The following is a 144179-nucleotide window of genomic DNA, read 5'->3' on the forward strand; positions in this document are numbered from 1 at the left end:
GACCAGCGGTTATCAAAGATCTCCTTCATTGTTTTAATAGTAGACATTGTGCCACAAAAATGTCATGTCTGCAGCCACAAATCACGTGCCGAGATTACTAATTCCAGCTATTAATCATGTCATTCGCTTCACTTGCTTCTCTACACAATTTGCAAATCACTTCTTACATTTATGTATAAATATATACAGTTTATAGATTATTCTCGAGCTGGGATGGTGGTTTTTCAGTTTCTCCTGTTGTTGTTTTGTGCTGTTGGTCGAGGAACATTAGCAGAGAAAAAACACACGGCTGACGTCACGTCTCCCAATGTAGCACATGCTTATTGTATCATGAACACCAGCAGAGCACACACAGAGCCGAATATAGATATATACAGGAATGTTAACTGCTATCGTACAGAGTGGATTCTCTAGGTAAGAAGTCACGACATATGAGGGGAACACGCCGACAACACAAGAGCACCGAAGGCATAAATGTCATGGAAATCTCCTGCCACAAAGGCACTGGCACATCGTTCTGTTTTAAGGGTCGTTGGAGCGTTTCCTGTGTGGAGTTGGAGCAGGAAGCCGCTCAGGACTGCATCATGACTGCTCACATGCAGCTGAGGGAGCATGTGATCTGCTCTGAACATGCATGATGCTGGATTAAGCATGTGCTTCATTTGAAGTGCTTACCGATTATTTTTAAAGGAGATTCGGGGCCAAAAAAAGTCATGCTGTTTTATCCACAGCTAGATAAAGACAACTGCGTGTTTACATTTTGTTATTTTTGTTGTTGTTTTTTTAAGAAAAGTGACTCATTGAACAAAGGGCAAACAAAACAAAACAAAAATAAGAAGAAAAGCTGTTTACATGTGTTGTCTCTCATTGGTTATTAACTTCACACACTGTTAAAAATTGTATACATGTTGCTGTTGTTGTTTCCAGTATGAGTGTGTTTTGGTAAAGTAAGAAAAAGAAAAAAAAAAGCGCCCAGTGTGTTCTGTGGGGATGTATGGGCTTACCGTCCTATTGCTGACTTTGAAAGGTTGGGGGGTGGGGGGGTGGGGGGGTCTGGTGTTGTAGCTGCACACACACTTACAAACCGGTCCACTCAGAGTCCTCCTCCTGTCTTTCTTTCCCTCCCTCTCTCTCTCTGGTTCTCTTTCCCTGTGGAGCATGGTAACGTTGAGACTGGTCGTGGGCTCGGGGTGGAGTCAGGTCGTGGCTGGTCTCGGGGTCTCAGCAGCAGCCTCCGGACGAGGTGTTGACTGGCTTGCTCTGGATCTTGACGTTGGACTTCTCCGAGGAGCCAGCCGTGGCCCCGGGGCCCATCCTCTTCTTGATCTCGGCCGCCATTGTCATGAAGGCTTGCTCCACATTGGTGGCGCTCTTGGCGCTTGTCTCCAGGAAGGGGATTCCCAAGTTGTCGGCAAACTCCTGATGAACAAAAAGGGAGCAAACAGAGGATTTAAATACATTGAATAACATGACAAAAATTGAATCTGCCGAGGAAGACTGTGTGAAGAGATTTAAGGTGATAGTTCAGGAATTTGGATATTAAGTTATAGAGGTGTGAATCAGCGAATCATCCCCACGATACGATTTTATCCTGATACTTGAGTCACGATACAATATTATTTTAAGCATTTTGCAATATGGTGAGTATTGCGATACAATACATTGGGATTTAACTGTTTAACTGCATTTTGTGTCCACAAACTTAAATTCAATCAAGAATTGTTTTGTCAAATAAGAGAAAATTCTCAGTCTATTCATCTCGCTTCAGTCTTTTTATTTCTCCACAATGAGAGTCAAACCCACAGACTGACCAACGAAGTATTCAGTCAAACTAAACTGATATCAAACATGTATGGACGACAACAACTGCAGCATTTTATCAAACTTTCAAAAACAACAAGCTTTGTTGCTCTCAATGTTTCTGAATTTAACAGAAAAAAAGCCAAGCTTTGCAGCATTATTTCTACAACTTCCAGACACGATATCCTGACACACACGGTGTCTATAGATCCCTTAGGATATTCATAAAAACAGCGAAAAAAACTGCAGGCCGTCAGAACACTAAATATCGATACTTGGCGACCATGAATCGATATCAAATTGCAACACAAAATATTGCGATACTATGCTGCATTGATTTTTTTCTCCACCTCTATTAAGTTATATGAAATACTTAGCCAGTAGTGTGGATGCAAAGCTAGTTATAGGTGTAATATAACTACATCCTGTCATTGAATTTACTGGTTTGTTCAAGAAACAAAATAGTGCCAAGTGAAGTTGCTTTCTTCATTGTTTTGTGGTGGAATGGTTGACTTTTGTGGAGTAAAAACTTGTAGTTTCTTGACCCTGCAAGTTTTTCTACGATCAGAACCGGCCACAAGTCTGACCCTAACAGTAAGCTGATAGCTTTGCATCCATAACTACTGGCAAGTATTTCATTCATACATACACACGTTTTGAACCTCTCTGTTGTCTGTTAATTCCTGATAAACGCTCACTGGATATTTTCTCTTTTCAGACCGTTCTCTGTAAACCCTAGAGACGCTGTCAGATGTGAAATACTCAGACCAACAACCATTTTCAGAGTCACAGTCCTGATGCTGACTGTGAGCTTCAGCAGCTCGTCTTCACTGTGTCTTCATGCCTCTACTCAGTGAGTTGCTGCCATGTGACTAGCTCATTAGATATTCGTATTAAAGAGCAGTTGAACAGTTGTACCAAATAAAGTGGCTGGTGAGTCTATGTTTATCTTGGCTAAAGCTTCAGAGAGAGAGAGCACACCTCATCAACAGAGATCCTCCTCTACTACAGAAACTTGTTTTTCTTGATCATTCCTTATAAGAATGACTCACATTTTTATGAATGAAGGGAAACAAAAGGAAGTGATGAGTCATTAGGAACCAGTTTTGATGATCGAAATCAATAAAAAAAATTGAAATGATACTTAGCCCAATTGTAGCCAACTGAAGAAAATCTTTGTTAACTGAAATTATTTTGACTATTCAGTTTCTGGCTGCTGATCTACACATATTTTTTTTAAAAAGGACAATATAACCAAATGACTAAAAACGCACTTTTCTCCCTTGCATCAAGTGGTATCTAATCATGCCGATTTGGTCTAAAATTCCAATTGCAACTTAACAAATTAAAATGAGGATGAATTGAATCTTATTTTAGGTAATACTATTCCACAAATTATCCTCCACATAACAGACTGTCACCAGTTTTCACAGGGACTATTTCTTTGGTAGGAAGTAGATCTAATGAAAATCTGTGGATCAACAAAAACAAACGTATTAATGCAAAGAGATGTTTTTTAGCTCCACAAAGAGAATCCAGCTGAACTTTAAGCACCACTAGAGGTAAAAGAGAAAATTCTGGCATTTGTGTGACAGACTCGTACTGGTCCTTAAGCCGTTTCTGTCAGTCCTTCATCCTGAACAGGAGCTGGATATTCTGTATCATTATGGCATTAAGACCAGCAACTGAGAGTTAGTTCACATCAACAACCGCAGCTGTCAGCACTACTTAGTTTCTGGTGTGTATATGTAAATATTTTGTCATTTACTGGAAATACCAATTAACTGGAGTTGATCTGGACTCACTGGGATCAAATCACATGAACATAAAACCTTCAGCAGTGTGTTTCCTGCCGTCAGCTTCCCTCTAAAGTTCTGCGTTCAAACTCCATGAGGCAAGTTTGTGTTTGATGATGAAGTAAAACCAGAGATAAGGTCAAATATATTAGTATAGTATAGTATAGTATAAACCTATAGAACTAGATGTTCTCCTCATTTTATCTCTTAGACGTTAGATTTGGAACCAACATTTAAAACTCTTCACGGGGCATGATTGTGTTTAAAAAGTTTTAAGAGCATTTTAAATATGATTTTGTGGGGTATTTGGGCTCAAAATGTTGATCCGGTTAGTCAAAGTGAAAAAAGATGAGGCTGTGCTGAAGAAAACGATACCAACGTGGCATGGTAAACATGTTATAAATTTATATACAGGCAGAAAGAGAAGGAGTAAAAAAACTAAAGACTAGACTAAATAGACCAAAGTCTAACTGGTCCAGTAGGTCGTTTTGAGGTACAAACTTTACAGAATGTTGTGTCCTAAATAACCTCAGCGGGTGTGGACCCAAATTACTTTGCAACCAACTGAGTGAGCCTCAACAAGCCACTACCTGTATACTTATAAATATATAACACAAACAGGACTCTGATTAAATAATGTCTGGCAGTCAACTTTTTAACAGTCCTCCACAGTTCACCCAGCTGTCTGACCGTCACAGGTCTGATATCTCACAACAAAAAGACAGCTCATCAGATTTTCAAGGCTACCACAGTGAGAAAAACAGTCTGCTGCTCAGTCAGCTAATGCTCCCTTCACTAGATATCTAGACCAACTTCCAGACACAAAAGTGAGAAAGTGTTCAGCTTACCTTAGCCGTGGTGTAGTCCACCACCTTCTTCGTTGTGAGGTCACACTTGTTGCCTACTAGCAGCTTGTTGACGTTCTCGCTGGCGTAGCGGTCGATCTCCTGTAGCCACTGTTTGACGTTATTGAAGGACTCCTAAGCACAAAGACACACACACACACACACACACACACACACACACACACACACACACACGTCAGACTATCTGCTGGAGAAAATGCTGACAGGGCAGCAGTGATGCATCTTTTTCCTGAGCGATTTTCAGACTTCAGAACAGGAAACGAAGGCTTGAAACACATGACACTTTGAAAACTACTCAGCTGTCATGTCCAATATGGATGATTTTTAATATAAAAAACACACATTAACTCCCTGAATTCATTCCCCGATGTTAAAATCAATTAATTAAATTAAAATACTCTAATGCAAATTCTAGAAAGTTTTATCGAATTTTGGTGTTTCCATCAATCTTTTCTCATGTGAATCTTCACCATGCACAGAGATTGTTGATGTAAACACGACTGTGCTGATGCTTGAATTTCCCTCTGGATAAATAAAGTATCTGTCTGTCTGTCTATCTATCTATCTAGCTATCCATCTATCGAAAACTGCATAGGAGACATTAAACAGTTCTCCCAACTTCTAGACATGATTGAGCTGTTTCCATAGAGGTGTGGGACTTCTATATTTCATATATTGTAGTAAACAATGAGGACACAGTGTCCTTCTAAATTACAGTTAAAAGGTGTAACAGATTGCTACTTTTACTCAAGTTAAATATTTGTTGTGGGTGAAGTATTCATAAATTTGACTCATAACATAAATAATATAAAATTGGCTGGGCACAGCCGTGTCTTCTATGTTTCATATATTGCAGTAAACAATGAGGACACAGTGAGTAAAATGTTAAAAGAGCAACAACAAAAAAACACCTTGAAACTGCTTTGGCTTCAGAGAATTGAGAATTTATGAAATGGGACAGAACCCAACATTAGAACAAACAGAGGAGAAGCACTGACCTGATCCGTCACATCGTAAACTACTATAATTCCGTGAGCTCCTCTGTAGTAACTGGACGTGATGGTGCGGAACCGTTCCTGACCGGCCGTGTCCCACTGAGGAAGCAGAGCAGAGCTCGTCAGTACAAACTCACACAAACTTTATCACTTTTTATCTATTTACAGCCTCATTAAACGGCGTTCTGCTCACAATCTGAAGCTTTATGGTCTTTCCGTCCAGCTCGATGGTCCTGATCTTGAAGTCCACACCGATGGTACTAATGTAGCTCTCTGTGTACGTGTCATCCTAGGATAACACACACACACACACACACACACACACACAGACACAGACACAGACACAGACACACACACACACACACACACACACACACACACACACACACACACACACACACACACACACACACACACACACACACAGGTGGGTCTGGCTGGTAGATATGATACCTGCAGGGTTATCAACTGTCACAGAGCTGACAGACAGAAAACAGAATGTGACGTAACAGACACTTACTGCAAACCGGAGGAGGAGACAAGACTTTCCGACACCAGAATCACCGATCAGGAGCAGTTTGAATAAATAGTCACTGTGAGGATAGAGGAGGGAGAAAATTAACAATTAATATTAATATTAGTTTGTTAGACTTGTAATAACAAGTGCTTCATAATTAAATTATGTTGCTATTGACGGTTTTGTAATCCTGTTTCCTCTGAATAAACTTTGTCTTATTTAAATATTAGATCTTAGATCAGCTGTCACTTTGTACAGTAGTTAATTATTGCATTGATGGTTTTATTAAATGTAAAAGAAAAATATTTATGAAGAAATTGTGCTAGTACTCAGCAATGAATCTCCTAGTTAACAGAATTATGGCTGCAATTTAAAAAATTGATTATCAATGAATGTCAGTTAAAAAACAAAGTATATAATACCTTCAGGATCAATAAACTCATTAAAACTAAATTGTCAAAGAAATCAATAATACACTTGTTAGTTAGTTTTAAACCCGTTACCAACATCTGAAGGATTGAACATCATGTGACAAGCTGAACATTGGAGTAATGTTTAAATATTAAGGCGATTAAACAACATTAATCATTAAGGTTATTTATAAAGACAAAAATGTTCAGGTGACATGTAAGAATCTGACCAACTGTGTCCTTGTTCTGATTCATTTACTCCAATAAAACTATTTACTTTAGTCTTTGTTGTTATTTGACAACCACTAATAAATAAAACAAATAATGTATAGTGATAATTTATACATTATTGTGATTATGTTCTTTTATTATAGGTCAAATAGTAATATGTGAATCTGAAATGGAGCCTTCTGCTGAATTAATGCTTTTACTTTCACTTATGTACACTTTGAAACTGATACTTTCAATTTAAAAATGTTATATTTGAATGTACTTTATTATTTCTTGCTAAATATTTAATCTGCTTGTTTTCAGTCTTAAATTTTAATATCTGAATTTAATTTTATATATGTCTCTTTCTCATGCTTTTAATGTTTTGTGTAAAGCACTTGGAATTGCCCTGTTGTTGAAAGGTGCTATACAAATAAACTTGCCTTGCCTACTTTTGTATTTTATACTTGAGAAAGATTTTGAATGCAGGGCCAGTAAAAATCTGTAACAGATTGCTACTTTTACTCAATTTAAATATTCGTTGTGAGTGAAGTATTCATAAATTTGACTCATAATATAAATAATATAAAATTGGTTGGGTGCAGCCGTGTAGTGAAGTAACAAACATGAAACATTACAGTGATATTAAGGCCTTAGAGTGTTGTTACAATGTAGTCAGTAAAAGATCTGTATTCTTCTTCCACCAGTAATCCATTACTCCAAACAATCAACATATTGACTCATAATATTAATGTGTTGGGTGTAGCTGTGAAGTGAAGCAATATTCTTAACTTCACATCAACTGCAGAATACAAAAGGATTCAAATAAGCACCACCTTTAATAATCCTTTGGATTCCGGTTACGAAAGTGCATATTGAGTACTTTAACTTTGGGTGAGTAAAAGATCTGAATACTTCTTCCACCAGTGATCCATTATTTTAAACATTCCCAACATGAATATGAGTATTTTTTTCAAGCAAATACTTGTGTACTTTTACTTGAGTAGGATTTTGAATCCAGGACTTTTACAGAAGTAACAGAGTGTTGTTAAAAAAAATAAAAAAAGATCTGAATACTTCTTCCACCAGTAATCTATTACTTTAGACAATCAACATATTGACTCATAATATAAATATGTGTTGGGTGCAGCTGTGTAGTGAAGTAATATTTTTTAACTTCACATCAACGGCAGAATTAAAAAATGATTCAAATTAGCTCCACCTTTAATAATCCTTAATAAGGCCTTAACAATCATAATTCAGGACATGAAACTGCATATTGAGCACTTTAACTTTGAGTACTGTAATTATATTTTAAAGCAAATACCTAATACTTTTACTTAAGTAAGGCACGATTTTGAATCCAGGAATTTTACTAAAGCTTTTACTGAGTGTTGTTACAATGTTGTAAGTAAGATCTGAATCCCTCTTCAACCAGTAATCTATTACTCCAAACAGCTGCACCCAAGCGCTGGGTGCAGCTGTTTAATAAAATAACATTAACTTCACATACAATTAGTTTCAACTTTAATAATCCTTAAAATCATAATTCAGTCTAAAAAAATATTGAGTACTTTAACTTTGAGTACTTAAATTATATTTAAAGCAAAATACTTTTCCTTGAGTAGGGCACACTTTTGAATCTCAGATTACTGTTACAATGTAGTAAGTAAAAAGTAAAATATAAATCCGAGTACATTTTGAAGCAGATTCTTGTGTACTTTTACTTGAGTAGGATTTTGAATCCGGGACTTTAACTGAAGTAACAGTGTTGTTACGATGTAGTATTGACACTTTTACTAAGTAACATATCTAAATAAGTCATCGAGCAGTAATTAATTACTCCAAACAATATAATATAATATAATATATATGAGATAACTAGGCGTTGGGTGCAGCCCTGTGGTGAAGTAACACAGTCGTTACCTAACTAACTCCACATCATCAGGAGGTAAATGTAGTAACTTCCTGTTGGCGGTGGACAGATTCCTCTGAAATGACTGATAAACCTTCATCTGATCGGTTCAGATGTTTACATGAGCTCCTTGTTTACTGACAGGACTGTGAGCTACCAACCTGTCAGTATGTGTCTTTAACTATCTCAATAACAAAATCCCGGTAGAGCTACGTAGCTAATCAGTTAGCCTGCTAGCCGCTAATGCTACTTCAATTTAAGTTACCGCAACAGAGCTAACGGTCATTGTCGACGGACGGCGCATAATTAGTCGGTATAATCGGCGTTATTTTGACCAGAAAATGTCTACAGAGGTGAGTTTGGTGATAAACATCGACGCTGTCATTTGATAGTGCGTACACCCAGCCGCAGCTCGCTAGCTTAGCACCGAAGACAAAGCAGCTGACGTTTATCTGGTACGTTAGCTTAGCTCCCTGGCTAGGCTAAAGTTAGCTTAGCTCCCCGGCTAGGCTGACAGCTCATCGGACCTGTCACAACCGACGGTAAAAATCACACTTACTATTCAGGATTCATCGTCGTCTACAGGTGACAAACTGTCGTTACTGTGAATGTGGTTGGATATGGTCGCAGATGAACCTTAAAGCCGGCAGCGGAGTGGAGAAAAGACACCGTTTCTTTTTTTTCTTTTTCTTTTTTGTCAAGAACTGGCTAAACTGGTTGTCGCAGCCAGAACAGCATAATCGAATCAAATATGGCTGTCAGCAATACCTACCCGGAAATACCACAGGCTATGAATCATGGGTAGTGTAGTCATTTGGCAATGGGCGCTGACCTATGGCGCTGACACAGCAGACAGGCGGAGGAAGAAGAAGGCTACATAGATCTTTTACACGATTGTATTAATTGCTCTTAGTCAAAACATTTATTTTATGTTGTTTGAGATGAATTAATTAATTGATTGAATTACTATACTATATTATATATACTATATAATATATATATATTATATAGTAATAGTATATATACTATATATACTATTACTATAAATACACATTAATACTACAAAATACTACATTATGACGGTTTTTATATCCCAAGTTTTCTGAAATGTATATTTAAATATGCAAATGAGAAACAAAATTATTAAACAGGAATTGGAAAAAATGGTTAACATTCACATCTAATTAAAAAAATAATACACAAATGGTTAAATATTATCCATGTTTTATGAATAAAATATAAAATCCCAAGATTGTATAAACATTTAAATGAGGCTATGAAACCCTATTAAATTCAAATTTACTTTGATTATTACTATTTTGCATTTTTTAAATCATTTATCTTTCTGAGTTTCAATGCTGAATTATTTTTGTATTAATTGCTCATAGTCAACACATTTATTTTATGTTGTTTGAGATTAAGTAATAAATTGACCATTTTTTTTAGAATTTTATTTGGAAAAATGTGTTTATAAAACTATCTAATTAAAAAAATATATATTACAGGCTGGTTATTGTGATAAGAGGAGGAAGAAGAAGGCTTCATAGATCTTTTATACAATTTTACTAATTGCTCATAGTTTACACATTTATTTTATCTTGTTTGAGATTAATTAATTAATTTTTTTTTCTTTTTTTGTAAAATTATATTCAATTAGGGTTTAAATTTCTAAAAGAGTTCTAAAATAATAATAACAATTATAATAATAATAATAATAATAATAATAATAACTACAAAATTTCCTCTGGGGAAATTTTGAAAGGGCCACCGGGGCTACTGCCGGTGTGTGTACACTATGATGAGATTCTTCAGAGATTTCAAACTATGCCTTTTAACCTCAAAATGTGTGTGTGTGTGTGTGTGTGTGTGAGAGAGAAACATGTATGTGGCGGAGTGTGCGCGCATACGCGCGCATTTGTGTGTGTGTGTGTAGTGAAAATCGCATAAAGTTACCTGTGTGTGTGTGTGTGTGTGTAGCGAAAATCGCATAAAGTTACCTGTGTGTGTAATTAAAATCACAAAGTTACCTGTGTGTGCGTGTGTGCGTGTTTGAAGCAGGTGTATGCATGTGTGAGGAGTGTGCGCACTTACGCGCATGTGTGTGTGTGTGTGTGTGTATCTGTAACTGTAATCACATCAAAGATCAAAGGCAATCAGATCAAAGCAATCAACAGAATTACCTGATACCACCTGTTAAAGTTCCGAAGGAGTGACAGCAGCCAGAGGTGGACTGGAATTTCTGGCCTCGAACAGAAAGCATTTTTGGCAAAACCATAATACCTATCATTGATTCGACTTCACTTTGAGCGTCCTGAGTTCTTCCTGAACGTCTACATATGTTTTTTTTTTCAGAAAAATGAAAAAATAGCTTTGTTGGAGCGATCTAAAAAAACTGTTCCATATCCCTTTTTCAAGTATCTCCCTGCGTTTTTAATATGGGACCCAATGAGGCTGTTGGTGGTTTTGGTGGCGCATCTTTGCATCGTACGCCCAAACTATAACTCTGACAGCTTTACCAGAGGATTGTGAGTGAGAAGACAAATTTTCCTACATTTCTATGTATAAATTATTTCTGTAGAGTGGAATTTGCGGCCTGGAGTGCAGTTTTCAAATTTATTTTTTGACAGTTTTACCTCTCCCTCTACACTCTGAGCGATGACATCACACACTCTGACACGAACATTCCGTGCAATACACACCCATTATAATCTCAGAATTTCTCCAAACATGATCATGGTCATTGAACAGGGATTGATAAAAAACTATATGACCTATCGAAACGTGGATTAATACACCGATACACAAGACTTGTGTCTACTGTTTAAAGTTTAAATGGAGTCTCTAGGTGAAATTATGCCGGAGAAGTAGACATTTAAAAATCTCCAATGATTGTTCTTTTTCGCTCATTTTTTGTCGGCCGTCCCATTCATTTCAATGCAAAATTTTGAGCAGTTTTTCACGACTTACGTCGCGAAAAATTCGTATTCCGTAGAGAAAAGTAATAGCACACCGATCCCGATCAACTAGTCATCGACTAGTAGCGGGACGAAATTGCGTCCACAAGAGGAATAAGAAGAAATCCACAGTATAACAGTAGTGCTCGGTGCGATTGCCCCGAGGCCCTAACTAGAAAATTTCCTCTGGGGAAATTCTGAAAGGGCCATGGGTGCTACTGCCCATGCGTTTGCACTATGATGAGATTTCAAACAATTAATACTAGTAATGTTATGATACTATATACATATATACAAGGAGCACACCTACAACAAGCATTCCTTTTCAAGTATTTATTTATACAGCAACCTATGCCCTTTCAACCTCCAAATGTGTGTGTGTGTGTGTGTGAAGCATGTGTATCTGGAGGAGTGTGCATGCGTGCGTGCGTGTATCTGTAACTGTAATCACATAAAGTGACCTGTGTGTGTGTGTATCTGTAACTGCAATCACATAAAGTGACCTGTGTGTGTGTGCGTGCGTGTATCTATAACTGTTATCACATAAAGTGACCTGTGTGTGTGTGCGTGCGTGTATCTGTAATCACATAAAGTGACCTGTGTGTGTGTGTGTGTGTGTGTGTGTGTGTGTGTGTGTGTGCGTGTATTTGTAACTGTAATCACATAAAGTGACCTGTGTGTGCGTGCATGTATCTGTAACTGTAATCTCATAAAGTGACCTGTGTGTGTGTGTGTGCGTGCGTGTATCTGTAGCTGCCCTGTCAGCATTTTCTCCAGCAGATAGTCTGACGTGTGTGTGTGTGTGTGTGTGTGCGTGTGCGTGTGTGAGAAACGTGTATCTGGAGGAGTGTGCGCAATTATACATGTACAATTATACATGTGTGTGTGTGTAATTAAAATCACTAAAATCAAGTTACCTGTGTGTGTGTGTGTGTGTGTGTGTGTGTGTGTGAGAAGCATGTGTATCTGGAGGAGTGTGGGCGCTTACACACGCATGTGTGTGTGTATCTGTAACTGTTATCACATAAATTTACCTGTGTGTGTGTGTGTGTGTGTGTGTGTGTATGTGTGTGTGTCTATCTGTCTGTCTGTCTGTCTGTCTGTATTTGTGTGTGTCTGGTTCTCTCTTTCTGTGAGAGATGGATGAAAGGATGAAAGGCTTCGGGGTCGACCAATCAGAGCAGAGCAATCAATGGAAATCAACAGCTGTGGAATCTTCCACCACAGTGACAGCAGCCAGAGGTGGACAGACTGGAATTTCTGGCCTCTAACAGAAAGCATTTCTGGCAAAACCATAATACCTATCATTGATCCGACTTCACTTTGAGCGTCCTGAGTTCTTCCTGAACATATGTTTTTTGTGAAGAAAAATTAAGAAATAGCTTTTTAAGAGCGATCTGAAAAACTGTTGAATATGCTTTTTTTTTACAGAAATCTTCCTGCGTTTTTAATATAGGAGTCAATGGGGCTGTTGGTGCGTGTTGGTGGCGCATCTGTTTGCCCTACGCCCAAGACTTGTATCTACTGTTTTAAGTTTAAATGGAGTCTCTAGGTGAAATTATGCCGGAGAAGTAGACATTTAAAAATCTCCAATGATTGTTCTTTTTCGCTCATTTTTTGTCGGCCGTCCCATTCATTTCAATGCAAAATTTTGAGCAGTTTTTCACGACTTACGTCGCGAAAAATTCGTATTCCGTAGAGAAAAGTAATAGCACACCGATCCCGATCAACTAGTCATCGACTAGTAGCGGGACGAAATTGCGTCCACAAGAGGAATAAGAAGAAATCCACAGTATAACAGTAGTGCTCGGTGCGATTGCCCCGAGGCCCTAACTAGAAAATTTCCTCTGGGGAAATTCTGAAAGGGCCATGGGTGCTACTGCCCATGCGTTTACACTATGATGAGATTTCAAACAATTAATACTAGTAATGTTATGATACTATATACATATATACAAGGAGCACACCTACAACAAGCATTCCTTTTCAAGTATTTATTTATACAGCAACCTATGCCCTTTCAACCTCCAAATGTGTGTGTGTGTGTGTGTGAAGCATGTGTATCTGGAGGAGTGTGCATGCGTGCGTGCGTGTATCTGTAACTGTAATCACATAAAGTGACCTGTGTGTGTGTGTATCTGTAACTGCAATCACATAAAGTGACCTGTGTGTGTGTGCGTGCGTGTATCTATAACTGTTATCACATAAAGTGACCTGTGTGTGTGTGCGTGCGTGTATCTGTAATCACATAAAGTGACCTGTGTGTGTGTGTGTGTGTGTGTGTGTGTGTGCGTGTATTTGTAACTGTAATCACATAAAGTGACCTGTGTGTGCGTGCGTGTATCTGTAACTGTAATCTCATAAAGTGACCTGTGTGTGTGTGTGTGTGTGCGTGCGTGTATCTGTAGCTGCCCTGTCAGCATTTTCTCCAGCAGATAGTCTGACGTGTGTGTGTGTGTGTGTGCGTGTGCGTGTGTGCGTGTGTGAGAAACGTGTGTCTGGAGGAGTGTGCGCAATTATACATGTACAATTATACATGTGTGTGTGTGTAACTAAAATCACTAAAATCAAGTTACCTGTGTGTGTGTGTGTGTGTGAGAAGCATGTGTATCTGGAGGAGTGTGGGCACTTACACACGCATGTGTGTGTGTATCTGTAACTGTTATCACATAAATTTACCTGTGTGTGTGTGTGTGTATGTGTGTGTGTCTATCTGTCTGTCTGTCTGTCTGTCTGTAGTTCAGTCTGGTTCTCTCTTTCTGTGAGAGATGGATGAAAGGATGAAAGGCTTCGGGGTCGACCAATCAGAGCAGAGCAATCAATGGAAATCAACAGCTGTGGAATCTTCCACCACAGTGACAGCAGCCAGAGGTGGACAGACTGGAATTTCTGGCCTCTAACAGAAAGCATTTTTGGCAAAACCATAATACCTATCATTGATCCGACTTCACTTTGAGCGTCCTGAGTTCTTCCTGAACATATGTTTTTTGTGAAGAAAAATTAAGAAATAGCTTTTTAAGAGCGATCTGAAAAACTGTTGAATATGCTTTTTTTTTACAGAAATCTTCCTGCGTTTTTAATATAGGAGTCAATGGGGCTGTTGGTGCGTGTTGGTGGCGCATCTGTTTGCCCTACGCCCAAGACTTGTGTCTACTGTTTTAAGTTTAAATGGAGTCTCTAAGTGAAATCATGCCGGAGAAGCAGACGTTTGAAAATCTCCATTGCGCAGTTTTTCGCTACTTACATCGTTAAAAATTCATATTCCGTAGAGAAAAGTAATAGCACACCGATCCCGATCAAACCGCATGCTTTGATCTATAATTTGTATCATGAGTAGCGGGACGAAATTGTGTTCGGAAGAGGAAGAAGAAAAAATCCACAGTATAACAATACCACTGGTCCCTACAGCTATTGCATTGCTGCAGGGACCAGTGCTGGGTGAGATTGCCCCGTGGCCCTAATAATAATGAATATAAAAATAATACATTTTGCCATTGACTAATTCTACTTCATTCTGTCTTTAAATGTGAAATTAGTAAAAAAATTCAAATGTATCTATTTTTACATTACAAGTTTTCTGAACTGTATGTTTAAATATGCAAATAAGATACATTATTAAACAGGAATTTGAAAAATGGTTCAAAATTCATATTTAATTTTTTTGGGTGAAGGGAATTATCTTCTCACTTAATCAGCAAACACTGTCAACAACTGTAAATAATGAAATATTATCCATGTTTTATGAATAAAATACTCAATCCACAGATTGGAAATAAATGAATATATGACATTTTTAAAACCTCTTAAATGCAAATTTACTTCGTAGTATATTTTATTTTGACTAATTTACATTTATTTAAATAATTTATCTTGCTGAGTTTTAATGCTGAATTATTTTTTTATTGATTGCTCGAACTCAACACATTTATTTTGTTGTTTGACATTTTTTTTTAGAACTTTATTTGGAAAAATTTGTATTCAAATTGTTTTATAAAACAACAAAAATAATTATAAAAATAATACATTTCCCGTTGACTAATTCTACTTAATTCTCTTTAAATAGGAAATTAGTAAATAATTCCAATGCATTATTTTTACAATAATTTAAATGCATATTTATTTAATAGATTTTTTACTTGACAATTTAATTTAATTTAAATTCCACGTGTGACACGAGTTCAGGGTGAAAACTTTGTGCAGAAGAAACAGAAACAAGCATGTATACTGTGCTCTATAAATTATTTTTAACCCTTGTGCACTTCTGTAAAAAATAAATATATATCGGGGCGTCCTGGTGGCTCACACTGGTAGAGCACGTACCATTAAGGCTGAGTCCTTGCTGCGGCAGACCCGGGTTCGTACCTGGCCTGAGGTCCCTTTGCCGTATGTCCTCCCCTCTGTCTCCCCCTTTACATCTGTCACTTTCAATAAAGCATGGAAAATGGCAAAAAATAAATAAATGTGTAAATGTAAAAATAATTGTTTAAATACATAAATTAATGAAAACGTAGAAATAAAGGAATACAGTAATAGCAAAAATAATGTATTACATGTAATAAATTGGCATGCATCTTTTTCAAATTTTATATTTTTACATGTAATACATTTTGCCATTTCTGTATCTATTTATTTCAAAGAAACCATTCACTAATTCTACTTTATTCTGTCTTTAAATGTAAAATTCAATTTTTTTTATAATAATTGCAACATAATCTAAATGCACATTTTTATTTGACAGTTACTTTTATAATTTAGTTTGCTGTTTTTATTGCATGATTAAAATTATTTTAATTTCTAAAGAGTGTATTCCATGTGTGACAGGGTGAAAACTTTGTGCAGAAGAAACAGAAACAAGCAGAGAAGATAACTATTTTAATTTCTTGTGTACACTAAAAGTAAAATTTACACACTTATAGTCTCAAAAGAACCTGGGCATGCACGATAACCTTTTGACAGGCTCTTCAAGTGATTCAGTTTTTTTCCATAGGAATTTTCCCGTACATTTTACAGTCCATAGTTTAACTGTACACAGTCTAAAGCCACAGTGAACTATGATTACATCCATTTCATCTTTACAATGTGCAAAATCCTCCTGGGAGACGGGGCTGACAGTAGTATGAGCAAAAAGAACAAAACATGAGCGAATAAGAGCCGCAACAACAAAAAGCACTTCATATTAGGAACAGTGTACATAAACCCGACACATGAAGCACGAATTGGTCCCTTAATTCCCTTCTGATGTGAGTCGACCTTCACTGCCGAGAAACGTTTGAGTTTCAGTGGTTTTAACCAAAAAAATGAACAAAAAAAAGTCCCATTTTCACCCCGCAAAAACAACAACAATGAACAGTGAGAGCGACACGAACACCAGCCACTGCCGCTGGAATAAACATGGAATAAAAATAAAAACAACAAAGAAAACTGAGCCTACGGAAGCTCTGAGAGGCAGAGATCATTAGATAATTTCCTCTCTGTGTTTACAACATAACAGGTGATAAAAATGTTTTACTAAGATATTATCTGGTGAAATCATGTGAGTAGAATTTTAAAAAAAAGTGTTAAACAGGTGGGGGGAAAAAGTTTGTACTGTTTTTAATGTGTTTGTTGTTGTAATACTCTTTTTGGCCACAAAGGGGCTGAAATGCAGCACTCCTGTGTTTTTAATAGGACTTAATGTTTTATTCCAGGTGTTTTAATTTCAATCTAAACATAAGGAGTGTTCTCAAGTTATGGAAAATTAAAGTGCGTCTTTCTTGTGGCTAGAAATGTATTTTTATCAGCTAACGTAACATCAAACAGGTAACAATAACTGCAGAGCAGCGCTGATATATATTAAAATATTAACATTTGGAGACGTGCAGTAATGTTACATAACGTGCCAACACACTGAGTTTAGAGTAAATGCAGAAATTGAAACCTACCTGGAATAAAACAAACAATATTCAGGTTGTTTTTTACGATTAGGATTATAAAATCTACTAATCAATCCAAACTAAAAGCAGATTTTCTTCTGCTGCTTGTCGCCCAATTTATCGTTGTTAGTTTTATTTAATATCTTTGTTCTTTTAGTTCTAAATTTGAAAGTTTAACCAAAATTGAATCAACCAAACTCAGATTCCATTCAATTATTTAAAAAAATGGCTCCAGACAGTTTGATGAAGATTGATGAGAAAAGTGTCTAACTACCAAATTATACGGTAATTATGTGGAGGCTTGTAGCGTCACTGTGGCTGCAGCTTTTTACTGAACAGGTTATGTAAAATAAATGTGCTCCTTTATTTTGGCTAGAAATTTATTTTTAATTGGCAAATGTAACGTCACATAGATTACGATGAAAAATGTTTTTTTCTGACTTAGAGGACATTTTCTCACTCGTCTCTCAGGAGCTTCCGTAGAAAATGCATCGACAGATTGACAAGCATTTCTTCATGGAAGTTTCCAAAACGAACAAATAAAATAAAAACAGTCCTGGAGACTGTGGATGGATGCAGCCACAGCAAGGGAAGTAATAGACATAAGTTATGCTAAAAAAAGCTGAATTAAATTACAAAAAGATGGAAGAGAACACAAGAGAGAATGCAAGAGAGAACGCAAGAGAGAACGCAAGAGCGCGAGAGAAAGAGGACAAGAGAGGGAGCCCGAGAGAGACACAGCGAGAGCAAGAGCGAGAGAGTGAGAGAGAGCGAGAGGACAGTGCGGGTTAAAGAAAGCTTAAAATATAAACTTAGTGCAGGTAAAAAACTTAAAGACGACGAGGGTACGTAACATTCAGCTGGATTTTGCAGGCAGTGTGGTTTCAAGTCGATAAATATATATATATATTTATATATATATTTAGATTTTATATATGTATATAAATGTATTAATTTAAACTTACACGTATTCCACTTCAGTTTGATTCAGCCAGTGTTTCCTTCACAGACAGACACGAACACACTCCCACCACAGAGAAATCATCCAGAATAAAAAACAAAAAGGAAAATAAACATTTAATCCCTGATTATATACACGATGATGATTCTTCTAGATATGAACAGCACACACTTCTACACCTTCCTCTATAAATTATCAAGTCTATAAATTAATGAATTAATTAATAATATCCTATTCTGTTAAATGTGCAGGTCGTCGGCCTCTCCTATTTCCTGTGGTCGTAAATGCTTCACTTTATTTCTTTAAAAAGTTGAAAAGCGCAAATAAAAAAAAAATTAAAAAAAAAAAAAGTATGAAAGAGGGAAAGCTGAGCCGCAGCGAGAACAAAAAGAAGACGTTAAAAATGAGCCGAGTCAGTGGGCGGGGCCAGTGGGATGATGTCAGGGCAATGGGCGGGGCTTCAGTCCGACGTGGCCTGGCAGCCGAGTGGCGTCAGCGTGGCGGGAAACATCAGCACTTTGGCCTGCATGAAGGAGAGGTCGGGCAGGCCCGAGATCACTTTGGCCGCCTCGTCGCTCAGATTCTCCTCTTTCCTCGGCTTCCTGTCAGAGGAAAATTCAAGCACTTTAAGCACTTTTCAAGCACTTTCAAGGCACCTAAACCTCAAACTTGCAAACTAGCAGCTGTTTATATTGACTTTAATAACATATTTTTACCATAGTCATTTAATGCATGCCAATTTTCAGAGTTCAGTTAACATCTCTAATCACTTTTCTTTTCAAATGTGAATAAATAAATCATCAAAAATAAACAGATCATGAGGGCAGCAGAGAATGTGAAATTTTTATATTTACGTTTTATTATTTTTATCATTTTTATCTGTTTATTTATTGTATCATTTTAATGAATTTATTAAATTTAATCTGTTGCTGCATCTGCTGTTTCCTACGATGGCATATTAGGGCCAAGTATGAAAAAAATAGTTTTTTCTTGTAGATTTGCAACTTTATATCATAAATCTGCAACTTTTTTCTCCTAGTTTTGCCACTTTTAATCTCATCAATCTGCCACTTTTTTCTTGAAATATTACCCACCTCCCCCCGGTCTGTGTTATTGTTTTCATACTTGGCCCCAATACACCGCCATAGTTTCCTAACTGTAAATTTATGAGATTTAACAGAGTTTCTTTTTATTTCTTATGAATTAATTATGAAGTCATTCATTGTTCGGTCTGTGGGGGTGAAGCACTTTGTGTTACATTTTGTTTGTATGAAAAGTCTGACGGATGGATGTGTGATGTATGTTTGTCAGAAAAATTAACCAAAAAGAAGCTTAGAATTGTGATATTTCTTCAAAATGACTGTATTCTACATCTCAAAAACAAACTATTTGCACTAGGACAGATCATGGAAGAAACATCAGATTATAAAACATGCTGTTGGTATGAGCTCTGACCTGGTGGAGGTGCTGGTCTTCTCCATGGTGGACATCAGGCGGGCGAAGGCATCTGCCACCCGGCTGCCGGAGCTGCCGGGGTCCATCTTGGCGGTCGTCAGCTCGTACAGCTCCGGGTCGACTCCTGAAAACAAAAAGAGACAAAAGGAAAAAAAGTCACAGAGGGAGAAACAGCTCAGACCTTCAAAGCTCTGATGCCGTTTTAAGGTTGTTGTTGTTGTTGTTGTTGTTGTTTTTTATGCACAAAAGAAAGCTGCATTTGATTCATCCTGAATTTTTTTGGTAAGAATTAAAAATTAATTTATCCGCCAAAAATATTACACTGATGATATTACAGAGCATCACATTCTGCAGCAGAGTGCAATTTGTATTTTCATCTGATGTCAACCCTCCAGGGGGTAAATTATAAAAGTTGCTCTCAGTCGGCAGAATAACAGCAGAGAGAAGAAGAAAAGTAACGTTTTCAGTGTTTCTGTAAAACTTTTACACAAAACGTTTTTGACATTTAATATCCTCGTCTGTCTGTAGGTGCTGTTGGTAAATGGGCTGGCTGCATTCTTGTTTTCAAAATCGGAAATTTCAAAATTCAAACTTAATGTCAAACTTTGGATCTGATCTGAACCTGATATTTAGAAAGTTTTATCCCAAAGACTGAGCGAGAGGCAGAAAAGGGGGGGGAGGGAGGAGGAGGAAGAGGAGGAGGCGGAGAGCAGCTGCTGACCTGGGATGGAGGGTGAGCTGGTGGAGCCTGAATCCTCCACAGGACCAAAGAAATCCAGGTTTAACAGAGACGAGCCTCCGCTCGCTGCAGAGCCGGGCGGCCGAGGTTAACAGACACAGAGAGAGAGAGAGAGAGAGAGAGAGAGAGAGAGAGAGAGAGAGAGAGAGAGAGAGAGGAGAAAGAGAGAGGAAAGAGAGAGAGAGAGCAAAAGACAGAGCGAGAGAGCGAGAACAGATAGAGAGAGCGCGAGAGAGACAGCGAGAGGGAGGGAGACAGAGAGAGAGAGAGAAAGAGAGAGGTGGGAGAGGAAAGAGACAGAGCGAGGAGAGGAGAGAGAAAGATAGCGAGAGAGAGAGAAGAGCAAGAGAGACAGAGCGAGAGAGGACAGAGAGCAAGAGAGCGAGAGAACAAGAGAGAGAGCAAGAGGAAAGAGAGACAGAGTGAGAGAGAGAGAAAGAGAGCGAGAGAGAGAGAGAGAAAGATAGCGAGAGAGAGAGAGAGAGAGAAAGAGAGCGCGAGAGAGAGAGAGAAAGAGAGCGAGAGAGCGAGAGAGAGAGAGAGAGACAGAGAGAGAGGAAACCAGAAACATGCAGCGTGTCAGTGATCAGAGAATCAGCTAAATGTTAGACACAAGTCTTCATGCAGAGCAGACATGTTTTTATTCTGAGGTTTAAAGGAAAAATCCACGTCACCTTACCCACTGACCCAGGCAGAGACCCAGTGTAATATCTAGTTTAGATTATTAAAAATAATTTTTGACCCTCTGTGGGCTCGGACGGAGCTGCGGTGTTGATTGTGGACTTTTCCTTTAATGAAAAAAGTTTTCTACAAAACTGTTAATAATCCGACATTTGCATGCTGAGAGGACGTGAAAATACCAGCAGCCACATGACAGGCTGCACGCTCTGTTCTGATTGGCTGTGAGCCGGTGGGCGTGGCTGCAGTTATTTAGACTGAAACATCTACAGGCTGTCAGGAAACTCTACAAGAGGCAGAAACATGAGAGGGGAACAAGAGCAGAGCGAGCAGGAGAGTTCAGAGCAGCGAGGGGGGCGGGGCCACCTACCGTCCAGAGGGTTGGTAAGGCCACTGCTGCTCCAGTCGAACTGGACGGGTGGGAGCGCCTCCTGCTGGAGGAGCCAGGATGTCAGTTTATACACACACATACTCACATATATATTCCTCTGATGAACTGACTCACTACAGCACTAAATGTGGATTAATCAGCCGCTGAAAATAGTCCCCAATAGATGCACTAATTCCTCCGGTTTGTTTTGTTTAATAACAATATTATTGTCATTTTCAGACTATTGTAAGCCACTCATATAATGAACTAGAATATGAAATAAATAATATTATAATATCTTAAATATATAAAATAACAAAATAAAACCGTGCAACCAAAACTACTAACAAAACACACACTTAAATAAATATATTAATAACAAGTTGCCACTTTTATTTGTGTTGCCACTACAAACAGAAATTACATCAAAATGTGTTGGGGTTTTTTTTTAGTACTTAAGTTCTGTAAATGTTTAGATGGTGTAAAAAAATGTTTAGATGGTGTAAAAAAAATGAATTGCTGAATAGATGCTGTGAAAAATTTTTAGGTTGTTAAAATGTTTATATGCTGTAAAAAAATGTTTAAATGCTGTAAAAAAATAGTTGCTGTAATAAAATGTAGATGCTGTAAAAAACGTTTAGATGCTGTAAAAACATGTTGGTTTGGGTCTCTTCATGAGCCACAGGAGCCTCATTATTTAAACTGTAATTAATTAGCTGATCAGCCTGTTGAATATTCGTCGTCAGGTGTCAGCAGATATATAATAACAGCTGTGTGTGTGTGTGTGTGTGTGTGTGTGTGTGTGTGTGTGTGTGTGTGTGTTTGTGTGTGTGGACAGACCTGGACTGTGTCTGCGGGACAGGAGCTGCTCTCTGGAGCCGCTGGAGGCGCCTGGGCTATCGAAGCGATCATCTCTGCTGCAGAGACGGGCTTCACAGGCTCTTTGGTTGGTTCCAGCATCCCCTGCAGACAGGGACAGACAGGGACAGAGACAGACAGAAGGACATTTGCACAGGTATCAGTGGAAAGGTCACAGGGCTTTCAGTCTTGGGAAGAGCAGAAACAGAATAATGTAAACGCCATGGTTGTTGCTGAGTCGGGACAAAATCTCCTTTCAGTGACTTCATGAGCATTTTAACTCTCTGAACACTAAATTATCATTAAATTACACCATTTATCTTAACCAGAACGTTTAAAAACACAAATTATCATCGGGATTTTTACATTTCTGACAGTTATTACACTAATCATGTGTGACAAATTCCAAATATGAACTTAAATAGTCATATTTCATTTAAAAAAACACTTTATTCTACTGTGTTTAATTTTTTAAAAATTGCCCAAAATAAGCGCATTTAGAATGACCAGATCCTGTTAAAAACATTAAATTCTGCTCCTCAGAGACACTGTGAAGACATGATTGATTCTGCTGAGACCAACAGTCACGTGACAAATATTCACTGAAAATCTGTTTACACAGAGCAGAGAGGAGAGGACAGGAGAGGCTGTTTACACAGAGCAGAGAGGAGAGGACAGGAGAGGCTGTTTACACAGAGCAGAGAGGAGAGGACAGGAGAGGCTGTTTACACAGAGCAGAGAGGAGAGGACAGGAGAGGAGAGGCATTTTTCTCCCAATATAGTTATTTAGTTCTATTTTTGAATCAATTTGCAGGAGAGGTAGAAACCCACTAAGGGCTTATCTAAAAACATCACATAAAAAAAATATACATACACCTGCTTATAAATGCAAATAAATAAATTAATAAATGAAAGAAAAATCTAATCAAACACTTGAGGGCTCTTGGAAAAACTTATGTAGAGTTATTTTTTTCTTGTTTTTTAAATATTGTAAAATAAAGTATCAAAGAAAATACAAAATCTACACAAAATTTATAAATAAAAATGTATTCAATTAAAAAGAAAATATCAAATCAAAAACTTGTGGTCACTTGAAAAAAATGTTTTATCCATAGATTCTGTTTTTTCTCAGTTCAAGTAAATTCAATTATCAATAAAATTTTACTTTTTTTGTTTCTCTCTACTTTATATATTTATATATACCCTCTACTCTAAAAAAATTCTTTAAAAGGAAACTTTCACAAAAACAGTGTGATTTCTGTGGAGGTGAAGCAGATGAGCAACTCACCAGGCCGGCGGCGTACATGGGCACGATGACCGGCTGCTTCTTCTGTCCTGTGAACAGCTGCACACATGAAAGCAGGTTAGAAAAAACTCACAATCCTGCCATAAAGTTCACGTTGAGAGGAGAAGTTCTGCTACTCTCGAGCTCATGTGGGAGGAGAAGGAGCTCGGTGCCAGCAGGGGTCACAGACAACTTGAAGCTTCATTAAATCACCTCTAAAAATACACTTCCTAAATCAGAAGGTTATCTGCACATTTTAACTTCAAAAAAGGTCGTAATAAAACCTCTTTAATACAAATCACTTATGAGTGCACGCTGCAGAGATTTTACTATAAATTTGAATCAGAGAACCATCAAGGGACTTACAATGTTGCGGGTGTCGATGCCGAGGCAGCAGAGGAGCGCTTTGTTGCAGTAGGAGCCTCCCCATTGGTATCTGAGGCCGAACGACTCGTGGATGTCCTGAAGCTGCGTCCACACGCCGCCACACACAGAACTGATGGACGCAGCACAGGCAAGACAAGATATGTTTTAATGGAGACATTCAAACAGCAAAGCTTCTCTTCCCTGCACATAATTTACAATATAAAGCTCAATATGGAACCTTTTCATACCAAACATTTAGAGAAAAAGTAGAGTAAAACTGATCACATTAACAGTGTCTCAGTTCCAGTTAGTGTCCGTGCAGCTGTTTCTGCTCTGTACCACGACATGGAATGGAGTCACCCTTAATGTAATTAAATTAACCCGAGCTTTTCCCACAATAAATCAAAAGATGTCTGGCAACCATCGAGCAGGAGTGTACAAGAAGTCAGAAGACATGGAGGAATTTAAATCAATCCAACACTGCAGAAAGCTTTGTTCTGTTACTCATGAAGCCAATAAATCTCAGTGAGATTAAACAGGGAACAGCAGATTAATATGCAGCTGTTAAAATTAATCCATTAATGAATAAATGAAAAGGAATTTAACTGAAATCTTAAAATGACAGTCATTTTAACTTTTTTTTTTGCAGTTTTTAAGGCCGACTCCAGCCGTGTTCTCTTACAGGTTTTTTTTTTAGCAGTGATGAGGTTACCACAGGAGGCTCAATAACACAAACAAACTAAACGAGGTGGCATTAACGTTAGATGTTAGACTCATGTGTTCTGTGAGGTAAAATTGCTGATTTTGTCAATCAAGTCTGGTGGATGTGTTTCAGTTCGCACCATAAAATGCTCTCTAACAGCAGTAAGAAAAATAAATCTTTATATAGCACACACTTAAACTAATAATCTTTTTCTTTTTTGGGTGTTTTCGTTGGCTTAAATGTGTTCTGCTGCGACCACGTCTACACCAGGTCACCAGACTCTTTTGACAAAAACAGTCATTTTCCCTCACAGAACACAGGAGTTGTTGATTTCAGTCTCTGATCTGAACTAATCAACATCAGGACACTGTGAGAGATATAAAATCCTCAGTAAAAATAACGTCTCTGGCCTATCTAAAAGATGCTCATCACTTGTTGCTCTGTGAGACTTCCTGTCACAGTTCTTCACTTCTAAACTCGCGGCCCTCTGAGGAGGCTCACACCCACCTGTTGCATGGCAACCTCGTCTCCTCATCCTGGACTCCTGGATGTGGTTTTTCCCCTGGAGGTCCCAACAGGATCCTCAGGGACGCCACCTCTTCCTCCACGGAGAGCGATGCGGTCTGAGGGAAGCTGCCCTGAAACAGCTTCTCGAGCCGGCTCGACAGCGACGCCTGCTGAGAGAACAGCAGCTGATTAAACACATCAGAGCTGCTCTCACTGACAGTTCATGTGGACGGATGAAGTCACATCTTTTGTCCAAAACCTTAAAAACAACATCTGACTACCTGATTAAAGTCTACTAGGTGAAGTTCAGACAATAAACTGTGTGTTTGCAATAAAAATAGATGTGTGGATACTTTAACTTGTGCTCATTTATTTCATTTCTTTTTTTAAATCTAGTATGTAGTAAGAGTCAGATTCATTGTCTGGTATCTAATCATGTTTCACTGGCATGGACATGGACGACTAAGGCCTGTTAACATGACAACGCTCTTGGGTGAAAACGACAAAATATTTTATCAGATGTGCCTTTTGTTTAGACGGCTCTCGTCACGTCTACGTAACATCCATGTGCAGTCCAGGCAAACAACAACAAACATGTCGGACTGTTTCCATCAGTCAGACAGTCAAGTTGCCCTGCAGCTCTGAGAACCATCAGGAGTCATTTCAGCAGTTCAGCTAAATTATCACATATAACAGAACAGAACAGAAAAGGAGACTGTAGGCTATTTTGCGCTACTAGGAAGAGAAGTAGGAGAGAAGAGAAGTGTTTTGATGCTGAGCTCTTGCTGGTGTTGTGTGTCAGTGCTTCAGTACCACCTAGCCACCTGGCTGCATACGACATTGAATTTCACAGACTTTTGCGTCTTCTGTCCAGGTCGTCTCCATCTAAACAGGGTCTAAATGTTTGGTATTGTGACATCACTATTGTGATGCTGAGGGGCTGTTTAGCGCTCTTGAAATGAACTTTGCTCCTCTAAAACATGGAGCTCTGCGCTCTCAGTTTGGTTCACTGCAGGTGAGAACGCAGTCCGAACCATAGGAAGGAAGCCAAGCAGAACACAGAAATGTGAGAGTCAACAGCAGCACGGTAGACTCACACATCACAGAACACTCTGTCCCTCACAGAGTCTGTCCAACAGACGGAAGACATTTGTTTACAGTGCTTGGTGCGCTTGATAAAAGCACATAGTGGAAGCAAACCAGACACGTGAAAAACCACAGAGTCCACCACACTGCAGAGGTGGAAGAGTTACTGGGATTGTTTTGGGAAAAGTGAGTACGGAGAGAAAAGGAATTCTGGTGCACTATTCTCTCCAAGACAGAGAGAAAATGTCCTTCACCTCGCACTCACAGCCATAGCAGGCCAGACACTTTCACGCTTCTGACCCAGTTGTCTGCTGGCTGTCACTGGTTATATTGGCCCATCGCCAGCACTGCTCCATGAGACAGGCGGTCCGAGCTGCACCGACACAGCCGGGACAGAATCCTGCTGTTAACGACCTGAGCAGGGGTCCTCCTGATAGCAGAGCCTGCAGGAGATTCTCTCTGAATAAACATAAACACAGCTTTCATCTGCACCTACACACGCTTACACACACACCTACACCTGCTCTGATCCCTTCAGGACGCTCGCCACCCGCTTATTTGTTTTCCCTGCTGGCAGAGTTGATGGTGTGTCCCAGAGGGCCGAGCTCTCTCATTAGCGGGTGGGTTAATGTTTAATACACAGTGAGGCTGGCGGTCAGGGCTGTGACTCAGCTGAATGTCAACACGAGAGTTAAATGTGATCTTTTTCGAAATCAGCTTCCTCTTTTGGTTTGTTGATGTAATTTAACCGTCAGTGATCCTTTATGGAAGAGAGTCTCATTTTATCAAAGAAGAAAAGACATACTTCCACTGAAAACTTCCCTGAGCATCAAGTTTTGAACACATTAAACACAATTTATGTCACCTCCATTATGTTTGGGTGGCTGTTACTGATACAAATTAATATATTAATATTAAAACTATAGATACCTCTGTGGGTAACCCTTGGTTTTGCTATTAATTAATTCCAAATTTCATAATGTAGTTCATCCATGGATGAGTAACAGTTCTTACCGACTGTCTGTCTGTCCTGCTGGTTTCCTCGCTGACTGCAGGTTCACTTTCATGCCACTCCTCCACTTCCTCCACCTGCAGCTTCTCCTCATGCTCCTCCTCCTCCTCCTCCTCTCTGCTCTCTGCAGGAGCAGCGACGCTCTGCTCGGTGCTAAACGCCGCCCAGGACTCCCCCTCGTCCTCCTCCACCTGCTGCTGCTGCTGCTCCGGCTCCCCGAAGGCGCTCCAGCCTGCGTCTGCCTCGCTGTCTGCGCCTTCAGCCGCCGAGCTGAAGTTCCCAAAGCTGTCGCTGACGGGGAAGTCCGCAAATTTTCCTCCATCCTCTCCCTCATTCACACTCGTGTGAAATTTGGGGGAGTTGAAGTCGCCAAAGTCGTCGTCTTCCTTGGCGTCCGGTGCGGGGGCAGGACTGTCTGACCCGCTCTGCTCCGGCTGGACGTCCAGCTGGTCGAAGTCAGCAAAGCCCTGACCACCGAACGAGCCGGCGTCTCCAAAGTCCCCAAAGTCCTCATCCTCGTCGTCCTCTGCCAGCTGGCTGTGGTCGGCGGGCGTGGCGGGCTCACCTTGGAGGGGTGGGGAGGGGACGGAGCCCGTGGTGCTCATGTCGCCAAACTCCTCCAGAGCATCTGTGGACAGCGGCCGGCCCAGAGACGTCTCAGTCTCCGTTTCTGTCTCCGTCTCGTTACCGGAGCCCTTCCCGTCCGACTGTCCTGCCTCAGCTGCGTCGGGTGAAAGGTCGTTTTCACTGCAGCCCGCGGCGTCTTTGGAATCGTCCCTGTGGGCTACGTCCACCCCGTTCAGAGAGCAGGGTCTGTTAGTGCAAACGGCCTCTGAGTCTAAGTGCTCTTGTGCAAAGGCTACGTCCCTTTGTCCAGAGTCAGCGTCCGCCTGAGAGCCCCGGTCCGTGTTGCACGAGCCGTCCGGGGCCTCAGCAGGGACAGATATGGAATCAGAGCCGGGTCCAGTTCTGTTTGTATCCCTGACATTGTCCTCTGAAGTTGTTCCCTGCTCTAGATTACAGTGCTCGTCGTGGCAGGCGGCCCCTGCCGGCCAGCTGCCCCCTGCGGGATTGTCCAAGTCCTCGTTTGCCGTCTGGCTGAGGTGTCCTTCAGCATTGGAAAAAGCTGCAAAGTCTGCAAAATCGTCCTCAGGGCTGCCGGCGGGGACGCTGCCTGTGTCCTCGGTGGACGTTCCTTTTATGTGAGAGTGGACAGAATTCTGTGAGGAAGGGCTTCCCTGAACGTCGAAGGTGGCGAACCCGTTCGTTAGCACCTCTGTGCCTCCACCATTACAGTCTGCGGGCTCGCTGCCAGCCGGGTCGCTCTCGGAGATATCCAGAGCGCCGGAGAGGACCTTTTTCATCTCAGTTCTTTCTGAGGGACTGCTGCCCAGGTGGCTCGCTGGCAGGACACCGTTTGCCTTGGACAGGTCGTTGTTGGGGGCGTGGGTGCCGTTAGAGGAGCTGTGGTTGAAGCCCATCACCCCTCTGCTGTTGAGCAGCTCCGGCGGGGAGGTGGCGTTCAGAGCTTGCGTCTGGTTGAAAGTGGTGGGGGTGTCGAACTCTGAGAAGCTGATGCTGTTGGGGACGGCAGAGAAGGTGCCGAAGTCTCCAAACTCGTTGTCCTCTTCCTCCGCTCCGTCCTCCATCGGGGGCGGAGACGAGGAGTACATGCGGATCACCTCAGGCTCCATGATTCTCTGGCGGTCAACGAATCCTCCTGGCTACACCTGAGAGAGCGAGAAGAGACGTCATCAGAGACAAATAATCTGTCACAGCAGGGATATTCATAAAAACATGTGTTTTAAGGTCCATTCTGACTTCATATAAACACGAGTAATGACGAGGAGCAGCTGTCTGTGGTGCTGCAGGCTCGATTAGCTCGATGTGTGGTTTGAGCCGGGGCACAAATTGAATTACTGAACCACTAAAAGAGGACAGATTGGCGTCAAATTGACAGTAATAAAGTGGTAATGAGAAACAAGTGCTGAGACATTAACAAACATGAGAACACAAACTGTGACCAGCCTGCAGCTTCTCACCCAACAAGTTCTACTTTTAAATTCCTGAGATGTTGACGTATTATAAAATCTCACTCCGTTTTACATTTATTTACACTCTCTGCTAACTCTTACTTAATCTCACTTTCCTGTCTGCCAAAAACGTCTCATCCAAACCTGAAACAAGATGTTATCATCACCTCCTCGTACCAAACTTTTTCCTTCTGTGAAATTCCTGGATGAACTCCAACAGTCTGATCTGTGTGTGTGTTTTCAGTCAGTCCATCGTTTTAGAATCAGAACAGTGTGCATTACATTAGAATCACTAAGACAATTCATTGTCTTCATCCTAAATACATTTTTTAAAGACAAAATCTCAAGGACTTTTTGAACTACAACAACTACAATACTATCGTCCACTGCAGGATTTTTATCTGCAGGAAGTTTTTGTTTTACCAGTAAGATAAACGGGTCCTTGAGGATTAGAGATATGTCATTTCAAAAAACATGGTAACTTTAGTTAGTTTAGTTACATTAAAATTCATTTTATGTCTCTATTATTTGTTAAACATTTCTCCACAAGAACTCTGAGATTAAAAATAGAGATAGAATTCTGAATAGATTTTCCAGATAGTTTAATTAGGTTTGTTAACTTTAACAGCAGTTGTTCCTGGAAGAACTTGTTTTAAATAAATATTTGACCATCATTTATTACTGAAATGAGAGTTGCTCAGCACTTTGACTTCTAACTGGAAGAAGCTGCGTTCTCAGCCTCCAGCGGAGCAGTGGGCGGGGTCTGTGTGTGTTTGCTTTGTTGGCCTTATCTCCCTGAATACCTGCGAGCAGGTACGTTTACACCCAGGGACAAAACACACGCAGGTCCAGAAAGACGAGTTCATGACGGAGGAACGCTCAGAGAAGAGAAACAGAAATGTTTTTTCCTTTTTCTATTTTGTTTCCAAGGAAAACAAACTGTGTTCTGTGCCTCTAAACATTAAAACGTTTAATTAGTCTGTGTGCTGAACTCACTAACCCCCAGAGTCTGAATAACACTCAATTAAAGTTAATTTATATATATATATATATATATATATATATATATATATATATATATATATATATATATATATATATATATATTCTTCTAACTGTGTTATTCTGCAAAAGACACATTTGAGTTGTTCCCAATTCGAGCCATGATTGTGCTGAGTCCATAGAGCTGCAGGACTTATAGATTTCAATATCTTGCAGTCCAACACAAGAACACAGAGAGGAGAAGGTAAAAAAAATCCCTTAAACGGCTTGTTGTGGTTCAGAGGGTTAAGTGTGTTTTGATGGTCATACTGTTGGACTTTTACTTCTATTGGAGTATTTCTACAGTTTGCTGTCACCACTTTTACTTCAGTAAAACACCTGAATTATTCTGTTTACTGACAGCAGCTGTCTCGGTCCAGAGCTTCAACATAAAGTTAATTAATTAGAAAAAAACAATATGTCATCTATTAAGACGAGCTTTCCACTTCATGATAAGCTCAGCTTCTCACCACAGCTGTTTATTTCTCAGTCTATACACTGACAAACCAGCCGGTTCAGGCTGTTTTTCGACTTAGCCAAGTTTGACAGATTCTCCTCACTTGTCTGACGTTTAAGTGAAGCTAGGAGGCTAACGAAGCTATCTAGCTTAGCAGGCTAACAGGCTGGCTAGTGCTATCGTTAGCTGAGCCTGACAGCCGAGAGGAGTTATGTAGATCTAAAAACGATTAAGCAGGGATTAATGTGACATGAAGCTAACAGCTAGCTTTAACTAGAAGCCGTCTAATTAAACTACAAGGCCGAGACACTTGGCTGAGGTGGGGTGTAACGGCAGCTAACTTAGCTTAGCTCGGGTAGCCTGTGTGGAAAAGCTAAAATGATCAGCGATGTTAACGTCTGATTAGTTTGTCGACACTTTACAGAGTTTATATCGCTAAACACGGCCATTTAATGTATATAAAAACTAACAAATCAGCATCATCACACTACAAGTGAGAGAGAAGTCCATTACCTCAGCTAACTGCGCAGCTAGCTAACACCAACGACAACAACAAGCATCTTCCCTGCTAGCTTTAGCTTCAGCCGAGTCTCATCATCCGGCTCCAGGTGCCGACAGAAACAGGTGAGCTCACCGTGAGACGTCTTCCGCTGATGTCCATGACTCAGGTGAAGGCGCTGCCTTCCACAGGGCGTCAGGTCGGGGCAGCTGGGGAGAGCAGGACGGCTCAAACTGAAGGTTGAGTCAGCCGGCTGCTGCCTCAAGATCACCCAGCATGCACCGCTCCGGCAGCTCCGCTCTCCGCTGGTTTTCCAAACTTTCCGTTTAACAGGTAACACAGGTAACTACGGTAACGGAGTACTTTAACTCAGGTAACTACGGTAACGGAGTACATTAACTCAGGGAAATACTGTAACGGAGTACTTTAACTTTATGTAACTACTGTAACGAAGTACTTTGACTAAAGGTAACTACAGTAACGGAGTGCTTTAACTCAGGTAACTACGGTAACGGAGTACTTTAACTCAGGGAAATATGGTAACAGAGTACTTTAACTCTGGTAACTACGGTAACGGAATACTTTAACTCAGGGAAATACGGTAACGGAGTGCTTTAACTCAGGTAACTACGGTAACGGAGTACATATACACCGGTAACTACTGAAACGGAGTACTTTAGCTTCAGGTAACTACTGTAACGAAGTACTTTGACTAAAGGTAACTACCGCAACGGAGTACTTTAACTCAGGTAACTACGGTAACAGAGTACTTTAACTCAGGGAAATACGGTAACGGAGTGCTTTAACTCAGGTAACTACGGTAACAGAGTACATTAAAACGGGTAACTACTGTAACAGAGTACTTTAACTTCAGGTAACTACGGTAACAAAGTACTTTGACTTAAGGTAACTACGGTAACAGAGTACTTTAATTCAGGTAACTACGGTAACGGAGTACTTTAACTCAGGGAAATACAGTAACAGAGTGTTTTAACTCAGGTAACTACGGTAACGGAGTACATTTACACCGGTAACTACTGTAACGGAGTACTTTAACTTCAGGTAACTACTGTAACAAAGTACTTTGACTAAAGGTAACTACCGCAACGGAGTACTTTAACTCAGGTAACTACCGCAACGGATAACTTTAACTCAGGTAACTACGGTAACGGAGTACTTTAACTTTATGTAACTACTGTAACGAAGTACTTTGACTAAAGGTAACTACAGTAACGGAGTGCTTTAACTCAGGTAACTACGGTAACGGAGTACTTTAACTCAGGGAAATATGGTAACAGAGTACTTTAACTCTGGTAACTACGGCAACGGAATATTTTAACTCAGGGAAATACGGTAACGGAGTGCTTTAACTCAGGTAACTACGGTAACGGAGTACATATACACCGGTAACTACTGTAACGGAGTACTTTAGCTTCAGGTAACTACTGTAACGAAGTACTTTGACTAAAGGTAACTACCGCAACGGAGTACTTTAACTCAGGTAACTACGGTAACAGAGTACTTTAACTCAGGGAAATACGGTAACGGAGTGCTTTAACTCAGGTAACTACGGTAACAGAGTACATTAAAACGGGTAACTACTGTAACAGAGTACTTTAACTTCAGGTAACTACGGTAACAAAGTACTTTGACTTAAGGTAACTATGGTAACAGAGTACTTTAATTAAGGTAACTACGGTAACGGAGTACTTTAACTCAGGGAAATACAGTAACAGAGTGCTTTAACTCAGGTAACTACGGTAACGGAGTACATTTACACCGGTAACTACTGTAACAGAGTACTTTAACTTCAGGTAACTACTGTAACAAAGTACTTTGACTAAAGGTAACTACCGCAACGGAGTACTTTAACTCAGGTAACTACCGCAACGGATAACTTTAACTCAGGTAACTACGGTAATGGAGTACTTTAACTCAGGGAAATACGGTAACGGAGTGCTTTAACTCAGGTAACTACGGTAACAGAGTACATTAACACGGGTAACTACTGTAACAGAGTACTTTAACTTCAGGTAACTACGGTAACAAAGTACTTTGACTTAAGGTAACTACGGTAACAGAGTACTTTAATTCAGGTAACTACGGTAACGGAGTACTTTAACTCAGGGAAATACAGTAACAGAGTGCTTTAACTCAGGTAACTACGGTAACGGAGTACATTTACACCGGTAACTACTGTAACGGAGTACTTTAACTTCAGGTAACTACTGTAACAAAGTACTTTGACTAAAGGTAACTACCGCAACGGAGTACTTTAACTCAGGTAACTACCGCAACGGATAACTTTAACTCAGGTAACTACGGTAACGGAGTACTTTAACTTTATGTAACTACTGTAACGAAGTACTTTGACTAAAGGTAACTACAGTAACGGAGTGCTTTAACTCAGGTAACTACGGTAACGGAGTACTTTAACTCAGGGAAATATGGTAACAGAGTACTTTAACTCTGGTAACTACGGCAACGGAATACTTTAACTCAGGGAAATACGGTAACGGAGTGCTTTAACACAGGTAACTACGGTAACGGAGTACATATACACCGGTAACTACTGTAAGGGAGTACTTTAGCTTCAGGTAACTACTGTAACGAAGTACTTTGACTAAAGGTAACTACGGCAACGGAGTACTTTAACTCAGGTAACTACGGTAACAGAGTACTTTAACTCAGGGAAATACGGTAACGGAGTGCTTTAACTCAGGTAACTACGGTAACAGAGTACATTAACACGGGTAACTACTGTAACAGAGTACTTTAACTTCAGGTAACTACGGTAACAAAGTACTTTGACTTAAGGTAACTACGGTAACAGAGTACTTTAATTCAGGTAACTACGGTAACGGAGTACTTTAACTCAGGGAAATACAGTAACAGAGTGCTTTAACTCAGGTAACTACGGTAACGGAGTACATTTACACCGGTAACTACTGTAACAGAGTACTTTAACTTCAGGTAACTACTGTAACAAAGTACTTTGACTAAAGGTAACTACCGCAACGGAGTACTTTAACTCAGGTAACTACCGCAACGGATAACTTTAACTCAGGTAACTACGGTAATGGAGTACTTTAACTCAGGGAAATACGGTAACGGAGTGCTTTAACTCAGGTAACTACGGTAACAGAGTACATTAACACAGGTAACTACTGTAACAGAGTACTTTAACTTCAGGTAACTACTGTAACAGAGTACATTAACTTCAGGTTACTACTGTAACGGAGTTCTTTAACTTCAGGTAACTACTGTAACGGAATACATTAACTTCAGGTACTGAACTCATTTCATGTGCTTTTAGTTAACTTGAGTATTTACATTTTCTGCTACTTTACTCAAGTACAAATTCAAGGTGCTTTACTTTTATACTTGAACTCCACCACATCTCAGAGGTCAATATTAACTTTTTACTTTAACTTGTTACTATTAACTATTAACTTGTTTTTCTCAACATGTGTTGATGCTAAATAGCAAAACTAAAGTATATAAGTAACTGCAAAGTTGACAAAAATAGACAAAAAAATGTAATATCTGACAAAATATCAGTAAAATAGTTATGGTCTTTATTGTCTGTATATAAAGATAGAGTCATAATTTGCAATATATAAGTATGAAGTGTTACTTCATGTGTTGAAAAAAATTGTCACACTTAGACCCCCCAAAAAACAACAAACAATATCTGACAAAATATCAGTAAAATAGTTTTGATATGTATAGATAGTTTATTGTCTGCATATATAATAATAATAATAATAATAATAATAATAATACATTTTAAAAAATGGAAAATAATTAGTAAAATATCCATATATTTTGAAAAAATCTTAGTTACAGATTCCAAAAGAGGTTGAGACATTCAAAATTCAGATTGTTTATTGCTAAATTTTTTTAAAAGTCTACACTAAATATATTATCTTTGAATATTTTTAATTGCATGTACATAACAAAAGATTAGCAAACTATTGCACTCTGTGTTGTTTTATTCATATTTTAGACAACGTACCTAGATGTGGTCTCACATTTTATAGATTTAGCAATGATAATAATTAGTACAGTACATTATATTGAATATAATTATTAAAACTAATTGTTGATTGCGGCTATACACATTAGACCACACTATTCTACTCTATTTTACTATAATTCTTTGAGAAATATTAATATGAAAACATTTACTGACTCAGAGAAAATGCAGTCATTAATCACTTTATTTCAAAAACTATACAAAAAAATCCAAACATATTCTGTCAGTTTTCACTGGATGGTAAAGACACAGAGACACACACTGAATATAAAAAGTGAGTTCAAACATAATGATTTATTTCTCAGACAGATACTCATGCATATCATATTAATTCTAAACGGCAGCAGGACGTCACACTGTGTGGTTTGAGGTAGTCGTCACCTTCAGATCACAGCGTACTCATCTCCAAACTTTCTCCACCAATCATAATAAAATGTGATTAAAAAAAACAACAAAATTTAAAAACAATCCCACCACAGCCTCTGTTGCCTTCAGTAAATCCCAAGACACATTTTTTTCATGTTTACAGTCGGAGAAGCTGAACATCTGGAACATCTGTAGGCAATAAAATCTATTTAAAACGAGTTAATGGCAGCAAGAGAAACCAACAACAACAAAACAATGTTTCAACGTCGTCACAGAGGACACAGTTTCCACTTCCCTCATCATGAAACACACACTGAGACTCTTTTCTCTCCGTTTTAACATCTGGTCCAGTCAGCAGTTTGACAGTTTCCCTGTCTTCAGGCCAGTTTGGTTATTGTGAGGCTTCCTTTGATCCACAGCGTGTCGATGTCGCTGAGTGACGTCAGTCTGTGGTGGAAGTCAAACAGCTTCTGTCCGTCCACAAACACACGGAATCGACCGTGTTCACAGTGAATCTCAGCCTGGGACCAGAGACGACAAATAACTGGTCAGTTTCATTTTAAACGTTTTAAAGTGAAAAGACTGACAGAAGAGAGTCCAAAAAATGTTTTTTTTTCTCTCAAAATAATCTGTAATTTAAAAAATATTTTATTGATTTTTTGAGGGACATTTTACAAATCTGTATTTGGATGTTTAATAAGATTATATTATTATTATTATTATTATTATTGTTGTTGTTATTATTATTAATAATAATAATAATAATATGTATTAAAGGTGCTATGCAAATAAAACATATTATTATTATTATTATTATCAATAATAATAATAATAACAATAATGCATTTATCTGTATAGCACCATTCTTACAAATAATGCAGCTCAATGTGCTTTACAATAAAAACAATTAAATGCACGGGGGGAAAAAACAAGACATGATAAGAATAATAATTCGAGAAAAATAATTTTAAAATAATTTTAAAAAACAACAACATATACATATATATATATATATATGAAAAAAGAAAGCTTACTTTAAACCTTCTGAATTGATGCTAGAGATATTACAATGTGTACTTTTATGAGTCACCCTGAATTTATGGTGTCAGTATAATCTGAAAAATATAATCCCAACCAGAAAAATTCATATGAACAACTGGGAAAGTAAAGAAAAACATTTGGGGGCAACATTAATTTATTCACATATTGCTTATACATTTTTTGCTCACATTTAATTTACTATAATATGGTTTTAGACCTTAACCGCCAATTGATGTCCATGTAGAGTGACCCAGATTAATTATTAATTAATTAAAAATTGTTTATCATCATTAACCCTGATAACATAACTAAAGAAATATTAAGGTGGTTAAAGTGAATTAAATGTGTTGTTTAAACACTTTCTTTGTAGCGTGCATGTTGTTTCCACATCAGCAAATTTTAGGATGGGGTTGTGATGGATTGTGTTCAGCTGTACGTCACTTTTGTTTTGTTGTTTTTTTAAAATAAATTGTATAATATAGGCTGACAGCTGCCATGTCTCACACTGAGAGATTGCAGGTACCTTGAACGGCTGGCCTTTGATGAAGGGGAAGAAAGGCACGGCTCTGTCCGCGTCCCCCCAGGATCCGGACTCACAGGCTCTGCGCAGGACTTGTTGGTCCTTGAACCGAACACAGAGCTCCAGAGCCACATCAGGCGGAGGCTCCCGGGACGTTCCACGACCACGCGTCAGCGCGATGTAAAACCTGACAGAGAGACAAACAGCAGGATGGGAGTTTGTCTGTGTCACCTGGTAACTGAGGCTCTGTCATGCGGGGTGCCTCAGGGCTCTGTCCTGGGTCCTACATTATTTGCTTCCTTTAGGTCATTTTAGGAAATTTAAATAATGACTGGCTTCTCAGAAGATTGATGGGTTCTTTTGGGATGGTCTACAGAGATGAGATGAGATAATGATATCTTCAGAAAGTTTAAATGTCTAATTCAAGGACCAAAGTGTGGATTTTAGCCTAAAGGTGGTACTAGATGAAGAAGTCATTATGGTTCATGGTTCCTCTGGGGACCATTAATACTGAAGGGAGGATTATTAAAAGAAAGAGGAAGTAACATTAATGTTCTGTTTACCTGTCAGGACGGGGGTCCACCACACCGACCACGACGACCTTTTTTCCTGGCCGCATCCCGCCTGAGATGTGACCTCTGAAAGGAACCGCCTGCACACACACACATTCATGTAAATGAGATTAAATATTCTGGATTTTATTTGATTTTTTTAAATGATATAAATACTAAAAAAATAAAAAATAAATACTCTGGATCTAATTAGAGTATAAAAGACAACAATGCTTCTGTGTTAAGTATATTTATTTTATGAATTAATATTTATTTATTTTCTATTACGTTTGGGGTTTGTTTGTTTTTACAAAAAAAATCTTAAATATTTAAATAATTAAAAATAATTTTATTTTATTGATTGACTGATTTTCTTTTTTAAACTAGTAAATAATTTGAATAACATTTTTTTTGTAATTATTTGGTGTATAAAAGTCAATTTTTTATTTTTTTAACATAAATAAATAAATATTAATAAAAAAATATTCTGGATTAAAATAAAATGTAAAAGAAAGAACAATTATTTACTTTTTAGAAGTTTTATATATATTTTATAAGTTCATTAATTAAAAAATTCCAAAATAAAATAAATAAATAAATAAATAAAATAAATCACTTTAATGACAATGCTTGATCTGAATGGAGTATAAAAGACAATAATGCTTCAAATTAAAACGTGTGACATTTGATTTAATAAATGTAATGAAAATCGAAAATTATTAACTATCTACAATAAAATTAATACATTGAAATTAAAAAATATACTGTAAACATCTTGAAGATAGATTATATATATATTTTTTATTATTATTTTGTTTTATTTATTTATGCCATAAATTCATGAAAATAAAGCAGTAATTTTGATAAAAGCAGTTACCAGATGTGTGTCAGTTTCTCTCTCAGGAGGACGAACATCAGTCGCACTTCTCTGAGGAACACACCACTTCTGAAAAGAGAAAGACTTTTAGATTACAACTTTTGTCCCATCAACAATGTGCAGCAGGACTTAAAGTGAGTCAACAATAATACTAAAATACATAATAAAATGATTTAATGATAGTTTGTGTTATTATGTGATTAGTAATATAAATATATTAATGTGAATCCTGGAGATTAAACTGGAGTTTTCTTTGCTTTCTCTATTTTATTCTCTGACTGTAATCTTAATTGACTTAATGAAGTCAAAGACGTTCACAGCGTGACGTCACACGTGATCAGCACGTGCTGTGTCACGTCTGAATAGAACCGGAAGTTTTAAAGAGTTCAGGTTTTAACCTTCAAAATAAAGGCAGTTGTCGAAGAAGAAAGAGCCTCACTGTGACAAAAAATTAACCACAGATCATAATAATAAAATACCCGAAGTGTTGAAAAACTGATACCTTAATACAAAAACTAAAAAGTTATTTTTCAGGAGAATTAATTTAATTTTCGATCCTGTAAAAATAAAATAAAATACAAACAGAGAATCAAAAAAACAACTGAAACCCACTTTAAAATGGATAACGTAATATAAAACTGAAAAGTATTTTTTAATGACAATTTTGTTAAATTTTTCTACCCTGTAAAATGTCCTGCTATTATCCTGTGCAATTATACTTTGTCCATCAATAATAAGAGTAATAATAACAATAATACATTTAATAATAAAAAAAGAATACATTTGTAAGGCTCTTTACATTTTAAACAAAGTCTCAAAGTGCTACAGTGTAACATAAAAACAACCACAACAATGAACACATGATGAATAAACAAGGATGGCAGCGAATGAAAACTCTGTTAAAAAGGTTTTAAGAAACCTGATCTGTAGTAAGATATTAAATAAATGAAGTGCAGTAAAATTATTATTTAAGTCTGATATAGTGGAGTAGAAAAATAGAGAGGCAAAGAAGAAGAACAATTATTTTCCTAAAGTATGTAAACACTAAGTTCAGTACTTCATTCAGAAGGTTTCTCTGTTGGCTGTGTGATGAAAAAAATCAAGTAAACAAACACCTACAACAACATATATGCGTTGTCATAATGTTTATTTGAGTTTTGGATAATACACTAAAGGTCATACAGGTGTTAGGAGAGCCGCCCTTTAAGGCTTAGAGTTATAGTTATTTCCCAGGTTGTGAAATATTACAAATAGTGGGTAAATGACATTTCCTTCATTAAAGGATTCTGAGACTCTTACAGAATATTAACTCAAATCTCTACGATGCATCTCAGATTTTGTGTAACTTAATAAACTTCATATCTAACATTATTTATTTTCTTTGCATGACTTGTCTTTCTCTCTATCCTCTTTGTCTTAAACACTGAACAGCTCTTTAAAACAGATATAATTTACATATTTTTATTGTAGATTTTTGTACATAATTTATATCCTTTTTGTATTCTTTTATGATTTGATTTATTTTAATTTCTTTATAGTGCACATTCCATTCTTTGTGTTTCTGCTTTTTTTCATTCAAAAACAGAGATAATTGATTTATTTTTTTATTGTAAATTTGTATTTTTGTCATTTTATTTCTTTTATTTGTATTATTTATTATTAATTGCACACCCCATTCTCGCCATAAACTATAAAAAAATTCTTGATCATTAAAAAAAAAATGCTGCCACTTGATAATAGAGCTTTTATTTTGACAAATCTGACAGGAAGTTGCCTTGTTTTGACTCCGGGCAGCTTGACAGCAGCAGGTTCTTTAAAAACTGACAGAACTAGTTTTCATTCACAGGAGAAGTTTGACTAAAACTCACTGAAGTGAATCTGACGAATCAGTTAGAGTGGTGAGGTTCCTTTCATATAATGTGTCACCTGCTTCCTGTTCCTCAGGTGTGTGTGTGTGTGTGTGTGTGTGTGTGTGTGTGTTTAACTCACCTTCCTGCCCTGCGTCGTCCCTCTGTGTGTTTCAGCCATGTTGACCTGCAGGAAACAAACAACAAGAGAGAAACTGAGAGAGCTGCAGGTCCAGTTGGTCCGCCTCCGACTTCTCTTGACGACTGACGCTGACGTAGAAGGTTCAACCTGCCTCATTACACACACACACACACACACACACACACACACACTGCTCTGGTAATCAGCTGCCCTGCATGCCTTCCTCTCTCAGGTCAATAACAAGAGAGCTTATTGTGTCGCTGTAGCTGCAGGCCAAACCCCAAATATTAAATCCTCTGCAGGTTTTTTTTCTCCCAGAGCTGCAAAACACCTTTTATTTATTCCTAAAAAAACTGCAAGTTTCTCAGACTTATTGTTTATTATGACTGGGGGAAAATGTGACTATTGTTTGAGTAAAAGATAACAAAGAGTCCATATATTTACCTGTAGGTCAGAGTTCACTCAGCTGGTTGCTCTGCTGGTTAAACTAAAAACAGCACTAACGCCACGCCATGAAAATAAAAGTCCTGCATTCAAAACCTCACTGAAGGAAAAGTCTGTGTGTTGCAGTAAAATGTTTTCCTCTTCTGTCTGATGCTGTTTGATTAATTTTCCTGCTGCATTGATGTGTTTGTTGTTTGTTTTTACAGAAGAGGATGAGGGCCACACATGAAAAACATATTTGAGTTCTGAGAATAATCTCAGAATTCTGACTTTAGACTCAGAATTCTGAGATTATTCTCAGAAATAATATAAAGAAACTAGAAAATTTCCTCTGGGGAAATTCTGAAAGGGCCACATGGGCTTCTGCTGGTGTGTTTACACTATGATGAGATTCTTCAGAGATTTCAAACAATTAATACTAGTAATGTTATGATACTATATTATATACAAGGAGCACACCTACAACAAGCATTCCTTTTCAAGTATTTATTTATACAGCAACCTATGCCCTTTCAACCTCAAAATGTATGAGTGTGCGTGCTTACGCGCAAATGTGTGTGTGCATGCGTGCGTGTATCTGTAACTGTAATCACATAAAGTGACCTGTGTGTGTGTTTGTGTGCGTGCGTGTATCTGTAACTGTAACATCTGTAACTCGAACAGAAATAATTTTTGGCAAAACCATAATACCTATCATTGATCCGACTTCACTTGAGCGTCCTGTGTTCTTCCTGAACAGCTACTTATGTTTTTTGTGAAGAAAAATTACGAAATAGCTTTGTGAGGGTGATCTGAAAAACTGTTAAATATGCTTTTCTACAGAAATCTTCCTGCGTTTTTAATATGGGAGTCAATTGGGCTGTTGGTGCGTGTTGGTGGCGCATCCGCGCGTCCTACGCCCAAACTATAACTCTGACAGCTTTACCAGAGGATTGAGATTGAGAAGACAAATTTTCCTACGTTTCTATGTATAAATTATTTCTGTAGAGTGGAATTTACGGCCTGGAGCACAGTTTTCAAATTTATTTTTTGACAATTTTTTCTCTCCCTCTACTGAGTGATTATTTTACACACTCTGACAGGAACATTCCATGCAATACACACCCATTATAACCTCAGAATTACTCCAAAAATGATCATGGTCATTGAACAGGGATTGATAAAAAACTTTATGACCTATCGAAACGTGGATTAATACACCAATACACAAGACTTGTGTTTACTGTTTAAAGTTCAAATGGAGTCTCTAGGTGAAATTATGCCGGAGAAGTAGACATTTGAAAATCTCCAATTCTCCAATCCCAACTCGAAGAGTTGCAGGACAAAATAGTAGCGGGGCGAAATTGTGTCCGGAAGAGGAAGAAAAAAACCCCCACAGTATAACAAAAGTGCTTGTGCGATTGCCCCGTGGCCCTATGACAAACTCATGAATTCTCAGTTTAAACTCAAAATTCTGACTTGAAATTCATAATTCTGAGTGTAAAGTCAGAATTTCTGAGTTTAATATTTTTTTCATGTGTGGCCCTCATCCTCTTCTGAACATTTTCCTGCTGCAGATGTTTAAGGTTAATTTTACCCCCTTTATATCCTGTTGTGTTTAGTCTGCAGCGATGAATTATATATTCTATAAGATCATCATGTTTGTAGCATCTTTAGGTCATTATGATTTTTTACATAGATAACATAACATTTTTACATAGAATTCACTTTATTTTAACATTCCATTACCATTAAACAATTGAATAATACTGTTTAAACAAATCTAATATCCCATAATATTAATTTACAGATTTCAACTTTTATTTTATGGATAATATTTGTAATAATAGTATTTTTTTTAGGGCTTTTGCACTTAATATAAGAAAAAACCCACGAAAACCCTTTAAAATAAAACAGTCAATTTCTGGAAAACAAACTTTCTGTACTTTCACTGTTGATTCGAGTGTTATCAGTTCAAGTGCATTGAAGAGTTTGACAGAAAATTACTTTTAGGTGCCGAGAAAACAAACAGAACGAAGCAACAGAAACAAAGTCTCACCTCATCAGTCAGCAGCTCAGATTCATATCAGATCCACCTACAACTTTCACTTCTGCTGCTTCATTTTAAACTTTAACGTCTCGTCGCCACTTTCCTTTTTTGTTTCCCTGCAGAGAATCAAAGAATGGGAGGAAGCCGGAGGACGTGAGGTCAGAGGAAACAGCCAAGCTGCAGCAGGAAACATGAGGAGAGAGAAGAATTCATATGTTTTATATAACAAATGTCTGATTTAACTCGCTCTCGTGTATAACTCATCTCTCGCAAGTCTGTTTAGAGACGGATATTTACTGCCCAGTCATGAGATGAACCAGTTATTATTTCACACATTTTCTTTAGTTCATATTTTTCACATTTTATCCTCTTTATCTTAACCCATTTATGCCTTATTTTAAAACTCATATAATTTAAATTTTTTTATTGTACATTTCTGTCTCTATATTGGATGTATTCTTGTCTTTTTATTGCTTTTATTATTTTTTAAATTACTTGTTTCTTTAATGTTTTATAATTATTGTAGATTTTTTATTTTGTATCTGTGTCATATATATTCGTCATTTCATTGCTGATTCTTGTATTTGTATTTATTTATAATTATTTGCACTTATTTTATTTATATTTTTATAACTAATTTCATGTGCTTCTCTTTAGTTTAAAACAGATACAATTTACATATTTTTTATTGAAGATTTTTATTTTAATTCATTTATAATTGCATTCTATTATGTTTTAAACACTGTACAACTATTTTCATTCTAAAACACATTACATATCTTTGTAATAAGATATGTATTTAATTTTTTTTAAAAATATACTTAAAAAATTATTATAATTTAATTTGAAAAGATATGTCTACATTTCTATTCTATATCTATGTTATATATATATTCTTGTATTTATATTATTTATTTATAATTAACTTCATGTTCCATCCTCTACATTTCAACCAGTTTTTAAACTCTAACTCTAAACTCTTTCTGTAATCATTGTTTTTAAAAGGTGCTATATAAATGTAGTTATTAATATAGTTATTTATGAATCTATTAATACTAGTGCAATAATTGTTTTTCTTTTATCTTATTTTTTTATGGTAAACATAATGCTAAAAAAACAAAAAGTTTGTATGTTAAAAAGTCTTCAGGCTAACTTGTAAAAACAAACACAACAGTGAAAATTTTGCTATCAAAGCAAACAGAAAAGTAGTTTATAAAAGACAGAATCATGATACAAAAATGGCATAAATAATATAAAAAAAAGTACAAACAGGCCCAAAACAAACAGTGAGACATAAAATACATGAATATAAAAATTATCCCTTATGAAATATATCAAAACATTCAAATGCCTGTACAGTAAAACATAAATAAACAAAAAACAAAGTTCAGAGTTCAGCCTGAACTTTTAAATACAGTAATAACAACAATAATGCACCTGTTAAACCTCAGTGGGTGATTTTAATCTGTAGCCAATAGGAACGCTGCGTCACTGTGATGTCACCACTGCATCTTTAAACAAGGCACTGAAGGCGATTAACCCATTAATGTCTATGTTTTAGTAAAATATAAAACCCATTTACCTAATCTAAACGTGGATTTCCAAAAATATTTCTCTTTTTAATCTCTCTGACCCTAAAAGTTGTATTTTAATGAGTGCAGGGAAAGATGTGTTTATAATGATAATATTTCTGAATATTGAGTCCCATTACAAAGTGCTTTTTTTCTCGGGTCCATCCTGTTTGTTTCCTGATGTCTGAGTCTCGCTAGTGACTCGTCGCTGCTTTACACCAGCGTTCCCAGCAGGAAGGAGAAAGACGCTCCCACTGCCAGACCCAGGACCAGGAAGAAGGTCATCAGAGACCCGGCTGTCTCACAGTCCTTACAGCGCACCAACCTGACACACACACACACACACACACACACACACACACACACACAAATGGTTACAGCACGACAACCTCACTCCTAAACATCAACATGAACCTTTTTATCCCTCTGCATCACTTTCATTTATTGCCCTCTGAAGTCCAAAAAGTCCAAAAAACTGCTATAAAAACTTTATAGATTAATATTTGTTCTGCTTTTTTCTGCATTAACCTCTGAAACAACTTCTGCCTTGCTTAAAATGACCAAACATTCAGTCAGTTTAAGGTTTTTAACCCTTTAAATGCCAGTTTGATTACTTGATGTCATTGAAAAAAACACAAAAATGTCGCCTTCCAAAAAACTGCTATGAAATAGTACAGATTCATATTTTTTCTGCTTTTTTGGGGTTAAATATTTTAATCACCTTCAGTCCTGATCAAAATGATCAAATATTGAATAGTAGTAATAATACTATCAGGATTTTAACCCTTTAAATGCCAGTTTGACTACTTGATGTCACTGTTGTTTTTCATGAAAAAACCCACTAAAAATTAGTTATTTTCCATATTATAAATGTTGGGCAGCTGGGGGATTTTTTCAGTCTTGGATAGGTGAAATATTAGCCAATATATTGACTTCAATTATTCGTTTTTTAGGAGTATTAGATTTAAAGCCATTAAGGACAAAAACAGCCACTTCCAAAAACTGCAATAAAATTAGAACAGATTAATATTTTACTGCTTTTTTTTGGGGTTAAATCTTTTGAATTTCAGTTCTGATCAGAACTACCAAACATTCAATTATTTCAGTTATTTTCAGTTTTAACCCTTTAAATGTCAGTTTGATTACTTGATTTCACTATATTTTAGATTAGCCAAAACAATGACTTTGGTGCATTATTAGTTTAGTTTAATTTCATATTCGTAACTGTACTAATCTCTTAAATCATCCCCCAACATTTATTATATTGAAAATGACAAAAAAATTTTTTTTTCATGAATAGCAACGGTGACATCAGGTAATCAAACTGGCATTTAAAGGGTTAAAACCCTCAAAATTATCCTCTTAATTTAAACACTGTACAGCTCTTTTTATTTTAAAACATATATTTATATATTATTATTATTATTATTATATTTATTATTTTTATGATTATTTATTGCTTTATTTTATTTATAATTGATTATATATTACATCCTCTTCATTTTAAACACTGTATGGCTCTTTCTGTAATCTTTGTTTTTATGGTGCTATATAAATGCAGTTATTAATATAGTTATTTATTCATCCTGACTATTGCGGTCATTTTGCAGAAAAATTTAAATTTAAATTCAAAAATTTGTCGAGAGAGACCTTCTTATATGCACTAACAGCCACAATGAGTCAAGAGGAAAATCATATCAAGAGGAAAATTAAATAAACGTGTGCGTGCGGCTGCAGGAGACTCACTGCGGGGCGTAGGCCATGCAGAGGCTCGCCAGGTACCCGTTGGAGAAGGAGAAGAGCGCCATGATGGTGACGAAGGCGGCGTCGTGACGGAAGAGGACGGGCAGTCTGGCGTTCTGGACGTTACACATCATCAGCAGCGGGACGAAGACGAGACGAGACAACACAGAGACGGGGAACAGGACACTGTCCTTCGCAGGCTGCAGGAAACAAAAAGGAATTATTATTATTATTATTAATGCGACGACTGTAAAATGTAATTACTAAAGTAGCAGCAGCAGCGGTGGTGAACAAATAAATGCATATTTGGATTAGTTGTACTTTACGTGAGTATTTCCATTTTTTGGCTCTTAATACTTCCACACATCTCATATCTGACACTTTACAGAGTGAGATTAACATATATTATTCAACTAATAAGTTGTGCATTATTATTCTTATTATATATACTATTATTATATTATTATAATTATTTATTTATTGTCTATTGTCTATGTACAAAAAGACTTTCTGCTGCTATGCTTCTGTGCAATATAATTCTTTTTATTTTTTTTTACAATTTTATATTTATACTTTATTTATCTGACATTACAGAATACAATCACTGTGAGCTAATGCAGTGGAATTTTGTTCATTGTGCACATTTTTTTGTATAACTGAAAGACAATAAAGTCTTTCTAAGTCTATATTATACCCAGCAGTATGTAAAATGGGCTCCACTGTTACCAGCTGATGAAACACATCAATGCATCAATTATTTTAATTCAATAATGTAATATATTTTTATGCTGATACTTTTGTACTTTTACTGAAGTATGATTTTGAATGCAGGATTTTGGTCTTTTCATGCCAAACACAAAGCCAATTTTCGCCCCAGTGGGATAATTTGTAATAATTTGCATTACTTCTGCAAGATACACCGGTGTAGATATTAACAATCTTTCTTTCTGCCGTTTTATTAATAACTACAATTGCTGCAAAAAACAAATGCTTCTCCAGGAACAGTGTCTGGATGACTGCCGCTTTTACATCAGTATGAAGCGAAAATAAAGAGATTTATCTGTGATTTAATGTAAATAAACGGATCTAAAGGATGCAGAAATAACTACAACATGATGCTGATGTGGAAAAGTCTGAATTGCTGCTTTGTCAGGTCTGTCTGCAAGAACACAAGAACACTGCTGTTAAAATGATGGTTTTCTCTATGGATTCTGGTTCGATCAAGTTGAATTTTGGGTGTTTCCGTCTCCCTGTCTTTGCGTTGGTGTGAACGCACCATAACAGAGTATTTTTATACTGTAGTCCTGCTTCTTTTCACTAAAGTCAAAGATCTGACTTTTCTTCCACCAGCGAGCTGTAGACTCACCCATTGGACGACAGAAGGGGCGCCGCGGCCGACCAGGTCCATGGCGTTAAAAACGATGAAGCAACAAACGCAGGTGAAGACTTTGTCTGTGAGACAGAAAGAGAGCAGGACGGAGCTGAAGACACAAATACTGAGAACTGACAATTAAACCAAACTGTTGTGTTTCGTTACATGTAACAACTTTAGCTGACGTTAATATTTGCTTAACCCTATTTAAGGGGTTATGGGTCAAAAATCTAAAATGACCCATAACCCCTTAAATAAAGCAGCTTGATTATATTTTAAAACCCATATCTTTTTTGCATGAAGAAACAAACTGTCACTCATCACAAACTGTGAATATCAAGGTTTTTCTTCATTATTGTGCAGAAAACTGGATTAAATCAGTGGAATCCACTCACACCTGTCATAGCTGGTGTACTGTTTTACTAAAGTAGGGGTTTATTTTTATTACTAAAAGGTACTGCAAAGGCGTAAGTATATTTCTTGAGCAAGCATGCATTTGTATGTGCATGCATGTTTTCTATGGTTTTTGTGGTATGAAAATGACAAAACTTTCCCTACTTATTCACATTCTATTTTTTAGCAAGCATGCATGCATGTGTGCACATGCATGCATGCATGGTTTTTATGTTTTATGAAAATGATTTTTATAACTGACTGGTCAATTTTGACGCCTAAGACAACACAAGGGTTAAAACTCTTCTACATCCTCAAAGGGATGTGAGGTGGACTCACCCCAGGCCGGGCTGTCCTTGTAGACGGTCTGAACTCGGACAGTGATGACAGGAAACACCGACAAGGTGACGGCGAACACACACGTCACACACGCCGCCATCAGCCAGATCTGCACCACACACACAAACAACTTTATTCATCCTGGTGAAACTACAGGACAGTTAATGCAATATAAAGTGGAAAAAAGGTGCAAATATACAAGTTTAAGATAAAAATAACAATAAGTGCAAATCCAAAACACATACAAATCAGGTATGGATCATAAAAATATAAACCTGTCCAGGGATTATAAATGAATTAACTGATGCCACATGCACAGTTAAAGACTACTGTCTCAGAGAAAATACTAAAAAATAGGAATGAAGATTACTGTTAATCATGCATACATATGTTGGCATTGACAGATTATATTCAATGAGAAAAGTTGATCTACAGAAGAATAAAAATATTTAAGTCTGAGAGCCTTAAACTGCGTTATATTACATCATATTTTTATATTTTGAACTATCGCCCAGTGCCTTATTTCAGTGTTTTCCTGCACATAAATTAAGATATTTGCACCATAAAGTGATGATTGAAACGTCATCAGAATGCAGGAAGAGTTTAATACTAAAATAAACACTTAATAAACACAATAAACATCCTAATGTTGAAATCCAACAGTGCTAAAAATAAAAAAAAGCTGTTGACCTTTTTGAAGACGTTGAGGACGGACGAGCGCTCCTGATTCTCCTCCGGCTCACTGATGAACTTCCCTTTGGCTTCGAGTTCTTTCTTTTCTTTAAAGAGAAAAGATAAAAATGTATCAGTGACTGAGTTAATAACAGTGAGATCACACAAACTGACCTGGAGCCAGCTGCTCCAGCTGTGACTCCAAATCCATGTCTATGGCTTTCTGTAAAGTGCTTTGCCTCTGTGTATAAAACATGTCATGTCTGGATTCATAATATCATCCTCAGGTGCCCATACAGTGCTAATATGACAGTATGAGCCCAAAATAAACAGATTCAATGTCAATAAAAGGATCAAAAGGATGCAGAATCGACCCCAACATGCTGCTGATGTGTAAAAACTCTAAATTCATGATTTTTCAGTTTTACCCGTAAGATGAAGGGACAAACAACTTTCAAAATGCTTGTTTTCTGAATGGAGTTAAGCTACGTAGCCTGGCGCAAATGATGCAAATTCACTATTAGAGTAAAAAGCAGTTCTTAAGTTTTGATGATTCAGCATTATTCAGCTATCAGACAGCATGGATTTATATCGAGCTGGTGCAGAACCTTTGACTAATATAAGCTAGAAAATACTAAAATAAGAATATAAATCGCTGAGGAAACATTGTCGTGTGTCAGAACCGACCTGAGCTGCTGAGGAGTTCCTGCTGCGTCTCCACGTTGTCACTCTGATTTCTGTTCAGGTAGAAACGAGCAAATTCCTGCAGAGGAGAGTCGACAGCGTCAGGAGAGAATGATGTGGGCTGAGATCATATTTTTACTTATTAAAATCAATTAATATATATATATATGTTATTAAAATCATATATATATATATCCTTTTTCAGGAGTTCAGGGACTGATGATGACAACAAATTATTAAATTAAATTTAAAATAACTCATTAAAAAAAAATACACATTGTTTGCTTGTTTTTTTTAATGAGGTTTCAATCATAGACTGTCAATAGAATATTTTTTTAAATAAACCATATTCCTTTCAGTCATTTCTTTAAGTTTGCATTTAGCCAATGTCATTTTTTTTTTTAATTTCTTAAAAGTTTCTTTAATTATTATTTAGCAGCAGCAGAGAATTTTATAAAATGTAATTAAATAATAAAAAAAAAATATTTAATATTAATTTAAAGACTTCAAATAAACTTAACTGCTTTGAAAAGAATAATAATAATAACAATAATATTTTATTGATAATAATAAAAATACAATTTATTATATATACATACAAAAAATAATAAATGATCATAAAATAAATATAAATTACTGAAAACAAGGAGAACAGCTGGATTTAGTTCATTCTAACAGAGTTCAGGACCAGATTAATTCATCTTATCTCCAGTGTGTTACATGTGTGTGTCAGTGTGTGTTATGTGTGCATCAGTGTGTATTATGTGTGTGTGCTCTCACCAGGTGAGGCAGCAGCAGGTAACACATCAGCGTCCCCAGCGTGGCCACACACGGAGTGATGAAGTATCCCAACGCTGCCGAGCGTTTCTCTGCGTTACCTGCAGACCAACACGTTCCTTATGTTTGTTTCAAACATTTCAACACCGCCATCGTGCAAGTCATTCTGGCTGAAGGTTAGAGGTCAATTTGTGTTTCTACTCACTGAGGATGGAGAGCAGCATGGCGAGCGCGGCAAAGATCCCGGCGAGGCCCTGACCGCTCATGAACAGCGTGCTGTAGCGAGGAGGAAACAGGCCGACCACACCGAACAGACTGCCCTGCAGCACGGCGCTGAACACTGCACACACACAGGGAGAAATATAATATATTTTTTATATTTTGTAGGCAAGGCAAGGCAAGTTCATTTGTATAGCACAATTCAACACAAGGTAATTCAAAGTGCTTTACATACACATTAACAGCAAGACACAATTGAAAACACTAAAAACAGTCAATTAAAACAGGGAAATAGAAATAAAAATACAAATGAGATAAAATAAGATACAGCAGGATAAGAAAATAGATAAAATACTAAAAAGCACAAGTCAAACATTGCATAGTTAAAAAGTAAGGGCAGTAGAGTAGAGCAGATAAGCGTTAAAGTGAAGAGTACGCTGCAGTAAACAATAGTGTTTTTAGTCCTGATTTAAAGGAGCTGAGCGTTTGGGCAGACCTCAGATCTACAAGTAGATCTTGTATGTTTATATTTTCCAAAGATCTATTTGTATTTGTTTATTTATTGCTTCTAATATTTTCTTATTATAATTTTATTTCAATATATTGTTTTTTTCTTTATGATTACATTTGTTTTTCCCTTTTGGATTTTTGTTATTTTGGTAATCTAATTTTTCTTATTTTTTATTGCTTCTTGAATTTAGTTATTATATTTGACATGTATTTTTAAATTGATTTCATAATATTTTTCTTTTTTAATTACTTCTAATATTTTGTTATTATTATGTTATTATATTTTATTTTATTTTATTATACTGGATATTTTTTTACGATTACTTTTGTTCTTCCTTTTTGGATTTTTATTATTTCTTCTCATTTTCTTGACACATTTTATTTCATAATATTTTCTGAATCTTTTTATATTTACTCTCAAATATTTGTATTGCTTCTTAAATTTGATTCTTAACTTTATTATATTTTAAATGTATTTTAAATTTACTACAAAATATTTTTCTTCATTGAATGTGTTTTATTGCTTCTAATATTTTGTCATATTTTATATTTTATATTTCATTTTATGTCATTGTATACATCTTTTTAAATTTACTTTTTTATTGTTTTTTTAATTGGATTTGTCTTTTTACATTTTCTTATATTTTTATATACATCTGTTTATATTTACTATTTAATGCTTGGTTAATCAGACATTTTTAATTGCTTTTAATATTTGTCATATTTTCTTTGGTTATATTTTCTACATCTTTTTATATTTATTAATTCATGCCTTTTTAACTCTGTATTTTTTTCTTATTTCTCATAATTTGTTATTTTAGTTTATATCATTATATTTTATACATCCTTTAAAATTTAAATTGAATTTTTATTGTTTTTTAATTGGATTTTTTTTATTGCTTGATACATTTTGTTATATTTTCATATACATTTATATTTACTATTTAATGTTTTTCTTGCCTCTTATATTTTGTCATATTTTATTTGATAACATCTTTTTATATTTACTAATTGTTAATTTTTTAAGTCTGTATTTTTTTTTCTTGCTTCTTATAATTTGTTATTTTAGTTTATGTATTTTATACATCCTTCAAAATTTACCATTTAATAATTTTTTTATTTAATTTTTTTAATTGCTTTTTATATTTTGTTATATTTTATACATCTGTTTATATTTACTATTCTATTTTTTAATGAGATATAATTGTATTGCTTCTTTAATTTTGTTATATTTTAATTCATTATATTTTATCGACTTCCTATATTTATTTTTTTTATTCATTGGATATTTTTTAATTGCTTCTCTAATATTTTGTTAAGATATTTATTCTATTATATTTTATATGTCTTTTTAAATGTAACACTTTTTATTATTGCCTCTTATATTTGGTGTTACAGGCTGTGTGGACGTACTGTTGATGAACCAGATGGTTGCCATGGTGACGGAAAAGAAGGTGTCGGGCAGCATGGGGACCTGGACCAGTGCAGCGGTGAGGGAGAAGAGCAGCAGGATGGCGATCAGGCTGAAGGCGACTCGGAGACGCGTCCGAACCCTGCAGAGACCAAATATCATCAATATATCATCAATCAACAAAAGGTTATCTACATTTCATCCTCACGGGCAAGAAAAGCTGCTAAAGGGCAGGTTCATTATTATTTCATTGTCTGTTTGAGGGTTTTTTTTTATATCATTCTGAAGCTTTGCAGTCTTTTTTAAATCCAAATATTCACATTTTGGCTGAAGTTTGTATGTTTTAAGATCCACTTGCTTCATATATATCCTCATCTATTCCTAATGTCTGGTGTGGACGCCACGTTAGTTCAGATCAGAGACAGAAAGTCACACAATAACACAAACAAAGTAACAGATCAGTGCAGCAGTGGACCAACAGCTCCTGTGCTTCTGTGAGGTAAAATTACTGTTTTTGTCAAAGAAGTCTGGTGGCTTCTTTTTACGTTAATGAGTAAGTGGTGGCTGGCTGTCTGTTGCTTCTGTTTTGTTTTATCTTTTTGTTTACTTTTATTTTATTCATTTTTTTCTCTGTTGGGTTTTTTCTATGTTTCTTGTACTGTATGTGTCTGTATATATATATATATGTAAAAAAAAGTGGCTTTAAGGAGAGAAAATGTACCGCTGTGGGGACAGGGGGCTGCAGCAAAACACATTTAAGCCACCTAAAAAAGGAACACAATATCGGTTTAAGTTCACGCTATATTAAGAATATTTCAACCTTTTGCCTTGCAGTCAGACAGCTCTTTCTGACAGGAAAGACCTTGTTTCTACAAAGCCACCAGACTCCATTGACAAAAACAGCAATTTTAGCAACACAACACTAATACAGCATTGGCTGGTCTAACGTTACCACCACCTCTTTTTTTCATTTTATGTTTACTGTGTATGTTTCAGAGTTAAATTGATAATCACTGAAGTTCATAAAGTCATTAAAAGGTGAATGGCGATGAAGTCGGACTCACCACTGATACAGGAAGGAGTTGAGCAGGGTGAAGAGCAGCAGGGGCAGCTGGGAGAGCAAGGCCATCCAGCTGTCATAGTTGTAGTCTTTGGTTGTTACGCCTGATGTGCCGTTAGAGGAGATGTTTGGTGCCGTGAGGCGCTGGTTGAAATACTGTAACAAAGAGGAAAAGAAAGACCTTTATATTAAACACCTCTGTGGACATCTTTAAAGAAACTTGGAGACATTGTTTTTAAGTCTGGCTTTAGGTTATAAGGGATTGCATTTTTTTTTTGCCCGAACGGTGCAAATCTCAATCTTTGCACTGACGGGGCTCTGTTCAAAGCTGCTCAGTGGGGCATGAAGCCAAAATAATTTGACTTCCATCCATGTATCCGCTGATTTATAGAAGTTTTCTTTACTGATGTAGTTCTGTGGGAAAAGTCTTTCTGGGCCCAACAGCATCACATGTAGTTATAATTGTGTTGAGTTTGAGCGAACGTTGTAAGATGTTCCAGGCAGATGCAGCATATTTTCTGGTAATCTGCTCAGATGAAGCCTAGAAATGTTAAAGTTGCATGTTGTTTTAAACAGTGTAGTTATGTCCCATTTTTCCTGTTAATCTTTCTGTTAATATTTCTGCACAAAAACTGTTAATCTACCAAAGTTAAAAAGTGCAGTTGTATTTTTGTTTAATATGTTCATTTTTACAGAAGCATTCTTTGTTTTATTTCCAAATTAGTTTTGGATCAAGTTGAATGCAAAGCACTTTAAATATTCGCAAATCTTATCATCTAAATCAAACATCTTCGTATGTTGTTGTTGTCAGTTGGGCTTAAAAAAAAAAATGTTTTTCTCTGGATCCATAAAGCTGGCGCACACTGGTCTACCGAGAGATTTAAAAATGGCAATCGAAGAAATAACAATGACGCCGGCGGGAAAATATAAATTGAAATATATCAGTATTTTCAGTTTACACTGAATATTTGTAATCACATCATTTACAAAACTTGTGGTTAAAGTAAAGTAAATCATATGCATAAACAAATAGAATACTTGGTTAAAAGATAATAAACATCATCTTGATACATTGCCAGTTAAGTTAATTGATGCGATCTCAGTCGGTTAAAGTTATTAATTGTTAATTCATATATATGTGTCAGATGATGTACTATGTGCAAAGTGTATGTAGTTATGGCATTCAGAAAGTTATACACTTGTTTATTGTGTTAACAGGAACCAATAGTCTGCTATTATCCTTTATTTTTATTAATAAAAAACTGTTTTTTGTACTGTACTGTGAAATTAAAAAAAGAGAAACAGAACACATTTCCATGGTGATTTATGCACCGCTGCTTTTATGAAACTGAATAGCGGCCAAATTCAGCCAGGATCAGTGAAATATTCAGGTTTGCAAAAACAGATGAAAGTCTTTCCTTAAACAGCTACCATTTGCACCTTGACTGCATGATAACAAAATAAAAATGAATATATCAGTGTTTTGCAAAAGAAGAAGTGTGAGTGAAACCTGAGAGGCCGTCATGAAGAAGTTCCAGGGCAGCAGAGTTCCCAGACCGAGCACGAAGATGATGAGGGCCACAGCCTGACCGCTGGGGGCACAAACAAACAAACAAACAAACAAAACATGTTTATAACCTGAACTTGGAGGCAAAACTTGACTTTGTACAGAAAATGCTCCAAACAAACATCTCACTCACCGGTCGGCAGGTGGAGTCTGTTTCTTTTCGTTCCACATCCTGATTTCTGTCAAGAGAAGCTTCACATCATGATGCGTTCACAGTACGCCTAATGTGTAGGTCATTACAGTATCAGCCTTAAACTGACTCAAATCATCACTGAGTTTCTGGTATTCATTCTGATGATTTTTTACATGATAATCAATCATTTTACCTTTATGTTCTTAACGACTAATTCCCTAAATTATAATTATTATTAATAATAACACTTATTGTTATTAGTAATATAATATAAGTATTATTATATTATATATTATTATTTGTATTTGTAATATTATTAATTTATTTAATCAAAGGTTGATACTTGGTATCTCTGTATCTTTACTGACACATTAAATATCGCAATAATACATACATATTTTTTTTACCACCCATTAGACACTTTAACCTGTAACAATGCATCATAAACTGATCATTTCAGATGTAAAATTTACTATTTTTCCCAATTAATTATTGATTAATATCATTTTGCTGATATTACTCTTACCTCAGTAAAAAAATGACTTCTTAAATACTGAATAAGTCCTTTAATAATAACGTTCAATTACAATAATAACAATCATAATAACAATTAATGACATATGGCATCAATAAGAAAGGATGAATAAAAGTAGCTAATTAATTAATCAATTTGGACTAAAATCAATTTATTTTCCCATTGTTGTTGTTGTTTATTGATTTATTTTTAATTAATCAATTATTTTTACATTACATTACATGTCATTTAGCTGACGCATTTGTCCAAAGCGACTTACAATATGTGCATTCAACCTGAGGGTGCTAGACTTAGACCATAGGAATCAAGTAAGTACATAACTTTAAGAGCCAACTGTCATCGCTACAGGAGTGCTATATGTTAAAGAAGAAAAAAATAGAAGAAATAAATAAATATATATATGTTAGGTGACTATTAATTAACCGAGGTATTGTTGGAAGAGGTAGGTCTTCTATCTTTTTGCAGAGGTTTTTTAAATGTTTATAAATGTTTGCAAAAAATGAGCAAAAGTTCAATAAATGTACCTTTGAAAACAAAACAAAACACATAAGAAAAAATAATGTCCTCTTTTATAAATGTCTATATATAAACAGTGACAAAAACTTCTTCCATGACATCTGCACGTCCTGTTTAAAGTGTCAATATCATCTCATGACTCATCTGTTGCGTCATCATCAACGGAAATCCACAACATCAGATGTTGCCAGATCGGGCCCATTTTCCGCTAATTTCTAATTTAATTTGGCGGGTAAAACAGCTTTTGGTGGGTTGAGATCATTTGAAGATGCTTTTTGTGCCACTTGGGCAACAACAAAAAGATCGGCTATATTAAAATAAAATAATCAATGACAGAAAAAATGATAAGCAGCAAAAACAAATATGCATGCAACAAAGATGCATACTACGGTAAGTTATTATTATTACTATTCTGTCATAGCTCTGTAATAAAACACATGTAAAAACGTACATAAGTTTACATGAGTGTTTTTATCTGAGTACCTGAAGCGTTTATTATATTTTATGACTTTCTGTATCTGCTGTATTTCCTGTCTTTAAAAGTGAACACAGCATGCACGATTTATAGTTATAGTTATGTTAGATCATGTTTGTAGCCTATTATTCATTATAAATCATCATGATTATTATTGATCATCTGAGCAGCAGAGCTTCTGAACAAAATCTCTTATTCAATAAGAAAGCTTCCTTAATGTAGAAAATTCATCATATCTCAAAATGCTGTCGATTGATTAGCATATATAAATATAATATGTTTGGTTATAGAATCCGAAAGGTCTATCTGTTATATATTCTGTGTGCTGTAAACTACTTTACATTTTACCAGAAACGTTTAATTAACGCGCCTTCCTCTCTGTAATGGCGCCAACACGTGGAGTAAGTCTTAATGTGACACTCCGTTCAGAAGTCCATCTGAAAATCAGCCAATTTAAGTAAAAGTGATAAAGACGAGGCGGACGGAGCTCACCTGGGTCACCTGGGGGTCTGAGCGGGGTTCTCGCGGGTCTGACAGGTGGTCGGGGTCCTGTTTGAATGAATGAAGTGGCGGACGTGCGTACTGTGGAGACGTTAGGTTATGTTAGGGGAGGAGCTCCCTCCTACCTATGCCTCCTACTCACTTCGAGTTATTTGGGGATCTGCCAACACGTGAGGATGGAAAGTGGAAGGTGGAAAAGTTCAGGATTTGTTCTGATCTTTATGTTTCTAGGTTAAACTTGATTTCTTCAATGCCAAATTATAGTTTAAATGAGATAAATAGTTAATTTGATTAAATGTAATATAGCCTGACTGCCCAAACAAAAAGCCTATGAAAACAACAAGAACAATATATATATATATATATATATATATATATATATATATATATATAACTACCGAGGATTAGGGCCACATTTAGAAAAAATTAAGTACAAGATTAAAGTTGTAAATATTTAATTACTTACTAGAATAAAGTCGTAAATATGTAATTAATTATGAGAAGAAAGTCTAAATTATATACTGTATTTAAGGTTTTTATCATCTCTTCTGTTTTAGTCTAAAAAAAGTAGACAAACAAGTGTTTATACGTGATGTGATTTTCTTCATTGTCAAATTATAATAAACAACAAAAAATCAATACAAATGTAGTTTAGGTATATATATTTTATAATATGTTGGAAATACAGCGTCTTTTTTATTAAATTAAACAAAAAATATTAAATTATAATGATTAAATAAATTCATAATGTAATATAATCTCTCCGTCCAAACAAAACTGCCTAAAGACAACACGAAAATGTCTATATAAATGTAATTTATAAATATTTTTTCATTGGATTAGACAATCTTAGAAGCTGAAAATTTTTTTGATTTCTTTTTTCATTAGAATATTTTTTTTTTCGATTTTCAAAACTTTTTTTTGTCATTCCAAAACTTTTTTTAGATGAACTATAATTAAGGTTTTATCACCTCTTTAAAATGTAATTTCCCAAAAAACCCCAACAACCCCAAAACAACAATACATTATGTACTTTCATGTTATTTGGCAGCTGTGACACTAGATGGCCTCACACCTTTAATCTTACGGGATATCTGAGGTTCAACCAACATGATGTTTATCTGTCAGAAGTATCAGCTGTTAACCTTTAACTGCTTTATTTAGGTTAAAAAAGTAAAAACTCGTCATGTGTCAGCATGAAGGACGTGACTCATTTCCACTGGAGCTCAAATGAGTTTCTAGTTGAACTGCCTGGCTGGTTCGTCCTGCTCAACACGTTTACCTCAACATGTTTGTCTTTGGTATTATGTAAGTGTGTATGTACGTACTGAAGGCAGTGTACCTGTATGTTCTTTATGCTGTCATAAGTTCAGAGAAAGAATTACATGGCAGCAAAGCATTTATGCAAATCAATCCAAAGCAGCAGTGTTTTATCTTTATCTATTTAAATGCACAAAGTGCTCCCGGCACACGTGGACCTACAAAACCAGATAAAAGGCTGCACTGGTGAAATAAAACTTGTTACACTAAAGAGGAATGTCCAAACAATCTCAAAATAAGCTTATGTAAAGAAACCTTTGTAACAATGTGGACTAAAAACGTTTGAGATGGAGAGGATTTTGCAAAAAGAGTAGCCTTTTTGGTGATAAACTATAGGTAAATGAAGATAAAATTAAGATTTTTGCATTACATTTCAAATGCAAATGTGCCTGTGTGAATTCATTTTGTCGCAATCAGTGGCTTTATTAATGCTTAATAACTTAATTACTCATAGAAAAATATATTTAGATTCACTCCTGCAGCCTACAGATGGTTAAAAAGTAAGATAGCAACCAGCATTAAAATGGCCCTGCATTTATCATTCTAAAACAATTACAAGTTATAACTATTTTTATATATCACTTCATAAACAGTGTCTTATTAGAAAGATTAATGTAGAGCGTAATGTGATGTGTGTGTGTGTGTGAGAGAGAGAGAGAGAGAGAGAGAGAGAGAGAGGGAGAGAGAGAGAGAGAGAGAGAGAGAGAGAGAGAGAGCAGCTGGACTAAAAACAGGAAGTTCTGGTTTTGAACCTTCACAATAAAATACGCCTTAATGTATGTTTATGCTAATATACAGCAAATGTTAACCTAACAAGGACTTTTAGTTATGACAGAGAATTTCTACATTGGTTTCTTGCTACTTTAACTCAAGTAAAATATCTAAGTTCTGCTTCCACCAATATTTTTTAGCAGGTTAATATAAGTTATTTGCAGAGGTGGAATGTATCTAAGAACATTTTCTTTTTAAGTACTGCAGTAAAATTTGAGGTACTTGTTCTTTACTTGAGTATTTCCATTTTATGTAACTTTATACTTCTACAGAACTACATTTAGCTGACTGTCTCTTTTTCTGTTTCTGTTGTCGGAGGTTACTATGCATGCGTAATTCACTAACCTTGTTTGTGCTATCTCTCTCTATGCATTTATATATTAATCATGTAAGATGCTTTTGATACAATGATCATGTGCTAATAATGTTTTAAAACTATGATTACTCTAGATACATCAAAACTAGATACATTTATCTCAACTGCTTAAACTATGTAAGATTCTATCATCACAAAAATATATATTATATGCTTTGTATTTTATGTGCACATTGCAACATCTGTGTCTCCAATTATATCTCTGTAAGTCATAACAAGGCAGGAGGTTTTGTCGAATGTTTTGGGGAACAGGTCGGGACACGGACATGGTGTTCTGGGCAGATTACAGCCTGGTGACATGGCGTGTCCCTATATTGATTAAAACTGACGAATCAACGGATCAAGAGGGCGGCACTTCCTGGAAGAAATCTACTTTCATGATTAGCAAACCATTGTTAGGATATAATAAAGGGTTCGAGGGAAATGAGACTGGTCCAGACTTCATGACCTGAAACCAGTCTCCTGCGTATCAGGGAAGTGATGTTTGAACCCACAGAGATCTCTGTAACTGCACATTTCTTGACATATTGTAATAAAATTATGTTCAACTGAGAACTTGGACGTCTCCTGCTCATCATTCCCCATCAAACGATCTGCGCAGATAAATAGGTGAGGATTTACTGTTGGGTCAGATAATTTAATTTTAAAGGTTTCCTCAATGCATTTCTCTAACAGGTACTTGTACTTTACTTGAATATTTCCATTTTATGTAACTTTATTCTTCTACTTCACTACATTTAGCTGACAGCTGTAGTTACTTATCAGGTCGAGATTTAAAATAAAAAAAACGTGATTCATTTTAAATCATCATGCATATTTACATAAACACTTCTTTTTTAAATTATTATTTTTCATTATTAATTGTTTTAAAGTTTTATGTTATTTATTTCTGTTGACTTTTATTTGGTTTTTATTATTATTATTATTTTTTCATTATTTTATATAAATGAAAGCACATAGCAGTATATTAAGTAGTTAAAATGAGCCCTACCTTGACAACAGTGAAACACTGCTTACATAAATGCAGCAATAATAATTATAATAATAATCATATATTTGTAATATATAAAACAATCTGAGTGGGTCCATTCTGCAAAACTAGTACTTTTACTTTTGATACTTTAGGTACATTTTGCTTTAGTACTTTGATTTCAATAAGTTTTGAATTCAGGACTTTTACTTGTAGCGGAGTCATTTCACAGTGCAGTATGAGTACTTCTACTTAAGTTTTGTACTTAAGCTTTTACTACTTCCACCACGGGTTATTTGTGCCTACCAGTGGTGGAAGAAGTATTCAGATCCCTTATTTCAGTAAAAGTAATATATTGTTATGAGGTTTAATAAATAAAAGTGCAGTAAAAAGTGCAATATTTATAATGTTACATAAAATAGAAATATTCAAATAAAATACAAGCACCTCAAAATTGTACTTTAGTACAGTACTTCAAGTCAGAGAGTCAAAGTTTATTTACAGAGCACATTTAAAAACAACCTCAGTTTACCGAAGTGCTCTACAGTTATTAAAATACAATAAAAAATCATACACAAATACAGTAATAAATAAAAACAACGAAAACAATAAAATAATACTAAAACAATAAAACAAAAAAAGAGTAATAAAATCTCAATTTAAAAACAGAAATAGAGTTAAAAAGGAAATAAAAATAAAAATAATAATAATAATAATAATAATAAAAACTTAAATATATCTATTTACTTACATTTCACCACTGTTGCCTATAACACCTGACACTGTACATCAGGGATGGGCAACTTAAATGCTGGAGGAGGGCACAATTTTACATCAGCACTACCACAGGGCCACATATAGGACCATGCACGTAACCCGATATGATGAAACTGCAATTTTAAATATGTTTACGATGCAGTAACTTAACATATTTCCTGCTCAAATGCATGTATAACAGTATAAAGGGGAATACATCCATCCATCCATCCATTCTCGTCCGCTTATCCGGGGCCGGGTCGCGGGGGCAGCAGGCTAAGCAGGGCATTCCAGGCGCCCCTCTCCCCAGCCACAACGTCCAGCTCCTTCTGGGGGACCCCGAGGCGTTCCCAGGCCAGGCGAGAGATATAATCCCTCCACCGTGTTCTGGGTCTTCCCCGGGACCTCCTACCAGTTGGACGTGCCCGGAACACCTCTAACGGGAGGCGCCCGGGAGGCATCCTTACCAGATGCCCAAACCACCTCAACTGGCTCCTTTCGACGCGAAGGAGCAGCGGCTCTACTCCGAGCTCCCTCCGGATGTCTGAGCTCCTCACCCTATCTCTAAAGCTGAGCCCAGCCACCCTACGGAGGAAGCTCATTTCGGCCGCTTGTACCCGCGATCTCATTCTTTCGGTCACTACCCAAAGCTCATGACCATAGGTGAGGGTTGGAACGTAGATGGACCGGTAAATCGAGAGCTTTGCCTTCAGGCTCAGCTCCTTCTTCACCACGACGGTCCGGTACAACGTATAAAGGGGAATACAAAAGGTTTCAAACAAATAAAAAATCATCACTTACTGTGATTTCTTTTTTTTTTCAGTGCAAGAACAGCAGACCAACATTAATTGCAAGAAGTAATTTTGTGCATTTTTACAGTGCACTTTTAAGATTTCATGCTCAAATGCATGTAGTTGTACTGAGGGCCACTTCAAGTGAGGGTGCGGGCCGTATGTGGCCCCCGGGCCTCCAGTTGCCCATCCCTGCTGTGTTTTGGAGCCTTTCGTTTTATTTTGAAATGCTTGCCGGAAGTGAATCCAGTTGACAGGCAGAGGTTGAGGCTGGTTCAGCCTCTGGGTTCAGCTGCTGTCAGTCTGCAGAGACACGGAGCCAAACCTCACTCACTGTTTGTCCAGTTTAACCAGCGCTCTATCGTTAAAAAAGTTGTTACATTTACCGGTAAACACCCAACTACACAAGAAACTTTTCTCCTCTGAAACAGTCAAGACCGTCGGCAACCGGAACGGACACATCCGGGACATGAGAGCGCTTTAAGTCTACCGGTAACTTTGGTAAGTTTGTTGTTTTAAAAGTTGTTAATCTTCTAATTAACCGCACCGACTGACACATATGCTACATGCTAAAGCTAGTTAGCCTGCTCGCTGACTAGTTAGATACTTTGTTTAGTTTTTAACTTCAGCCGACCAAACTTCATCAACGTTAACTGCATTGATTAATAACGTTAAATTACTTTTAACTATATTATCCACCCCTGTTTTAATCCAAACAGCCCTTACTTAAAGATATAAATGACGAATAACCCTAACCAATAACCAATAACTATTTTATACAGTCTATGCGAATAACGCTTTTTTTGCCCAAAATGATCTCATAATGCTGATGTTCTTACGTTAACCTCCTGGACTCCATCTATTCATTGAAAATACACTGATCATGTTTTATTCACATTAATAACTTTATTTATATAACAAACAAGCTAGGAAGCCAGTTGAAAGTGCCATTTATGTTTCTAGACCATTTTTAAAATGTGGATTTTCTTTCTACAAATAAAACAATTTCTATTTTTAATTTACATGCAAATAGACTGTTTTATAGTTTTATTAATTTATTGTTTTTTCTGCTGTTTCTGTGTGTATAAATAGTAAAAACAAAATGGTACTCTTTTTTTACATGGTACATACGTGTTTGTGGAGAGAAAGGAATCATGCATGTGATGTAACGACAGACTGAAAGATGCTAAACACAGACAGAAATTAATGCAGGAAGTTGACAAATTTGAACCAAAATCTCCTGGACTTTGTCTCCTGGTTTAATGTTATGGGTTCATGTTAGTATTGATATTTTTCTACTATTGTATTGAGTAATATATTATAATAACACTTATACACAACACTCCTAAGTGACATATAATGTAATTATTATGCTATATGTTAATTGTTTAATGTAGGAATGGGCAATATGGCCAATATTTTCTATCCAGATATAGTTATTTTCCTTTTCCATAATGATATATATCACGATATAACATGTTTTCTGCTACTTTTACTAAGTAGTCTGCAACCCTGTTTCACAAAAGTTGGGACATTGTCTAAAACAAAAATAACACAGAATGCGATCATTTGCTGACCTTTTGTGGCATGTATTCAGTTATTCAATGTTAGAAAAACAGAGCCTGTAAGGCTATAAATATTGCCGAAATGCAGTTTGATTGCTCCTTTTTTGACATTGCGATATAAATTCTCTAGAAAAATATACACATTAGACATTTTAATGTAAATTGGCAATATATATCATCATATCGCCCAGCCCAAGTGCTTGTTATTATCAGTTTAGACAGTATAATTTTGTATCACGATATATATGCTTTTGTCACAATGCAATTCCACTGAAAGACTATAAATTATCTTATTGAGTGATCGCCCAGCCCTTGTTTAATGTTGTTTTTTGTCTCTTTAAGTGACCTTTATATCCTTAAATTTCTTTACATTTCTTTTAAATGTGTGTGGTGCTGAAATCTAAATTTTAAATCAGCTATTTAACCATTATAGAGTAATTATACATATTATACACTATTTCTTTCAAGTTTGTTTATGGTACTGAATTTTACATTTTATTTTGGCTTTTTAGTATGGGTATCCAAGTATTAAAGAGGATCGAGTATACAAATTTTATTCCACATACATGTACTTTTTGCCACAATATGTGTACTACATATATGTAGTATGTTAAGCGGGGCTCCAGCAGTGGCTGTGGTTGTCACGCCGGTCTGTCCAGCTCCATGCAGCCCAGCTGGCCTCCTTTGTTCCGGCCACACAAACTGATTAGCATGCACCATGGTACCAGAGCATCTGTCCCCACAGACGCTGCTTTTGTTCCCCGTGTAAAACTTGAAAGTTGGCCCTTTTTGTCCAACTGTCCGCTCATATTAAAAGCTTATAGACACGTCAGCCCCTTTTCCACACGCAAATGTTGACCTAAAACCTGGAGAAAGTTTTGGTCTGGGTGGATTAAAGCTGAGAGAGGGCGGAAGTGATGGTCACAGTTCAAGCTGTCCGTCACCTTGGATCAAAAGATGGACAATAAAATCAATATGAATATGTGGTTTCCTGCAGTTTTTGATAGCAGAGCTTGGCCACCATGCCTGTAAAAAAAGCAACCCTCTCCTCTGATAACTTTTATAAAGTAACTTGATAAACTCATATTTTTACAGAAAGATCCACTAGAAGTCACTAAATAATAATATTAAACAATCACCCAGCCCTTTTGAGACCTTTATTGATTTTTTTAGGGAGGACAATGCCCTTTGTACAATATCACATAACCTAATAATTAAATGTGACATTTTTAAAAATGTAATTAGAATGATTCGATCATAATATTGATCTTTGGTTAAACCCTTCCAGCACTGCTCTTTTGTGTTTTAATTCAAAGATTGATGAGTAACCTGGCTTTGTTAATCTGGTTAAATGTGTCTTAGTTTATTTCTGTTAAATCATTTGAACTAATCTCTGTTTGCATGGAGCAGTAATGGGCCTTAATCTGTTCTTAATTGAATCATTAGTGCACAATGATGGTATTGTTTCTATGACCTCCCTCCCTCCAACCAAAACACACACAAACACGCACACGCACACACACACACGCACACACACACACACACACACACACATATACACACACACACACACACACACACACACACACACACACACACACTCCGGAGAGGGTTTGATGTGTTTGACAGGTTGCTCACTGACACCTCACAGCCACAGCCTCTATCTGTGTCTGTTGTCATGGTAAACTGGGTTAGTTGTGTGTGTGTGTGTGTGTGTGTGGGCCGGCTGGGGGGTATTTCCTCTTCTGCGCTGGTGTTAAACACACTAGGCTGATGCAGCCGTTTTTCAGTGCACTGGTCTGTGTTTGGAGGAGTCAGTGTGAGATTTATGTGTCAGGAACTGCTGAAAAGCTTTAATCATCACAATGTTGTTATTCAACCCTTTGAACCAAAACCTGCTTAACCTAAAGTAAGCATTTTTACTTTAAAATATCGCCAATTTTTTTTTAGCATTTAGCATAAACAGAACTGTCCTAAAACAGATCATGTGTGTAAATGTAACAAGAGGTAAGCTTAAAATTATGTTTCACTTTAAAACGTTTGCACTCACCAGATCCTGGAAAAAGTGAATAAATTCTGCGACCCTCCGCTGAACTATGAAGCCATAAATGACTCTGTTGGGACCAACAGTCATGTGGCAAAAATTCAGTAAAAATCCGGCATAAACCTGGACTGCAGGTTTACACAGAGCACAGGAGAGAGGACAAGAGAGGTCGTTAAAATGAGTTTTTTAGGTTGTAAAATGAAAATAGTTCAATAAAATCTATGTATGTCAATATGAATAGCATGTGAAGTCCCCCCTTTTTAACCCAATATTGGTAGCATTTGTGGGCACTTCCATTTACTTTTTATGATTTTTTTTAATGCACAAAAGACATTTTTGAATTCTCCCTACTGATTGTGCAGTTTCTAGAGGTGCAGGACTTATATATATATATATCTTATATATTGCAGTGAAAAACAAGGCCACAAAAGGTAAAATGTGACAAGTGCAAAAAGAAAAAGAGACTGCTTGTTGGGGTTCAGAGGGTTAAAGTCAACCTAAGTTTGTTAGAAGTTGTGTTTTAAAACCAGAGTGGACACATGGAAAGATCCTGTAGAGATGAGTACTCTGTTCTTTTAGTGATCTGATTGGTCAGTAGTCGTGTATTTATTGTGTGAAGTTAACTGTCTCCGGGGCAGGTTAGTCTCGCAGCTTCCTGTGGGTTCTATCCAGTGACCTGTCCTGGTTAAAAACCAGCTCTGTGATACCGGAAAACCTGAGTTCAGCCCAAAATAGCAGGCTAACCCACTTATCTCCCCTTGTGGTACAGGTCTCAGGTGATGTGAGTGAAACCTGTTGTTTACCTGTTTGTTGCCTGTCTGGATAAATAATTCACAGCGTATCAGCATCACTCTGCATCTGCCAGGTGAGCTGTCACAGAAAACAAACTGAAGCGGCTTCTTTTTTGTTTGAACTTTCATGAAAATTGAGCCAGAAGTTTTGTATGTAATCCTGCTGACTTTGATACCATCAAATAGTATGGGCATTTCAAGCAAAAATGTATTCAGTATTCACTCGTAACACAGTTATTCAAGTTTGGGGAAGTAATAAATAAGTGTGACATTTAATATAAAGGTATCTGAAAATAAACTGCCTAGTGCACGTCTGTGCATATGGGGCCTTTAATATTTTGCCTTTAACAAATATTGTGCCTCACTGCGTTTGGGTTATTGCACTAGTCCATATTGCGAATACGATTAATTGTGTGTGCCTACTGGACGATACAGAAGTTAATGATTCTTTAAACAACAAAGTATGCTAACGTTTAATATATCTTGAACGCTGCATGTGAGATTTTTTTATGCCCACAAGTTTACTGTTATGCTGCAAGCGCTCTGTTGCGACCATGATTAGTTTGGAAAGTTTGTAATCCAGGTTTGAACTGCAGTGTTTTTTTTAGTAAACTCTAGCCCCTTCCATAGTGCTGTTTCATGCTCGGACATTTACGCCTCTTTAACGTCTCACCTGCACTATGAACGTGCCACAAGCGGGATGCCGGGATCAAGTGATCCCACTAATGTTCCGCCTCCAGAAGTAGTCACAGAGGCAGAAAAGTGGTGGGACTGTTGGAAGCAGAACCACTATGAACGGGCCATCAGGGCGAATCGGGATATTTGACGTTGCGTGTGACGTCTAACACACACCTCCCACTTGGTCCGACAGTCATCCAATCACTGTTCAGCAGCTGCACAACAACTGTGGCCGCCGTTGCTAACTGTGTACAGTGACCGCCGCTTATTGTAAAACAAATGGCATCTCTAACTGTGAAATGAGTGTCCGGTGCTTGTTGTAAACGAACAGAGATCGCTAACATAACACATGCTGCTGCAGCACATACACACTGTACTGCTACAGCGCTAACTGTGCCACACTGCTGCTGCTCTGTCTCACATCACTATCGTCTGCTCCACCTCGTTCTGCGACGCAAAACTGCACTATGAAAGGGCAGAATATCACGCCATTGTGGGATCACTATGAATGCCTTAAGTTGAAAAGATCTTTCTGGCAATATAGCGGGACATTTGCAGGACCACACGATGAATGAGGCTGGTGTAAAATAAATCCATATTGATAAATCCAACGTTTTCTGTAGCAATTATTCTTGTTTCCGTGTTGAACAGTCATTCGTGACCTATCAAGGTTGTGTCCATATATCGTACAATATCCTTGGTTGTGATAATGTGTGTTTGTTTACATCACAATGTCAGTAACATTTTGCCATAAAAAAAAGTTTTTTTAAGCGCCAAAGAGTTTTTTCAATGTGTCGAAGCAAATAAACAGGTAAAAACATGTAGAGAAATGTTTCTGGTTGCCAAATTAAAGTTCATTGCTCTTTGGAATGGTGTAGTTGCATTGTTATTCTATTGTTTTATCATTTTATCAGTGGCATTTAATGGTCCTAACGGCCTAATTGTCCGAGTGAGCCTGAGATCTATGACTGCTTCTCTGTTATTATTGTTCATATGACAAAAAAATTGAAATGATGTCAAGCTGTACTCGTTGCTATGGTGATGCAGACAAACTGTAAATAAAGAAGTAGGTCTAGTGAAGCGCCTCGACCACATGCAGCTCTGTGTTGTTGATTAGGAACCGTGAGATCTGAGTCACAAGCGAAGGATAAAATCAGCTTTGAGCCGCAACGTGTGATTCACCTCTTTGTCAGACTCGCTACGTCTCCGTCACGAGAGGAAAGACCCGCACAAAAGAGCGCTTGTTGCCGAGGAGTGAAGTCACTTTAGAAGTCGTCCTCTTTATCTGGTGTCCAGTTGCGGGCGGTGAATGGGTCTCTGTCCTCCTGCAGTTCACTGGCTGTATTCATGACCGCTGAAATAAGCTGATGGAGAGTTGTTGAGGCCGTCTTTTCATGATACGTGGATCTATATATGTCATTCACCCACTGAACCCACCAGATTTCTAACAGGGCTGCAGGGTTTCCCTTCAGGAAATGGGTTAGAGGAGGTGGGACACATCAGAAACACTGTGGTACATTTTAGCCACTGGTTGTTTTGCAGATAAAAATAACTCCATGCTCAATCTAGGGCTGCAAATGTTCTTGATTGAGCGACTGACCCAGTTTCCAAATCTAAGAGCTGTCTTTAAATGTCTTATTTTGTCATTCAGAAACCCAAATATATTCAGTTTAATTTGATGCACAACAGAGAAAAATGGGAAATCCTCATATTTGAGAGGCTAAAAACATATTTTTTGCTATAAAAGTGACTGTAACGATGAATACATTATCAACATATCAAAATATCTATATCTATTATTGATGCAGTCAATGATTCAACATGAATGCAAAGAGGTTAAAATACACGTCGTCCAGCTAATCTTCATGTAGTTCTCAACTAATTTCAGCTTAATTGTCAGCATGAAAAGTTTGTATGATTTCCTAAAATGTAATAATTAGTCTGGTTGAGGAGTCGTTTGCCTCAATTTATTCCAACTTGTAAAACTCAGAAGGTTGCTCTGACGTCTGCAGATGTCTTGTTTTGTTCAGTTTACTGTCATATTACATAATCAAGATGAGAAGTTTGGAAATTCTTACAATTGTGAACCTGGAACCAGGAAATGTTGCCGTTTTTATGAGAAAACTATTTCTCTGTATTAATAATGATGTATCAATTAATCCTTTCAGCTCTAAATAAAAAATCCAATGTGATCCGCCAGTCATTAGGAGAGCTGATCATGCATTAGTTTAGGGGTTGGTGGTGGTTCACTCTGTGGCTTCACCGGGCTGCAGGACATTGAACCTCACAATCACAGTCACATTAAGCTCCTTTGATTAAAAAGCGCCATATAAATTCAGTTTATTTACAGCTGATGCACCTTGTCTGTGTTCACTTTAACTACTGATCTAAACAATCATCTCGCTCATTAAAGCTGCACTCCTCCTCAGACTTCCAGCTGAGGCCGAGACGTTTGGCTCGAGACGTCACTTCAAAGTCCTTTAATAAGGAAACTATAAGGTTTGCAGATTTTCCAAAATCAATAATGATAAATCCAACACTGAGTATCTTCTGTCCAATTTTCCGTGTTGAAAACAAAACAGTCCTCGATGTTGTTCGCCATCCACAACACATCAATACCAAAGAAGCTTTCCGGTTGAGTCGGTCAACCAATCAGACGCTAGAGCTGGGGGAAAAATTGATACAGTGTTGTGTTGCGATATTTGTTGCGTGGTAATATATTAATTCATGGCCTGCCAAGTATCGATATTTAGCATGCTCACTTAAGGAATATACTGGTATCATATAAACTACAAGATGTAGGAATCTATAGGCTCCATGTGTCTCAGGATATCGTGTCGGGGAGTTGTTGGAATAACGCTGTAAAGTTCGGCTTTTTTTGTGTTTCATTTAAAAAAACTTGAGAGCAGTGAAGCTTGTTGTTTGTGAAAGTTTGATAAAATGCTGCAGTTGTAGTCGTCCATACATGTTTGATATCAGTTCAGTTCAGTTTGACTGAATACTTTGTTGGTCAGTCTGTGGGTTTGACTCTCATTGTGGAGAAATAAAAAGACTGAAGTGAGATGAATACACTGAGAATTTTCTCTGATTGGACAAAACAATTCTTGACCAAATTTTATTTGTGGACACAAAATGCAGTTAAACAGTTAAATCTCAATATATTGTGTCTCAATATATTGTATCGCAATATTCACCATATCGCAAAATGCTTAACATCACAATTATATCTTATTGTGATTCAAGAAGCGGGATAAAATTGTGTCGTGGGACCTCCTCTACCAGATCCTGTGTTCCTGACCTGTCGACCTAACTTTCAGCCAATCTATATTATTAGGACAGCACCAATTGCTATATGGTATAAATGCTCAGAAGTCTTGAGTGTTTTATTTTAATACCGTCTAGGCTTCAGAACACACACTTCTTACACTCAAAACACACGTGTAGGAAACGTCATGGCCTAAAAACGCTGGTAGACGTTACTTACGTTGTTTACATTATAACAGTCTGTCAGACCATCCTGGTGGTTCAGCATGAATCTAGTCTGTGTGCAGAAATGTATGTTACACATTTTAATGTGATGGTGATGTAATATGTATAAATGTCACAGCGGCGTGTTTTCACCTTCTATTAAAGCAACTCTGAGGCACCAAAATGTATTTGTTGATATATTCAGCAGCTCGTGGTAACGCAGGATTTAGATTGTCATCGTGTCACATCCTAACTGCTCCTTGATGCTGATTATAGTTTCCTGTCATTGGTTCTTGTGATTTTATCTCGAGTGTTAAAAGAAAAAACTTGAGTCTGAGTCAGGCTTGTAGCTGTGTCACTGTGACCTTTATTTATCTTATTTTCTATTTATCCCATAAACACATTCTAAATGTAAATTAAAAAGTTTGATTGTGTGTTATAGAAAAAGATCTTGCTTGGTTAATATGCTAAAAAATGTCAACTTATATATGAACTTTATAATAAATGTTACGTAGAGCGGTCTGGAAAGATCATAATCATAAACTCAAAATGTCAGCGAGAGTTTCACACTGTAGCTCATCAGAGTCATATCAGAGGCCAACATCTGTAAACTCCTGATTTCAACCATAAAAAAGGCCAAACATTTAACTGAACCTCCTTCATTCTCTCCATCACATTTAATGAAATATTAACTGAACATGTAGCGGATCCATTAAATCTGATTCAATGGAGAGTATTATGGTTCTTAATTGTATTTTAAGACTATAGTCGTTCTATTTGCATTTTGTTGGACAATATTTTGTTTAGAAATAATTGCAGTTAAAATGTACCAAAAAGTGTCTCGGCACAGTTTTATCTCTTCATTCGACAGGTCTGAAAATAGTCAGGGGGGAACCCTGCTGACCGATATGAGATTTATGAAGCTGATACCAATCCCAAATTTTTAATCCAGAATAAAAAATACACAATTTAATTTGGCTTTTTTTCTAATTACTCAGAAACATGTAGAGCAGTGAAGCTTGTTGTTTTTGAAAGTTTGATAAAATGCTGCAGTTGTTGTCGTCCATACATGTTTGATATCAGTTCAGTTCAGTTTGACTGAATACTTTGTTGGTCAGTCTGTGGGTTTGACTCTCATTGTGGAGAAATAAAAAGACTGAAGTGAGATTAATACACTGAGAATTTTCTCTGATTTGACAAAACAATTCTTGACTGAATTTAATTTTGTGGACACAAAATGCAGTTAGACAGTTAAATCGCAACATATTGTTTCGCAATACTCACCATATCACAAAATGCTTAAAATCTCAATAATATCGTATCGTGAAACAAGTATCAGGGTAAAATCGTATCGTGGGGCGCTGATTCACACCTCTAATTACAGTATACCTTTTAACACTCATCCTGTTATCTGCCGATAGTTTATCAGCCTGGTTCTGCAGTGAAGTGGTGCTTCACAGATAATGAGCTGCGGTGTTTAAATTCGATTCGATATGTGGTTTTAGCAGTTGAAAAATATTTTGGTTGTCTAATTTACAGGTATATTACAATTGTATGAACCTCTAATGTGAAAGATCAGAATATAGTCTTTTAAACAAACCTGAAACTATTTTTTAAATTTCTAAAATCACATCCGTGCCTAATTTGTCCTCCCAACCGCTTCGTGAAGCTTGTACGTTTACGGTGACGTCGCGTCCTCTTCGGTCTTTTGACATCAGAATGACTCTCGGCTTGTTTTATTTTGTGGCACAAAGGATTATAACATGGGTTCCAGTGTGCTGCTCAGTGAGTCACCCCGTCACGGACGCACACCTAACAACCCGCTCAGTGTGGCGCAGTGAATCCACACATTGTCCTCCTCTGTTGCCCCCAGCACAAAGACAGTGTGGGTGTATTGTAGCAGTGAATGGTGTTGTGTTGAGGCCTTTGTGTGTGTTTGTATGAGGCTTTTTTAAATTTTAGATTTAAAGTGACGCAAAAGTCAATCAAATTAGTGATGATGAACTTGTTCTTTGTGTGTGCAGGTCACTGATGGAGACGCTCTGAGGGTGACAGCAGGAAGAAGACCTCCCCCGTCTCCCCCCTGAAGGCTTCACAGATGTTTTCGCTCGGTCAGGAAAACATCTCCACCTCCCCTGCTTCCACCAAAGGCCCGGTCAAATATGGAGAGCTCATTGTGCTCGGGTAAGAACTTCACTTAGGAGCTCTTAACGGCTGTGGTCAAAACTTCTAAATCATCAAGATTTTAAAGGTTTAAACGCTTTAGATCCTCACATGTATGTGCACTTTACATTACTGTATGTATATCTAATGTGCACTTTCTGAACAATGACATCTGGTTTTAGATCAGGTACCTACTTTTCATTGCAGTGTATCAACATTATGATGCCATAAATCATTAAAAAAAAGATACATCTTTTTGCCAGAAGTATTTTTCAAAAATACTTTAGCAAAAAAAATCTGTATTGCCAAGTGCCTGCAAATGTCCTAAATGTTGTATAAAAAAAAAACAGACAAAATTACCATAAAAGTCACAAAATAACCCCAAAAAATGTAAAACTATAATTAAGACACAGAATTACCCCCCCCCCCCCCCCCCCCCCCCCCCCCAAAAAAAAAAAGATGTAAAATGACCCACAAAATTCACAAATTAAAAAAATATAAAAACAAAACAAAAACAAAGGTATACATTTTTTTTAAAAGACAAAATTACCCCCCCAAAAAGATGTAAAATGACAAAAAAAAAATCTCATAATGATTTTTCCGTCCTCTCCTCTCTGCTCTGTGTAAACAGCCTCTCCTGTCCTCTCCTCTCTGCCCTGTGTAAACAGCCTCTCCTGTACTCTCAATTACAAAAGAAAATACATAAAATGACAAAAAAAAGACACAAAATGACGTAAAATTACCAAAACAAGAAGTAAAATTACAAAACTTTCAAAAATTACCAAGAAAAAAAGATAGATAGATACAAAAAAGTCCACATATTGTAAATGTTTTCATTAGATAATATCAGACATTAAATGTGAGGATGACAATGAACTCCTTTGGTGCAGATAAGAATGTGTACAGTTTCAAGCTCTTCCAGAGAAATAAGGTTAAACAGCACTACATTTGAGTCCAGCGGGCCTTGCAGCCTTTTCATATGCAGTATGAAAATTGTTTAGGAGCAGCCAAACTCCACTTAAACCCAGTGAAATGTTTGGAGAAACTCCACCACAGTGAAGAATGCAGCTGGCTTCCTGCCTGAAGGCCGTTCACTGTGGACATGAGAGCTCCTGTGGTTCAGGGAGGTCGAGAGACGTCAGGAGAACTGTGGCTGCTGTGGCTTCAGACCTTTTGTTTGCTTTCGTATCACAGCATCCACATGTGGAGCTAAACAGTCTGGGAGAGCCCGTAACCGCTAATTACACCGGTCATAAGGTTTAATTTTAAAGAGCTGTGTAGTTTGTGAAAACAAAGGCTGTGTAGTTGAGCCACAGTGGAGTTGGGGTGGTCTGAGTTTGTCTAAGAAAAGGAGGTGGCGGTCACTTTATCTGAAACGCAGGAAGTTTGCATTATCCAGGGAAAGAATGGCTCCACTTTTAACCCAACTCAAATGTTTACTTGCCCTGCGTCTGGCAGCCGTCTGGCTCTGAAGATAACCTCCAGCTAAACTGACTTTTAATTAAAGCCACAGCAACATTTAGCTTTGTTCCTTTTAGATTCACAACAGCTCAGGACAAGAATAATGTTCTGCAGATGAATGTAGTTTAACAGGCATCCTAATGGACAAACAATGGAGGTGTGAATCAGCAAATCAACCGATACTTGAGTCACGATACAATATTATTGCAATTTTGGTGGTGATACGATAGCAATACAATATATTGTGATTTAACTGTTTAACTGCATTTTGTGTCCACAAATTTAAATTCAACCAAGAATTGTTTTGTCCAATCAGAGAAAATTCTCAGTGTATTCATCTCACTTCAGTCTTTTTATTTCTCCACAATGAGAGTCAAACCCACAGACTGACCAACAAAGTATTCAGTCAAACTGAACTGAACTGATATCAAACATGTATGGACGACAACAACTGCAGCATTTTATCAAACTTTCAAAAACAACAAGCTTCACTGCTCTGTGTTATTTTGAATGAAGCATAAAGAAGTCTAACTTTGCAGCTTTATTTAAACAACTTCCCGACACAATATCCTGACGCACATATAGATTCCTACATCTTCTAGTTTCAGATGATACCAGGATCTCGAGTATATTCATAAAAGGGAGCCCTCTACAGCCTCCAGAGAAAACAAAAACGGTGAAAATACTGACGCTAAATAAACGCTAGATATCGGTACTTGGCAGCCATGGATCGATATAACGCAAAATATCGCGAGACTATGCTGTATTGATTTTTCCCACCTCTAATAAATGGTAACCCACACTATCACAGCATCCTGCTTTAAATGTGGGCTGAGACCCTTGTTGCTCTGCAGCTTTCTCTCCCACACACAGAACTTCCTGTCTCCAGTCACAGAAACATTTGGGAAATAGGTTTTTGTCTTCTTCTCTGCATGAGGTCGGTCGTTCCAGGACGTCTCTAGCTGAGCAAAGCATAAAGACTAGAAGCAGGGGGAAACTGCTAGCCTAGTTTGATTAACATCAGAAAATATACACCTTCTACCAGCTTCAAAACTGTCTGATTTACATTTATGTTGTTTATTGAACAGATGTAGAAATATAAATATAATCCATATAATGCATGCAATAAACATGGTATTTATGTTTTATGAAAAATGATTTTATAGCTGCTGGACCCCCAAGACAAGATTTGTCTCCTGTGGGTGTTCAGCTTTCATGGAAATATGAATAAAGGCAATGTGCAACTTTTTCATGTTGGGGTCATTCTGGGAAAAGTCATTGGATTTCAAATTGAAAAAAGATCATTAAGGGGGTTTCCTCTGCTGTTAAACATAGTGGCGGCTCATTTTTGACCCCTAAAATAACACCAGGGTTAAGACTTGACTTGAAGATTTCATAGTCAAAACTTGTCCCACCTCTGGTAGATGGTGTTTATTGTTTGGGAGGAGCATTACTCAGCTTAAACCCGGTTAAATGTTTGGAGAAACTGCACCACAGTGAAGAATGCAGCTGGCTTCCTGACTGAAGGCCGTTCAGCCTGTGGTTCAGGGAGGTCGAGAGACGTCAGGAGAGCTGTGGCCGCTGCGCCTTCAGACCTTTTGTTTGCTTTTGTATTATTGTGTCCAAAACTGAATGAAGCCGTCTGCGACCCCAGACTGTCACCCTGCACGGCTCAAAGCAGTTTTTTCTGCATGCATTCACTGCTGTATCGGTCTCTACTTCTACTACACCATTTAGTACTTCAACTTTCTCTAGAAAAGATTTAATGATTTGAGGATATCATCATTGTGTTATAATGTAATTGAAGCTCACTTTCTCTTTAATTTTCTCCAAATCCGTTGCAGTAAAATAACTCTGTAACTTGTCCACTCAGGTGTAATGGCTCTCTGCCCAACGGTGACAAGGGGAGGCGGAAGAGTCGCTTCGCTCTGTGCCGCAGGAACAAGGCCAACGGAGTGAAGCCCAGCACCGTCCACTCATCCTGCACGCCTCAGGCTGCCAAGGTGAGAGCTCGACACACAGCAGAGACAGACATGCAGCAGGGAGGGGAATGTTTAAAATGTTCTGTCAGCAAAGAACGCAGAAAGGCTCTTGTGTAGAACTTAAAAATGTGGTTGTGTGTGGCATGAAAACACTTAGCCAGGCTCGGTGAGAGGTCTGAAAGGACTTATCTATATTTCTGAATGGTGTTTGATGCTTTTAGGTTGAAAAAAGTCAGTATTTTGTATAAAGGGTTTGTTTCGTACATGGTGGAAAAAAAGGCTATAAACTGGTTCAACCGAAAGATCCCTCTGAGCAACACCAGCAGTCGTTGGTAAAATAAACTGTTAGTTCAGCAGTAAAATGTGTGCAGATTTGAACAGGAACAGGTTTCTGTTTCAGTGTCAAAGTCACAAAAATGACTATAACAAGCTGGAATTAACAGGCAACTTGTTGCTTTTGCAAAGCTCATCTTCAAACTGTTTTATCGACAGATCAGAAAGTGAACACGTGCAGCTGAGTAGAACAGTTAACTAACTTAATATTTGGAGCCCAGATATCATATAATTATGACTTAGTTTCATAATTTTGACTTCTTATCTCATAATTATGACTTTATCTCATAATTTCGACTTTTAATCTCATACTTATGACTTAATATGGGGGGAAAATAAATAATAATAATATTAAATAATATTTTTTATAACTGGCAGAAATGGGTTACAGATGTATTGCATCATTAATAAAAAATGTGCCTTTAACAGACAAACCTGACAGCAGTTGTGTTTTGTCCTTAACCCTGAAACACACTGTAACACTGTGTCTGTCTGTGTTTGTGAAGGCGATCAGCAACAAGGAGCAGCACAGCATCTCGTACACGCTGTCCCGCGCCCACACGGTGGTGGTGGAGTACACACACGACTCCAACACGGACATGTTCCAGGTCTGTAGCCTCCACTCACTCCTCCTCACGTCTCTTTTAATAACTTTCGTTTAGTCTTTCACCTTTGTTGTTAAATTTCCTCACATCTAAGAGAGAAATCTTAAGTTTGTTTGTTTGTGACCACCAAACATGTTTTTAATGTTGCACAATATCAGTTTATTGCTTCATAGAATTTCCTGTAGCTCAAAAAAAAGACTATTTGGAAAAAAAGGAAATCCAAAAAGGAAAAAGGAGAAACCACAATTGCAGAATAACATACAGAAATGAGAATCAACACAGCTGCAAACAAACTGTTGTGATAAAAATTCCAGAAATTATCCATTTTCTAAAAATGTCGTACAGTAATAAATTGCAAAACAGCTGTTTTTTAGTTATAGGTTTTCTCTCAAAGAGCTCAATTTGACTGTAATGCATGTTTCTTGTACTCTCATCCCCATTTATTTACTTTGACAACGGACATGAAACACACTAATATAAAAACCTCTGCAGGTATCAACATGTGCAGCCTTTAAATACACTAAACTTACTTTTCTACTTTCAATCAAAACAACAACAGAGGGGGGGGGGGGGGGGGGGACTTCAATATACTGACTTCATGTTATGAAGTCAGTATCTTGTGGTTAGGATTCTGCTGAACTCTGCACAGAAAAACAGAACAAAAAATAGACCTGCTAATTAAAACCAGTAAAAATACTGAGTATATAGTAATAGTAATAACAATAAACTGTATTTAAAAGTGCTTTTCAAGCAGCAAATAAAACAGACAAGCCACAAAATATGCAGGTGTTAACAGAAGAGTTTTGTATATAAAGCCAATACAGTGAAGAAAACATAATTTCAAGGAAATAAAAGAGAGTTTAAGGAGGTTAAAACTGTGAAAAGGCTCTTCAATAAAAGTCTGTTTTAAGAAAGGACTTAAAGGAGATCACTGATATCCTAATATTTCCCGAATAAAGCAGCTTCATTTCATTTCCTTTCCCCCCCTTTTAACTATTATTATTATTATTATTATTATTACTATTATTACTATTATTATTTTTTACTATTATTATTATGATCATTATTTGTAATATTATTATTGCTATTATTATTGTTGCTATTTTTACTTATGCTACTATTATTATTATTATTATTATTATTATTATTATTATTATTTGTATTTGTATTTGTATTATTATTATTAGATGTTAAGAGCTCTTTTGCTTACATGATAAATGATGAAATGACCAATAAAAAGGTAAAAAATAATAATAATAATAATTCAGTGTTTGTGGCTGCTGCTCATGGTTGCTCAGCTTGTGTCTCTAATGTCTATTAAAATATATAGTTAAAAATGAACTTAAAAGATCTGAAAAAATTAAAAAAAATACCTAAAACTGGATAAAAGTCAATTTATGACAACTTCTAACAAACCAACACGACGCTGACAGGAGACCAGATCAAACACACTTGATTAAAACGACACAGCAGTGTAACAGCAGTTTTTGTGACCTACATCTCGTCTCCGTATCATAACGAAAGAGAGAGTTTGGTGAAGTCAGTTTCTTGTGGTTAGGATTCTGCTGAATCATGTCCAGATGTTATGCCTTTAACAGCAGTTTTTGTGACCTGCATCTCGTCTCTGTATCGTCACAGATCGGTCGCTCCACAGAGAGCCCCATCGACTTTGTGGTGACGGACGTGCTGCCCGGCGGTCCGAGCCAGGCCGACGGTCAGACGGTTCAGAGCACCATCTCCCGATTTGCCTGCCGCATCATCTGCCAAAGAAACCCTCCGTACTCGGCGCGGATCTACGCTGCGGGCTTCGACTCCTCCAAGAACATCTTCCTCGGGGTAATCTGCCGGACCTGCAGCAGGACAATGACCCGTCACTCGTGTTCTGAGTAATAAAAGGTGCATTTTTTGACAGGAGAAAGCAGCCAAGTGGAGGATGCAGGACGGTCAGATGGACGGGTTGACCACCAACGGCGTCCTGGTGATGCACCCGCGCCACGGCTTCAACCAGGACTCCAAACCCGGCGTGTGGAGGGAAATGTCCGTCTGCGGAAACGTCTTCACGCTGCGGGAAACCAGATCATGTCAGCAGAGGGGCAAGATGGTGAGAAAAATAATGTCATATTATCATATTAATGTCACAAACTATTCTCTGTTGTGGAGCTTTCTTATGAACAAGATTTTCAGTGTTTCTCTCTTGCAAAGCCACTTTATTGTATGTTTTACATTGACATTGACATGACATTTTAGCCAAGCAGCCAAGAAGTGTTGAAGGAAGTGCCGTTTTATCTTACCTTCTGCCGTCTGTCCTTCAGGTGGACACTGAGTGTAACGAGCTGCGGGATGGGTCTCTCATCGACCTGTGCGGTGCCACGCTGCTGTGGCGGACGGCGGAGGGCTTGGCGCACACGCCCACCGTCAAACACCTGGAGGCGCTGCGGCAGGAGCTGAACGCCGGGCGGCCGCAGTGCCCCGTGGGCTTCAACACGCTGGCCTTCCCCAGCCTGCGCCGCAAGGACGTCCTGGACGAGAAGCAGCCCTGGGCCTACCTGCGCTGCGGCCACGTGCACGGCTACCACGGCTGGGGGGGGCGCCGCAACCCCGAGGTGGAGGCGGAGTGCCAGGAGCGGGAGTGCCCCATGTGTCGGACGCGGGGCCCCTATAAGCCGCTGTGGCTGGGCTGTGAGGCGGGCTTCTACGTGGACGCGGAGCCACCCACCCACGCCTTCGTCCCCTGCGGTCACGTCTGCTCGGAGAAGACGACGGCGTACTGGAGTCAGATCCTGCTGCCGCACGGCACGCACACCTTCCACGCCGCCTGCCCGTTCTGCATCCAGCCGCTGAGTGGCGAATCCCGCCTCATCAGACTCATCTTCCAGAGCCCGCTGGACTAGAAACCAGCCAGACTTCTTATCCTAAGCCTTAACCAACACACGGGTGCTCACAGCTTTGACTTTTTTCATAACTTAATTTTTTATAACTTAATTTAACTTAATTTTGATAGGTATAAAAACATTTATGGGTTGTTTCTTGCTATTTTTTTAAATGATTTTCTTGTTTTTAAAGTGGTGAAAGTTCTTCCCGGGACAAAACTGTGAACCTGTGTGATCTGCCTTTCCCTTTTTATTTATTCTCTTACCTCTTCTTCAGGTGTGTGTTTCATAAATCGACGTAGGATTTAACAGCTGTAATGTCTCACCCGGCCTTAAAGAGCCGTTAACACCAAGGCGTGATCACCAGTTTGGTTTCAGTCGAGTGTTTCAGTGTCTCTCTGTGCTCCAGTTCTTGTTTTTAAGGGAGAAGAAAATTAAATTGTGGTGCAAACTCAAGTTCTTCATGATCTAAAACATATTTCTGTGTTTGATACTTTTCTCTGAAATCAAGTGACCTTCCTCTGTAACGCTGAAAACAGAATTACTGTATTTCATGATCTTAATATGAACTTTGTATCACAACTTAAAAAAAATATATTCCTGGGAAACTTTTTAAGCTGCTGTCTTTTGAATTGAAATACACAAATACAGAATGAAAATCTACAACAGGCATGAATGACAATAAAGCAAATCTTATGGATGCATTTAAATGTACATATAAATGTGTTTACATATAGTTATTAAACTCGAGATAACGCAATAATTAAGACATAACAAAACTAAAGTACCAACATTTTGGTCAAAAACAGGCTGAACACCATGTCAGACCCAGAGGAGGATTTCTGATGAGATGAGATTTGCAACTTTCTGACCTTTACCTTTAGCGCCACCATCAGGCCGAACCTCCTCACTTTTATATATTAGAAAAGTTTATATTTTATTATGCAGGTTCCTTTAAAGTTCTCTGATCAAATTCCTGTTCACAAGAGGAGGTATCTTTGGTAAAAATAGATTTAATTTTTTAATTAATTGAGACAGGGGTAAACATATCCCTTTATTCATATTTTGCATTTTTATTTAATTTTTATTTTAACTATATCTAATTTTTAGCCTGACAGATATGGGATTTTTGAGAAATTTTACTATTTAAATGAATCTTTAAATTTACTTTATTATTACCGATATGGCAGCCAATATTGTGTTTTTTTTTTAGCTGGAATAAAACAAATTTCAATGTCGATTTTGAACTAATAAGACGATGGAATAAATGTAAATAAAATTAAAAGCAAACATAATTTCAAAATCACGGCAAACATATTTCTCTGCGTTGTTTTGTCTGTTCAAACAGACTATACAATTAGATTTAACATTAAAAATCAAACTTTAAAATTTATATTTATGTTTTATATTTTGACTAAACATTTAGATTTAACATTATAAAATACTTTAAACACAAAAAATGACTATGACAAAGTTCACAAATAAAAGAAAGTGACTAATAAAAATTCACATGGCTTTTTAAAGCATTGTTTTGTGATTAAATGTTGCTGTTAATTTCCCGTTCCCCATAAGTATAACGCTACACAGAATGGAAAATCTCAAGTAAAGAATAAGTAGCTTGAATTTGTACTTAAATTAAAATAATTCATTCAAAGTGCCACATGTTTTGTTGTATATGTTCCTGAAGCAGCCAGCAAGGGGCAGCAGCGAGCTTTAAGACCAGAGAAGAAGAAGCGGCCCCGCCTCCTGCGGTGCATGATGGTCGGTGTGTCTGCTGCCGTTGGTCCGGTTGTTTCCCTCCCGGTTCCCCCGGTGCTCCTGTGATGGTGAAGAGAAGAAACACCGGCTGCTGCGCTTCACACGACAGGTACGGCCGCGGCGGAGAGCCCGGCGCTCACTGAACTCTCCCCGGGCGCGTCTCTTATTTCACAGAGTCAGCTGTTAGCTCCGCAGCTAACCTGTTAGCTTCTGGAGTCTACGTGTAACCCGAAAACATTAGCTTTAGCATTAGCCTCAGTATTAGCCTCCAGCACGGGCCGTGGATATTTACACTTTTTTCAGATCTGTCAGCGAGAGTGGAAATGTGTTTGGTGTGTGTTGAGTTGCCGGTTGTTGTTGACTTGACTGTCGGCTCAGTGGATTTAACACTAAAGGATACAGCGGTGAAAGCACCGGAGCTAAGCTAAAACTAGCAGGCTAGCTTCTGTCAGCTGGAATGTAACGGAGTACTTTTACTCAGGTAGCCAGTTGAACTCAGGTAATATGACACACCTAGTTGGTAGATTATCAAGACAACGACATACAAATATGAAGGTGGGGTTATCTTTTACAACTGGTTTTGGATTTCTGCTGTATTTCTGCAAAGAAAATATGTTCATAAGTAAAATACTTTAGACCTTCAAACACACAAACGCACCGTGTTCAGGTAAAACTGTTTCTATATAAACATATAGGACTATAGCTGCCCTTTCTTCAGTAAAAGTCCTGCATTAAAAATGGGGCTGGGCAATATGCACCAAAAGTCATATCCCAATATATTTAGGCAGAATATCGATATACGATATACATCCTGATATTTTTTATCACAGAGTGAGAGCAAATGTTCAGTCAAAGTCAAAGCCAAATATGACATGTCACAAGTAATTTTATTGAAACTGTTTATTTAAGTGAACATACATGCTGTATAACAACAGGAGTACCTTTTAAAAAAAAAAAAAAAAACAACGCTCCATAAAGTGGACGTTTAAATAAAATAATAACTTAAATAAAAATAGCCTATGAAATAAAATAGGCCAATCTTTTTCTGAAATAAATGTATTCATATGAGAAAAGAAAAACAAACATTACAAAATAACTAAATATGACAAACCGTTGTAAGGGCAGCATTTATATATAAGGAAAGAAAAAAAATTGAACTATATTGATATATGCGATATGGTCTAATTCCATATCACAGTTAAAAATATGTCGATATATTTTTTATATCAATATATTGCCCAACCCTAATTCAAAACCTTACTGAAGTAATAGTACTAAAGTATTAAAAGTAAAAGTCCTTGTTATGCAGAATGGCCCCACTCAGATTGTTACCAGTATCTCAAGTATAATCATAAAAGTGAGCCGATACGTCCTTCAGAAAAAACAAAAACAGTGAAAATACTGATTCCCTGCCAGCGCTAAATATCGATACTTGGCGTCCTTGTATCAATATAATATTGATCGATTTTTTTCCCCCCACCTTTAACAAATTTAAAGAATGCATACTCATTTTATATCTTGACCTGTAAATTAACTAGATTTTGAAACTTGTTACAAATATCTGCTGTATTTTGATAAAAAGTAAAAAAAGTAAAAAGTATTGACAAGTAAAATACTTGGGAACTTCAAACACACCTTGTTCAGGTAAAACTGTTTATATATATAAACATATAGGACTATGGCTGCCCTTACCTCGGTAAAACTACCAACACCACACCTTGCTATGCAGAATAGCCCCACAGATTGTTATATGTTATATAATATATATATTACTTGTTTATTTGCTAATACCTCTTATAATTCTAGTTTATACTGCTGTTATATCTATATTATATTTATTGTTATTTTGCTATCCACTTTACTGCTGTAACTCCCCGTTGTGGGACGAATAAAGGAAATCTTAGTCTTAATGGTGCGTCATGTAAACAGCATTTTAATGGGCTAATTTACACTACTTAATATTCTGTTATGTGGTTACATTTAAAGAATGCATAATCATTTTATGTCTTGGCCTGTAAATTAACTATTAGATTACAGAGAAAACTACATAAAATTCTGAACACTAACTTAAGTGTTGATTTTCCAAATTGTCATAGATCTCTGCTGTATTACTACAATGGAAATCTGTTGACAGTTAAAATACTTTAAAGACTTTGGACCTTCAAACACACCTTGTCCAGTTAAAATGTGACTTTGGCTGCCTTTAGTTTTGGTTTCAGCCGACTAAGATTTCTGTAACTTATTAGTCATTTTTTTAATACTTTCTTTTTCATGCAGAATGAGCAGTGGTGGAAGAAGTATTCATATTCTTTATTTCAGTAAAATATAATGACATTATGTGAATTATGTGAAATTACTCCACTACAAGTAAAAGTCCAGCATTCAAAAGTACCAGCATCAAAATGTACTTAAAGTTTATATATATTTTATCACCTTTTTCATGTTAAATCTCGACGTGTAAATTTACACGCAGCAGAGTACCAAGAAAATTACCTTAAACTCCTCTTCTTTGATTAGTCGACTAACCTTTTGTTTTGGACTCATTCGACTCAGATTTCTGCTGCTGATTTTCATGCAGAAAAACAGACTTATATTCGACTTATAGTGAACCATAAACTTTACTTGTTTCAGTCTCTTAAAAAGGGTTTACTTGCATTAAGATCCTGTTATATTATCATTATATCAGAGGCAAAGTTGGTCTTAAAATTACAATAATATCGTTTAATGCAATAATTTCTGGGACATTATATCCTCTGGGCCTACCTACACAAAATGTAGGTCATTACTTTGAAAACCTAAAGATGCAGAGTCTACTTGGGATTTTAGGAACAAAAAATAAATCATTCTTTTACTTGAAACTGGCGGAACTTTTGCAGAGCTAAAAATCACAGTGACACCCCAACACAGATATGTAATGACAAGACACTGCAGGATTATCTCTTTTGTTTTTCCATCATGTTAAAAATCCTTTTCTCCTGGTCAAAAATAACCAGAGGAGGAAATTCCTAGTCTGAGAAGCTGCTAGTTAGTTCTTGAACTTCTCTTCTCAACAATTTGCTGTTTTCATCCTGTTATTCTTGGTCAGTGTATGTGGAAACATTTTATAAAGAGCATCTTGTTGTGCAAATGGTGGACAAATGTTGAAGTGATAACCTGCAAAATACTGTTCTCTCTTTGTCGAAATAATCTACTTAATAGCACACAGATCCAAAATGCATTCTAGATGTTTTTCTGACAGGAAATGGTGACGACTTTACTGTGAGTCTTATTTTAATGTGCAACTCCGAACCTTATAAGCAGCACGTCTCTTCAAAGAATAAATCGGCCAGTTATTTCTATTTTTACCTCACAGACATGTCAGAAGGTAGTGGAAATGAGCAGCTAAAGCAGCTGTGAGTCACTGAAGTTTTGCACTTCAAATGAAGACAAATGAAATGGGCTTTCATGTGCGGACAGAAGGAAACAGTGGCGTCGGTAACAGTGGCGTCTGCAGACCTCTCCTCTTATCCTCTCATCAGGGTGACAGGATTATCAGCTGAGGGTCTTACACCTCAACAGTGTGAGTAGTCGGATTAGAGCTGAAACAACACCGCTCTGCTCCACATCCTGAGCTGCTCAGTCAGCCACTCACACACTCATTTAACCAGTCTTTTTCTGTGTCATCAATGGGTTTTGGACAGGACAGAAGAGACGGCACAAACACAAGAAGACAGTCATAAAAAGTTCTGAGTTTTAGGGCTGTTATCGATTAATCTGATTGTATTTTTTATTGATTATTCCCCATCTATTGGATCTCAGAAAGTACTAAATTCTAAATATTCTGAAATCTATGATCATGGGGTCTTCAAATGACCTCATCAATACTGTAAAACCCAAATAAATTCAGTTTTCCGTCACATAAAGAAAATCAGCAAATTTCACTTAAAGTTCACTCAAACTATTCATCAGTTCAGTAGAAAAGTCATCAGTCGATCAAATAAATGGTTGTTTAACTTATCATGCATGATATGAGATTCTATACTGACACCAGAATGCTAATTTTCTTTGATAAATGAGTTTAAACTTGTCAAATAGCATTTGTTGCACATAAATAGCACATAAATACTGCTTCGAGTTGTACCTACAATAGATTAATCTTGCTACAATTCTATCAATTAATAACCATCTATAAGATTTCAGAAACTACTAAACAAAAATCAAAATTTCTAGAAATTTTGATTTTTGTTTAGTAGTTTCAAATATCCGTACTACCCGTATAAAACATCCAAACAAACAGCCTGTTTATCTGTAAAGCTGCACAGTTGATAAAGGACAGTCATAAATACTGCTGGGAGTTAGTAGGGTAAAACGGAGTAGTTTAGGGTTTGCGATAGATTTATCTGTCTATTATTATATACATTAATCCCCATTTATAGGATCTCAGAAAACGCTAAACTACATTTCTAGCACTAAAAATTCCCTGAAGGTGACATTTTCAGACGTACCAAATACATGCAACTGCTGCTCACAGCAATAAAAAAACACTTTCAGTCCTGGTTTGAACTTCTGCAGCTGTGAACCGGTGTGACTTCCTGTACTTTACAAAACTTTCTATCAGAGCTGACAGCAGAGTTTAAACAAACAGTGAATCAGTCTGTGTTAACAAGATGTTTTAAAGCTGTTTCAGGCAAAGATTAGTGGATTTAGGAATATATATGTTAGAGGTTTGAATCAGCGTGTCGGCCTCATAAGATTTTATCCTGATACTTGTGTCATGAGTCATGATACGGTATTATTGCGATATTAAGCATTTTGCAATATGGTGAGTATTGCAATTTAACTGTTTAACTGCATTTTGTGTCCACAAAATTAAATTCAATCAGGAATCGTTGTCCAATAATAGAAAATTCTCAGTCTGTTCATCTCACTTCACAGCCTGTCTCGCCCAGTTTCGACTTAAATTAACTAGTAGAGTACCAAGAAAACCTAAAACTCCTCTTAATTGATTAGTTGACTAACCTTTTGTTTTGTACTTAGCCCACCGAGATTTCTGCAGCTGTTTAGACTTTTTTATATAAAAAAAGCTTTTTCATGCAGAAAAACAGACTTATATTTGACTTATAGTCAACCACACGACTTTACTTGTTTCAGTCTATTTCAAAGGGTTTACTTGCATTGAAATCCTATTATATTATCATTATATCAGAGGCATAAGTTGGTCTTAAAATAAACATGGTGCCTATAGATTCCTTAGATCTTCTAGTTTCATATGATACCAGTATCTCCAGTATATTCCTGAAGGTGAGCCTGCTATGGCCTCCAGAAAAAAACTGCGAAAATACTGCCGGCCTGCCATCCGTCTGAACGCTAAATATCTATACTTGGTGGCCATGAATCTACATATTATGTAGGCAAAATTTTGCGATGCTATGCTGTATCGATTTTTTTCCCCCCACCTGTAGTGTATATTAATGTGTAGCTTTACAGGATTAGGCTCGCATTTCAGAGTCTTTAAAGATATAGATATAGATATAGATAAGTTGAGGTATATATCGACAGTACAGTATAGTATCGCGATATTTTGCGTGGCGATATATCGATTCATGGTCACTCACCAAGTATCCATATTTAGCATAGCGGGCTCATTTTTATGAATTTAGTGGAGATACTGGTATCTATAAACTATAAGCTCTCAGGAATCTAGAGGCACCATGTGTGTCAGGATATTGTGTCGGAAGTTGTTGAAATGGCAATATATTGTAAGTCAATACTCACCATATCGCAAAATGCTTAAAATCACAATAATATCGTATTGTGTCTCAAGTATTGTGGTAAAATCGTACCGTGGGGCCTCTGGGGATTCATACCTCTAATATAGATCCACAGCCTTACCCTTTGCTTTTGTGTTCTTGTATCTAGCCCCAGCATCCCTCTTGTGTGTGTCTCCAGCTAGCCTCCTGGGAGGCCAGTCCCAATGCCATGGCCTCCAGCCACGGCTCCTCCCCAGTGCCTCGCGGAGGCCGAGATGGGATCCATCGCAAGGAGCGGGAAACCCCCCCACCTCGCTGCCGCTCCATCCGCTCCCTACCAGACGTCTGCCCCAAAGAGCCCACCGGTGAGAACAGCTGCGTCTTTAACGTCTAAGCATTTGTAGACATTTATTCTTCAGTTACCCTACAGAATATCAGAAGGTAGTGAAACATTTATTTCCCAGAGCCTGAGGGGACGTCTATAATTGTTCTGTCCCACCAAAAAAATACCAAAGTTTCCAATGATATAAAACAAAGAAATTGGCATTTTACTTTTGTTTTCCACTGCAATATATAAAACCTATATAGATCTATAAGTCCTGCAGCTCTATGGAATAAGCACAAGCAGGTCTATAAATGGGAACAACTCAAAACATTTTCTTGTGCAGAATAACACACATGTTGAATTTCTCTGATATATAATTTTTTTAAAAAATTGTAATTAAATGGAATTTAAATCTTGTCACATAAAGCTGAAGAAAATCAGCAAATCTTAATCAAAGTTCACTCAAATTATGCACCACTTTTGTAGAAAAGTCCTCTGTTGATCAAATAATTGGTTATTTCACTTATCATTTATGACAGTTTCTATACTGGTGCCAAAATGATAATTTTCTTTGTTAAATGAGAGTTTAAACTTGTAAAACAGCTTTTGTTGAAAGCTGCACAGTTGATAGATGGCAGTCATGTTGAATTTTTCTGATAAATTATTTTTTTTTAATTGTAATTTAATTTATAATTGGAATTTATATATACAACTTGTGCCCACATGTGTCACAAATGTTAAAAAACATTTTTTTTTTTAAAGATTATTTTTTTGGCATTTTTGCTTTTTATTGAAAGTGATAGATAGAAAGGGGGTGATAGAGGGGAAGACATGCAGCAAAGGGAGCTCCGCCGCAGCAAGGACTCATCCTTAATGGTAAGCGCTCTACCAGTGTGAGCCACCGGGACGCCCCGTTAAAAAACATTTTTCTCCACATATTGTACATATTGAAGTATTGTCATGTTTCCAGCCTCTCCTGTCCTCTCCTCTCTGCTCTGTGTAAACAGCCTCTCCTGTCCTGTCCTCTCTGCTCTGTGTAAACAGCCTCTCCTGTCCTCTCCTCTCTGCTCTGTGTAAACAACCTCTCCTGTCCTCTCCTCTCTGCTCTGTGTAAACAGCCTCTCCTGTCCTCTCCTCTCTGCTCTGTGTAAAAAGCCTCTCCTGTCCTGTCCTCTCTGCTCTGTGTAAACAGCCTCTCCTGTCCTCTCCTCTCTGCTCTGTGTAAACAGCCTCTCCTGTCCTCTCCTCTCTGCTCTGTGTAAACAGCCTCTCCTGTCCTCTCCTCTCTGCTCTGTGTAAATTAAATTACAAGAACACGGAGTAAAAAGGGCTAAAACCGCCCTGAAACAGCTCGTTGGGGTTCAGGAGGTAAAATATTTTTCTCCACAGCATCCCGGCTGTTTTGGAATCAAGGTTGTACATTTTTAACAGAAGCGGTGAAATCTGTGTGCCCGTGTATTCCTGCAGGTGAGGGGCGGGGCCTGTGCGACGGCCCGTCCGTGGTGGCGGAGCACGACAGGTGGACGGTGTACAGCTCGAAGGTCAACCTCCCCGCCGCGCTGAACGACCCGCGGCTCGCCAAACGGGAGTCTGACTTTTTCACTAAAACGTGGGGGCTGGACTTCGCGGAGACGGAGGTGATGCCCTCCTTCTACCTCCCCAACATCACCAGGGAACACTTCGGACCGTACCTGCAGGAGACGGCTCAGGTAACACGCTCAATTATTCAGAGTCAGCATCACTGCAGCTCAGACCGCCGCAGACACTCACTGATTGAAGGGCGTGATGCTGAACATGTGACATGTTTCTGTTTCCCTACCTCACCTGGTGGGTGTGTCAGGAATGCTGTTGAAGCCATTTCAGCTCCACCCGTTTAGATTGTAGCTTAGTTTTTTGGTGTTTAACCATCCTCTTGTGTTAGCTTTCTGTTACTATCTTATGTTAACGGGTCAGTTTTGACCCTTAAATGATCTATAAAATACCCTTAATACAATCATTTATCATCCAATTTGTTTCTTACCCCTTGGTAGGCTTCTTTATATATTAAAGATTAGTTTTATTATTTTTTGTGTGGCCCCCTGAGCCTTTTTGAGTAGGGGAATCCTGCAAAACTGTAGAGCTGCAGTTTTAGGCCCTCCATTCTTTTGCGACAGCGCCACGTAGTTTGGAGGATACACAGGACTGAAATTCAAACGGCAAATTGAGGCGAATTGAGGTGTATTTTTGAACGCTAAAACAAAGATTATAACTTTTCCTTTAAATTTACTTTGAATGTTTTGGGTTTTTTTGTAACCTTTTTTATTAAGTGGAGTGAATCATATTGGTCCGGATATATGTAAGTCCCTTTTTTTTTATTTTGAAGGGCAAACATCCGGAAGTGTGTTGATAAATTGTCAGCGGTGAGCGCAATAAAGTGTATTTTGGCCGCACATTCATCTCTGTTTTGTTTTTTATATTCTCTATAAGTATAGGCATAATGCTCGGTTACATTTTTTAAAGAAGTCTCTAAAAGAGGAAACTATAGATTAGTGAAATGAAGATGACGTGGAGGTGATGGTGGGTATTAATACATTTTAATTAATAATTATTGTCTGAAAGAAACATCTTGTGTCTTCCCTTTCTCCTGCTGTTCAAACATCTAGCTGAGATCTGGCAAACCAAAGGCCATACCTGACTATTACTGAGGGGTATTAGAAGACCTCTCAAATTAATGTTTTATTTTAATATAAACTATAGTAACATCTATAGTGTTACGGCTTGTATACATTTCACTGAATAATAATTAACTGTTTTATAATCTTATATTCTAACTGAAATAACACAAATGTTATAATTTTCCCCAGGGCATTTTATCATTTATTGAAATAGATTTTTTGCTTTTTTTTTTGTTTAAATAGAGGCTCCTGACAAAGTCAAAAAGCCTTGATGCAATTAACAAAAGCTGTGTGGTACTTCTATGCATTTAAAACCTGAAACAGGTCAGTGCCGACCTGAACACAACAGGAAGGTTAATCCACGTTTTTATCTTCAAATTCAAAATAAATGCATAAAAACAGGTGGTTACACTCACTTACCAGTTTCCAGTTCGTCAGTTTTTCTTCTGTGCTGTTAGTATTGTTGTATCAGTGTTTTAGTTTTATAATGATATTTGAGCATAATAGTACATTCTTTCCCACAGCAATGAAATTTTAAATCTCAATAATGTTTAACGTTGGAATTGAAATGTGGGAAATAAATGTTAAAATATCCTAGATAAATAAAAACATAAATAAATAAACTACAACCAAAACAAACAAAATGGACTTTCAGGCTTAACAAAACATTGCGCTGAGATAATCATTATGTATTTTATTATTTTATTAACATATAAACAGCTGGAATGGCTGTTTGGGATATTTATATATAAAAATATGTGTTTTTTTTTGTTGTTTTTTTACAGCAATTCATTCTGCCTGTCAAACATTTGCAGCATTACTTTAAACACGACACAAAAAAAACACAAAAAGTCACACATGTAAACAACAATAAATTGAGTCCAGAAAAAAACTATCATGTCCATTTTTATATATCGATCGATAAGACGATATAGTAATTTTCGTGGTCTGTCCATGTGTTCAGACTCGAATTCTGTTACTGCGTTGCCCGTTTCTCTCCTCATGTTTTCAGAAACACATTTTAGTTATTTGTAATTTGAGTAGGTTTGTCACGAGCCCGACATGTTTTTCCTGCTTGAAAACGCCACATGCTTCTTTTGACAGGCTCTAGTATGTATTCAGAGCCGCTATAATTCGGAAATAGTTCCAGTTGATTTGTCTTACTCCGACTATTAATGCCACTCTCCTAGATTTTTAAAGAGCTTTGCGAAATGCTCAAGCACTTTGTTTCGGTGGCAGCGAGGTAGAGATCACCTAAAGCGATAGAAGACGTGAAAACATTTCCTCTTCTTACACTCACCCAGTTAAATCAAAAGGATTTAACATGATTTTATAGCTGAGAGTGTTTCTGAAACTTTATGTCTGCTAAAATCTGTCACGACAGTCTTCTTCTGTACTTAATTATTCATGATGATGCTGCTGTGGTTGTTGTTGTAAAACCTCGGTGGTGCACCACAGATGGAGACATTTATGGGACACACTGCACTTTGAGGCCACAGTGAAACATTAAGGAGGAGCTATAAACATTGAGGAATCTGTTACTTCCGCTCTGCTGATGTGTAGACTGACTGTTTCCTCTTTTTATGACTTTTATCACAAGAAATGTCAAACAAGCTTCAGTGTTGTAGTCGGGATCCTGGAACACCTTTTCAGCAACACGACAATCAGGAGGAGATTCTTGACCTGACAGACTTTTTGTGTTCCGCCTGCTGTTTTTTTATTCTGGTTTCCTTGGTGCTGACATTTTCAGACCTTATAAAGCACTAAAATATCTTGAGGTTGGTTATTTTTCCCTCATGTGATGTCGGGTTTCCCCACGTCCAGATAAGGATCAGCGTGTGTCACAGATATTCTCCTACAGCAGCTTTTTACTTCTGATTCTTTATGACTTTTATTTATATTCACTTCTGTAAAGCTGTTTAAAGGAAATAAAAGTTCAAGTGGGTTATAAAGTGAACAGATAAGCTGAGCGAGGTTTCACTTCCAGACTGAGATGTGTAACATTTTTTGTTTTTGTAGACTTTGTCATCTGGATTGACTTCTTTCTGTTTCCCGTAAGAGCCGTCTAGTTCTTAAAAAATGTCCCCGTCTACTTTTTGTCACAGCGTTGTGTTCGTTTCCTCATTCAGGTTTCAGAATTTCTTACAGGCGATGAAAGAACAAGACAGAAGAACAGCTGTTCCTCTGATTCTTCATTATCTCTCCAGTGTGCTGCATGATAACTATTTATTTCAGATGACATTTTGTCCCAGAAATAATATATAAAGATTATAACCCAAGTCCCCCCTTTTGAAAGAGCAATGCATGTTTAAATCTTCAAAATTCAACATTTCCTTGTTGTCATTGCAGAGTTATATACAACAACATTCAGATGCACTGTCTGATCAGAGCTCTATATATTCAGCACTGTGCAAATGTTTAAGGCATGTGTGGGGAAAAATTCTGTAAAACAAGAATGCTTTCAAAAAAAGAAATGTTAATAGTTTATTTTTTATGAGTTAACAAAATGCAAAGTCGGTGAACAGAAGAAAAATCTAAATCAAATCAGAGTTTGGTGTGACCACCCTTTGCCTTCAAACCACCATACATTTTTCACACCTGCCTCTGATTTTTGCACAGTACTGTATATTTAAAATAAAGAATAAAATAACTATTACAAGGTATCTGCAGGGTCCTAGAAAATCTTAAAACATCTAAAATGTCCAATAATTTGAATTTAAGGCCTTAAAATATTTAAAAAAAACTTAAAATACCATAAAATATCTTAAATACGATTTTTGAATGGTCTTAAAAATGTATTAAAGTTACTTTTTATTTAAAACGAATGCATACACTTAGTCTCGCTTTTAAATGTTTCAATTTTTTACGACGCTTTAACATTATTACAGAACTGAACTAAGTACCTGTGCAGCCCGGTCACAATTTAAACAATCAAGAATTAAACAGTCAGAAATTAAAGCTCTTAACACATTTTTGTTCACAGTAGAGCAGCATCTGGTGTTTTAAATTGGGTTAAGCATTTTTTATTCTAGTGTGAAAGAGCTGTGAATAAATTCATATACTTGGTAGGTAATTCCAGGCCTCAGATTTTCCTTCATATCTTTTGTACTTTTTTGCCAGTATGGATGTGAAATGGGTCTTAAATTGTATTTATTATGGTCTTAAATTTGACTTGGATGAAACCTGCAGAGACGCCTGTGTATAGGTAATATTAAAAACAGTTTATTTCAATATGTTTTTTGATGTTTTTACCACTTTGGAGGTCTTAACAAAAGTGACATGCTGCAGAATCAAAAATTAATTTCATATATACATTAAACAAATTAAAATAATTATCATCCAAAGTTTATTTATTGCCTGTTAAGTGTCTTTGAGTGTTTAGAAAAGCGCTAGATAAATTAAATGTATTATTATTATTAATATTATTATTATTTACTCTTGTACATGTAAAAAGTCTTAAATAACACACACACACACACACACACACACACAGTTTCTACACGTCAACAAACATGATTGCCAACGTATCATGTTAGAATAAAGAGTTATCAAAATGTGCAGTGTTTTGCACAAAAAAGGTTTCAAATGTGTAATGTATAGATAAAGTATTGCACACGATTATTGGACCTGTTGCATGATATTATCTATATTTGGATATTATCTGAGAGTTCTCAGGAAGTTGCTGTTGTGCATTTAAGCAGAGAGTTTGTGTTGATTGTCCATGTGAGGTCTGAGACTGGAGACTGTTTATGGAGAGTGGGTGGTGGACATCCTGTCTGTGGCAATCCCTTTTTAAAATCTCTCTAAAGAGAGCAGAAATTATGTTTTATTTCTGTTCATTGTGAAAACATGTGTTGCTTACATTAAGTAAACAAACCTGCAGGAAACACAACAGGGGATATCCGGCTCAGACACTATTATCCTGCTCATGTCCCCATATCTTACGATGAGCCCAGATTTTATTTAATCGTTGTTCTGATTTGTGAGCTTTAATGTTTTTGTCATTTACTGCCACACTCAGGTCAAACCCACACAGATTTTGAGGTTAAACCCAATGCTTTTTTCTGTGTTTTTATTTTATTTTTAGAGGGAAAGAATCCACGAACGCTGCAAGACGATCTGTCCCAACAAAGACGACGTGGACGCTGTCTCCAGTATCACCACCAACCACGGTATGAATTATTAACAACCTGCTGCTGCTGACGGCCTCCTCCCAGGGCCGTGAAATGACCAGTGGGAACACACACACACACACACACACACACACACACACGCACAAACAGCCATACCCACGCACATACGCACACACAGACATATACACACACACAAACACGCATGCACGCGCATATATACATACACATGCAAATACACTCATACATACACACACACATACACAAACACATGCACACGCATACACACACACATGCATACACACATACAAACACATACACACACATACGCACACACACACACACACACATGCATACACACACACACATGCGCATACAGACACACACAAACACACGCGCATACAAACACACACACATACGCATGCATGCATACACACATACAGACACACAAACACATACACGCATACACACATACAGACACACAAACACATACACACACTCACACATACACCTATACACACACGCATGCGGTTATATGGCAGTTCTTGTGTTGTGTTGCCTGCTGAGAAAACCCCTTATTGTGAATCTAGTGTGTCAGCCACCCATCCTCTGAATGCTTTAGGTCTCTATTTTGTGTTCGTAAAGTTTAATGAGGCTGTGATTATCCTAGAGGTCAGCTCATTTTTTTTGGTTTTTCTTGTTTTCTAGACAAATCCAGAGCTGAGCTGGAACAAGTCCCGAAGGTAACACGTCTGCTCCACTTTCAATCTGTTTTTATTGGTTCAGAGGTGAAGAAACTGAAGCTTCTACTCAATCACTTTTTATAGTTGCATGAGTTAGAATAAAGTCTGCTTTTGTCCATCGTTCATTACCGGAATGTTCTTAACTCAACGGACATTCAAGTTAAATGAATGGCAGATTTGAGCTTTTCACAGATTATATCATCAGTACAGAAACACCAGATATGTTTGTGTTAATTTAGAAGTTTCCATTACAATACAGAGCACTAACAGGTTTATTTTTCAAGTCTTAAATGTCTTGCTGACCGACGTCGCTTTGTCAGAAAAAAATGAATATCGGCCAATATATCTTCTGCTTATTGAAGTCAAATATCAATGCTTTTGTCAGCCTCAAATATCTGTTTGGCTCTGCTGTGAATTCTCTGCAGGTGAAGTTAATATTTACGATTTAAAAGGCTGCAGAAGCTTGTGAATAAATGAGTTAGTTTTATATTTGGCCTGTTGTTTTTCTCAGCCTGTCCTCTGTGCCTGTGTTTTCAGATCTTCATGAAGCCGGAGTTTGCTCTGGAGGACCCCGCCACCTTCAACGCCGTGCTGCCCTGGTCACACTTCAACAGCGCCGGAGGGAAGAGTAGCCGAGACGTGGCGTCCTCCAAACTGCTCCAGGAGAAGGTGAGCGCATACTCCGCTCTGCAGAACACACGTCGCAGCTATTCTCACAAATCATTGGCCTCCCCCTGCCCACCCTCGATGACATTTTCAGAACTGCCTACGGCGGACACACAACATCATGAGGGACCAAACCCACCCCTCACATACCCTTACCCTGTTCCCATCCAGTCGGCGCTATAGGGCCTTTAAAGCGCACGCATCGAGTCTCTTATACAGCTTCTTTCCTGGGGACATCAGTGTGGTAAATAGATACTGTCCTCCGGTGCCCACCATATAGTTTTTTGTGCAATACAGGCCTAGTAGCTTGGGTCAGTGCAAAAAAACAATTATAATATATTTATGAAATGTAAGTGCAATATTTAAATATGTTCCTCTGATGCTTTGATGATGATGATGATGATGTTGATGATATCTGAGGCTTCAACTTGTTGACGTTTCAAGTTTTTATTTTTAGTATGCTGTATGTATTTTAATGTCATGTGGAAGTGATTGTGCTGTGATTGTGTGTACTGCATTGTTTTTAGTAGTTGCACATATGAGTTTCGTTGTACTGCTGGTATAATGAAATTAAAGATTCTATTCTATTCTAAATGTAAACTGTGCGTCTCCGCCTGCAGCTGAGTCACTACCTGGACGTGGTGGAGGTGAGCATCGCCCGGCAGATCTCGCTGCGCTCCGAGGCCTTCTTTCACGCCATGTCCTCGCAGCACGAGCTGCAGGACCGGCTGCAGGAGACACAGCGGGCCGTGGCCGTGCTTCGGGGCCGCACCGCCGCCATCGACCGGATCATGTGCCAGGGGCCTCTGCGGGCGCTCCGCACCGCCCTGACCCGGAACAACTGCGTGAAGCTGCACAACAAGCTGAAGCTGATGGCGGCGGTGCACCAGACACAGCCCACCGTGCAGCTGCTGCTCTCCACCTCCGAGTTCGTCGGAGCGCTGGAGCTGATCTCCACCACCAAGGAGGTGCTGCAGCAGGAGCTGCAGGGGATCCACAGCTTTAGGTCAGTGTGACATCACATTTATTTCTTTAGTACTTTTTATGTTTTTTAATGCAAAAACAGAACGAATGAGGACATTACAGTATAATCCCAGTGTAAAGTGAAGCTTTTACTTTATGTTCCTGTATTTTTTGTCACTGTTTAAGCTGACAGAATGTCTTGTTATTCGGCTTTTTAGGCCAACAGCTTCTATTTTTAGTGCTGAGCATAGAGGAGTTCAACAAAAGGCTAAATCACTCAGCAGAAGAAGAGCTTTAGTTTGAAAGAAGTCCAGTGATGTGTCAAGTTTTCAGATTCTTCTTTTACCAATAATATGCAGAGTTTTTCATTTGGTGTAGTTTTAAAGCCTCGGTACAAGAAGTCCTGGTGAAACCATACAAACTGTCTGTCTGACTTCCCGTTCCTCCTTCAGACATCTGGGCTCCCAGCTGTGTGAGCTGGAGAAGCTGATCGATAAGATGATGGTGGAGGACTTCAGCATGTACGCCCGCAGCGACCTGAACCGCAGCCTGAAGGACGAGCCGCAGGTCCTCGAGAAGGTCTGAAAGTCTTTCATCCCCTCCAAACCATCTGCATCCCTGTTTGACCCTTTATATATTTATATATATATATATATAAACCTTTCCTCGCACAGTATTTACCCTGATTCACAGATGGGAGTTTAGCAGTGTATCTGTATGGAGGACTCACAATTCAGGAGTCAGGTTTCAGTGCGAGCTTGTTGCAGCTTTTATTTCCAAATTTCCGTGAAGAAACATAAAAGTTTCTTTTTGACCGCTGAGAGAACGAGGAGGCCGATTTTTTTAGGCGGGAGAAGCCTAAAAAGCTAGAGTAAATCTCAGACTAGTTTTATAGACTAGTTTTATAGAGCTTTGCAAAATAAAAGGCTTCAGACAGTTGCTAAGCTGCTCTTCTTGCTTATGGACTTGTGAGTGGTAGTTGCTTGTCCTGGCTTTCTTGTAGCCCCTGGTTCATTTTAGCATTAGCAGCATGTTATCACAAGAAGCCTGACTGATATCCAAAGCAAGAAACAACCGCATGAACACCAGTTTGAAAAGCTAGCTGGAGGAAGCTATTGTAAGATATTTTGTTGAGTTGCTTCATAGCAAAATGCTCTCTGGCAAGCTTTTATTTTGACAGACCAGAATGGAAGTAGTGAAGCTGCACTGCATTTGGTTCGGAGTGGAGAGTTGCTGTGTTATTATTTTATTACCTTCATAAGTATTCAGGTGGAGCTCATTCACTCTGTGCTGTAAATCAAGCTTTCATTTTCCCAGAATTTCCTCATAAAGATCGGCTTCTAGGGACCCGTCTAAACCCTGATGGTGTCATTATTCTGCAGCTATAACTAGCTTTACTTCATAATGAAAAGTTAAACAAAAAGCTATTAGCGTCATTTCAGATGTAAGTCGATGATAAAATGATAAAATATTAAATATTAAATTAAACACTTGTTTATTAAACTTTCCTGAAATGCAACAGCTCACAACAGACCATGAAACTGCAAAGCTTCTCTTTTTCTGTGCCATTGAAAATACTAAATGCACAGAATAATAAGAAAAATAAACGTGCATGCGTTAAGAGGAGAGTTGTAATTACACCTTTCTAATATATTTAAATATTCAAAGCATGGAAACATTTATTGTCCTGGTGATCGACTCCATGTTTGAAGCACAGTCTATGGTTTGAAGGAATAACATTTATTCTAAGATAAGACTTATATGTTTTTTTTATTAAAGGAAAAAAATATGTGGAGGGATTGTACATTTACTTCAAGAGTTTTGTGGTTGTTTTGCATTTAAAGTTTTTCATTTTCTTTGGCCCTGCCCAGGCTTTTTGAGTAGAAACCTGTTGTTTTTATGTCGAGTCAGAAGGTTGAGTTTTTGTGCAGCTGCAGGTTAGATTTGCTCACAGAGACACTTCACAGCTCTGATGTGTGTTTAATGGATACTGTGCTCATCACAGGTCCACAAACCAAATGCTGCCTCACACAAGGTGACCCACACACACGCATACACACATACACACATGCACGCTTATACATACGCATATACACACGCACACACCGACATACATACATACACACACGCATGTGCATACATGCATTCACACCCATACATACACACACACACACATATACACGCACACACACATATGCACACACAGACATGCATATACACATGCACGCGCATACATGCATACGCATACACACTCATACATACACACGCATACACACTCATACATACACACGCATACACACACATACATGCACACACACATACATGCACACACACACATATACATGCATACACAAAAACATCCATACATACACACACACATGCACATACGCACACACCGACATACACACACAAGCATGCAAATACATACATTCGCATACTTACATATACTACATACACACACATGCATACGCGCACATACACAAACACACACACAAACACAGACATACACACACATACACACATGCATTCAGGCACACATACACACACACACACAGACAAACACACAAACATACACACACACATACCCATGCATACACACACGCACATATATATACATGCACACTGAGATGAATCAAGCCTGCTGCTGAAATCCGGCTCTTGTGTCATAATGTGGATCATTGATCATTAATTTCTGTCTGTCATTTGGAAAAAAATTTAATAATCAGTGTGAACAGTTGAAATTAATTCCGATTTTAGCTACACCTGTGCAGCCCTGACTTTAATTGTCTGTATGTGATTTTTAATCGAATTGACTAAAGATTATATTAATTAACTGTTTGTTGCTTGTGATGATGATGATGGGATGATTTGTTTGATCTCAGCTTGCTGAAGAAATCCTAATTTATATTGAACTGAATCATGTTTCTTGTGGTCAGAAACACTTTACTGTCTCAGTTTTAACTTTCTGTGTGTGTGTTTCAGGAGCGTCTGGAGTCTCTGGTGTTCGGCCTGCTGCGCCAGAGGAAGCTGGACTTTCTGGATATTTACAGCGATGAGATGATCATGGCGGCTAAAGCCATCGTCTCTCAGGTACAAACAGCTGATCTGACTGAGTGAAGCACGTTATAACAAACCACAGATCAGTTACAAAAGATTTAATTATACTGCAGAGGGAGAAACTCACTTAATATGACCTGTTTGGGTTTGTTTTTCAGTGTGTGGCAGAAAATGTTTTGCACATAGAAGACATTGACACTGAAGTCATCACTAAGTAAGTATTTCTACTCTGTAGTGTTACTACTTTTACCTAAATAAATGATCTCCACCACTGCTGGTTACTGCTTTCAATGGTATTTCTGGAAATTTACTATAAGTATAACTGCAAACAAGCTGTTTTAAGTGAGTAATTTGTGCAGCAGAAATAAGGTTATTGTTTTTAATTTCATGAGATAAATCATCTTAAACTTTAAAGGAAACAGGGTTGCTTTTGAGTCTTTTCTGCAGAAAATAGATAAAGTGTCTGCATATTATTTTGCACATGTCATGACATTACTAAATGATTTGCAATCAAAAGATAATTCATAGAAATTAAAATGATTTTTTAGCATTACAAAGAACATTTATCATACTATGTAGGCAATATGAACGAATAAGAAAAAGTTTATTTGAGTATATTATTTTATATATTTTTTTAGAAAAGGACGTTTTTTTTCCCACTTTGGTTTCTCCAGAGAGGCTGCAGACTCCCACAGAAACTAAAAATGAATTTCATATATACAGTAAATAAATTAGAATAATTATCATCAGATTATTGACTTTTGTACCAGGGCTGGGTTAAGACATCTTTATGAATAATTTATAGGTTTAAACCAGCTCTATAAGCAGAATTCATATTAAATTCACAACTATTTAACTACAGGAAAGCATCATCAATTTACATCCCAGGAAACAAATGTAAAATGATGAATTCAAAGTCACACTATTGTGTATAAGTGCACATAAATCCACAGCACCCCTAAACATTTTATTATTATTATAATTTGGTCCATGTGAAGAAACTGCAGAGAATTTATTAAGATTATTTCAGGATATTTTTGGCATAGAAAGGTATTTATTTCTCTTTGGTATTGTTACAAATGTTAAATCTAACCAAGAGAATTAAATGTTTTCCAGAGAGGCTCCAAACTCTGTGGAGAACATTTATCAACAAAGTGGCCTTACGTTCTCAGCAGTCACATGAAAATGTAAACAACTAATATTAATAAAAGGGAAAACAGAAAGCAGCCACCATCCTCCTCTCTCTGTGTCCTTTTCTACTGTAACAGGATGTTATTTTAACTTTGTGTGTCTGTCTGTCTGTCTGCAGGCTAGCTGACCAGATGCGTCTGATGACGTTCCCTCAGTGGTTTGAGCTGCTGAAAAACGTCTTTGAGAGTTTCCTTCTCTTCCTGCAGAGCATCAAGGTGATTTCAAACCCTCCGCGGCATAAAACACACACACCTGACTGAATGATGGACTTCATTTATTTGGTTTTTAGAAGCATTAAAAAAGCCAATTTATCACTTTTAAAAACAGTATATGTAATTAAGTAATCTAAAATTAGAATAATTCTGGAGCTTTTTAACAGTCTCACAAGGTTTTTCTTCAGTTATTGAAACTGTCTCAGGTGTCATCAGGTGTTCGTGCTCATAAAGAGACTTCAACTGCAACAGTTTTCATGTGCATTTTTAATTTGTGCATAAAAAAACCTAAGTCAAAACCAACATATATAGTAAAAATATACATTAAATGCAAATAAAAAATACAATTTAAAAAACAGTAACACTTATCACACATAAAACAGTAACACAAATTAATAATCAAATGCAATAAAAGACTAAATAAAATTATTTTTCCACCATGTTTTTAAATTACGCCATCTTGGTGCACCCTCATCTTCTGCTGTTTCTTTTTTGCTTTTCTCAATTCACCTTATCTTTATTGTAATAATCTCCTAATAAAAACAGACAAACTGCATTTTCTTTTGCAGGTTTTCTTAAATTTCCGGTAAAATTTGCTACACATTTGGATATAAACTCTGCTTATAAAACATGACTAAAATAATAATTTTCCTGCTGTCTGTCAGGCCACTCTGAGCGTGGTCAAGAACGTGGTTCTGGAGGTTCTGGCCTCCAACCAGAGGGCCCGGCTCCTGGAGGAGGCCGGATCCGCGGCCTCTGTTCAGGAGGCTCCCACCGGCCCGGCCCTCCTGCAGGGGGAGGCGGAGCTGGCCTACCTCACCCACGAGGGTCTGTTCATCAGCGACGCTCTAAACGAGGCCCACCAGCAGCAGCAGGCGGTCCAGGACCAGAACTCTGCTGCAGGATCCAGGATCCAGCAGAGTCGGCCTGAGGCAGCCAGCACCGACTCTGCATCCGGGACCACAGAGACCTCCATCAGCAGGGAGCAGAACTTCATGTATGTCACATGATTTATCTCTTTTCTTTTGCTTTTTCACAATGATTTTGACCTTTTTAAAAACGAGTCGTAAATTAGTTTAGTTTGGTTTCTTTCTGTCACTCTGACAGGAAACATGCACACACTGATTGTTCAGATAATGAAGCTGTGATTCACTTTGTGCAACTTTTTGCATTTTGACCAGAAACTCCTTCATGCCTTTGACTTAAATTATGTTTTCAGGTTCAGTGTGCATACATTTCATCAAGTTTCACAGTTTGTTTTTGGCCTCACAGATCTTCTACCCTCCCTCTCTCCCTCATCTTACTCTCTCTCCCTCTCCTTGATTCTTTACATTAAATGTTTAACGTGATGCTGTATAGCAGAAAAGTATGTTAATCGTGTGTGGATATAACAGGTTAAGTTTACAGGACCCTCGTGTGTAAATGTGTGTGTGTTTGTGTGTGTGTTTGTGTTCAGGTCGGGTGAGAACATGATGCCCACGGATCTGGAGCTGAACCGAGTCATCAACAACCTGCAGGAGCTGCTGTACACGGCGTCCGACGTCAGCCACGACCGCTGTGTCAAGGTGCTCACAGCCAGAGCCAAGGTACCACAAAACGTCTTTTGCCAATATGGATGTGAAATGGGTCTTAAATTGAATTTATTATGGTCTTCAAAAGTCTTAAATTTGACTTGTTGCAACCTGCAGAGACCCTGTGTGTAGGTAATATGAAAGAATAAAAACAGTTTATTTCAGTGTATTTGTGGTATAGAAAAGGACTTTTTTTCACTTTGGAGAAGGGGTGTGCCATATCATATCGTTCATGATTATGACGGTAGATTTTTTTTTATTTAAAAAAAATTGCATATCATGATATTGGCAACATTCCTACTTCTTGACCTAGTGGCGTAATGGTTTCCCGCCTCATGTGCTGCACTAACGTCACTATTTAAGCTACTGAAAGTATATCTAAATTATTCATAATATAAAGTTGTTTTGCGTTGCGAGTACCTGTTGTCCGTCAATCAGTCAAAACCCGACCCACCTCTCCGTCCTCCTCCGAGACATGAGGCACATTTACACACACGCACTGAATTTACCAAGCCGCCGTGCCTACCTGTCTGTATCAGTCCCGTCCCCACATCATCTCTCCGTGTCTCACCGCCTGCGTGTTCGCACCGAACTAAATACTATCAACCAGCATCCCCAAACATTGTATTAGCATTATTCACGTGTCTGTTCTGATGCTTTAGTTTCTTTTTACTGGTTGAACTCCAGTGAGATGTGACGTGTGATTTTGTCTCACAGGACGGCTCTCTGGAGCGTCTGAGCTCGGCGGAGTTCGTGTGTCTCTCTCGGGCCGTGGAGGGTTTCGTCCGGGACACAGAGGAGCTGTGCGGCCGGCGCAGCGTGTCCCTGCGGGGGGCGCTGCAGAGCCAGGCCAACCGCTTCGTCCACCGCTTCCACGAGGAGCGCAAGACCAAACTCAGGTTACTGACACAGACACGAGTCAAAGTCCTGCAGTTAAACTGTAGTTAAAGTATTAAAATGTTCCTGTAGGCTGTGACTGTTCTACTGTTATATTTATTATTATTAGTATTATTAGTATTATTAGTATTATTCATAATAATCATGCATTAATGTAAAAGAAGAACTTTACTGTTGGAGTTTTATTACCTCATTAATATTTTTATTCTGGATTAATCTGCAGAACATTAATAATATTAAATATTAAAAAATAGTGAGAGATGCATCATAATTACCCAAAAGTGACACTTTTATTATGTTTGTTTTGTCAAAATCTTAACATTGTTACCAATTAATTATGAATATTATCATTTACTGAACTTATGAAGCAGCAACTATTAATTGTAGTATTTTTTTTTAATTAATAGAATAAAGATTTTATACTAATATTGGCCCCAAAAAATACTACTCATAAAATAAATATAAAAATACTAATAATTATAATAGTTAAAAATGTTTTTTTTTTTTTTTTAAATGAAATTAATCAAGATTCAATAATAATAATTGACAAAAACAAACAAAAACCCGATAATAAATTAATTGTTTTTAAATAAAAATGTTGCAATCATGTATTATAATTATAACATTAAATTTACATCAACATAACATCATATTTTATCACATTTTAATATGTTTTGGTTGCAAAAAATCTTATTTTGAAACTTGACCTGTCAAATATAAAAATCCAAGTAAAAGTTACAGTATTTTCCTCTGTCATGAGAAGAAAACACCTCAATTGAAGTTGAATCCACTACTAGAGTAAATAAACTTGTATCCCAGCAGTAAAGTTAACATTTGTTCTATGTGGAAAGGTGGAGGAGCACCTGAAGCTTTATATAAACCTTCTGTCATGGCTTCATGACACTCAGTTAAACTCTCCTCTTGTCTGCTGTCTATGGTTGTTGTGCAGCCTCCTCCTGGACAATGAGCGCTGGAAGCAGGCGGAGGTCCCTGCAGAGTTTCAGGATCTGGTGAACTCCATTGCTGACGGAAGGATCACGCTACCAGAACGCAAAATCCCAGGTACCAAAAAAAACCTCCTGCAGACATCCGCTGCATGAACCTCTGCTGCTGCAGCTGCAGCTGCTGTTTGTAGACATGTCTCTTGTCTAGGGCCCAAAAAGTATATCACAATATTTCAGAATATTTTTTGCAATAACGATATTCTTGACAATATGAGCAATATATAGAAATTATGATTTTTTTTTTGAGTCTGTATAAATAGAAATCAACCATGAATCTAAATTGAAGTGTAAAGTGCAAATCTCAGCAGCTGCCAAATACAAATCTACTCTTGACTCTTCAGTGCAAAATGGAATAAGAAAATAATAATAATAATAATAATAATAATAATGCTTCAAATGTCAGTGGTGGAATGTAACTAAGTACTTAAGTACAGTTTTCAGGTATGTCTACTTAACTTGAGTACCTCCATTTATGTAACTTTATACTCAGGCAAATATTGTACTTTTTACTCTGCTACATTTACTTGTACTGGTACTTTTGTGCTTAAACTTCAGTACGTTTTGAATGTAATGATTTGACGTTAATAAGTAGGAATGTTGCTATTTTCGCAATATGCATTTATTTTATCATATAGAATATATACAGGTATTGTTATGAACAATACGATATGAGACGCACCTAATCTTGTCCGTCCGATAGAAAACAGAACATGCTCCATTAACAGTTAATAAAATGCCGTCTGTGTGGGTCCGTTAACCTTCGACCTCACAGTGATAAAAGACAGGAAACATGAGCTGCACTCAATAAACTGTTGAGGAATAATTCATGTTAATATACAGAGACATCACTTCTCAGAGCAACTCCTTTAACCCTTTAAGATCGGATGCAACGCCTGCATGTTTTGGATGATCCCGACTTTTATCTGACACGTAACTGATGAAATGCAACAGGATTCGCTGAAATACACATGTGAAGGGGACAAAACGAAACAAAAATTCTTCGGCACCTCCACACAGAAGAATTTACAGAAATAAAGTTGAACAGTGATGAGATCATCCAAAATATGAGGCTGCACATCTATGACAGAAGGTTACTGATGTGATGAATTTTTGTTGTGGTTTGGTGAGCGAGGAGAGGACACTGAGAGTTGACGATCAGCGTATTTTACTGTTACTGACAGAGCTCTTGAGATTCATCTCACATGCTCGAGATGTGCCAGCGATTCTTCTACATTGGAGGTTTATAAAGTATTACAAGAATATATCCATTCATGCTCACCCTGTACACACAGAAAGAAGCTTCATCATGTTCCTGAAATACACACATCCCACAGAATTGTATGTTGCTCTGAGTCCAAAAGTAACACATTGTAGAGAGTTAGAAAAAAAGCATCCTAACAGTGACGCAGAGGGAGTTTTTCCAGGTGAACTGAGGTCTTAACGAGTTAAATTAACAGATTTTTCCGGTTTAAACATTGTTGGAAACATTGGCGATAATGTAAGAACACAACTCAACAAAATATATATTTATTTATTTATCAACCAATCAAAATCAAAATTACTTTATTCATCCCCAAGGGTAAATTCAGTTCGTCTGGTAGAATCTCTTGAAGAATGAGACAGCCTGATGGCTGTAGGAGCAAAGGATCTTTTGTATCTCTCCATCCTGCAACGGAGAGAGAGGAGCCACCCACTGCTGTTTTTTTGGTCCACAAAGGATATTTATTTATATAACAATTTGAAGCATAAAAGTTCCACTTTTACCTTTAAAAAGAAATGTGTTGTATCAAAATGCTGCTCCTGCACCGACGCACTTCCTTTCTATATATTTATGAATAAATAAATCAGACGATGACTCTGACTATAATGAGCCTACAGACCTGCTGGTCCACATCTGTAGCTACAGCAGGATGATGACGGCCACTAACTGCTCCACTGTCAATAAACGTTCATATAGTTATTGTTCTACCGACAGTTTGTTTTACTGAAAACATGGCTGTTACTTTTTTATTGCTGTACCACACGTCGAATGCATTTTTCAATATTAAATAATATCTGTGAGGTTTTGGAGGATGTCAGCTGTGTGTGTCTGTGTGCAGGTCCGGAGGACAGGAAGCCCTCAGAGTTTTTGCTCGTCAACGGGCAGAAGTACGCCGTCGTCGGGTACGAGACTTCTCACAGTCGAGAGTTCCACTTTTCACATGTGACACGACATTTAATCTCATCTCACACAGTTGATGCAAGGCGATAATTCAATAAGTGTGCCTCCTAATATATAAAGTAAAATGTGTTTCTTCAGGACGGTTCTGCTGCTGATCCGGATCTTTCTGGAATACTGTCAGTGTGTGAACGACATCCCGTCCATCGCCACCGACATGCTGACGCGTCTGTCCGACCTCCTCAAGGTCAGAAACACTCACAGTCCACCAACAAACAGTTTTTATTTAATGATGATCAATTTGCAGAAAGACAGAAATATGTAAGAAACTGGAACATTCCCATTTGTGGATGAAAAAGCAAATTTAGAAGAAAGAATTTAGAAGGAAAAGGAAAAATCCATGCAAATGTACAAAAAAGATATTTATTATTATTATTATTATTATACACAATTTAAATATAATTTCAATCAAAATAGTTCTAATCACATTTTACTGACAATAAACCTGTTCTAAAATGAAATCTTTCTAAAAAAAAAAATTATAAAAAATATATTACAAACAAAAAATGAATACATTTTAATAAGTGTCTTAAAACCTTTACAAAAAAAGGAAAAAATAAAATCATAATGACTTAAAAAAAAACAACTTAAAAAAATTAATAAATAAAAATGGAAATAAATGAAAGACCTCAAATGCTTTCAACATAAACAAATAACTAAATATAATGACCGAAGATCTTCTATAGATTAATTAATCTGTAAAAAGTCATAAAAAACGGCTGGTTTCAGTGAAACACATTTTGCTGATGATAAACCTGTCCAGAAACCATTAAATAAAATAAAAAGTAAATAAACACACACGTAGTAATAAAAACCGAATAGTAATACATAAATTGTAAATTAAAAGAATAAAGATTAAATAATAATGTACAAAAACGATACATAAAAAAAACCCTGTATTTTTTAATTTTATGAATAGAATTAAGATTAAATAATATTAGACAAAAATTAACAGCAATAAAATATAATTACTATTAAAAAATGTTTCTTTAATGAATAGAATAAAGTATGGTAATAATATTGGCCCAAAAAGAATACTACTAATAAAAATAAATCAAAAATACTAATAATTATAATGGCTGAAAAAATGTTTAAATTAAGATAATCAAGATTAAATAATAATTGACAAAAACAAACAAAACCCAATAATAATATGTTAATTATTGCATAAATATTAAAGAAAAAAACAAATAAATAAAACAAAAAAAAACAATATCCACAAAATGTTAATTTAAAGTTTTTGTAGTTTTAAAGCCGTTCTTCCTGTCCTCCTCTTCTTCCTCCTCCTCCTCCTCCTCCTCCTCCTCCTCCTCCTCCTCCTCCTCGTGTCTCTGCAGCACTTCAACTCTCGGAGCTGTCAGCTGGTTTTAGGAGCCGGAGCTCTGCAGGTTGTCGGCCTGAAGACCATCACCACCAAAAACCTCGGTACGCATCCAACTCACAGAGGAGCTTCAGTACTGAGATGTTTCCTCTGCCGCCTAACAGCCACACTCTTTCTGTGTGTGTGTGTGTGTGTGTGTGTCTGTGTGTGTGTGTCTGTGTGTGTGTGTCTGTGTGTGTGTGTCTGTGTGTAGCGTTGGCGTCCCGCTGCCTGCAGCTGGTAGTTCACTACATTCCCGTCATCAGGGCTCATTTTGAGACTAAACTGCAGCCAAAACAGTTTAGCGTCCTGCGACACTTCGACCACATCACCAAGGTAACCACACCAACACATCAACACACACACTTTTAAAAAATTATACACACTCATACACACACACACACACACTCATACACAATCATACACACACCTTTAAAAATAAATGAAAAAATAAAAACATAATGACCTAGAAAAAAGTCTTTAAAAATATAAAAATAACCTTTGAAAATAAAATAAACTCTTAAGTATTGAAACTTCTTGAAATAAAATGTTGTTACTGAGGCTGTTTGTTTGTTTGTTTGTTGGTTTGTTTGTGTCTCTGCAGGATTACAACGATCACATAGCAGAGATTTCTGCCAAGCTGGTGGCCATCATGGACAGTCTGTTCGAGAAGGTTTTATCCAAGGTGAGCTCCGGTCTTTAAATGTTTCTCTGCAGTAATCATCGTGTCCTTCAGTGTCCTAACATCAGGCTGTTGTTGTTGTTGTTGTTTATCTCCAGTATGAAGTGAAGGCTCCGATGCCGTCGGCCTGCTTCAGAAACGTCTGTAAACAGATGGCCAAGATGCACGAAGCCATTTCTGAACTTCTGCCTGAAGAACAGACGCAGGTGAGACTCAAATATATTAGTACTCTGGTTTCTATAACGCCACTCGTTCAGTTTAGTGTAGTTTTGTGTTGCAATAATGTATTAAAACGGTGACACAAGGCCAAGAAATTATGCTTTTATTATATAAATGATTAATATTGCAAATACTGATTCAACTTTAAGAGACAATAGTAAAATCTGTGCTTTTTCAGTCCACTAGGTGGTGCTAAATTCATTAATTTATACGCTAAGGTTGTATTTATCAAATAATATAAAATGTAGTTTTATTTAATCTGCATGAACAGAAAGTGAACTTTTTGTTTCTTCAGAGGCTCAAATGATCAAAACAGAACAGAAAATCTGATGCATTTAAAAAAAAAACACAATTTGGATCTTTTGCTGTTGATTTTTTTTCATGCCATGTTGGGGTGAATCGAAGTACAAAAAATAAGTGTTACATTCCCATAAACATAAATGCATAAAGTCTCTGAGAATAAAGTGCGAAATTCACTAGAATAAAAAATCACAAATTTACAAGAACATTTTTAATATTTAAAAAAAAATACGTCATAAATTTGTGAGAGAAAAAAAACTGAAATTTACAAGAAAAAAATATATTTCAAAAAATATATATATTTACAAAATTAAAATAAAATTAATCAATTAATAATTACATTTGTAAAATGAATTGGGGGAAAAAACTAGAAATTTGAGAAAGAAACTGATAATCATTTCCAAGAAGAAAATCACAAATTTATAAGAAAAAAAATTGAGAATTAAAAGTTATAAATTTGTGAGCAAAAAAATCTGAAATTTACAAGATTTTTAAAAATTATTATTTGAAATAAATATATTGACAAAACAAATATAATATTCATACATTAATAATGATACTTGAGAATAAAGTTTTTAATTATCTAGAAAAAAATTATGAGAAAGAAGAACAATACTAATAGTAAATTTGAGAGGAAAAAAATTAGAAATGGAGAATTTATTCAATTATTTGATTATTAACTGGTTTTGAATGTTAACACTCGGCCAGTGTGAAGTTGACGGGATGAATGGAAGTCAAACAACAGACTGAATTGATGGTCAGATGTGATTATTTGATTTTTTTCTCTCTGTTCAGATGTTGTTTCTGAGGATTAATGCCAGTTTTAAGATGCACCTGAAGAGACAGCTGGCTCGCCTCGGAGTCATTAATGATGGAGGACCACAGCATGGGTACCCACACACACATACACACACACACACACACACACACACACACACACACACACACACACACACACACACACACACACACACACACACAAGATAAATAAATTATATTAAACAGAAGAAGAATGTTATATTTGCTAAATCTCCTTAAAATGTATTTTCCTGATGCCTCATGGAGAAGCTGAATCATTCCATTACAAAGATAAATTCATAAATTTAATCATACCAATCATCTATTGGTGATGCATTTAGCAGCTTTATGTTGTTTTAATATTTATGAATGATGAATATAAATTCATCCCATTGAAAAGTTTTTCTTGTACTAAATTTATTCTGTGTATAAACGTTGTAAGAGGCTGACTGCTGTGATCAAATATTTAATTATATTATATATATTTATTTAAGACTTTTCCTGCTTAACGCTTTTCATGAGGTTGACCTTGATAATTAAAACCAGGCTCTGAAGCTCTAGTTTTACTGCTTAAAGTGTTAAATTTACTAGAAAGAAAAATAAGAATGTAAAACAATTAAAAACTATATATTTTAGATAAAAGTTGTTAATCTACTAGAAAACCCTCACCACCCTCACATTAATGTTGTAAATTTACAAGAGAAAAAAATAATACTTAATGAAAAAGAAGCTTAGAAGATAGTTCTAGTCATAAATCTGTGAGAAAAACACTTAAATATTTAGGGTTAAAAATCGTAAATTAATGAGAAAAAAAATGAGAATTTGAGAATTTATCGCATTCTTCATTTTTTTGTTTTATTTTAATTTTCCTGTTTAAAGTGGTAAATGTACTCAGAAAAAAACTCTGTAATTTACAATTAAGAAGTTGAGTATTTGGGGATAAAAGTTGTAAATTTACTAGAAAAAAAATCTAAAATTCATGAGAATTAAAAAATATATATATTTGAGATTAAAGTAGTAAATTTACTAGAAAAAACTCACTAATTTATGAGAAAGAAAACTGATAATTGCAATTAAACAATGTATCAAAAATATATAAAACATTTTTATTTTTTATTTTATTTCAATTAAATAATAATAGTTGATCTGATTTCCCATTGATCAGAAGGTTGGTGGTTCGCTCCCCGACCATGGCAGCCTACATGTCGAAGTGTCCTTGGGCAAGAACCCCAAATTGCTCCCGATGCTGCGTTCATCGGTGTGTGAATGAATTCCCAATGGTGGCAGGTGGCACCAGTGTGCCCTTGAAGCCTCTGCCACCAGTTTGAATGTGTGTTAACGGGTGAATGAGCATAGTGTAGAGCGTATTATTAGACCACCGTTTTACTTCAATTTCTTGTTCATTTTAATGCCTGGTACAACTAAAGGTACATTTGTTTGGACAAATATAATGATAACAACAAAATAAATGATAAGAGTTTAATTTAAGAGCTGAAATCTAGACATTTTCCATGGTTTTCTTTATAATAAGCAAAATCATTATCAAGAAAACCATGGAAAATGTCTAGATTTCAGCTCCTAAATGGTCTCCACAATGGTCTAATCATTTTTTCCATTACTGTATATGGTGCTTTTAAAGATACTCAAAGTCACAAAAACAGAAATGAGTTTATGGCGATTCAGGTAAACCGTAACAATAAACCAGCCCTCTCCTCGGCTCTGGTTCACCAGTGTGACTGACTTTTTGTTTGCAGGCTGGTGGTGGTGGACGTGGCGTTCTACACGGAGAACGTTCTGGCGCTGAAGAGCCTTGAGCGGCTCGACCTCAACATGGCCGAGATCTGGGAGCAGAAGAGGTGATGGAGGATGGAGACGGGACGTCCAGGACCGACCCACCCACCGTCCAGATGACCGGCCCGTAGACGGGGGGCGACCTCGGGGCCAATGGCAGCCGGCCGAGGGCGGAGGGAGGGACCCGGAGGGACCAAAAACAGGACAACTGGGAGAACCAGAGCAGCAACAGGCTGCAGCTTCCTGAGCTGCTCCACCTTATAAAGACTATCCAGTAACACACAGAGCTCCTTAAAAACTGCTGCGCCTCATCTCACTGTGTGCAATTCAACAGTAAATTATTAGACAGTTTTAGTGGGAGTGAAGCGTGTAGATAATGTTTAAGAAATGGCGGGGTAATTTATTTTTCTGTCGTCTTGAAAACATTCTATAATGTGGCAGAGTTTTTCTCCACCTGTTGGAGCTGAAGGGATTTTTTTTTTTTTTTTAAATCATCAACGCACACAGAAACCAAATTTTTTTTCTGTGGCTGGTTTCGCAGACTTTTCTCTGAGGATTCACACGACTCCTCAGGATGACAGGGTTCTCCTTGAGGTTGTTCTCTTTCCAAGCCTCGTTCATCAGCTGGTTTTGGTTTTATTCGCTGTGGTGACTTATGTGGTAAAAATGGATTCTTAAAACTTTTATACTCAAATGGGAATATTTTCCAGACTTGTGGAAACTCGGACAGCTTGAGATCTGGAGGAACAAAAACCGTGGAAGTGAAGAGTTTATTACCTGAAACCTTTGAATAGAAACATCCAGACTGTGAAAGCATCACGCCTCTCAGCTACATCCTGTCCTTACCAAAGTAAAAGACTTAATCATTTGGGAAATAAACTCTTCAATTACACTTTTTTTCTCCTTCAAACTGTCACATTATGCATTAAGTTTTCTTCAGTGGTTGTGATGATCCGGAGACAAAAGTTAATTTTTCTACGTGTAGTTTATTGGCGAGTTTGACTGCAGAACATGAAGCATGAAAATCAGCTGTTGACCCAAACTGCTGTTCTCCTTCCTACTGTAGTTTTATTTATTATGCATGAAGACAACGGGAGCTTTTTATTCCTCAGAGGCTCAAACGACTCAAAGCGGAACAGGAAATCTGATTATTATTATTATTATTATTATTTTTTTTTTTTTTAAATATAATTTCATCTTTTTTGCTATTTTAAAAGATGAATAAATATGGAGCCACTGCATAATATTAAGGGGTAATTAAGAGAAAACAAATAAATTAATAAAAAAATAATTTAAATCATAAATTAATGGGGGAAAATGTCTCTGAGATTGATGAGTAAATTTACTAGAAAAAAAATTACAAGTTTACAACAAAATGTTCTTTTTATATTTTTGAAGTAAAATTATATTTTGTGAGGGAAAAAAACTGGAGTATTATTTGAGATTTAAGTGTTTAGAAAAGTCGTACATGATTTAGAAAATCATGTACGACTTTAATCAGAGAATATTGTATGTTTTTTCTGATAATTTACAACTTTAAAATACCCCTGCACCTCACCAGCTCCAATTTACTTTTTTTCCCTACAGTTCTTATATGCTGTTGTAGTATTTTTTTTTTTCTAATTTATTTATTATTTTTTTAATAATGCGAAAAACAAACCTCCAGAATCAAAATCTGCACAAAGCGACGGTTTACTGCTCAGTAATCAAGCGATCGTCTGCAGCAGATTCTTCCTGCTTTATCAAAATAAATTTACCAGAAAATAAAAAAATACACAACACAAGATCATAATTATCTCCTTAACTGTCACCATGAATCATCAAGAAAAAAAATTGGGATTAATGTTATAAAATTTACTAGAAAAAACATAGAAAGTCTTGAGGAAAAAACATAATTACAGTCTTGAATTTGCAAGAAATCACATTAATATTTGAGATTAAAATGCCAAATTTACAAAAAAAACCAACCGATGAGAAATATGTTTTTATACATATTTGAGATTTGAGTTGTTGATTAACTAGAAAAAAAAATCCAAATTTATGAGAATAAAACTGATAATTATGGCCATAAATTTGTGAGGAATATACTTGATTCCGTGAGTGGAATTGTGGAAAATGAAGCCACAATAACACTTCTGTTTTCACCAAACATCAGATTTTCTGTTCCTGAGTCGCTCTAAAGTCCAACAAACAAACAAACGTACGTGTCCAGCTGCTGTCACATCACCGTCTGTAAACACACAGAGACACTAACACACAAGATTAAATGTTTCTTATTTTATCTCACTGCATTAATCAGCTGAATTACTTTAATAAAACAGGTTTGTGACAGAAGAATATTTATATTTTTTCAAGTTATGATCCTGTTATCATGAGAAAGCTCCTTGAATAATATGATACTAAAACTGCAGCTGTTTAGGAACAAATCCTTCAGTTTATAGTCTGATTGATGTGACGGCAGCGGGACGATCTTCACTGTCTGCTTCAGAAGTGCCTCCTTTTGATCTGAGACGACACATCTGAGCTCTCCACTACAGTGTGCCTACCATACCACTGTGTGTGTGTGAGAGTGTGAGTGTGAGTGTGAATGTGAGTGTGTGTGTGTGTGTGTGTGTAAGAATGAGTGTGTGAGTGATCGGGCTGCATGTCTGAGAATCCAAAATGTCTTGAATCCTTCAAACCTGGTGTGAATAAAACAGGATGATGGAGCGACTTGTTGTTCAGTCTGTTTATCTGTAGCTCTGTAGACCGCTTTAGTGATAAACTTTAATTTAAACAGGATCAAGCAAATTCATATACATGCAAAAATAAAAGTAGTAGAAGTAATGTGACCTTTTTTGTGAACATCAAATAAAATAAAATAAAAGCTTTAAAACAAAATTAAATCAGTCAAATAAATGCAACTGGTTGAATTTGGAATAGAATAAACAGGGAATTAATTAAAAGTGGGTGCAGTTGAGAGAAAAATTAATAAAATTGACAAACAAATGTGAATAAAATTATTGTCATTTTACTCAGGCTTCTCATTTTGTAGTTTAAATTATTTTTTTAATTAATAAAAGTTAATAATAAAAAATAGAAAGCAACAAAATGAATAAGGTCATATATACGGTGTATGTATGTATATATATATATATATATATATATATATATATATACAAACTAATGTGGTGAATTATCAATAAATCTATTTTTTTAATATAATACCTTTCAAACATATCAAGTGTAATTCAAAGTGTACAGATTAAAAATAACAGTTTAAAATATTCAACAAAAGGTAATGGGGACTTAAAAGTAATATGTATAACAAAAGTTTAATATACAAATCATTTAACAGTTTATATTTATTAAATAAATCATTTTGTATTCTTCTTAATGATTTTAGTTGTATTAGTTTTGATTGATTAAATAAAAACTAAATAATTAAAAACTTTATTTAAGTCAAACTAAAATAAATGCAGTATTTGAGGTAAAAATAGACCATCTCTGGGGGCGGGACATGTTGGCTGCTTCATGTGATTGACGGAGACGTTTGACCAACCAGCGTTCTTGTTTAAGAAAGTCGTGCGTGCTACGTCAGGACGTCAGGCGGCGTGCTCGGCTGTCTTGAGAAGCTAACAGCATGAAACAGCGACTTTTAACCGTTTAACGCCACGTTTTGTGTGCCAAAGCAACTTCTGCCGGTGTGAGCGGCAGTCTGTCCCGGTCTAAGCCGTCCCCTGTCCCAGTGAGACGCTGTCCCCGCTGTCCCTGCGGTCCCTGCTGTCTGACGCCTGTCTTCAGGTGGGTGATAGCTCCGTGAGACGCACCTGTTGGCTGCTTGTGCGCCACAAAGTTTTTATGCTGCAGATTTAAGTTAAAATGCTGAAAACTTCAAACATGTTGAGCATGTTGAACCTGCTTCTGCTGTGTGTGTCTCTGTGTGAGATAAATATAAAATACCACAACCACAGTACCCACTTTAGAACATGTAAACACACTGTATCGATATATATATATATATATAAATGGCCAAGATATGAATATTCTGATATAAAACTGCACGTGATCTAGCAATAAATAACTTAATACAACGTTACTTCCAGTGGCTTTACTACAGTAAAAGTTCTGCATTTAAGAAAAATACTCTTAAAATATCCTGTGAAAAGTAAAAGTACTGAATATGAAAGTAACTATAGCTGAATGGAAATGGAAATTCTATATTTTTACATTTATTTAATTATTATTTAGGTATTTCTGTATTTTTCATGTATTTACTTTACTTTTACTTACTTTACTATTTACTTGTCCACATGTATTTATTTATCATGTATTCATTATATTTATTTGTACAGTTATTCAGTTAATTCTGAGAGACTTTTGGTCACATCTGTGTGTTTGGATCTTTTGTCTGTGTCTCCAGCTAATTTACATTATGACAGAAATAGATAAATACATTTATAAAAAAATAATACATTCATAAATAAATAAATACACACGGAAATGTAAAAATACATGTGGAAATAACAAACTAAGTATGAATATTTTAGAAATAAATAATTTAATAAATACCTTAAATACCTAAATAAATAATAAAATAAATGTAAAAATATAGAATTCCCATTTCATTTTTTTTTGCATAACTATTCATTTATTTATTTATTTTATATTAATTTATACATATAATTTTATATATTTATACATATATATGTATATATATATATATATATATATATATATATATATATATAAATATATAAATGTATATATATTATTTATTTCATATACATTTATTCATTTCCACATATATGTATTTATTCATTCATATATATTTGAAATTATTAATCTCTATTGTATTGTATTTCTGTATTTCTCTCTGAGTTATTTTTCGGCTTCACTCTCTGTGTCGTCATTTTTCACATTTCAGAGTAATTAAAGAACTCAGGAGTGCATGACGTTTAGTGGGCAGACACACACGCACACACACATTCTGCGGCCTTGTTTGATTGGTGTGTGTGGGTGTGGGTGCGGGGGGCCGGTCCTGTGAGGCGTTCAGGGTCGCAGCAGCTTTGAGTTTCTCTGAGCTGAGGATGAGGAGTACGGCTGTTCTCTGACAGCTGCTCCCTCTGGTCTGATCTTCTGTTCTGTTCTGTTCTTTTCTTTTCTTTTCTTTTCTTTGGGACCATTTTTTATTTTTTGTTCCATCAGCTGGACTCACTGTGAGCCGACACGCTGCAGCTGCTTCTTTCCTCAGATCTTTATTTTATTGTTTGTTGTTTTTAACAGACTGGTAAAATGTCTCTGACTGTAGCTGGTAAGTTTATTTTATAAAAGTCGTTTTGAGACTTCCTTCCTCAGACGTTAATGAGTCCTTTTGTGTTTTTCTCAAGTTAATTAGAAAGTTAAAGACTCAAACGAGGCTTTAGCTGTGATTTTTTGATTTGATAGATTATGTTTTTTTAGACCGTTAGAAATTTAACCATTCAGTTTGTAGGAAATCTTTTATTTCTGTGGCAGTAACCTCCAACAAGGTCACACACCGTCTCACTCTGGTTGAGAAAAAATACATAATTTCTCTCTGTGTACAAATCATCAGAGCTGCACCAATATAATATTATCAACATACTTGAGTCTATTAATTAAAAAGTAATAATATATTTTTATGGCAGCCTAGAGATGAGATTTTATAGACAAAGATATAACTTCAGACAATAAACCTGAAGTTTGTTTAACTGATTTCAGGTCGTTCAAGGTCGACTCAGACATGTTTAGACTGCAGCTATTAATATTTATTACATTAAATAAATATTTCGAGAATTAAAAAAAGAAAAGAGTGTTTTTACTGATTTTACTGATTCTGAAGCAGCTTCAGAATCATTGCAGACAGTTTGTCCTCTTCACATCGTTTGTATTTGTGGATGTATAACTGCTTTTACTGCTGTTAATTCTTTATTTGAAGTTATTGTGTGAGTTCAAGTGTTTGTTCGTCTCTGAGTCGGACAGATTCTCCTCATGTTTGGTGTCTGATGAAATGAACTCTGTGTGTCTGCAGATCTGACCAGAGGAGCGATGACGGAGTTCCAGGAGAAACTTCGTCAGCAGCACGAGGAGTCGATGCACCGCGAGCTCGAGGCGCTGCTCATCACTGCCAGCAAGACCGAGGCCGAGGTGAAGAACACGTTTATATCTGAAACACCTCAGAAGTAACATTTTAACCCTCTGAACCCCAACGAACAACATCAGAACGTGTTTTTTTGCTCTTTATACATTCTCCTCTCTGTGTCCTTGTGTTTCACTGTAATATATAAAATCTATATAAATCTGTAAGTCCTGCAGCGCTATGGAATCAGCACAATCAGAACAACTCAAACATGTCTTTGTGCCGAACAACGCAGTTAGAATGACAGAAATCAGAAAAAAAGTTGAATTTCTCTGATAAATTATTTTTTTTAAATTGTGCCCAAAAATGTACAAATGTTACAGAAAGCAACACAAATGACGAAAAAAGGACATATAATTACCAAAAAGACACAAAATGACAAAAAAAAAGACTAAAAATGACCAAAACCAGTTTTCTCCACATATTGTAGTATCATCATGTTTCCAGCCTCTCCTGTCCTCTCCTCTCTGCTCTGTGTAAACAGCCTCTCCTGTCCTCTCCTCTCTGCTCTGTGTAAACAGCCTCTCCTGTCCTCTCCTCTCTGCTCTGTGTAAACAGATTTTCAGTGAATATTTGTCACGTGACCGTTGGTCTCAGCAGAATCAATCATGTCTTCACAGTTTCTCTGAGGAGCAGAATTTAATGTTTTTAACAGGATCTGTTTAGTGCAAACTCTTTATTTTAAATGACACATGGAGAATATAGAATTGACAGAATTAAACAGTCTTGATGTGCATATTTGTGAACGTCAGATTTGAGTTTTGGTGGCTCATGAGGTGACGATGTTCTGGACTGAAGTCTGTGTACACTGAACAAATATTTGCAGCAGAGAGTCCACTGACTCGTCTTATCTCACTGAGAAAACATAAACTCTGTTGATGAACAGGAGTTGAACAACCGTGAGAACACACACTGCACCCACACTGCTGCTGCTGCAGTGAACAGAAATGTATATTATTATAAACTAAAGATTCTAAATGCTGGAAAATTGGAATGAAAAATACAAAAAAGCAGGAAGAAAACTGCTTCATCATTTTACATTTATTAAGTTTGCATGGCTGCGTTTACACTGTAAAAAAAATCTTAAACTATAAGAAGTCTGGCAGCAAAAGTTTGACAACTGGAAGGTATTTTACAGATAACTTCTTTAAAAACAGTAAATATCTGTATTTTGAAATATATCTGTAGAATAACTAGGTTTTTTTTCTAATGTTTACTTCAATATGACTGTAATATGAGGTTTTTACCATTTACATTTTATTTTTAAATTAAATCTAAAGTTTTACTGTAGGAAAACAGAAAACTGCCTCTATTGTACCTCCAGCTGTATGGTGATTAAAGTGAAAACTTTTTCTACTTTTTTTATAATGTATTAATGTTTTTATTTTATTTTATTTTTTACATTTTATTGATTACAGTGACAAAAAATTACTTAAGTTAGGGTGTCCAGCACTGATTATATACTAAAAAAAACAAACAGTAAATAACCTGAAGTTATCTTACAGATAATTTCATTTAAAAAAATGGATAATATACAGTAAATATCTGTATTTTAAGAAAATGCATGTCTGTAGAATAACTAAAGTTATTTTTTACTACCAGACTTTTAACAGTTTTTTCTATTTCTTTTTTTTGTTTTTTGTTTTACATTCAATTTAAAGTTTCACTGTCAGACATTTGCCTTCATTTTTTCATTTGGTTATATGATGAGTATTTTTACATAGAATTCACTGTAATTTAACATTCAAGACCATAAAGCAATTAAATACTACTGTAATACATTTTTTTACCTTTTTTTTATCTTTTTTTTTTTTTACAGTGGATGCAAGATTATCAGTGTAAGGTTAATTTTCATCAGGCATGTGAAGTCCTGTCCTCTCCTCTCTGCTCTGTGTAAACAGCCTCTCCTGTCCTCTCCTCTCTAAGAAACTTGCAGCTGAATATATTATTTTTCTGTCACTGAGGAGATTTATCTGAAGTTTTCTGTGTTTTCTTTCTGTTTCAGATCTCCAGAAAAGATTTCGATGGCTTCAAGAAGCTTTTCCACAGATTCCTGCAGGTCAAAGGTCCGTCAGTGGACTGGGCCAAGATCAACCGTCCCCCCGAGGACTCAGTGAGTCACATGTTTACTGACTGTTTACTGAGCACTAAACAATTATTTTACATTTATTAATATTATGTGTATTTTCTGTGGGTTTTTTTTATTTACATAGAATTCACTGTAATATAACATTTAAAACCATTAAGCAATTTAATAATTCTGTATAAACAAATCTATAATGTCCCATTGTATTAATTTACAAATTTCAACTTATTTTCAATATAACTTCTATTTTTAAAAATAAAATAAATCCACATTTTCAGCTTAAAAACTGATGCAACAAAATAATTTATTTAAATAAGATTTTAAAACCAAGTTCAGCTTTCATGCTGGGACCTTATCATTAAAATCTATATTTTTAAATCACTTTGTAATAATATATATTACATTTTAATGAATTTATAATAATATATATTATTATAATATGATATTTTCTGTAATCTTGCTGAAATTCTGAACTGAAAACAAACGACTAGATGAAAGACAGATCTTGTGAGTGAAGTCAGAGCAGCTCTGTGAAACCTGAAGCTGAACTCTGAATGAAAACACACAGACTGATGTGTCCACTGTCCTGCTGCAGAAACCAGAGCTGAGCCCCGAGAACATTCAGGCTGAAGCACGCTGACATTTAACACACACACACACACACACACACACACACACACACACACACACACACACACACACACACACACACACACACTCTCTCTCTCTGTGTTCCATAAATACTCTCAGACTGAAGGTTAGCTCTAGGAATAGTCTGACCGCCGCAGCATTCGACACTCGCTGATATTTGTCTCCTTCAGAAGCACCGCTCACCTCGCCTGTCCATACTGTTAATAGCGTGCGTGCGTGCGTGCGTGCGTGCGTGCGTGCGTGCGTGCGTGCGTGCGTGCGTGCGTGCGTGCAGTAATTTCAACATTTATCATTTATACAACAGAACCCTTTACATCAAACATAACAAAGGCTAACAAATAAAATAAATATCATCTTTGTACACTTAAATGTTGATCTACTAATAACATTATTTTTTTCCACTTAATTATTAGTTACCCTTAATATCTAATAATAATAATAATAATAACTAGGACTGCGCGCAGTACTGAACGGGCCCTCGCAGTACACGCGTGTCGGGGCATGCTGCCGTCGGGGTTTGTGCGTTACAGGGGCCAGGCTATACCACCCCTATGAATTTCATTGCCTTAAGTCTTATGATTTGGGCACAGTGGCACTTATTAAATTAAACTTCCACCAGAGCGCCACCTAGGGGACGATCAATAAAACCTTCAAGGGTTATCCTCGGGAGGGCATTGACAATAAGTATACCAAGTTTGGTGTTAATCCGACCAACTGATTTGGAGATATAAAATACTTCACTTTAAAGAGCGCCACCTAGTGGTAATCGGCCAAAATTTTGCAGAGAGCCTCAGGGGTTCATGGGGAAGTAGTAACCTGAGTTTCATGTCATTCAGACTCACCAATGTGGAGATATGCAACACTTTGTGTTTTGTGTTGAAAATAGCGCCACCTGCAGGAAGTTGTTATTTAATAACTTGAGTATTCTTTGGGTAATCAAAATTCTTTTAATAACTTTTTGTCATGAGGGTCCATAGATGCTCTGTGCAAAGTTTGGTGCAAAACGATGAAATTGCCTAGGAGGAGTTCGAAAAAGTAGGTTTGCGACATTTCGCGAATTTGCGAAAAAAAACGGTAGGCGAAAATGGGAGTGGCCTATATCACGAGATTCAGCACAACTCACTGAACGCGTGGATATGAGTTTTTTGAATGTGCGATAAAGTATGTGGGAGTTATTAGCCAAAACACACTTTCCTTTATTATAGCGCCACCTAGTGGTGGAAATTCAGGATGACAATAGATTATAAAATTTTTCACCAGGTGTGACTTATATTTAAAGTTTCATGAGTTTTGGGGTATGTTCAGGCAGTGAAATATGCGATCATTTGGGAAGAAGAATAATAATAACTAGGACTGCGCGCAGTACTGAACGGGCCCTCGCAGTACACGCGTGTCGGGGCACTCTGCCGTCAGGGTGTGTGCGTTACAGGGGCCAGTCTATACCACCCCTATGAATTTCATTGCCTTAAGTCTTATGGTCTGGGCACAGTGGCACTTATTAAATTAAACTGCTGCCAGAGCGCCACCTAGGGGCAGATCAATGAAATCTTTAAGGGTTATCCTCAGGAGGGTATTGACAATGAGTATACCAAGTTTGGTGTTAATCCGACCAACCAATTTGGAGGTATAAAATACTTCAATTTAAAGAGCGCCACCTAGTGGTAATCGTCCAAATTTTTGCAGCGAGCCTCAGGGGCTCATGGGGAAGTAGTAAACTGAGTTTCATGTCATTCAGACACACCAATGTGGAGATATGCAACACTTCCTGTTTTGAACGAAATCTGCAGGAAGTTGTTATTTAATAACTTGAGTATTCTTGATGTTATCAAAATTCTTTTAATATCTTTTTGTTATGAGCATCCATAGATGCTGTGTGCAAAGTTTGGTGCAAAATGATGGAATTGCCTAGGAGGAGTTCGAAAAAGTAGGTTTGTGACATTTTGCGAATTTGAGGAAAAAAACGGTAGGCGAAAATGGGTGTGGCCTATATCACGAGATTCAGCACAACTCAGTGAACGCGTGGATATAAGTTTTTTGAATGTGCGACAAAGTATGTGGGAGTTATTAGCCAAAACGCACTTTCCTTTATTATAGCGCCACCTAGTGGTGAAAATTCAGGATGACAATAGATTATAAAATTTTTCACCATGTCTGACTTATATTTAAAGTTTCATGAGTTTTGGGGTATGTTCAGGCAGTGAAAAATGCGATCATTTTGTCACGAGAATAAAAATAAATAATCATTCGAAATACAATAGGGACCTCGCAGGTCGTTGCCTGCTCGGGCCCTAATAATAAAAAAATAAATAATCATTCGAAATACAATAGGGACCTCGCAGGTCGTTGCCTGCTCGGGCCCTAACTAGTACACGCGTGTCGGGGCATGCTGCCGTCAGGGTTTGTGCGTTACAGGGGCCAGTCTATACCACCCCTATGAATTTCATTGCCTTAAGTGTTATGGTCTGGGCACAGTGGCATTTTTTAAATTAAACTGCCGCCAGAGCGCCACCTAGTGGCCGATCAATAAAACCTTCAAGGGTTATTCTCAAGAGGGCATTGACAATAAGTATACCAAGTTTGGTGTTAATCCGACCAACCGATTTGGAGATATAAAATACTTCAATTTAAAGAGCGCCACCTAGTGGTCATCGCCCAAAATTTTGCATCGAGCCTCAGGGGCTCATGGGGAAGTAGTAACCTGAGTTTCATGTCATTCAGACACACCAATGTGGAGATATGCAACACTTTGTGTTTTGTGCTGAAAATAGCGCCACCTGCAGGAAGTTGTTATTGAATAACTTGAGTATTATTTGGGTAATCAAAATTCTTTTAATAACTTTTTGTCATGAGGGTCCATAGATGCTGTGTGCAAAGTTTGGTGCAAAACGATGAAATTGCCTAGGAGGAGTTCGAAAAAGTAGGTTTGCGACATTTCGCGAATTTGCGAAAAAAAACGGTAGGCGAAAATGGGAGTGGCCTATATCACGAGATTCAGCACAACTCAGTGAACGCGTGGATATAAGTTTTTTGAATGTGCGATAAAGTATGTGGAAGTTATTAGCCTAAACGCACTTTCCTTTATTATAGCGCCACCTAGTGGTGGAAATTCAGGATGACAATAGATTATAAAATTTTTCACCATGTGTGACTTATATTTAAAGTTTCATGAGTTTTGGGGTATGTTCAGGCAGTGAAATATGCAATCATTTGGGAAGAAGAATAATAATAAAAAAAAAAAAAATAATAAATAATCATTCGAAATACAATAGGGACCTCGCAGGTCGTTGCCTGCTCGGGCCCTAATAACTAGGACTGCGCGCAGTACTGAACGGGCCCTCGCAGAGTGGAGCCGTCGGGGGAGGCACCATCAGGGGAGGGCACATAGGACGCGGCGCTTTTGGCTCAGTCCCTATGCGTACCAAATTGCGTGTCTCCTACCACTGTGCTTGTGGTAGGTGTAAAACATGTTACTTCCTGTAGCCAGCAGGGGGCGCTATGACTGTCTGTGAAAATGGACACGTGGGTGTGTTCAGGGCTGGACTCTAATCACGTGTGTGAAATTTGGGACAGATTGGACAATGTATGGTCAAGTTATACAGTCTCGTGTGTTATGGCGAGACGCCATATTTTGCCGCCATGCCACGCCCACATAGTGTGACCGTCGGTAAAGATTTATACAACGTTTGATCCCTAAGGCCTTGTGATGCTACTGACCAAGTTTGAAGTCCATGGGGTGAAATCTGTCTGAGGAGTTATGTAAAGTATGCAACATGGTCATTTTATGAAAGGGGGCGTGGATAAAGCATAAGGGGCGGGGCTTTATGAAATATTGTTATGTAGAAGTGTTAAGGGCTGGGCTCTGATGAAGCATGAGAAGTTTGGACCAGATGGGACAAAGAATGGAGAAGTTATAACAATCTCGTGTTTTATGGCGAGACGCCATATTTTGCCGCCATGCCACGCCCACATAGTGTGACCGACGGTAAAGATTTATACAACTTTTGATCCCAAAGGCCTTGTGATGGTACTGACCAAGATTGAAGTCAATTGGATAAAATCTGTAGGAGGAGTTCGTTAAAGTATGCGACCTGGAAATGGCCGAAAACGATGACAAGTGCGATATTCAATCCAAGATGGCCGTCTTCCTGTACGTTTTCGAGTATGGGTTCTTGAGGCTTTTTGGTGCGTCTTCCCATGATACACGTATGTACCAAATTTTGTGTGTCTACGTGAAAAAAACCTATATTGTGAGGATGTTTTGAAAATTTCAAGGGGGCGCTAGTGAGTCATTTTGCAAGGTCCATTCCCGCGAATACCAGAATACGTAAATTTCAAATCTGATTTATGTATATTCCAAATTTGGTGACTTTTTGAATATGATAAAGCCCCCAAAAAGGCAATTCATTTGGGAGAAGAATAATAATAATAATAATAATAATAATAATAATAAAAAACGGACCAATTACAATAGGGTCCTTGCACCGTTAGTGCTCGGTCCCTAACTAGGACTGCGCGCAGTACTGAACGGGCCCTCGCAGTACATGCGTGTCGGGGCATGCTGCCGTCAGGGTTTGTGCATTACAGGGGCCAGTCTACACCACCCCTATGAATTTCATTGCCTTAAGTGTTATGGTCTGGGCACAGTGGCATTTTTTAAATTAAACTGCTGCCAGAGCGCCACCTAGGGGCCGATCAATAAAACCTTCAAGGGTTATTCTCAAGAGGGCATTGACAATAAGTATACCAGGTTTGGTGTTAATCCGACCAACCGATTTGGAGATATAAAATACTTCAATTTAAAGAGCGCCACCTAGTGGTCATCGCCTAAAATTTTGCAGAGATCCTCAGGGGCTCATGGGGAAGTAGTAACCTGAGTTTCATGTCATTCAGACACACCAATGTGGAGATATGCAACACTTTGTGTTTTGTGTTGAAAATAGCGCCACCTGCAGGAAGTTGTTATTTAATAACTGGAGTATTCTTTGGGTAATCAAAATTCTTTTAATAACTTTTTGTCATGAGGGTCTATAGATGCTGTGTGCAAAGTTTGGTGCAAAACGATGAAATTGCCTAGGAGGAGTTCGAAAAAGTAGGTTTGCGACATTTCGCGAATTTGCGAAAAAAAACTCTAGGCGAAAATGGGAGTGGCCTATATCACGAGATTCAGCACAACTCAGTGAACGCGTGGATATAAGTTTTTTGAATGTGTGATAAAGTATGTGGAAGTTATTAGCCTAAACGCACTTTCCTTTATTATAGCGCCACCTAGTCGTGAAAATTCAGGATGACAATAGATTATAAAATTTTTCACCATGTCTGACTTATATTTAAAGTTTCATGAGTTTTGGGGTATGTTCAGGCAGTGAAATATGCGATCATTTGGGAAGAAGAATAATAATAAAAATAATAAATAAACATTCGAAATACAATAGGGACCTCGCAGGTCGTTGCCTGCTCGGGCCCTAATAATCATTAGAAATACAATAGGGACCTCGCAGGTCGTTGCCTGCTCGGGCCCTAAAAATAATAAATAAACATTCGAAATACAATAGGGACCTCGCAGGTCGTTGCCTGCTCGGGCCCTAACTAGGACTGCGCGCAGTACTGAACGGGCCCTCGCAGTACACGCATGTCGGGGCATGCTTCAGTCGGGGTTTGTGCGTTACAGGGGCCAGTCTATACCAGCCCTATGAATTTCATTGCCTTAAGTCTTATGGTCTGGGCACATTGGCACTTATTAAATTAAACTGCCGCCAGAGCGCCACCTAGGGGCTGATCAATAAAACCTTCAAGGGTTATCCTCAGGAGGGCATTGACAATAAGTATACCAAATTTGGTGTTAATCCGACCAACCAATATGGAGATATAAAAAACTTCAATTTAAAGAGCGCCACCTAGTGGTCATCGCCCAAAATTTTGCAGAGAGCCTCAGGGGCTCATGGGGAAGTAGGAACCTGAGTTTCATGTCATTCAGACACACCAATGTGGAGATATGCAACACTTTGTGTTTTGTGTTGAAAATAGCGCCACCTGCAGGAAGTTGTTATTTAATAAGTTGAGTATTCTTTGGGTAATCAAAATTCTTTTAATAACTTTTTGTCATAAGGGCCCATAGATGGTGTGTGCAAAGTTTGGTGCAAAACGATGAAATTGCCTAGGAGGAGTTCGAAAAAGTAGGTTTGCGACATTTCGCGAATTTGCGAAAAAAAACGGTAGGCGAAAATGGGAGTGGCCTATATCACGAGATTCAGCACAACTCAGTGAACGCGTGGATATAAGTTTTTTGAATGTGCGATAAAGTATGTGGGAGTTATTAGCCAAAACGCACTTTCCTTTATTGTAGCGCCACCTAGCGGTGAAAATTCAGGATGACAATAGATTATAAAATTTTTCGCCATGTGTGACTTATATTTAAAGTTTCGTGAGTTTTGGGGTATGTTCAGGCATTGAAAAATGCAATCATTTGGGTACGAGAAAAATAAAAAGAATAATCATTCGAAATACAATAGGGACCTCGCAGGTCGTTGCCTGCTCGGGCCCTAATAAATAAACATTCGAAATACAATAGGGACCTCGCAGGTCGTTGCCTGCTCGGGCCCTAATAATCAAGGCTAAAAAAAAAACAGAAAACAAATAGTTTCTCTGTAATTATGATTAAATTCATATCTGTGGAAATTATGAGAAATGTGCCTGTAAAATAAAACTCCCTGTATGTTGATTTAAATGTGATTTTCTAATTTCTTAAAAAAGTTTGTGCAGCGTTCCATCACTTACTCGTGTAAATTAAAAAGTCCCAAAATGTCATTTCTGGAGCAGCATTAAACGTTTATGCCGCTGATATAATGATAATATAACAGGATTATAATGCAGCTAATAAATCTCCTGAATGAATAAAAGCAGAAATTATGTTTTATTTCTGTTCACTGCCTTTCATTTATAATGTTGACTTACTGAATACTTGTGTTAATCTTTGTCAGGTTTGTTCCTGCAGCTTTGTGACCTGATGATTTAAACGTCTCTGTCTTCAGATCCAGCCGTACGAGAAGATCAAGGCGAAGGGTCTCCCCGACAACATCTCCGCCAGCCTCAATAAGCTCGCCGTGGTCAAACTGAACGGCGGTCTGGGGACCAGCATGGGCTGCAAGGGCCCCAAGAGTCTGATCAGCGTCCGCAACGAGAACACCTTCCTGGACCTGACCGTCAAGCAGATCGAGGTAAAGAGCCAATCTCCATTTCTCCCTTTTTCTTCTCCTGTTTACTGACGAATTAGCCTAAAGCAACACATTACACTGCCATCTGCTGGCCAAAGTACACTACTGCAGCTTTGTTCATTGATTGAAACCCACTAGTTCACATTTTCTTTAATGCCACATTTCAAAAATTGTCTTCGACTTTAATTTTTTCAGCATCTGAACAAAACCTTTAACGCCGACGTGCCGCTCGTCCTCATGAACTCCTTCAACACCGATGAGGACACAAAGAAGATCCTCCAGAAATACAAACACCACAGAGTCAACATCCACACCTTCAACCAGAGCAGGTACACACACACACACACACACACAAACGATACGTTGAAAAAAGCTTATTTTAAAATGAAAAATGTTGAAAAAACTTTGTGTCTCCAGAGGCTCTTTACAGACACGCCCACGCTTATGCTGATAACATGCAGTAAAATGTGTTATTGTGTCCTGTTGTATGTGAGTCTTTGTGCATCCTGGGGTCCCTAAACAGTCTGTGAGCTGCATAAATCGGGTCTGACTGGAAAGCTGAGATTCTTGTGGATTCAATGAGCCAAATGTTCTTCATGTGTGATGATGTTAGTCAGTGAAACTTGAGCTCAGTGTATAAAATGAGCTGCTGTGACCTCTCGCAGGTATCCGAGGATCAACAAGGAGTCTCTGCTGCCGATCGCTACGAACATGGGGATGAGCGGCGAGAACGGCGAGGCGTGGTACCCGCCGGGTCACGGAGACGTGTACGCCAGCTTCTCCAACAGTGGGCTGCTGGACAAACTGCTCTCCGAGGGGAAGGAGTATATCTTTGTGTCCAACATCGACAATCTGGGCGCCACCGTGGACCTGTTCATCCTGCACCACCTGATGAGCCAGCCGGCCGAGCGCCGCTGCGAGTTCGTCATGGAGGTCACGGACAAGACGAGAGCCGACGTCAAGGTCGGAGCCAGTTTCTTCTTCTTTACTTTAGTTTTTGTTGCCGTTACAGCGTTGTTTTCAATTTTTAAATAACAAACCAACAAAAAATATAATTAGAATACATTTAAAATAATAACAAATAATAAAATTGAATACATCAGTGGATTTAAAAAAAAAAAAATCACCATAATATATTATAAAATAATAACATAATAAAATAAAAGTCATTGGTTAAAAAATACATAATAGCAATTATAATACATTTAAAATTAATCTAATTAATTAATTAATTATGAAATAAAATACGTTAATTAAAAATGTTTTAAAGATAATCATCATAAAAATAATACATCAAAAATAATAACAAATGATACAATGAAACACATTAGTGAAAAATATATAATAAAATACATTAGTAGAAAAAAATAAATAACAGTAATTATGATAATACATTTAAAATGATTAATAATAAATAATAAAATAAAATACATTTGCGATATATTTTTTTAAATAATCGTCATAACAATAATAATACATTTAAAATAATAACAAATAATAAAATAAAACACATTTGCGAAAATTATACATTAAAATAATGAATAACAATCAAATATAATCAAATATATTGTACAAGTTCAGCTTGTAGTATTACTTGAAGTGGTTAAAGAATTTTGGACGAATTTGGAAGAAATTTGGATACACATACAAAAAGATAAATTAAAGAATATAATAATAATAATAAAGCAATTAAAAAGAAGAGCACTATGGAAGACAGAAATCCAGGATTAATTTGAAAGGTGTGTACACACACACTGTATGTAGTGGGTGGACTGTAATGCATTTAATAATGTTTATCAAAGATATTTATCATCTCTTCCATCACTCACCTGTATATGACCCTGTAGTGCCGCCTTTGGATCGTCGTATGTTGTCGCTGGTTTTTATTTCCCGTGGTGACCTCGGCTTCCCGTCTCTCCTCTCTGCAGGGCGGCACGCTGATCCAGTACGAGGACCACCTGCGGCTGCTGGAGATCGCTCAGGTCCCGAAGGCTCACGTCGACGAGTTCAAGTCCGTCACCAAGTTCAAGATCTTCAACACCAACAACCTGTGGATCTCTCTGCCCGCCGTCAAGAGGCTGACAGAGCAGAACAACATGGACCTGGAGATCATCGTCAACCCAAAGGTAAACACACCCAGCATTTTATTTATATTAATAATAATATAAAAATAGAACAGCCACGAGGCCTGTGGCCTGTGTGCACCATCTTTTTATTGTGTGTGTGTGTGTGTGTGTGTGTGTGTGTGTGATCAAAGGATGAAAGGCTTTATTTGGGACTTATGTCGCGAAAAATTTGTATTCCGTAGAGAAAAGTAATAGCACACCGATCCCGCACGTTTTGATCGTGCGAAGCCCCGTGGCCCTAATAATAATGGCAAAAAAATGTTTATCTTTGTTTAATGTTTTTTTCCCACTTAATTTTATTGGTAGTTTCAAATATCATTCAAACAAAACCCCTAACATTAAATAATAACAATATTGTTATTACGGACTGAAAAGAATAAAATAAAACAACAAATCAATTTGCCCCACTTAATTTTAAACAACCCTTAACATCAGATAATAATAAAGCGTAAAATGTAATTTGAAAATGATGTTTGATGTAGTCTCTCCATTTTCTGTTTTCTGTTTCAACAATGTTTGTCTTTAATAACTCTTTCCAGGAAACATCTAGAAATAAACCTGTAGAATAAATCAGTGTTATAAACCAGTTTTAAAAAACCAATGTACTTTGATTTTAAATGTGATTTATTCATTTATAAAAGAAAATAATTGTCATATCCTTGAAAATGACATTTTATGCAGCTTACATCACAAACTTGTGTTGGCATAAATCTGCCATTGGTGCATTTATTTAGTTCCAGAAGTTAAATATTTGCAGCCTCTGATGTTTATTGAATGTGACGGTATTAAGCAGCTACATCATGAGACGATAAGAATTACTGGACGCTGCTGTTTCCCACTCTGACCCTGAACCCCTGAACGCCTCTGTGCAGACGCTGGACGGCGGTCTGAACGTCATCCAGCTGGAGACGGCGGTGGGCGCCGCCATCAAGAGCTTCAACAACGCGCTGGGCATAAACGTGCCGCGCAGCCGCTTCCTGCCGGTGAAGACGTCCTCCGACCTGCTGCTGGTCATGTCCAACCTGTACAGCCTGGACGCCGGCTCGCTCACCATGAGCAAGAAGAGAGAGTTCCCCACCACGCCGCACGTCAAGCTGGGCTCCTCCTTCACCAAGGTCAGGTTTTAACATTGTTTCGTGTTGTGTCTTAATACTGTGACTTTACTTTTGCTGTTGTTCTGTGTTGTATTCTGTTGTAAGAGTGTGAAACTTTGTTGTTGCTGTTTGAAAGGCTTGTTTGTTTGTGTTAGATTTATGTTATTTGTTGCTGCCCAGGGACTACAGATGAAATTTAGCTCCTAGCTAATTCTGGTACGGCTGAGAGCCATGCACTGTCCCTGTTAAATAAACGAATAAATGAAGGTCCGGGTTTAAGTATTCAGTCTGTTTACTCCAACTCCCACACTGACCGACTTTCTTTACCTCTCTAATAGTTGACTGACCGACTCTCTAGATAAATCTCCTGCTCTCTGACCTGGTACTGATCTCCATGCTGCAGGGGTTTTTCCCCCGTGATAATGGTTTCATTTTTTCTTGGGGAGAAGCAAAGTCAGGTTTTCATGACAGCGGAATAATGTTCCTGTTATCTTTCAGAAAACGACTCATCTGATAAACTGTGATAATGATAATATTTTACAACAAGATATTTTTGTTGAGAAACTAACGTTTAGGTTTCTTTCTCTTTTGTTGTAGCTGTAACTCTCAGAAACAAACCAGAGGAACTTTAGGATCTGACTCACTTCTGCTGTTGTTGTTGTTGTTGTTTGTTGTGCAGGTTCAGGACTTCCTGACCCGGTTTGAGAGCATCCCCGACATGCTGGAGCTCGACCACCTCACCGTGTCCGGAGACGTCACCTTCGGGAAGAACGTCTCTGTGAAGGTAAACAACGTTTTCACAGCTTCATCAGAGGACAAGTTCAGTATTTTGTGATTTGACTGATTGGGACAATTGTTTTTGGTGCAGTGTTGAGAGAGCGAGAGCTGCAGTGTTTGTTTTATTAAAACTGACTGGCTCAGACTGTTATTTTAAGTGTATGACTCCATTATGGGAATTTAAATTATAGAACAGGCACCAGATTTTATACATTTCAAAAGATTTCTGCAAATGAAACAAAGAGTTTTTAAAATATGATACATTGTAATAAATGACATCTGAGACAATCAGTCCGTTATTCAGTCAGTCATTTTTCATCCAAAAAATGTTGTAATGTTTCATTTTGGACAAAACAAACATAATTAAGGTGTCACTTCAGGCTATATTTCTCACCATTTACAAATTTTTTCATTAAAAATGAGCTCCGCCTGCACCAACCCAAGAGTAAAATCCTGATATTATATTAATGCATGAGTAATAATAATCTAATGATCATATAATAATAGAACATCCACAACCTGCAGGAACTGTTTGTTTATTACAATGCATTGTATTTTATAAACTTCATGTTTAGTTTGCAGAAATCTTTTTAAAGGTATCAAATCTGGTTTTCTGATTTAAACATCAATGCAGGAATAATTCCTCCTACAGAATCAAATTAAACCAGTTCAATTTCTTCACTGTGTTTTAATAATAATACGTTGGGGTTTTTTTTTTCCTCCTCCAGGGAACCGTCATCATCATCGCTAATCACGGCGACCGTATTGATATTCCCGCCGGAGCGATGCTGGAGAACAAGATCGTATCCGGAAACCTGCGGATCCTCGACCACTGAGACAACAAACACAAACAAGAAGCCGTTCAAACAGATTATCTTCTTCTCTTTACTGATGAACTGTCACAGTTTGTTTTGCTGCTGCTGTGAATGTAAAACCAACCTGAAAGGGTCAAAGGTCAACCTCGTTCTGCAGACTTCCTGTTACAATAAAGCGTCTGCAGAGTGTGAGGTCGTCTGTTGCTGCTGTCAATAAACACGTGCAATATGGCTCAACTCACCTCAATCACGTCATCATTATAATTATAAAAACACATAAAACAGAATGTGATCATCTGCAAATGCTTTGTTCAGCTTTTAATGAATATAAGTCAGTCAAAGACAATAATATGTTTGTGAATATGTACTGATACATTGTTTGTTGGTATTTTTAGATAGCAAATAAACCATTAATACTGCATATAAATTATCTAAAGCATGACAAAAATAGAACCGTTTACAGACAGTTTGGGTATAGTATGTTCATTTTTGTCAAAAAAGTTCATGCTTCAAATTGGTAATTTATAGTCTGTAGATACATGTTACAGCATTATATGGCCAGAAATGACAGAAAAACATGGCATTGTCCAAAAATGACCCCCTCAAAAAAAAGTCATACTATAGCAGGGGTGGCCAACCTGTGGCTCCAGAGCCTCATGTGGCTCTTTAGGCCGCCTGCAGGGACTCCCCGTGGCTGAGACAAAAAAAATGATATACATATTTTTACATTAAAATGTTCATTTATCAATGGTGTAGACCAAAAGCTATTTGTATTCCTCAATTGTAAAATTGTATAGCCTTTTTACAGCATATTAAAAAAGACATTTAAGTCAATTAAAATGTGCTTCATAGCTTATGAAAGTCTCCGGCTCGCGCCTTAACTTTTAAGTTTTGCCAATTTTGAGTTTAGTTTTGAGTTCCCCGAGATAGACAAGTTTTCAAAATCATATTAATAAATGCTCAATATGACTATTAAGAATGTTGGTAGGCTAATTTAGACTTATTAGGCTGTTTAATTTTCATTTTAGGCATTCTCTTTTTTTTGGGCCAACTGTGGCTCTTTAGTTAGTAAAGGTTGCCCACCCCTGTACTATAGCATGTCGATTTTTGTCAAAAATGGTCAAATTTAAAAAATGACTAAAAATGCCCCAATTATAGTCTGATGATACACATTAGAACATCATATGGTCTAAAAATACAGAAAACACCATATTATGGGATGTCCAAAAATGATAATGCCCTGATACTCTCAAAATTGTCTTATTATAGTCTGATACATGTAGTAGGGTGGCTTTTCCAGAAATAACAAAAACAATATTTTGAGATTGTCCAAATAAAATCTCTTGTTACAGTAGCTTTTTCAAAATAAGTTGAGATTTTAATGTTCTGACATTATAAATAGAAAATAGAATAACTGAATGAATAACTTGAAACACAAACGTTCTCGTATCAATTTGTGTTGTTTGGATCGATGCTGCCTCCGTGTGGTCAGAATGATCCACTGCAGGAAAATAACTTCACTGAAACAGTTTTCTGATCAGATTTCAGTATTTTTGTTGAATTCAAATTAAATTGGGCTTTTAAAAACCTCAAAGGATAACTTATGTCAGAAAGCATATTGACACTTTAAGAGTCTAAATTAACCTGTAAAAAACTGTTTTTATGTAATAAACACCAAGAAAACTTTAACTGTCTATTTTAAATGGAGCATTAAACTATTTCTTATTGTAACAAACCCAAATGTAGTTTGTTTCTTTGGTTTTATGCAATTGTAGAGCATTTCTCATGTTTTAACCCTTTTAACCCTGTTTTATGTTTACACCAGTTTTTATTCATCTTATTTTAAAGGTTCTGTTTGAACAAATAAACCTACTTTTCCACTCCAACGATTGAAACAGAGGCTTAAAACATTTTTTGCATTTTAAGTTAAATAAGCAAATTTTTACTCATTTCTCCAGTGTAATTTTGTTTCACATAATCAGTGTTTCTTTTATATTGTTTCCCACCCTGGACGTCTACTTTTACTACAGATATGTAAATTATTTTACTAAAATAAAGTTTTTAATCATCTTGTTTTTATTTAATGAATCAAAACTAATACAAACTATTAGAAAATGCATTTGGATAATAAAAACTGCTAAATTATTTTTATATATATAAACTTTTATGCAATTTTACTTATATTTTCCGACATTACTGGTTTCATTTTAATTTCCAAATTATAAACAAACATCTAACTTGTATATTAATTTGTACATTTTAACGTATCTAGTGTTTAAATTTATATATATTTTTAATAATGGTGCTGCCAGTAAGGGTTTATTTTTATTATTATAATTTAAAACTACAAAGAAAAGTATAAACACAATAAGAATCACTAAAATATTTCATGACCATTTTAATTATTTTTTCCTTCATCCAATTTTCACTCAATTCCAGTTTATTCTACTGCAGATTCAACCACTTTTACTTGTATTAATTGACTAAAATTAAGTTGTAAATCTATAAATAAAATCGTTTTTACCTGAACAGAGAAATTGCTTCATTATTGGAGAAATTCCTGCATGTTATGAAGCTCAGTGACGCTCAAACCGGCTACAAACAGACGAGTTTCTGAGTGCAATATTAATAGTGACGTCCAATAGGAGTCCAAAAGAGCGTGAGCCTTTAATGAGTTAATGTAGTGAATAATGAGACTCTGGGAGCATTAAAGAGGCGTGACGTGGTGTTGGTCTGTCAGTTTCTTGGTTGTTTATTGTGATAACTGGTTCCGTTACAGTTTCTGGACAGCTAGTGTGTGTTCTCATCTACCAACATTGTCTTGCAGACGGAGGAGGCCAGGTTGTGGTCATTGAACAGGTTTTCTGAAAACCCAAAGAAGAAATGGCCTAGTGACACACACACACACACACTGACACACACACACACACACTCTCACACGCGCACACACACACACACACACGCAGGTGGAGCTGACACACAGACACCAGCTGGGACGGTTAATAAGAGTGGAGGGTTTCTTCTTCTCCTCGTTCAGAGGCGCGAGCAGCGAGCCAGCCGGGCGTCTCCAGCAGGGGGCGCCAGTCACTGGGACAGGAAGTCCAGGGCGGTGTCGCGCTCCTCCACCAGCTCGGCCGCCGTGGCGTCCATCTTGGCGCGGGAGAAGTCGTTGATGGGGAGTCCGTCCACGATCTTCCAGGTCTTGTTCTGTGGAAAGGGAAAGACAACAACAATTTTAGAAAATGTCCTAACATTTTTGAAAAAAAAAAAGTCATATTAGGGTGGCTTTAAAAACAACAACAGATACAACACCATACTTTGAGACGTCCAAAATTTGAAATTTGTAAAAAAGAATACAATTCTGAGAATTAATAAATATTTGGTATTTATGATCAGGACTGAAGTTGGTTAAAATATTATTTTAGAGAAAGTGGAAATTATTATTAATATATAGGATCTATTGAGCAGTTTTAGGAAGTTTTTAAATCACCAAGAACTAATAAAAGCATAAAAATCCACATTGTTGCTAATTCACATATTTCAAGACTTAAGGATGCAATTTTTTCTTCCTCTTTTCTTCTATTCATTAGTGGAATTAGAGAAACAATCTGGTGTTTATAGGGTTCAAACTCTGAACCAGCATCAGTTCTGATCATAAATACCAAATATGAATTCATTTTCAAAGATTTAACTCAAAGTGAAAATAATAACAATATATAATTGTTTAAAGCAGTTTTTTCCACAGTAACTGTTGCCGTCTCACCTTGATCTCGATGGGGAACGAGTAGATGAGGTCCTCCGGGATGCCGTAGGAGTTTCCTGCAGCGTACACGCCCATGGAGATGAACTCACCCTGAAACACACAATCATCGACTTTAATCATCATCAACAACAACTCCTCCTGCAGCAACAACAAATCTCACATTCGGTACAAAATTTACAGTTTTCTGTCTCTAAAATATGCAGATTTCCTGCTTTTCTCTGTTTTATATCATCAACTTAATATCTTTGGCCGTTAAACCGACAAAGTAAAACAATTTTCTATTTGACACTTTATTGATAAAAAAAACAAACAATTGTACAACCTAGAAAATCATCAGTTGTAGCCGTGCTTCTAGTCAAGACTGAAAGAATATCTATCATAAATTATTTATTTATATGTATATATCAGTTTGAACAGAGAGGATATTTGATCAAAAAAGCTGCAAAAACACAGAATTTCTTTGTTTCTTTCTGATAGAGCTTCGGTAAACGGCATCAAACAGATAAAGATTGCAGACAGTAGAAGCAATCATCTTACAAATCAAGACAATCGAGACAATACGTTTTTTGGATCTTGACCTGACAGGAATGTTTCTTGTTTTTCATCACTTTAACCCTCCTGTTATGTTTGTTTCTTCAGGAACAACAATAATGTTTAATTACCCACAAGTGTCAGAAACTAATAAATCCCAATAAACATTGTTTATATTTCATTAATAACTCCATCATTAACCATTTAAATCAATATTTAGTGCAGTGGTGTTCTTTAGCTCTCACAGATTAGGTTCAATGAGGATAATTCACTCGTTTTTCATAATAAATGAATGTTTATGTTGAATGTTAATGTTCATTGGAAATGCCTACATATAAAATACAATGGTTTTACATGACATTGATTATTATATATATATATATATATATATATATATATATATATATATATATATATATATATAACATTTTTAATCATTATCTTTTTATGAAAAAATATTTAACTTTTTATTTTTTTACTTTTTTACTTTGAAATGGGTCAATTCAACATAAGGAAGTTAAAAAAAAGTAAATTTTTGAACATGGGCACAATCAAAATGAGTCGTTTAAGAGGGAAAAATATATTCTACTGCCTTAATACTTATTTACAAATCAATTTTCAGTTTCCTGAAAAAACATGGTTTTTTTTTGTAGTTTTACTTTTTTACTACGATTTTATTTTAATTATTATTACTTTAATTTTATTATTATTTTACTACCATTATAACTATGATTTTATATCCCTTTTCTATTATTCCTATAATTTTGTTATTATTTCTATTACTGTAATTTTATTGTTATAATTTCTATTATTACTATAATTGTATTTTTATTATTTCTAAAATTATTATTATTTAAACTTTGAAATGGGTCAATTTGACCCGCAGAATAAGAGGAAGGTTAAGGAAATAAAATTCCCTGAAATTTTTTTTGGCTACATTTCAAACATTCCAGGTCTGTTTAAAATGCAACAACTCTTCCAGCCGTCTGCAACCTGAGACATTCAGAGCCGCGTCCTCTGTCCTCCGTCTGTCCTCACTGACCTCTTTGGTGCCGAACCAGATGTCCCTCATGTGGTCACAGATGGCCTTGGCGGCGGACATGGCGCTGGACAGCTTCCTGGCCTTGATGACGGCGGCGCCGCGCTGCTGCACCGTCTGCAGGAGGATGAGAGGTTAGAAACCAGCGGCCTGTCTCATTAAAGAGGACAGAAAGGAGGACAAAGAGGCAGCGGCGCTCACAGAGATGAAGTCTCCTCGCAGCCAGCTCTCGTCCTTCACGGCGTCGTAGGCGGCGACCTCGCTGCCGTGCACGTTGACCTTGGCGTGGTGCACGTCGGGGTACTGGGTGGAGGAGTGGTTCCCCCAGATGATCACGTTCTTCACTTTGTCAGAGGAGACGCTGCAGCGCATCGCCACCTGCAGGCCAGGGACAGACAGACATTTATTTAAATTAATTTAATGTGATGCAGCTGCAGGAGCTCATCTAATGGGCAATAACAAATTTAAATAAATAATAAAAAATTTAATATTCTACACATTCCATCCTCAGTTGCACATTGCGTCTGCTTTTCATTCTTAAAACAAATAATAATAATCCATTCCATTTGAAACTTGCTTTTCTAGAGTTAAATACACAATGAAACTATCACATTTTCTTTATTTTGAATATGAATTGCAATGAATTATGATCCCATACCTGTCTGTGTGTGTGTGTGTGTGTGTGTGTGTGTGTGTGTGTGTGTGTGTGTGTGTGTGTACCTGGGAGCTGGCTCTGTTGTGGTCCAGGCGGGTCAGGCAGGAGAAGTTCTCTTTGGGGATGGACGGAGCGGACTTGGAGGCGATCAGACAGTTGGTGTTCGCCGGGTTTCCAACCACCAGAACCTGAAAAGCATCAGACGATTCATCAGACGGAGAGCCGAGAAATAATAAACCTCTGAACCAACGATGAAGACCACAGGTCAGAGCTGAGGGCTGAATATCGAACATTTAGACACAAACAAATCTGTTGTCGGTTGCCGTTTCATCAGCGAAGAACAAACACGCATGAGATAAAATGTACACAAAGAACATTAGAAAATTATTATTTTTATTATTTTTTAAAGTCACAATCAAAATCAGTCATTAAAGAGGGGAAAAAAATATATATTTTACTGCCTAAATATTCATTTCCAAATTTTCAATTTCTGAAAAAAATTTGAATGTGAATTTCAATTTTCAGTTTCCTGAAAAACAAAGAAGACAAAAATGTTTTCTTCTGTAGTTTGTTTATTACTACAATTTAAATTCTATTATTATTACTTTAATATTATTTTTATTATTATCTTTACTACCATCATTACTATGATTTATTATTATTTTTTATTATTTCTATAATTATATATTTTTTTATAATTTCTACTGTTACTTTAATTTATTTGTATTATTCATTTTATTACTATAATTGTATTTATTATTTCTATTACTATAATTTTATTTTTATTATTACAACTAGCATGACACAAAGAACATTAGGAAGTTAAAAAAAAAGTTCATTTTTGTATGAAGTCACATTTAAGAGGGAAAAATTATATTTTACAGCCTAAATATTCATTTCCAAATACATTTTTCACAGTTTCCTGAAAACCAAAGGAGACAAAAATGTTTTGTTCTGCAGGTTTCTGGTATAAAAACAGCTGAAAGAGTTTATCATCAGACTGTTTTCTTTTCTCCACAGTTCCCTGCATGTGCAGCTCTGACCTTTGACCCTGAGGGGAGACTTTGATGCTGGGCCTCATAGTGGACTTTGGGTCATGAGGGGCCTCGCTGCTGATCTGCATGTTGCAGGATTTACACATCACACTACAAGTGAACTGTGGAGAGCTGCTGCTGTTTTACAGAAACATAAAGCTGCTGTTTGTTAAAGGAAACGCTTCAGTCTGAGACGCTGGATAATCACTTTCATTTCCCTTCATTTCACCCTCTGAACTCCGACAAGCAGCTTCAGGACGGTTGTTTTTCTGTCACATTCTCCTCTCTGTGTCCTTGTATTTTACTGCAACATAAATTCTCTATAAATCTATAAGTCCTGCAGCTGTATGGAATCAGCACAATCAGAACAACTCAAACGATATGATTGATAAGTGCCTACAAGTGTTACTAACATTGGGAAAATAATGAAGGCTGCACATGCTATAAATTACACACAACTTGTGTCAAATAATTTATTTATTTTCATTTAAAAATTGTCAGTTATCAGTCAGTATCAACTGATACTGATCATACGTTTATTTAGCCATTTATTTTATTCTTAATTTGTCTCAATATATTTTAATTTCCCAGGATTTGTTGACACGGTAATACATTCTATGTATTATGTTTATTATTGCTAAATCATTTTTCATAAAGTTATTTAAGTTAAGTTTTAAGTTATTTTAAAGTTATTATAATCACCCTTCATATCATATAATTTTATTTTTTTCCTCTAAAAAGTAAAGATTTGAGACAGAAATTGTGTACATTGTCCTCTCCTCTCTGCTCTGTGTAAACAGCCTCTCCTGTCCTCTCCTCTCTGCTCTGTGTAAACAGATTCTCAGTGAATATTTGTCACGTGACCGTTGGTCTCAGCAGAATCAAACATGTCTTCACAGTGTCTCTGAGGAGCAGAATTTAATGTTTTTAACAGGATCTGGTTAGTGCAAACGCTTCATTTTTGGCAACATGTACATGTAGAATAAAGTGATTTTGATGAAATATCACAATAAAACAGTCTCAGATTTGTTTTTGTTTTTTCCCCTAATGGAACAGTTTGTCACTCATGATTTGTTTAATGACTGTCAGAAATTAAAAAACCTGAAGAAAATTTCTCTTTGGCTTCTATAAATTACGTTATTTTTGTGATTATTGTAAGGAAATACACCTTTCCCGTCTGCTGTTGGGTTTCAGAGAGTTTAATGTAATTAAAGTCAAGTTTCACCTTGACGGTCTTCTTGGCGAATTTGTCCAGGGCGGATCCCTGGGTCTTGAAGATGGCCACGTTGGCCTTCAGCAGGTCCTTCCTCTCCATGCCCTCCTTCCTGGGCATGGAGCCCACCAGGATGGCGGCGTCGATGTCCTTGAAGCCGACCTCCACCTTGTCAGTGGGGATCACCTCTGTGGAGGAGAGGGGCGTTCAGCACGGAGGCACAAAATGCATACATCAGGGACAATTTACAGTGTCACTATTAATGTTTTAGTTTCATTATTATTTTTTACTACAATTATAACTAGGATTATATTTTTATTATTACTAGGATTGTATTTTTATTACCTAAATTTAATTTGTATTATTATTCCTATGATTATTGCCATTTCTACTAATATAAATTTTGTTTTATTATGAAAATGACTTAATTTTTTTTAATTATTTTACTACTATTATTACTAGGATTTTATATTATAATTTCTATTACGATTTTATTTTTATAATTAATTTTACTATTTTTTTTATTTGCTCTATCATTCATATATCTTATTTCTATTATTAAAACTATGATTTTATATTACTACTATTTTTATTTTATTATTATCATTATTACTGCTACTACGATTTTCTATTTAAATTATTATTATTATTATTATTATTACAACTAGTATTTTTTCTATGATTTTATATTATTACTTTTTAATATTATAAATTTGGCTGAATTTTTTACAGGTCTGCAGCAGTCTGGTGATTTGTGACATCAAACAGAGCAACAATCATACAACAGTATCAATAAAATGTCATAAACCAAGACAAAGTAAATAAATGTGCATCATTGTAATGTAACCAGTAAAACCTGGATTCACTAAAAACTAAATAAAAACAGAATGCAATCATTTGCAAATCCTGTTTTTCTGCATCCTTTTCATCATCAGATCTAAAAAAAATGGCTAAATTGAATTCAATGGTTTTTTTTAGCTCTTGTTGAATTCCAGAAAATTTTCCTGAACTGAGACTGAAAATTGTAGAAATAAACTCTTCAACTCAACTTTAAAAAGGAGAATGTTGTGTTTTTAGCTGAATTTCTTAAATATTTCCCCCTAAAACGTATTTATGGACATTCATTCACCCTATGAACAGAGGGATATCTTATCTGTTCTGATAACAGGAGGCTGCCCTGCTACAGGAACATATGGATGACAATGTATTGGTGCTTATAAGCTGCATTGATTTATTTAAAACAACAACATGAGTATGTCGACCTCATCGTCACACATTCCTCTGATGTTCTCTGCTGATATTTGAGCTCCTCTCTCTTAATTTAAAGTGAGTCTCAGTTCATTTCTCAGATAAATTCCTGACGATAAGACGAGTTCGGTTCGAACTGTAACGCTGCTATCAGACTGAACTTCAGTCAGGGTTCATTGTTGTCCCACCACTCATCTGATTGGTTACTGTGGAGCCTGAAGCAGCAGCCAACCAGAGGCCTGATACAGGACACTCCTTCCTCCTCCTCCTCCTCTTCCTCCCCCCACAGCAGCAGCTCAGAGCGAGGAGGTTATGAAGGACAAATAACACACAAACACACAGCGTGTGCTGCATAAAAATGTGCTCCAGATGGAACGAGAGGCATTCAGACAATTGTGGTCCAGCAGCTGTTTTGACTCCTGTGTGAGATCATGTCAGTGTAACATTCTGTTCTCATCAGCAGGATAAAACCAGGGAGCTGAACCAGCAGCTTCTCACACTTTAACTACTTAAAAAAATGTTTTTAAATAGATAAATGTATGATTGTATGCACTGGTTTCTAATAGGAAGCTGACAACACACCCTCCACTGGAAAAAAAAAAAAGTTTCTAGCACAAAAAAATGGATCCATCAGTTGGTTTTCTATATGTGCACGACAGACATCAGCTAGTTTGACGCGCTGCTGTCCTGTTCAACGCATTAATGCACGTCAGTTTTTCAGAAAAGCAAATTCATAGATGCAGATTTTTACCAGGAGATTTCTTGCGTGAGTTGAAAAACTTTAAATATTTTGCACATACCACCGTTTATTGATATAAGGTTTATA

At 36.9% G+C, this 144179-nt stretch overlaps 8 protein-coding genes and 1 long non-coding RNA gene across 16 annotated transcripts in view; 4 read left to right on the forward strand and 5 right to left on the reverse strand.

The window, feature by feature from the left end:
• Positions 1-9: 9 nt before the first annotated feature.
• Positions 10-9260, reverse strand: LOC131970164 (ras-related protein ORAB-1). Its single transcript, XM_059331468.1, has 6 exons — positions 9069-9260; positions 5978-6050; positions 5651-5746; positions 5461-5556; positions 4445-4576; positions 10-1419 (listed from the first exon to the last, which is right to left on the reverse strand). The coding sequence occupies exons 1-6, from the start codon at positions 9080-9082 to the stop codon at positions 1222-1224; spliced, it is 609 nt and encodes a 202-aa protein (XP_059187451.1). The 5' UTR covers positions 9083-9260; the 3' UTR covers positions 10-1221.
• A 7060-nt stretch (positions 9261-16320) lies between these two features.
• aftpha (aftiphilin a) lies at positions 16321-32116 on the reverse strand. Of its 5 annotated transcripts, none has more exons than XM_059331481.1 (10): positions 31561-32116; positions 27398-29125; positions 25298-25467; positions 24088-24217; positions 23725-23781; positions 22419-22541; positions 21579-21642; positions 20513-20596; positions 19792-19915; positions 16321-18938 (listed from the first exon to the last, which is right to left on the reverse strand). In XM_059331481.1, the coding sequence occupies exons 2-10, from the start codon at positions 29087-29089 to the stop codon at positions 18797-18799; spliced, it is 2586 nt and encodes an 861-aa protein (XP_059187464.1). In that variant the 5' UTR covers positions 29090-29125; positions 31561-32116; the 3' UTR covers positions 16321-18796. The 5 variants fall into 5 exon arrangements, with proteins under 5 accessions (XP_059187464.1, XP_059187473.1, XP_059187481.1 ...); XM_059331490.1 differs by having other exon boundaries at positions 25298-25464; positions 31561-32115; XM_059331498.1 differs by having other exon boundaries at positions 21579-21639; positions 31561-32115.
• A 3514-nt stretch (positions 32117-35630) lies between these two features.
• On the reverse strand, positions 35631-43382 carry LOC131970577 (galectin-related protein-like). Of its 2 annotated transcripts, XM_059332016.1 has the most exons (6): positions 43291-43382; positions 40809-40853; positions 38820-38888; positions 37955-38043; positions 37395-37578; positions 35631-36351 (listed from the first exon to the last, which is right to left on the reverse strand). In XM_059332016.1, the coding sequence occupies exons 2-6, from the start codon at positions 40845-40847 to the stop codon at positions 36208-36210; spliced, it is 525 nt and encodes a 174-aa protein (XP_059187999.1). In that variant the 5' UTR covers positions 40848-40853; positions 43291-43382; the 3' UTR covers positions 35631-36207. The 2 variants fall into 2 exon arrangements, with proteins under 2 accessions (XP_059187999.1, XP_059187991.1); XM_059332008.1 differs by lacking the exon at positions 43291-43382 and having other exon boundaries at positions 40809-40923.
• LOC131970592 (uncharacterized) lies at positions 40559-43854 on the forward strand. Its single transcript, XR_009394196.1, has 3 exons — positions 40559-40717; positions 40844-40948; positions 43404-43854. It is a non-coding gene; the product is annotated as an uncharacterized LOC131970592 (long non-coding RNA).
• A 607-nt stretch (positions 43855-44461) lies between these two features.
• LOC131970568 (equilibrative nucleoside transporter 2-like) lies at positions 44462-58050 on the reverse strand. The gene is made up of 13 exons (XM_059331996.1): positions 57751-58050; positions 55733-55778; positions 55543-55624; positions 54037-54188; positions 52975-53114; positions 51038-51172; positions 50836-50933; positions 50059-50134; positions 49390-49478; positions 48700-48808; positions 47962-48047; positions 46599-46795; positions 44462-45177 (listed from the first exon to the last, which is right to left on the reverse strand). The coding sequence occupies exons 2-13, from the start codon at positions 55768-55770 to the stop codon at positions 45066-45068; spliced, it is 1314 nt and encodes a 437-aa protein (XP_059187979.1). The 5' UTR covers positions 55771-55778; positions 57751-58050; the 3' UTR covers positions 44462-45065.
• Positions 58051-63012: 4962 nt separating this feature from the next.
• Positions 63013-81319, forward strand: LOC131974379 (E3 ubiquitin-protein ligase pellino homolog 1-like). Its single transcript, XM_059336670.1, has 7 exons — positions 63013-63244; positions 73314-73473; positions 76787-76916; positions 77735-77836; positions 79472-79669; positions 79746-79934; positions 80146-81319. The coding sequence occupies exons 2-7, from the start codon at positions 73388-73390 to the stop codon at positions 80722-80724; spliced, it is 1284 nt and encodes a 427-aa protein (XP_059192653.1). The 5' UTR covers positions 63013-63244; positions 73314-73387; the 3' UTR covers positions 80725-81319.
• A 1125-nt stretch (positions 81320-82444) lies between these two features.
• On the forward strand, positions 82445-115008 carry vps54 (VPS54 subunit of GARP complex). Of its 3 annotated transcripts, none has more exons than XM_059331528.1 (24): positions 82445-82570; positions 88360-88555; positions 89983-90224; positions 95257-95341; positions 96008-96042; positions 96580-96711; positions 97329-97714; positions 98124-98250; positions 99677-99706; positions 100654-100761; positions 100887-100942; positions 102038-102134; positions 102797-103128; positions 103588-103717; positions 104420-104601; positions 105549-105661; positions 107703-107766; positions 107903-108008; positions 109159-109246; positions 109396-109517; positions 109786-109866; positions 109962-110069; positions 111178-111272; positions 112935-115008. In XM_059331528.1, exons 2-24 carry the CDS (start codon positions 88420-88422, stop codon positions 113038-113040), a joined length of 2961 nt encoding a protein of 986 aa, XP_059187511.1. In that variant the 5' UTR covers positions 82445-82570; positions 88360-88419; the 3' UTR covers positions 113041-115008. The 3 variants fall into 3 exon arrangements, with proteins under 3 accessions (XP_059187511.1, XP_059187528.1, XP_059187520.1); XM_059331537.1 differs by having other exon boundaries at positions 82447-82570; positions 88390-88555; XM_059331545.1 differs by lacking the exon at positions 99677-99706.
• A 3018-nt stretch (positions 115009-118026) lies between these two features.
• On the forward strand, positions 118027-134112 carry LOC131970216 (UTP--glucose-1-phosphate uridylyltransferase-like). The gene is made up of 10 exons (XM_059331557.1): positions 118027-118264; positions 119003-119118; positions 121116-121223; positions 128876-129061; positions 129254-129387; positions 129724-130021; positions 130987-131184; positions 132057-132299; positions 132958-133062; positions 133784-134112. Exons 1-10 carry the CDS (start codon positions 118246-118248, stop codon positions 133889-133891), a joined length of 1515 nt encoding a protein of 504 aa, XP_059187540.1. The 5' UTR covers positions 118027-118245; the 3' UTR covers positions 133892-134112.
• Positions 134113-136606: 2494 nt separating this feature from the next.
• LOC131970223 (malate dehydrogenase, cytoplasmic-like) overlaps positions 136607-144179 on the reverse strand; it is a 9564-nt gene continuing 1991 nt past the window's right edge. The window contains exons 3-8 of the mRNA XM_059331568.1: positions 142118-142293; positions 139924-140046; positions 139405-139581; positions 139207-139320; positions 137634-137723; positions 136607-137077 (exon numbers count right to left, since the gene is read on the reverse strand). Of these exons, the coding sequence (XP_059187551.1) occupies positions 136955-137077; positions 137634-137723; positions 139207-139320; positions 139405-139581; positions 139924-140046; positions 142118-142293 (803 nt within the window). The 3' untranslated portion in view covers positions 136607-136954. The remainder of the gene's footprint in view (positions 137078-137633; positions 137724-139206; positions 139321-139404; positions 139582-139923; positions 140047-142117; positions 142294-144179) is intronic.

The sequence above is a fragment of the Centropristis striata genome, chromosome 1 (genome assembly GCF_030273125.1).
Source record: "Centropristis striata isolate RG_2023a ecotype Rhode Island chromosome 1, C.striata_1.0, whole genome shotgun sequence".
In the NCBI taxonomy this organism is placed as follows: Eukaryota; Metazoa; Chordata; class Actinopteri; order Perciformes; family Serranidae; genus Centropristis; species Centropristis striata.

Bases quoted from the DNA above. Each gene is read 5' to 3' on its own strand.
- LOC131970164 (XM_059331468.1), bottom strand. The intron at 5,747-5,977 runs GTAAGTGTCTGT...GTGTTATCCTAG, and splicing joins GTCTCCTCCTCCGGTTTGCA to GATGACACGTACACAGAGAG. The intron at 5,557-5,650 runs GTGAGCAGAACG...CTGCTTCCTCAG, and splicing joins AGACCATAAAGCTTCAGATT to TGGGACACGGCCGGTCAGGA.
- aftpha (XM_059331481.1), bottom strand. From the start codon at position 29,089: ATGGAGCCTGAGGTGATCCGCATGTACTCCTCGTCTCCGCCCCCGATG. The intron at 22,542-23,724 runs GTGAGTTGCTCA...CCCTGTCTGCAG, and splicing joins CCATGTACGCCGCCGGCCTG to GGGATGCTGGAACCAACCAA. The intron at 19,916-20,512 runs GTCAGCAGCTGC...TTTTGTTTTCAG, and splicing joins CAGCTCACCCTCCATCCCAG to GAGTCGACCCGGAGCTGTAC.
- LOC131970577 (XM_059332016.1), bottom strand. From the start codon at position 40,847: ATGGCTGAAACACACAGAGGGACGACGCAGGGCAGGAAG. The intron at 38,044-38,819 runs GTAACTGCTTTT...GTGTGTGTGCAG, and splicing joins GAGAAACTGACACACATCTG to GCGGTTCCTTTCAGAGGTCA. The intron at 37,579-37,954 runs GTAAACAGAACA...TCTCTCTGTCAG, and splicing joins GTGGACCCCCGTCCTGACAG to GTTTTACATCGCGCTGACGC.
- LOC131970568 (XM_059331996.1), bottom strand. From the start codon at position 55,770: ATGTGGAACGAAAAGAAACAGACTCCACCTGCCGACCG. The intron at 50,135-50,835 runs GTGAGAGCACAC...TCTCCTCTGCAG, and splicing joins ACCTGCTGCTGCCTCACCTG to GAATTTGCTCGTTTCTACCT. The intron at 45,178-46,598 runs GTGAGTCTCCTG...TGTGTGTGTCAG, and splicing joins TGCATGGCCTACGCCCCGCA to GTTGGTGCGCTGTAAGGACT.
- LOC131974379 (XM_059336670.1), top strand. From the start codon at position 73,388: ATGTTTTCGCTCGGTCAGGAAAACATCTCCACCTCCCCTGCTTCCACC. The intron at 73,474-76,786 runs GTAAGAACTTCA...TTGTCCACTCAG, and splicing joins GGAGAGCTCATTGTGCTCGG to GTGTAATGGCTCTCTGCCCA. The intron at 79,935-80,145 runs GTGAGAAAAATA...TCTGTCCTTCAG, and splicing joins GTCAGCAGAGGGGCAAGATG to GTGGACACTGAGTGTAACGA.
- vps54 (XM_059331528.1), top strand. From the start codon at position 88,420: ATGGCCTCCAGCCACGGCTCCTCCCCAGTGCCTCGCGGAGGCCGAGAT. The intron at 103,129-103,587 runs GTATGTCACATG...GTTTGTGTTCAG, and splicing joins AGCAGGGAGCAGAACTTCAT to GTCGGGTGAGAACATGATGC. The intron at 107,767-107,902 runs GTACGAGACTTC...GTGTTTCTTCAG, and splicing joins CAGAAGTACGCCGTCGTCGG to GACGGTTCTGCTGCTGATCC.
- LOC131970216 (XM_059331557.1), top strand. The intron at 129,062-129,253 runs GTAAAGAGCCAA...TAATTTTTTCAG, and splicing joins TGACCGTCAAGCAGATCGAG to CATCTGAACAAAACCTTTAA. The intron at 129,388-129,723 runs GTACACACACAC...GACCTCTCGCAG, and splicing joins CACACCTTCAACCAGAGCAG to GTATCCGAGGATCAACAAGG.